The sequence below is a fragment of the Sceloporus occidentalis genome, unplaced genomic scaffold (assembly GCF_023333645.1).
Source record: "Sceloporus occidentalis isolate IW3139 unplaced genomic scaffold, rSceOcc1.0.p SCAF_3, whole genome shotgun sequence".
Taxonomy (NCBI): Eukaryota; Metazoa; Chordata; class Lepidosauria; order Squamata; family Phrynosomatidae; genus Sceloporus; species Sceloporus occidentalis.
Window position 1 is genome coordinate 126,277,599 of NW_028316983.1, and position 119,381 is coordinate 126,396,979.

Sequence of the window (119,381 nt, forward strand, 5' to 3'; positions counted from 1 at the left end):
TCTTTATCACCTCCTACTTTGACCAACACGCACAGGACTGTTTGCTTACCTTTCAAACATCTTAATAACAGGTGGGGCTTAAGAGCTTAATTGAATTGCACCTTCCAACTTTCTTCACATTGGCTATACTGGGCAGGGCTGCTGAGAGTTGTAGTCCAAAAACATGTGGAGGGCCAAATTATGATTTCTGTTTCAGACCACAATCTGACAGGCTTTCCTGATTTTCTTAAGTCTTCTTGGATTTGGCATTTCAGTGTTTCCCATTTTAATGATGAAAAGCTTGAAAGGCAAAGAGCCTCTGAATTCCAGGATTAATGAAGCTATACCACATCATGACTATTGAATGGGATGGATGTAAAGCTTATATGAGAAGTAGATTTTAGCCGACGTTTCACATAGAACTCAAAAGCTGAAAGAATGGGAAAATACAGTAAACACTTTGTAGCCTATCCTTCTGAAGATCTTTACCATAAATTGTACTATACTAAAAATGCCTTGAGCAATCTATTGTCATGTAAAGCAGAATTTATATGAACATGTTTGTGTCAATAGTACTGAGAGAGTGGGTTAAAACCAAGCTGCATGTTGGCACACAGATTAAAGCAGCAACAAAAGTGCAATTTTATTCAAGTTATCGAAGATTCACAGAACAACCTTTGTACGACATTGAAATATATCAGTTTGGAATTGCATAATTTTTACTCAACTTTATATATAAAAGGTAAAGTTCTTAAAGATCTGGATCTCTCCCCCCCCCCCCCCCCCCAGTTTAACCCTGGCACATTTAGATGTGCACCATAGAAATATCTCTGATGGCTGCCTTGTGAGTGGAAGAAAGTAAAACAGTTACTGAATTTATAAGAAATGGATCCCCCCCATACCCAGCTCATGACACACATTCTCCCTCAAAGGCTTTCAAACAGCTTCATTTATATACCACTTCATAATGAACTAACCATGTCTAAGTGGTTTACAACTGTAAGCTAAATGCCCCCAACAATTTGGGTACTAATTTTAGCGACCTCAGAAGGATGCAAGCTTGAGCTCTTTCTCTGGTATTGAACAGTCACAACCTTATGGTTTTGAGTGAGTGGCTGCAGGTCAGGCATTTAACCACTGCGCCACCATGGCTTCCCTCACATGCATTAGCCAGCTGCCCACTCTCCCTCACATGCATGCACCAAGCATCACCAACACCCCACACTGCATCTATTCTTTACCCTTGCTTCTGTTCCAAGGCCACTCTGCGGCTCTTATTCACCATCCCCGGTGCTTCCTCACTTATACCACTCACATCATATCATGGGTCTTCACTTGCACAGGTCTTCCTGCATTTTTAAATTTTTTTAAAATTTTACTTTTCTTATCAAAAAAAGGCAGAAAACAATAACAAATACAAACAAAAACAAGCTAAAATACAAATCCTTAAAAACCAACATCAAAGATCCAAGGTCACATGGGATGTAAAAGGGCAACATTACATAAAATACCTTCTTTGCACCAGTTCGATCATCCAAAGGGAGTCATATTACAAAGGAAGACCCACCTCTGCTCCAATTTTATTAAGATAAGATATAAGTGGGGACCATCGTTCTTTGAAAAGCAGAGGAAGATTCCACTTCTAGATTGATCAGTGAGTGAGCTTTTCTATAAGCCAAAAATTCCAAAATCGAGACCACCAATCAGTCATATTGACCTTTCCAGTTTTCCAAGGCCTGGCAATCTCAATCCTGGTCTTCCAGCATTCTTGACCATTCAACTTCACCCACATTCATTCTCATCAGGTATAGCTTCCTCCTTTGAGGCCTCTCTATTCTTGGGCATCTACAGGGATGTACAGCAAGCAGAGTAGTCTGCCTGGCAACAGATTCATGTGCTGCATTTCTTCCAGTTCTAATCCTTCTTCTCCTCAGGCCTTCAGCATCACTAGGGTAGGTGTCACCTGGTATGAGGGCGCAGATAGCAGCCCTGTCCCCATCCCTCCCTTTGCCGCAATTGCCCACCGGCTGGCCAGACCCAGAAAGACCCAGGCAACTGAATGGGTGGATGGACGAACCAGCAGACGAACCTTCCTGGGAGGGTCTCACTGGGTGTTCACTCCCCCAGGTTTTTGCCCAGTGTGGCCCATACCCCCACAACCCCTAGTAACACCTCTGCCAGCAAGTGTAACAAATTCTATCATTTAAAAATAAATTAACCCATTACAGCACAATTGCACTGACTGGGCAATCTAATGAGTTAACTGGAAGACTAGACACTAGAACAAGCAACTTATTAGCAAGTTAATTAGTTTATTTCCAAGCTCTGACACAAGACTGCTGGACCTTCCAGTCCCCATGCAAGTCAGCTCCCTGGGGGTATGGAGTGCCCTCCCAGAATAATTTATAGGAGCCCTGGTGGCGCAATAGGAGCCCTGGTGGCTCAGTGGTTAAATGCCTGTACTGCAGCCATTCACTCAAAACCACAAGGTTGCGAGTTCAAGACCAGCAAAAGGGCCCAAGCTCGACTCAGGCTTGCATCCTTCCGAGGTCGCTAAAATGAGTACCCAGACTGTTGGGGGCAAATTAGCTTACTTGCTAATTAGCTTACTTGCTGTTCACCGCTATGATCTTTGGAATAGCGGCATATAAATAAAACAATTATTATTATTATTATTATTATTATTATTATTATTATTATTATGTAGTAGCCATGTAGTGGATGGTAGGTTCCTTGGCAGAATGCAAGGGTTCCTTTCTGATTCTATGATTCTCTTTAGGCCTGATCAAAGCAACACTGTTGGGTGGCAAGTTGAGTTAAAGAAACATGATGGGGGCCTCTCCAGTCTTGTTCCTTGTTCCATGCCCTAGACCTAGAGCATCTCTAGGTGTCACCCAGCCCGTTTCATTACCTTCAGGTAGACCTGGTGCTATTCCTTTCCCCATACAGTATTTGTGCTTTTTTTATGTTGATGTATATAAGGTCCCCTTAAGTCAGCAGGTGATTTGAAGGCAAATACACACACATATGTGGGAAAGAGGAGCAGGTATTGGCTCACTCGCTTCTAAGTATCCTACTGCGTTCTCTTTAGTGATTTGGCCTGTATCTCTGCAGATCAGGCATGGGGAATCTGTGCCGGCTGAGGGCTAGTTTTTGCTCTGCTCCTGCTGGTAGGGTATATGAATGCATGCTAGAAGACCTGGAAGTGATCTGATGTGATTTCTGGTTTTGATTCTTCACAAAATAAGCCTTTGGTGGAGGAGTTTTAGAGGGTTGTTGGGGGAAGTCAGCTAAAACGGCCACATTTTTAAAAAGTTTTCAAATGATTTGAACTGAAGGCTCCAAGGAACTTGGTTGTGTGTGCATGCATTTGCCCCCAAGAACTCTGCGATGTGTTCACTTAATATATAGTCACACTGGTAGGTGGGCCAACATTGAGTAGGTTGATAACATTCCCTAGTTATTGCAAGCCATTCATCTTAAACTTTGGCCTTGACCAAAGCTAAAGAATTAAAAGCTAAAGGCTAAACAACAATAGCCTAGGATATTTATATACCTAGTATATATTTTGAACAATTGAATAAACAATGAAGTAAATAATTAAAAATGGAATATGGAATAATCTTTTGCTGTAAATGTTACAGTGTTAATTGTGGTGATGGAGAATGGAGAATGGACAAGGTGCCGTAACACTGGAGACACATACATCTTTTACAAAGGATACAAAGTAGGAACCAGAAAAGTAAGGGTCAACTGCGCTAATACCTGGGACGACACAAATTACAAAGGAGAATTTGTAAGCATTCTGGTTTATAAGCATTCTGATGCAGTGGTCAGTGGAGCCCCACATGGATTTGTTAGGACTAACAACTCTCTTCTAAAAATAAAACAACCCAGCAGATTTGTTGTTATGTGCCTTCAAGTCATTTCTGACTTATGGCGACCCTAAGGCAACCCTATCATGCGGTTTTCTTGGCAAGGTTTGTTCAGAGGAGGCTTAACATTGCCATCCTCTGAGGCTGAGAGAGTGTGATTTACCCAAGGTCAGCCAGTGGGTTTCATGGCCAAGCCAGGAATCAAACCCTAGTCTCCAGAGTCATAGCCCAATGCTCAAACCACTACACCATGCTGGTTCTCATGTAATCAGTAAGTAAGTTGTTTATTCAGTCATTGACCAGAATAAAATATAATAAATAAAATGATAATAAAATAATAATTGTACAGTACAATTATTAGAACAGGATTCAGAACATCAGAATCCAACTCCACCAGCTATATCAGTTGTCACCAGCCAGTTGGGGATGCATTTTGCACATAATGGCCTGTTACAGACTGCCAAAATAAAGCTGCTTCGGGTCTCTTTGGAGGTATGCTATTTAAATGACGCATGGGTCCTAAGAGTCCGGAGGTCGCGCCAAAGCCACACTCCATTCCTAAGCACTGGAGTGCAGCTTTGGTGCAGCTTCCAGATTCTTAGGACCCATGCATCATTTAAACAGCATACCTCCAAAGAGACCCGAAGCAGCTTTATTTTGGCAGTCTGTAACAGGCCTATATAACAGAATTTTGCTACGTTAAGTACATCATTTGGGTCCTGATTGTCCAACAGATATCGTAAATAAAAGGTATCAGTATGTCCAGGATATTTGATTAAAAGAGGGGTAATCAGCTGATGGTGAATGACCTTATAGAACTGACAATACATGAACATGAGCTGTAGTTTCTATAACACCGGCATCACAAGAGCAAAACCAAGATTCATTGGGTATTTTCCTATATTTCCCTTCTAATACTGCTTTTGGGAGAACATTAAATTGAGCTAGTGACATGTAATCAGTAAATTGTGGGGACGTTGAAGAGGTCCCCTCCAGATCTTTTTTTTTGGGGGGGGGGGGTTCGGGCTATGTGGCCATGTTCTCTGAATATGCCAGCCACAGATGCTGGCGAAACATCAGGAAGAAACTCGTCTAGAACATGGTCACATAGCCCGAAAAACCCACAAAAAACTATGGATGCTGGCCATGAAAGCCTTCAACTTCTCCTTCAGATCACTGGGGTTTGTCCCTCCTCCTCTCTCTCACTCTTCTCAGGGAAATGTCCTCAAAAGAATCACCTAAAAAACAAATTTCTTAGTTGTCTTGCTGTTGTAATGTGCCTTTTAAATTGATTCAGCCACATGGTGCCCCATCCTAGTGTTTTCTTGGCAAGATTTATTCAAACAAGGTTTGTAATTTCCTTTCTTTTGGGCTGAGAGGATGTGACTTGCCCAAAGTCACCCAATGGGTTTCTTGCTAGAGGTCTCCTGCTGTGATCAGGGCCAGGTGTTTGTTTCTTCTATTCTTATTCTTTTGAAGAATTTAATGGAAACTTTGTGCTCTTGTGCCCTATAAAGGCTTTTAGCAGCTAAGATTAAATCAGAGTACTTTGTGTTCTTGGAAGCCAGCTACACTACAGCCTCACTGCAATGCTGAATGCTCACTATCCCGTTTTGGCAAACCGCATCACATTTATTAAGTGTAACTCCCTTAATTCACCAACCGAAAAAGAAAAACAATTGTGAGAGAAGTGTGCATACAGGAAAGAGAAGAAGGCCTTAAGTAAGATTAGATGCAATACAAGCACTCATGTGATCATGCCCTTTGAAAAGCTATCCCTTCTTGTGGTTGGAGAGGGCCTCTTCATAGGAAGCTTTGTAAAGGACATACATATGATGGGACAGAACTTGATCTCTTCCCTAGGGCTAATTCCCCTCTCAAGAAAAGCATCTGAAAAGTTGTTGGAACAGGAGGGGAAATGATCATTCCAAGCAGGACAGACAGCTGCTTTCACAGCCAGCTCTTCAAATGGATAAGAGCCTGGCACAAGGCATACATTCCCTGAATGCCATTGCAGCAATACTTGGCTGCTACAGGCATCCTTTCCTAGATGTCATGTAGGCCATCTCCTAGTATGTGTTACCCTTCACAGGAACACATAAAAGAATCAATTTCTTGCTTAAAGAAAAAAGTGCTGAAAAGTCACCAGGGACTTCAAGTTGTCACAGTATATACACCTGCTAGAAATACAACCACTGCATTTCTGAGCATAGTACCACAACAAGTCTAAGGGAAGAGATGAGCAGTGGCAGAGTTCTTCCAATAGCTATCAGGTGAAGTGAGGGTCAACCTTTTGCATTGCTTTTGAACATTGCTTGTCAAAGAGCCACAACAATGACATGCCATTCAGTTATATCTCGGTAGGCGCTATACTTCTCCATGGTGATTGTCTTGCCATCAGCTTCATGTGTGATGGGGCAGTTTTGATGTTTCATGGGGCAGTTTTGTTCATGACTTTGCAAGCAGTAGCTGAAAAATGATCTAGAAATCTTGTAAGAGTAGCAGTAGAGATGCTAGAGATAAAATTCTCAATATTGTTATTTTCAATGGAATAAACAGCCTTAGTCTCAGTATTGTCAATTGCTTCCAAGTACCACAATAGGATCTTTCTGGATGTGTAGTACTGTATCTATAGAAAGATCAAGCCCAGAGAAATTCAATCAGCACCAGTATTGATTCCTGCTAGGTGCTATATCAAATTCTTTTAATTTCCTTGGTGTAAAGAAGTGGGGGTTGAGTAGAGTGTGTATCAGTGAAAGTCTTACCTGGAGGAATAGGTGGGACATTTGAGTCTGCCAGCTGAATGAGGGAGACTGTGGTTGGTGTCATCCAGTATGGTAATTCATGATAACTATGGTGTCACTCCATGGACCTTCTCCCTCTTCCTACTCCTCTGTCCCAAACACTGACTGCCAGCTGGCTCCAACATCCATGCTGCAATCTTTCATAGAATCATAGAGTTGGAAGAGACCACAAGGGCCACCCAGTCCAACCCCCTGCCATGCAGGAACTCTCAATCAAAGCATCTCCAATAGATGGCCATCCAGCCTCTGTTTAAAGACCTCCAATGAGGGAGACTCTGAGGAAGTATGTTTCACTGTCAAACAGCCCTTACTGTTGTCAGAATCTACCTTCAGTCAGTCATTCAGGGTGTATTCTGCCATGAGGTTTGTAGGGATAGATAGATAGATAGATAGATAGATAGATAGATAGATAGATAGAATAGATAGATAAACCGCAGAGTGGGGGTCAGGGAATAGGTTCTCATCCACAAATAGGGAAGATATAGATATGCATATAGAGAGAGGAAGTAGAGATATAGATAGACAGTCACTTTGAGAATAGGGGGGCTGCCACCATGAGGACTGGGCCGGATGGTCACGTATTGCATGGCAGTTAGGCAGTTTTATGAGGGGTTGTTGGGAAACTGATACCAAAGGTGCATACAGCCTTAGATCTCTACTTGGTGAAGGAACTAGGAACCAAATGGCCAAACACCCCCCCCCCCCTTCTTTCCCCCCTTCAGAACAAAGGGAGAAATTCTACATTAAAGGCTGAACCGAAGGGAACCAACTCAAAGGGAGGGGTCTGGGGAATTCTAAGGTTCTGTCTCTATTTGGAGTTCTTCAGATTCAACAATGACGTGGCCAGGAATACTTCTACTCAGTCCTTACAATAAACTTTCTGATCTACCTGTAGTTTGTCGTGGATTTTTGGTCAGAGTAATTCCAAGTCTCGCAACTGTCAGGAGGTTCCTCCTAATGTTGAGCTGGAATCTCTTTTCCTGTAGCTTGCATCCATTGCTCCAGGTCCTAGTCTCTGGAGCAGCAGAAAACAAGCTTGCTTTCTCCCTTCAAGTATTTAAACAGGGCTGTCATATCACCTCTTAACCTTCTTTTCTCCAAGCTAAACATCCCCAGCTCCCTAAGCTGTTCCTCATAGGGCATGATTTCAAGACCCTTCACTATTTTAGTTGCCCTCCTTTGGACACGCTACAGTTTCTCAACGTCCTTTTTGAATTGTGGAGCCCAGAACTGGACACAGTATTCCAGGTGAAGCCTGACCAAAGCAAAATAGAGTGGCACTATTACTTCCCTTGATCTAGACACTATACTTCTATTGATGCAGCCTAGAATTGCATTGGAGTTTTTTCAGCTGCCACATCACATTGTTGACTCATGTTCAACCTGTGGTCTACTAGGACTCCTAGATTCCTTTCACATATAGTCTTGTTGAGCCAGGTGTCCCACATTCTATATCTATGCACTTCATTTCATTTTTTTATTTTTATTTTTTGCCCTAAGTGCAGTACCTTACATTTCTCCATGTTGAAATTCATTTTGTTAGCTTTTGCCCACCTCTCTATTCTATTAAGGTAATTGTCAATTTTGATAAGCTCACCCTCTATTCTTTCATCTAAGTCATTGATAAAGCTGTTGAATAGCGCTGGGCCCAGGACAGGACACTGTGGCACCTCACTGGTCACTTCTCTCCAGGATAAAGAGGAGCCATTGTTGAATAACTTTTAGGTAAGAAGCATGTAATAAACAAACCTCAGTGCAAACCAGAAAGCAACACTGCCTTCCCAAAAGCTGCATCATTCCTTGCCCTCGTATCCAGCCTGCAGAGTGTGATGAAAGTCAATGGTTGGGATCAGACTGCAACTTTACAGACTTCCTCTAGGGGTACTCCACTGAGAAAAGCAGAGGATGCCGCTACTGCCCTGGTAGAGTGTGCTCGAATTCGAGTGAGAGGAGTCTTCCCAGAGAGTTCGTAGGCTAAATGATTGGTAGACGTTACCCATTTTGAGAAACGCTGAGAAGTGACTGGAAGTCCAAGCTTTGAAACTGAGTAGCAAACAAACAGTCTCTTGGATCATCTTGAATCCAAAGTTCAGTCGACATAGAATGCGAGCACTCTTTGGACATTGAGAAAATGCAAAAAAGTGCTTGATACTGATGGTTGGATTCGGAGCCAAGGTAGGTAAAACAATATCCTGGCTAAGATGGAACCAACATACCCCCTTGGACAGGAAGGTGATGTCCGGACGTTGAAGAACTTTGTCCTTATGGAAACAAAGATAAGGCTGGTCCACATGGAGTGCACAAAGTTAACCAGCACGGCGAGCTGAGGTGACGGCAACAAGGAAATCAGTCTTCCAGGTGAGAAGCCTGAGATCGGCTGTTGCCATTAGTTCTGCCAATTCAAGATTCCAAGCTAGTATTGGTACAGAAGGTGGAGGTTAATGAAATTCCTCTTTGAGGAATTTTTTGATTAGAGGGTCCTGAAAGATGGGTGACTGCTGAACTAGTAGTGGGTGAAGATGGCTGCCAAATAATATTTCAAAGGAGAAATAGAAAGTCCACCTTGTGCCAGTGACATTACAAAGCCTAAAACGTGTGGTACTGGAACACGAGAGGGGGACAGATCCCTGTTGGTTAAGAATGCCAGAAATTTAGTCCATTTCAGATGGTAGGACTTCTGCTTTGATGATCTGTGAGCCACAATGACAGTTTGCACGGATTTGGGCAAAGATGTCATGCTTTAATCCGCCAGCGACAAGATGAAGTATTTCCAGGTCTGGATGTCAAACCCGACCCCTGCGCAGAGTGAGAAAGATGGGACACAAGGGTAGTCGGAGATAATCCCCGCAAACCAGCTGTAGGAGAGGCGTGAACCACGGCTGCCTCGGCCACCAGAGGATGATCAGGATGGCATCCAATCTGTCCTGTCTCATCTTCGCCATGACCCTGATGATGAGTGGTAATGGAGGGAAGGCATACAGCAGATTTCCAGCCCATTTGAACAGGAGGCATTGCCTCGAGAACCTCAAATTCTGCTTCTTGAGCAAAACTGTGGGCACTGACAGTTCAGATGGCTTGCAAAGAGACTGACCAGAAGCGAACCCCAACAGCAGAACAGTTTCTGTGTCACCTCGGGATGGAGCATCCATTTGTGACACGTATCCGAGGACCAGCTGAACTGGTCTGCTAGTTCGTTCTCCTCACCCAGTAGGTGGACTGCCTGCAGAGCAATGTCCCTTGCGATGCACTATTCCCAGATCCAAAGGGTGAGGTCAAATAAAGTCTGAGACCTTGTGCTGCCTTGTTTGTTGATGGTACTGACTATGAGCAAATCAAAAAGGGGAAGCACTTTCTCCCAGAGGTATTGTTGATCAGCTCCCATGCATGCTGAGCAGTTGGCCACCCAGAGTCCCAGAGCTGCTGCAGAGTACAACTACATGGCCATGCCATCCACCTTTGAGTCCTCCTTGTCTGACAGTGCCAAGGACGTTCTGGGGGCTGGAGGCTTCCACAATTACTGAGTTCAGCTTTGGGTGTTCAAAAAGCCAAGACGAGTCAGAGGGTGTAATGTGGTAGAGATTGTTGATCTTCCGGGAGGTGAATAGCATGGTAGCTAGAATCATCCAAGAAAGCTTTGCAATATAGGACATAGATGAAAGAAGCTCAATGGATGCCAGGGTAGGAACCTTTGATTGAATCAGTTCGTAGATTGAGTTGAACAGTTTGGATTTGTGATACATCACAGCAATGTTTAGTGAAATGGCCATTTGGATGACTTGCTCAGAGAAGGAGTGGACATCATCAGTGGGTGAAGCTGACTCATGGTTCACCAGAACATTAAAAGGGGACCATGCATGGAGTTGATCCTCAGAGAAGAAGAAATAGATTCTGGAGATGCCACAGAGCGTGGTGAACAAGGAAGAGCTGGTAAAGACTTATCTGCCAGCGATTTTTGGCACGGTGGAACAGGTGGAGCTTCCTACTCCGCAAGGACACTCTGAAGCACAGATGGATGAGGTCTAGAGGATGGAGTCAACTGCAGGATCACCAAACCCATCAGGGAGCCCCAAGAGCCTCTAGGGACTTCACAAGTGTAGTGCCGTAGATGAAAATCAGGTTTTACAGAGATGTAGCAATGGCCCTTTTCCCTTTTGAAGACAAGGTCATCTGCCTGGGCAAGAGGGACTAGAGAGTAGCGTGCTCGGTTCACATCTTGTCGTTGCCAGTAATGATCATGGTCGGTGTCAATTAGGGACCGAGAGTCGAATTCATATCGATGTCTGGATTCAAAGCGGGACTCAGAATCATATTGATAGTCCAGTTGGTAGGCTGTAGAGGCAGACATCTGATCACTCACTTGGATATGGAGTGAGAGAACCCTGACAGACAAATGTGGAGAGTGAGGAGGTTGCGGAGAAGGAGACTGGTGGGACTGTGTCACATGAGTGTCTATCAATTTGCCTTCCAAAACTGAACTGGCCTGAGTCTCAACCACATGAAGAGATGGAGTAGGCAAGGTAGGCTTGTCAGATGGCTCCGTCTCCAATCTAGTGACTCTCTTAGTGGAGAAATGAGAAGAATGTTTGTGCTTCTTCTTTTTCTCTCCTTCGTCACTGGCTTTTTTAGTGGATTTAGAAGCCGTCTCGGTTTTGGCCACCAAGGACTTTCGCTTAGCAGGGACATACTTGGATTTGAGGGTCTTGAATGTGAGCCTGTGCTCCAGTTCAAGCTGATTCTTGGCTGAGGAAGAAAGCTTCTGGCTCGATTTTGAAGAACCAGGGCAAGCAGAATCTTCATGATGACTCGACTCAGTTGTCAAGGGCCTCTTTGGATGCAGAGATGGTGGAGGCACCAAAATAATTGCCATTGGTGACACATGGTTTCAAGGCTTTCTCATAAAGAATCAACTGGAGATGAGAAAGATGGGCACAGACCTGCATACTGTGCCCCTTGCCAAGGCACAGCAAGCAACAGGAGTGCTTGTCTTGGCCTGGAATTTTAGCCCCATATTCCTCGCATACTTGCCGATGGAGGTTAGCATTGTCACTAATCTGGATCAAGCCAAGAGCATCAAACCAAGTTCAAATCACAAAGCAGAGAGTAGTTGAGGTAAAATTGAGTCAAAAGCCAGAAAAACTCTATGCCAATGCAAAATTCAATAAGAAAAAGGGTAGTCAAAAGCCAAATCTGATGATCAGAAAATAATTAATAATAATAATAATATTTATTTATATCCTGCCTCTTCCGTTTGAGGATCGAGGCAGGTAACAATGGAATTTGTGCAGTACACAATACAAAAACAATAAAACCCACAAAACCCTGACCCAACTCTCCCTCCCAAACTATCAAATTGACATAAAACCGTTATATTCAAATGAAAGTGAATCTATGAATCAATTCCTTCAATGCTGCTAGCACAGTGGACAAAAAGAAACTGAGGGAAAAGAACAGGAACACTAGAAATGTACAATAGCAAGTACATTTCTATACTGCTTACCGATGTACTAAGCAATTTACAGAGTGTAAGCTAATTGCCCCCAACAAACTGGGTGGACATAGCTACTGCCAAAAAGTCTTCCCTAGCGATTCTAGAAGGTTCCAAATGTCACTACACAGCTGACAGTCGAAGAAGCCATTTATTCACTAGAAGCAATGCAACATTCTAGAGAAGAACTTGAAAGGTTCAGAAGTCACTATTTGGAACTGACTTCAAAAATGTGGGAGATAACATTACAGCTGATGGAATACTGGCAAAGGCAGTAGAATCCAAGTGGACAGTAGCTGGAATGGTTTTAGCAGGTAATGTAGCAGAAAAGAAACCGTAGGAGATGGCTACAGTCAACACCATGCTGCTTCCACTGCTGCTGTCTCTTTTTCTTTATTAGGGACATTTTGGGAATCAGCAGACATGACTGAAGAAACTAGCATATATTCTAGTCTTGGTGTTCTTAGATTGTCTTTGAGGCTTCTTTAGAAACTGAGCCATAGGAAGAAAGTTGTTCATTCAGGCTGGATCCTGAAGAGAATAGCAGTATTCTGGGCTGAAACTCCACCAGAAGCTTTCCATAGGAAGACTAAATTAAGATAGATAACTGTACCTAGCTTTTTAAATCAGAATATCACCACCACCCTTCCATGGATGAGAGATCTCCTTACAGGATGTTCCCATGGACCCATTAATAGCAAAAAAGAAAAAAAGAAAAAAAAAACAGTTGACGTGATCCGAAACTATAAAGAACCAGAAATAACAGATCAACTAAACTAAGTTTTCAGGTTCTATATTTCCAGATATTACAGATACACATTGGCACTTTAACTACAAAGAAATAATGTAAATGGAATTTAAAAATGGTACTCTTGACAAACACACACATACACACACACACACACACACTTACAACGTTCTCATAAAACAGCTGAACAATAAAAGCTCAGGCATAAAATGAAGCCATCTGGATTTCCCTTTATGAAAACAGAGTATGCTAACTACCCTCCATTTTTCTCAATAAGTTAAATTTACTTTGCTTTCCACTTGCTTACAAAAGGAGCAGAATAAGCTAGAAGCAAAGAAAAAAAAATCTGCTACCAAAATGTCTTTCTTTTTTAAAAAAGGGGAAAGCACACCCATGTGCAATCTGGCCATCAAGAACCAGAACAGGTCCAAATTCCTTTCAAGAGTCAAAGAAATGTAGTTCTGTTCTTCCTCATGTGCAGTGGATTCAACCCTAGCCACAGAACCTCCAGAAGGGTATATGGCAGGATGTGGCTGAGAAAGGTCCTCTGGGAAATCCACCAGTCTATCATAGATCAGTCAGTTTGTTTCAGTCCTCAATGATGATTGGTTCATCATTCACAGGCTGGGGTAGATGCAGGCCCTGTAGGGGCTGGAGAACAATAGTCTTGTATGGGCGTCTTGCAGCTCGCCTGGCTTCTGAGGAGGGAAGAAACTTACGAATTCTCCTAAGTGAAAACAAAAAAGAAAAAATGGTCAGAGAATGGGTATTTGTAATATATCTTCTTGTTACATAAGCTGCTCTAGAACTGTTCCTTTGAGAGCTAAGAGCATTTTCTTCTATATTATTTGTCTACAGAATTAAAGAATTTTACAAACAGGTTTATCCACAAAAACGGTCCTCTGCAGAAACAGTTATTACAGTTGCTGATGCACAGGGAAGCCATTGAAATCCACAAACACCTGGATAATTTCAACTGGAAAGAAGAAACCCTTAAAGTTAACAAAATTAGGCTACCAGTCTTGAGGAATAGCAAAATAAGGACTCAGCAAATGCAAATGGGAAACCATTCAGAGTTAGGGGCTTTCCCAGCAGATAATGATCACCAATTAACAGACATTAATCCTCTTTTGCATTAGCCTCCTAGCCTGAGGCCAGCCATCAGCACAGAACAATACACATGCAAATCACTCCTGCATTCCCAGGCTCACACTATAGTCCTTGCACTATTTGTCTTTTTTCCTCTATGTAAGTTTGACTATTTTTTCCATCTCCTTTGCCTTCCATAATATTGTCTCCCTCCCCCACGGAACTCAGTTTGAAGCCCTCCTGATCAAATTCTTGAGACTGTTGGCAAAAACATTTCTTCCAACTGGCGTGAGACCCATCTGTTGCCAGAAGCCCCCCATCATGGAACCACAGCCCATGATCAAAGAATCCAAATCGTTCTCGGCAGCATCATTTGCGGAGCCAGTTGTTTACATCTGCTATTTTCCTCTCCCTTCCTGGACTATGCCCTTCAACTGGCAGAAGAGACAAGACGATAACTTGTGCATCCATTTCTTTCAGCTTCCTACCAAGAGCCTCGTAATCCTTTCTGATGTTCTGAAGGCTGTGTCTTGCAGTATCATTGGTTCCCACATGGACCAAAAGGAAGGGGTTTTGGTCAGTAGGCTTGGCCAGTCTTGTCATCCTGTCTGTCACATCATGGATCTTTGCCCCAGGGAGACAACACATCTCTCAAGACATCTTGTCAGGCCTACAAATCACTGCTTGTGTACCCCTCAGCAAGGAGTCCCCCACTATGACCACATGCCTCCTCCGAGGCTTAGCAGCAGGGTCCCCTGCTCTGTCCCTGAAGTCTGTCCATGCTGCTCTTCCTCGTCTTCCTTGATAAGGGAAAGAGCTTCAAATTGATTCTCTAGCTGCAAGCTCCCAGAACAATCCCTTGTTGGCCTAGTTCTCTGTGTGACAGTCCTCCAGCTGTCTGCCTCCTTTGTATGTGAAGTGACCTCCTCTGCCCCAGCAACTTCCTCTGTGTGGTCCCCGTCCAAGACTGTTGGTTCTGTTCTGTCCAGGAAATCCTCTTGCTTCCTAATATGCTGAAGTGTATCTACTCTGGACTCCAGCTGCTGGACTTTCTCCTCCAAGAGTGCTACCAGCTTGCACTTGGTGCATGTGAAGTTCTCTACATTTGTAGGCAAGAAGGCAACATCCCACAAGTTTTGCAGGTGACAGCAGCAGTTCCCTCAGTGTCCATACTGAGAAGTCTATAGTAATGACTGAAACAGAGCTATGGTCTTCCTCCTCAAAAAAATCCTCTGGTAAACACCAACGTAAAGGCCCTGATGACCTGGCCTTTTCACCAATCTCTGGTGGTGAGCTCAGTCAACTCAGCCTCTGCTGTAGTTCTCCTTGGATGAAAAAGCTCCACTCCCTAGTGACTCACAGATGTGACTCACAGAAGCTCCTTTCCCTCAGCAACAAGCACACTCTCAACTAAAAATGGCCACCCAGCTCCTTCTCCTCTCTGTGGCAGGAACTGATGACTTCCTGGACATTGTTGGATTTCAGCCCTATACAAAAGGACCTGGAAAAGCCAGACATTCCCTATCATTCACTTATAACCTGTTCTAAATGCATGGATTCAGAGCAAATAACCGTTGTTTACTATTCAGCAAAATTTGCAAGTGATAAAATGTTCTGTCCCAGTCTCACATATGTATTTTAATTATATAATATGAAGATGAGCATTCCCTCTGCATCTGTGGGCCAGATTCTCCCTCTTGCCAGGAACCACATCTGGCTACTACATCTGAATTTTTTTGCTGTGGTGGCAACAAAATTGATGTTTTCTCATTAAAATAAGGTAGGTCCTTCTTTCCTTCCAGTTCTTGTTTTAAAAGTTCAAAAGAACCAGAAATCTCTAAACCAAGTAAATCTAAACAAAACACTCCCCTAAACATCTATGAACAATGATATAAGTAATGTTTTACAATATTTGATTTGAAATACAGTTGGCCCTTCTTATACATGGATTTTTTTATACACGGATTCAAGCATCCACGGTTTGAAAATGTTCCAAAAAAGCATAAATTTCAAATATCAAAACTTGATTTTCCATTTTTTTATTATGTCATTATATTTAATGGGACTTGAGCATCCACGGATTTTGTTATACACAGGGGGATCTTGGAATCAAACCCCAGCGTATAACAAGGGTCCATTATAGAAACAAAAATGTAACACCTCTGTTTGCTACTGCCTTTCCAAATGTTTGTTTGTAAAGTACCTGACTGTTGGCCAGTTCTAGGAAAACCCTGATGCTTCATCACTGAGCAGTTCTAAATACTCAATGAGCTCACAAGCCTGGCCTCCCATCCCACAGCTGCTGCTACAGCTCTACCTCTGGCAAAGCCCACCTGGTTTCCTCAGTGGCCATGTAGAAAACATCATCAGGAGCGTCAATCCAGTTCATCCTCCTCCTTTTCACTGGAAACATGATTCCACCACGGATTAACCGGACTTTTGTTGGGTATGATTTCCCATTGAGCAGCAAGTTTCGATTTGGTCCCTAATACAACATATGAAAACAGGGGAAAGATGTTATAGCCTCCTATAAAAAAGAAGAGTAGCAAACACTTCAGGAACAAGACAGTGGATTTTTCTTTCTTTCTGTAAATTCCTGTTTCTATGGAAGCAAAAAGACACCCATTATTCTTCAAGTTATCACCTTCTGTATTGGAGAGATCACTGGCTGGAGTGGAAAACAGCAGAATCCTATAAATGGATGGTCAGTCAGGCAAAACACAAAGCATAGGAACCACACAAAGAGTAGAGAAACTGTAGCCTAGAACAACCTGTCTCCCTTCTTTTTCAGATGCCTATGATACAGAAACATTAACTTATTCCAGTCCTAAGTAAGCAAAGTGACAGAAGGATCTCCTGCTTTCCTTAGAAATGTATGATAAGGGAGGGAAAAATACTTTTGGCTTTCTACAGTGTAGTTAGTGCAGTATTTAACATTTTAAAAAAACCATACCCTTTTAATAGATTTATTGTGTGTCTTACAAAAACAAATCAAAATTACAATAAAACAAAAGAGCAGTGGTCAAAATTGAAGTAAAAAACTAAGCAAAATAAAAAATGTGCAAGGAATTTAAAAGTTTATGAAAATAGAAAGGTCTTTCCACAGCCCAGTGACATAAAAATAGGAGACAGATAATCCTCCCTGGATGTACATGCTGCCACTGAGGAGATCCTTTCTCAGTAGCACCTCAGTTTAAAAAGGCATCCAAAGAAGGGCCTTGGCTGAAGGATCATAGCAGGCACATGGTATCTCAGGTGAGAAAGAGGCAGGCTATGAAGAAATTACATTTCTGCAGAGGGAAGCTGATGATCTGGGTCAGAAAGCTGTGCATGCCTTCTGCTAACTTTGACAGAGATATGGCAGCAGCAGTGTGAAGAGGCCAAATTAGCTTACTTGCTAATTAGCTTACTTGCTGTTCACCGCTATGATCTTTGGAATAGCGGTATATAAATAAAACAAATTATTATTATTATTATTAAATCTGACTAGAATATTTTAAGCATTTAGAAATGTGGCAGGAAAGGTAAAGGTACAAGTTTCCCTTGACATGAATGTCCAATCATAACTCACTGTACGGGGTGGTGCTCATCTCCATCACTAAGCTGAAGAACTAGTGTTGTTGATTCTGTGGTCATGTGGCCAGCATGACTGCCCATAACACTGTTACCTTCCCACAGAAGTGGTAACAATTTATCTAATCGCGCTTTTACATACTTTCAAATTGCTAGGTTGGCAGAAGCTGAGACTAGTGACAGGAGTGTGGCACTTGCGTCTCATACTGCCAACCTTCCAACCTTGTGATCGTCAGAATTGGCATCTTAACCATTAAACCACTGCATCCCTAGGAAAGGTAGCCTATGGAAAAACATTTTGAATGGGGTTCATGACACAGGTAGAGGTGAAGAACACATACATACCCAGCCCTCCTGAACATACAGTATGGAAAAATTGGTGGGTGACTGGTATTTTAAAAAAATGCTATCTTGTATAGAAACTTGTATAGTGAGTCCGTGTCATACGTGGGCTCCTTATTGGCAGCTTTCAGCATACATTGAAGCTGCCTGGGAAATGCGCGAGCGCTCCGAGCGTGTGCATTGCCACGCAGCAAGCACAAGCCCCATTATATTCAATGGGGCTCACGAATGGCGCACGTGGCTGCGCAGCGAGCATGAGCCCCACTGCATATAATGGGGCTCAAGCTTATGCGTTTTTAGCTTTATCCGGGGGGGGGGGGAATCTGGAACGGATCCCTGTGTAAAGTAAGGGCCCACTGTATACAACTTATAGTTACTGCAATCAACACTGCATGCATCCACATTTTAATAAAATGGGTGGAAAACATAAAACCCATAAAGGTCCAGTGGGCCCTCTATTGATTTTCTTAACCCTCACCCTCCATTTTCAGCCCCAAACCCACTTCAAAGCACTTTAAAAAGTATGTTCAAAATAGCAGTTGCAATTTCATGGTGTAGCCATCCAGAGTGTACCACTTCTACCCTTCAATACAGTTCTTCAGGCTCCAGAGCATACCAACCTTGCCCCTAAAATAATATATTTCAAATCCACTATGTGTTGTTTCAGAGATGTCAGAATAATGCTTTAAAATTCTGCAACGGAAGTTATTACTAGTATTTATTCACCACATTAGATCGCTGTCTGTCTGATACATCTCAGGTCAGAGAAGCAAGTATTAATTTAGTTCAATTGCCTCTTTTCAGACTCCTTCTCAGATCAAATCCAGTCTTCAATTGCATGCTAAAGTCCCATGCTCCACTGACCAACACGCAGGCACATATATATTTCACTTCTCGCTCAGCGAACCATTACATTGGCAAGTCACTCTTTCAACTAAGCACTCTTTCACTTGTCTTTTCTTGTCCCTAGTGATGATCTTCTTTCTTGTATCACGACGACTTAATGCTATAATAGAACTCTGGAGAAAAACTGTACATTAGCTTACTTGCTAATTAGCTTACTTGCTGTTCACCGCTATGATCTTTGGAATAGCGGTATATAAATAAAACAAATTAGTATTATTATTATTATTACATGGTGCTTATTAAAAATTTGGCATTTAATCCCTGCTAGATATCCTGAAAGAGATTATGCTACTGTCAATTTCACAGAAAAAGAGGAAATGCATCCTATTGCATGCAAGCCTTATCTTTTGGTAAGGGTCTTTATCTCTGTTTCTGTCTGGACTCAATGGTGCATGTTCTATAAAGAAGGCAAGGAGTGGTTACCTATATGAAAAAGTGTGCAAAGGGATCTTGTAGCACCGTTGAGGCTAACTGAAAGATATGTTGGTAGCATGAGCTTTTGTAGACTTGAGCCTACATCCTCAGATACTGTACATATGGAGAAAAAAGATGCTTAGAATCATCAATGTAAGACCATCTTCATTAATGAACAAGTGGGCACTGCATAACTTGTCAACAATCTGACAAGTGCTTCTAAGAGGCTTGTAGAACACTAACCATCCTTTAAACAAAGCATATGCTCCTCATGAGTCTTGGTTTATAGAAAACTGAAGCTTTTCTCAGTTTTGTGCAAAAAAACAAACAGCTATCATGCTGGGGAAAAAAACATGCAACTATCCAACATACACTGAGCATAGAATGGCACTGGAGTAGCTACAAATGGTCTTTCAGTGCAACTTTTAGTTAAAGTTGACCACAGAGTTGCACTGGAGGACCTAGACAGTCCTAGAGAGAACATATTAATGAAATCTGTGAATAATCAAATCCGCAAATATAAAATCCGCAAATATGGAGGGATGACTGTATAAGATTTATGTTTTATAAGGAGGTAAATGTTAGAGATTTCAAACACTGAGTGCAGAGATCTTGCAGGTAAAATGTTTTAATGTCTGTTTCCTTGCAGACAAAATGAAAAAATCAACACTGTACAAGTAACAGCACATCATTGAGTGTGGAGGTTGCAGTGTTCTGCACACATTCAGAACAGGCCAACACTATGCCACTAGGACTCATTTAGCTCCAAGACAGGATAAAACTAGGACTAACCATGGCAAATGATATCATACTACATTCATGTTATTTATATAATGTATACATCAAGGGTATGGGCATTGTGCAGCCCTCCAAATTTTTTTGAATTGCTACTCCAAAGCACCATCCATTCTGGAACACTATTCTATTAGTATAGCAGAAATATTACTCTTCACTAAAAATTGAAAAGTGTAATTTATTGTCTTAAATAGTTACCAATGTGATCTCCTGAGGTCAGTGGAACAAATAATTCACTTTAGGAACAAAAGAAAGATCTAACCAAAGGATAATTGAATCCTTATGAAAAATGTGCAACTCTTCATGCACTAACAGAGACCTCAACTCAAAGACCCTGGGGGCCAAAGTAACAGCAGCCAAAAACAAAATGTTTTAAGTGAGAAATGTTAATTCCATCAATCTCAAGGATTCAAAGAGAGACTTTAACAATGCCCACATAAGCCACGTGTTGATTCCATAAGGGAAACTGACGGACCATGCCTGGCCAAAGCAAAGACAACCCATTCAAAACAAAATGATCATATAACACTGCTCTTGAAGTCCTTTCACTGGCTGCCAATTAGTTTCCGGGCAAGGTACAAGGTGTTGGTGATTACCTTTAAAGCCCTACATGGCTTGGGTCCAGAATACTTGAGGGAATGCTTTCTTCTGTATTGTCCGTCTCGCACATTAAGGACCTCTGGGAAGAATTTATTACAGCCTAAAAAATCTAGGCTAACATCCGTTTCCCAGAGGGCCTTCTCTTACTACTGCTCCAAAATTATGGAATGATCCGCCACATTTCCACTCTGACAGCTTTTAAGAAAGCACTCAAGATGGATCTCTTTCAGCATGCCTTTCCAACTTAGTTACCCCTCCCCAGATACAGAGATATAGACAGAGAAACATAGATATAGATCTGGATACGAATCTGACATGAACATGATCACAATTATGAAAAATGCCTCCTCGTCTGCTTATTTTTCTCCAAATTCTAGTTGAATGTTTTCAATGTTTTTACTGTTTTTAATGCTTTTATACTATGATTGCTTAATCCTATTTTAGCATTGGGAATGGTGGGTGGGTATATGGATTGTTTTCTTCTTGGATTTTATTGTAACTTTAATGTATTTTACTGTTGTAACCAGCCTGGATTCTCTGTGATAGGGTGGGCTAGAAATAAATCTTTATTATTATTATTATATTATAAAAACAAAACAAAACAAAAAACCCTCAGCTCATGCAGACAGAAAGTGAGTGGCTTTCATGACAAAACGCAATGCAGAGACGTGTCTAAGAGTATTGGTACTGAGGCCCTAATTCCAATTCCTGTAAAAAGGCCAAAATCAACCTCACTGAAGCTGATTGAGCATGAACCCTATATGCCAACACCATCTACAAACCGCTCTTCAAGTAGATGCATAAGTGTTTAGTGGAGGGTCTTCTAGCTGCAAGAATAGTCTGAATACCACCCTCCTCCTCTTCCTCCTCCTCCTCCTCAGCTACTAATAGAGGCAATGGCAAACCAAGTTGTCACTGAAACAGCTCTGATGGTAAGAGTGGAAGACTCGTGAGACCTGTGTGACATGTTATCAGTCCTTTTATCCTCTGGATTTTTAAGCCTGTCATCTTAATCTTTATGAAACAGAGAACCCAACATCAAACCAGACACAGGGGGCATCAATAAGAGGAATCTTCAATATCTCCATCACACCAGAAGACAAGGAATACAAGCTTTTAGCAAAAGATCGAGCTGCGCTGACAACACCAGGATGAGCCCATTCCCCTTCCATAGCCTCTGCAATAACTTCAGGAAAGGGTACTTATCAAATGCTCCTGTTTAGCCTTAGCTCTAATTTCTGGTACACCTTCCAAGGTAGTTCCAGAAACTTGAACAGTAAATGTCAACACCAGAGATTTTTCTACCATTTGATGAAATACAGAAAATGGCTTAAAATCAAACCAATGGAAAGAAACATGCTCAGGAAAAGAATCCCACTTCTCTGATGATAACACTCCTCCTTCCTTATCTGAAGTCACCAGAGAGACAGAAGACTCAACATCCACCAAAGAGACATGCTTAGTCTTTCTTTTCACTCTGTGATGGGGAGAAACCACTCAAGGTTCTCTCTTCACACATTTCCCTCCAAGAGGAGGATGAAGATTCTTAGAGTCCTGGTGCAGCTGCTGGTTTCAACTCACCATAAATGCACTGACAAAATATCATTTCCCAGCTGCCCAATCTGCAGTGTCTCAGCCTTTGGTTGTAGAGCTGCCTGGCTTAAGAGGTATGTTTTGGGGATTTGAGAATCTCCAAAGTAACAGATCAGAACTATGGCTTACAACCTCATAAGCATTGAATACTATACCAACCAATGGGTTTTTCTGTATGTGTGAAAACATTTTGCACACAAAAAATTATTCCAAAAATCCCACATATATTTTTGTGCAGCACAATTTACCAAAATACTTTGGAATGTATTATAGCAGGGTGAGAACTGCAAGGAAATATTCATTTTCTCTTGCAGCAGAGAGAAAACTGTAGAAATTATTTGTCATTCATGTAGTCAATTACTTACATCCCTAATCAGCAGTAATATCTGATGTGTATGCACATCCAAAAATAAGCAGATAGTAGTCTTGAAAACGTAGGGTGCATGAATATCCAAGTTCCTAGACATTAATTAAAAGCCTATTATAATGAAGGTGGTTTAAAATAATGCTTGAATACTGCATAATGGAAGGACAAACATTGTAACCCACCATCATGTGCACTTCTGATTCAAGGTGCCAGATAACCTTTGCAATTTGTTATCCCAACATTCAGAATTGTCAGTTATCCCCACTCATTTCAGATATTGTGGTGTGTGATTTTGGGTACACTATAAATGGGGACAATGTTGCTGGCAGTATGTTTTTGCAAAATGCAATTTGATTTGCAGATTGACTTACAGACCTTTGATTTGGCCATTTTGCTGCAAGCATCAGCTCCAAGAGCAGACTTGATATGGGAAGGAATGGCAGTGGGGCCAAGTGTTAAAGAACCTGCTGGAGCAGAGATGTGGATGCTACAAATAACATGATCACAACCCTATCATTTTTTCATTCATTTTGGGCTTGGGAGGTAGATCTGAGTGTTCTGCTATGTTCCACACACGCCTCCTTTCCAATCCCTCACTTTGCATAGTTTCCTCAGGAGGAGGAAGGACTTTGTTTTCTATAGTGTCTCTTCTCATCAAGACGTGGTGGGTAATGTGATGGTCTTGCTTTGCAGCCAATAGGCGCCCTGGTGGCGCAGTGGTTAAATGCCTGTACTGCAGCCATTCACTCAAAACCACAAGGTTGCGAGTTCAAGACCAGCAAAAGGGCCCAAGCTCGACTCAGGCTTGCATCCTTCCGAGGTCGCTAAAATGAGTACCCAGACTGTTGGGGGCAAATTAGCTTACTTGCTAATTAGCTTACTTGCTGTTCACCGCTATGATCTTTGGAATAGCGGTACATAAATAAAACAAATTAATTAATTAATTAATAGTCCACATCTTTCATGTTTCACAGCAGCAGGCAAAGTTTTCAATGTCTACACAAAAATAAATACTAATTTGTGTGCAGATTTTCATATTATTATAATGCATTTGTTTATCTTATTTTTCTGCACAGTTTCCAATAATTGAAGCATTTTGATTTGCATTTTAAACCAAAAACTGCATCATGAAATTTGGAAAGTGCAGATGTTGAACTATAACTGTATTTCAGATTCAATCTTGTTTTGAGAAGTGGAAATTAGGTAACTGCATTAAAATGTCAGCAGAATTAGTTTTTCTCCCACCCCAAGCCAGAGTAGAGGACCTCACTCCTTTTCTTCTGCACATTTGCTATGTTTGCTTCTTCTAGGCCCGAGTCAGGATGGATGGAAGGAAACAGAATGGGAGTGATCTGGTTTTCACTTTCAGACTGAACATCCATACTAGAGAATAATAAAAAGGCCTTAATGTCCCCAAGACTCATATTTCCAAGCATGAAAATATGATTTTCAGCATCATGCTGTTTTTCATCCTTTATCAATTGCTCTAAAGCAGCTACTACAGAATGACACAAAATAAATTGAAACAACCAAATTAAAATTGTACAGCCGGCTCTCCTTATCCACAGATATTTTTTATCCACAGTTTCAAGCATCCAAGGCTTGAAAATACTCAAAAAAAGTATAAATTCCAAATAGCAAACCTTGATTTTCCATTTTATATAAGGGACACCATTTTTCTCTGCCATTAAATTTAATGGGACTTGAGCACCCATGGATTTTGTTATCTATGGGGCTCCTGCAACTAAACCCCATCAGATAACAAGGTCCCACTATACACTACCATACCATATATAAGTCAGGACATATTTCTCTAAAAGGTCTTCCAAAAAAACCTGAAAATAAATAACTGTAGGCGCCTGCCTAACCTCAGCTGAAACATCAACCCAATGAATGGGAGTGGATAGACTAAAGCCTACTTTGGGTCACCTCTAAAGCAAAACTCATTTTACGTTCAGTCTGAAAAACTTGGCCAATTTTATTTAACATTTTAAATAATTTTGTACATGAAACAAAGTTTGTGTACACTGAACCATTAGAAAGCAAAGGTGTCACTATCTCAGTCACCTGTGAAAAAAGTGTTGGTTTTTGAAATATTTCAGATTTTGGAATTCTGGATAAGGGAAACTCAACCTGTGCTTTATATAATTTACGTATCTACTTTAAATAATCTCTAGATAACATTTCATATCTAATACAATATAAATGCTACATAGTTGTTATATGTACTGTATTGTTTAGGAAACAAATGAGACATGAGTCTGGAGAGCAACTGAGGATCTGTAAAATGGTGGGAAGTGTACTGTTGCATTGAGCAGTATGCTTGGATTCCTGCTATTTCATAGATCCTCAGCCTCAATCCAGCCTTGCATCTTATTTGTTCGTAGTTCATTGCATCCACAGATCCAAAACCCATGGATGTGGAGGGCTGACTGTATAACGTCCGTGTAAAGTATTCAGGCAAGATGTTGGTATGGATTACATGTGTGAGACTGCTGACAGACTGTAGCCACATAGCTGAAATGTTGAAGCTTCATGATTTTTCAAGCCAACAACCCAGAAACAAACTCAGTATGAATATCTTGGACTTCTGATTGTCTATTCAGTCAACTTAGTTGGTGGCAGATAGGTAACAGGGTGCATCGTGCCCCAGCCCCCTTCTTTCTCTATGGCCCAACACCCTTCAAGGCAACCAAAAGACCCCTTACTGAAGTCTTTTCAGTCCTAGGTAGATCTGTCTGGATTCCACAAGGAATCACTCCTAAGAGGTGAAGAAACGGTCTGCCCTACATGGAATCATAGAGTTGGAAGAGACCACAAGGCCCATCCAGTCCTACCCCCTGCCATGTAGAAAATCTCAATCAAAGCACTGCCGACAGATGGCCATCCAGCCTCTGTTTGAAGACCTCCAGGGAGGGAGACTCCACCACTCTCCGAGGGAGAGTGTTCCACTGTTGAACAGCCCTTACTGTCAGGAAGTTCCTCCTAATGTTCAGGTGGAATCTCTTTTCCTGTAGCTTGCATCCATTGTTCCAGGTCCTAGTCTCTGGAGCAGCAGAAAACAAGTTTGCTCCCTCCTCAATATGGCATCCCTTCAAGTATTCAAACAGGGCTATCATATTCAAACATATTCAAGTATTCAAACAGGGCTCCTTCCATGGCATCTGACACCATCGAGCCTGGAAGGAGAGAAAAGACGGGCCCAACGCCATCAGGCCTATCTTTAAGAAGCAGAGCCCTCCCTCCAGCCCATCTTCCTTGTTCCAGGCCTCAGAGGGAGAGAAGAACCACTGGACTTTCCCCCTTCCCCACCACCATTCCCTTCTCCTTTTGTGTCTTGTCTTTTTAGATTGTAAGCCGGAGGGCAGGGAACCGTCTAATTAAAAATAATAATTGAAAGCCGCTTTGATAGCCTTTAGGGCTGAAGAGCAGGGTATAAACATCATAATAAAAAATAATAAATAAAATCATATCACTTCTTAACCTTTTCTTCTCCAGGCTAAACATCCCCAGCTCCCTAAGCCGTTCCTCATAGGGCATGGTTTCCAGACTCTTCACCATTTTAGTCGCCCTCCTTTGGACACGCTCCAGTTTCTCCACATCCTTTTTTAACTGTGGTGCCCAGAACTGGACACAATATTCCAGGTGGGGACTGACCAAAGCAGAATACAGTGGCACTATTACTTCCCTTGATCATGACACTATACTTTTATTGGTGCAGCCTAAAATTGCATTGGCCTTTTTAGCTGCTGCATCGCACTGTTGACTCGTGTTCAATTTGTGGTCTACTTCGACTCCCAGTTCCCTTTCACACATAGTCTTGTTCAGCTAGGTGTTGCCCATTCTATATTTATACATTTCGTTTTTCTGCCCTAAGTGTAGTACCTTACATTTCTCCCTGCTGAAGTTCATTTTGTTAGCTTTGTCCCAGTAATTTTGATCCTGTCCTCTGGGGTATTAGCTACTCTTCCTAATTTGGTGTCACCTACAAATTTGATAAGTATGCTCCCAATTTTGTCCTCCAAGTCATTGATAAAGATGTTGAATAACACTGGGCCCAGGACAGAGCCCTGTGGGACCCCACTGGTCACTTCTCTCCAGGATGAAAGGGAGCCACTGTTGAGCACCCTTTGGGTTCGGCCAGTCAACCAATTACAAATCCATGTAACAGTTACTTTGTCTAGCCAACATTTTACAAGCTTGTTTGCAAGAATGTCATGGGGAACCTTGTCAAAGGCCTTATTGAAATCAAGATATACTATATCCACAGCTTTCCCTTCATCTACCAAGCTGGTAATTTGATTTTTAAAAAGAGATTAGATATGTCTGGCATGATTTGTTTCTCTGAAACCCATGTTGACTTTTTGTGATTCTGGCACTGTCTTCTAGATGTTCACAGATTCTCTGTTTAATGAACTGCTCTAGAATCTTTCCTGGTGTTGATGTCAGACTGACTGGACGATAAATGTTGGGATCCTCTTTTTTCCCTTTTCTGAAGATGGGGACAACATTTGTCCTCCTCCAGTCTGCTGGGACTTCTCCTGTTCTCCAGGAGTTCTCAAAGATTATTGCCAATGGCTCCGATATTACATTTGCCAGTTCTTTTAATATTCTTGGATGTAGTTCATCTGGTCCTGGAGATTTATATTCATTTAGGTTAACCAGGTATACCTGTACTATCTCTTTACTTATTCTGTACTGTAATTCCCCTATTCCTCTATTCACATGTGGTGGCTTCTCCTCTGGGTCGCTCCTGTTTGGGTGTCTGGCTTAACTGGGTGCCTGGCTGGATTTGGCCATCATCCTCACTTTTTTGGAAGTGGCTGGATGCTCTCTTTCATTCTGCCTATCCATCCCAGGAAAGCTCATTGTTCTTGATTATTGATTAGAGTTCCTCCCCTTTTAAAGCACACCAACATTTCCCTCATTCTCTTTGCTCCCCTGCAGCCCCAGTTTATCAGATTAATTTACCTAGTTAATACAATTACGGATAGAGGAATGGAGGTGGAAGCTGGATGCATGAAAAAAATACTATGATTGTTCTATGGGCAAAACAGGGATAATTTACAATTAAAAGAGTATCTCCCCCTTTTATTTTCTTGTTTAATGCCTTCTGCACTGTCCTATGTCCTGCCATGGACGGAGTGTCCAAAATATGTTGTTGAGCAGCACCCTCCTTAAGCAGGTATGTACACCCCTGGATCAAGCCCTTTCCCCCCTTCCCCAGCAGCTGAGGTGGAGGCAGCATCATCATCACCAACACCAACTTCTCAGTCCCCACCAAGGTAGTCCCACTGGGAGCCCTAAAAATCTTTGCACTCTACTAGAGCAACTCTTGTGCCCAACTTTTGCATCATGCCCTACCATTTGAGAACCACTGAGCTAGTTAATCCAGTCATGCCACAGTAATACATACCAAACTAAATTCTTCCATGAGTAAATCCTTGAGGTATAGTTTATAAAATTATTGTGCACTGTTTGCAAAGGCAATTTATATAAATTTTCCAAGTAGAGAAATCTTCTATCAAAAACTTCAGTTGAAAAGATAAGGGAATGTCTGACGCCTGTGCTTCTTCTTTTGAGTACAGCAATATTGGTGAATGGCACATTGTGAAACCTAGATCTATTGCTCCGTTGTTCAGGAGAACATTTCCCCAGCTGTAGAACAAGAATTGCTTCCTTGCCCTTTACAGTGGATGAAGATAGTGAGACCTTTGCACATAAGTTTCCTCGTGGAACTATAAGCTGATTATCAGCAAATAGCCATTCCTTTGAAGAGACTTGTCACATGATTTAGGAAGATACTTTATACCATTTTTCCAAATAATGGACCGATTGCTTCACTGCACTGGTTCATATGGCTACCACATTATCCAGACTGTAAATCTGTTATACTTTATCGTATGAACTTCTCTGCTAACCATTCTTCAGTAGCTGTTATTCATAATTCTAGGCAGAAATTTGTCATGATAGTGTTGCTTTGATTATATTACCCATCAGCAGAAAGAAATGCCAGAAAGAGTTGTTATTTGAAAGGTCAAGAGTGATATGCTCTTTAAGACAAAGGTTCTGCACATACTGTATGAAAACCTACACACTGTGTAGGTGGCACAGATGTTTTCAGCACTGGGAAATATTTCCCACTCCATTCATGTATTCCATATCAGATCAGTTAGGCTGGTAACTTTCTGCTTTCCACTGATAACATTTCTGAATAAAAAGATAGAACTATATAAGTAAAATTTCTCCCAAAGTATTCCTAGCAAGGGTAAAATCCAGGCTCCTTAAAAATGAAATACCAAGTTTACACTTTTAGGTTAGCTTCTTGACGGTTCTAATATGTAGAGCCAATTAAAAATTGCAGTAATATCTGAGAAAAGCACAGGCAGATGTAATTATGCCTTACAGCTGTCTACAGCTAAAAGCTTTCGATGGTGGTCTTTACTGAATTTTGTTTTTAAAAAACAAACATTCTCTTACCATTTGTCTGGTTTGTCCGTGGTTAGGCAGACCTAACAAACAGGAAAGAGAATAGACCTTGTAAGACACCGTTGCTTTTCCAAGACAAAAAAGAATATACAAGATCAAAACAACAAGACTATGTTTGCAAAAACGGCTCACTTTCCAAAACAGGAATCACTTTCATATTTGTTGTCTTTGGTGATTATCTAAGATTATCTGATTAATTAACTCACAAAGCATTACCAAAATACATACTTTTACTACCCAGTTATTTCTGTGGTAGTCAATAAAGCTGGAAAAAAGGAGTGTGTACACTTGCTGCTGTAAAATACTTGGTACTTGCCTGAAGAGTTGAGATTGCATGCTATTTTGGGGGAAATGATTGGGGAGCTTCTATTACTGCAAAGGGGCCTGAAAGGGAGACTGGTTTTCAGACTTTAGTCTTAGGTAGACTTAGGTTTTTGTTTTTATAAATGAAAGCTATTAAGTTTTTATTAGTAGTTTATCCATCGTCAGAGGAAGAGAGAAAAAATAGTTTTCTTATTCTATTCGAAATTGCTTACTGGACATGCTTGATTAAAAAAAATTAAAGGTCTACTTTCAAGGGAAGAACATATGAACAACTTTGGGGTGAAGCTGGACAATATGTTCAGCATGTTTTTTTTAAAAAGGGGTGCCTGTATGTAGAAGTGGTAAAGATTTCTGTCATGCCTTTCTTTACCTGTGTTGTGTATGTTGTGTGCCTTCAAGTAATTTCCAATTTATGGCGACCCTATCATGGGGTTTTCTTGGCAAGATTTGTTCAGAGGAGGTTTGCCCTAAGGCTGAGAGAGTGTCATTTGCCCAAGGCCACCCAGTGGGTTTCATGGCCAAGCTGGGGATTGAACCCTGGTCTCCAGAGTTGTAGTCCAAGACTCAAACCATTATGCCACACGGGCTCACTTTTCTTACCTACATATACTATATTTAGTTTGCATTCTCAGTTCTGTGCTTGGTCATTAGAAGCTACCTTGGACTTAATTTGCAAGTCTGATTGCTAAGGCATATCTGTGAGGAAATGCTGTTGTGGGAAGGAAATTCACAGGGAACATGAAGTCCACTTAACATCTAGTTTAATCCTTGGTGTATGAGTAGACTCTAGTAACTTCAATCCTGAACAAATGGTGGAGCAAGATGAGGTACTGTAAAGCTCCATTGAGCTGGACCAAGGTGTCAGTCTTCCCTCAACTTCCAACCCCCAACTACTAGCTGCAGTTGTGCCTCCCATCACGGCTATGACCTCCCAAAAAGAGAGGAGGAGAGGGGTACAGAGGTGCCAGAGACAAGAATAGAACTGTTCAGTATTGGCATCCCTATGTATCATAGAAAAAAGAAACGGGCAGAATTCAGGCTTGCATGATCAACTTTTGTTTTTGTTTTTTACTAGAACTATGAGGTCTGTTAACCAAAGTCAAACACATAATATTGGTTGGGGGAGGTGTGCATATACATTGGACTTAAGGGAACAGACTGCTTCAGTGTGTGTATGATTTCAGAAGAACTGAGTTCACAGTCTTTTCTCATAAAATTTCACTTCTTGTTTTTCCAAGCAATGGAACTCTGGGGATTAAAACCCTCCCAGTAATTTACCAATAAATTACTGTCTACCTTCTGCCTGCCTTGGTCCAACACCTAATTTCTAACACTGACCAGGCAGATGGTCAAGCCCACAGGCATATTTAAAACAGCCACCTTCCACAGATACATTTGTATCTGCTCCACTAAGCCATCCAACCTGCCTTTCTGCTCTCCTTTACATCTGGAAAAATGAAGCCTTTTAAACCATCCACACCTGGATGTGGAGCAACATTTGTTATGGGAAGACAAGCCTCACTGGTTATCCAGTGTTCCTCCTAGCAATCTTAACAACAGTACCTCAAAGAGACGTTTTTCATTTTTTTGCTAACCAGGACTGCTCAGGTCTGTACCTACCAGCAAGAGATCCAAGAAATCCCTTGTCCCTACTTTTAACTTTAGGAATATTACCAGGAGTATGTTAGACTCCCTTTTCCTACCACTTTTTAAACTTCTGGAATTATAGCAACAGTATTTTAGCACTTTCTTCTTTCCCTGTCTCAGGAATCTTAGCAGCAGTTCTTCAGGGAGACCTTTCTTTTTTTCTATTATTTTTAAAAATTGTTTCTTGATGTGTTATGTACCCTTTTGCTTCTAGGAAATTCCTGTTTAGAATTTCAACTTGAAATTGGCTACTGGAACTTGGAAAACAACTTAGAAAAACAGTGTGAAAATTTGAGATTTCTGCAACAGTTTTTTTAATTACTTGTAGCTGGCCTCCATTCTGCTTCTCACAAGTCCTCCATTTACCATTTTTGTGTAAAATTCAGCAGTGCAACCTGGACAACAAACAGTCTGATTTTTAGACATCTAGTGTAACATACTGATATAAAAATAGACCCAAACGCAAGAACATTTTCTTTTACTGTAACACATACACCCACAGTACATTCCCACTCCCTTCCCATGTAGAGGGCCTAAAAGGAAAAGAAAAATCAACCAACAGTGGCAACTGAGTTGTTTTTTCAGCTCTTGAGTAGAATCCAACAGGTGTTATGGATGGGACAGCTCACTTTATGCAATTATTATGTAGAAGCACTAAAATCTCCTAGTTGAGAAGGCCCAAGGCTGCATGGGACTAAAGGTTCCTACTGGGGGCAGTCCATGGAATACCCTTGTCAAATTATATGCAAGACCTATACATCTGGAATGTGTCCAGAGGAGGGCAACCAAAATGGTTAAGGGTCTGGAAGCCATGCCTTATGAGGGCAGACTTAGAGAGCTGGATATGTTTAGCTTGGAGAAGAGATGGTTAAGAGGTGACATGATAGCCCTGTATAAGTATTTGAAGGGGTGTCATATTGAGGCTGGAGCATTATCCAGAGAATAGGATGTGGAACAATGGATGCAAGCGACAGGAAAAGAGATTCCACTTAAACATTGGGAGGGACGTCCTGACGGTAAGAGCTGTTCTACAGTGGAACACATTTCCTCTGAGGCCAGTGCAGTCTTCTTCTCTGGAGGTCTTTCAATAGAGGCTGGATGGCCATCTGTCAGGGGTGCTATGATCGTAGGTCGCATGGCAGGGGGTTGGACTGGATGGCCCTTCTGGTTTCTTCCAACACTATGATTCTATGAGCTGTAGCAACAGTGTCCTACTTACTGAAGAAGTGTGCTTGCTGATTATGAAATGAAAAGTGTGTTTTGTAGCTGCCTGGTGAAAGTGGGGGCAGTCAAAAATTATATTTGGCATTGTGAGGCAGTTTCTTGTCAGAAGATTAATACTTTTACTGACGGTAAGACCACTGAGAAGAGAAAGAGCCTTGAGCGGGAGTTCTAGAGTGTTGACAAGGTGGAGAACATGAGACTCATTTAGGTGGAAACTGCCTGAACTAATATAGCTTAGCCTTGGCTTGTTGTGCAGCCTGCGAGTGGAGACTATACCTCTGAGTCATCAACCTCATTTTCTGGTTGTGCTCCAATCTCTTATCAATGGAAGAATGGAATAACCCCTTCTTGTCAAATGGAAGGTCCAATCATGGAGCTCATATTGTGGGTTAGACTGGCACTGCATAGGCAGGTATGCCTACAAAGACCAATGGCACTGGTCATGACCTCTGCGCTACAGTGCTTCACTGTGGTAATCTACTGAGCAGCTAATTTATGTGCTTCAGACTGGAAAAGCAAAGCCAACTTCTTATCATCACCCAATAGGCATTCCATTCCCAGAGGAAATGCTGGAAGGCCCCCATACAAGCATGATAATTTGCTTTTCTGAGGGAGAGAGCTGCCATGGAATATATCTTGGAGGCCCTGTCATTGCTCTTATTCCCCCGCTTTATAAGATGGAGAAGTATGAGTCTCCTTAGAAGATACAGATTGTGCTGCTTCAACAATAATTGGTTCTGACTAAGGGTGTTTAAAGAGCACAGTACAGTCATCTTGCACTTGGAACAGATTTTTAAAAAATCTTCCTTGAAGTGGAGGGGACAGAGGCTGCAGTCTGTCAAAAGTAGTGGACCATGCTCCAAAGTGCAGGAATTACAGGCTTAGCTGTTGGAGGAGTATTTTGAGGCTCAATTCTCTTAAAAACTGATTCCTCAAGAGCCAGCTCATATTCCTTGAACTGAAAATCTACAGCCTTAGCCCTTCTGAAGACATGCTCTGGAAAGGTGTCCAGATCATCCAAAGCGGAGACTGAATTTTGGTCTCCCACCAGTGTTTCCAGAGGGGTTTTCTACAGACAAACAACCAAATTCCTCCCCTGATGATGACTCAGTGGAGGAGTCCCTATTGACACTTCTAGCTGGCTGAAGTGAAGTTGTAACAGGACACTGAACAGAAGTGACATCACATCAGTGTTAAGATGAGGAAGGCTGTGGTAGAGTTCAAATTATTGGAATTTGCTGAATCAGAGGGTGGGTGGCAAGTTGTCTTGCTGATAGAGGTACTGGAACTCCGGGAGGAAGTAGTGGCAGTCTGAGAGGTAGAAGAGAGTGAGGTTTAGGCATCACAAATTTAGAACATCTCAAGTCAGAGATCAGATTGAGGCATGAATGATGCTCTACAGTGGTTCTTGTATTTAAAAAAATACTTTTAGTATGGGTCTGAGCCATAATAGTGTGGCCAGCAAATATGCTGAGTAACAGTCCCAATAATAGGGTGTTGAACATGAAAGGTCCCCACAATAATGGTGATGTCTTGAATCCCTACAAGAGAGTGAAGAGAGAGAACATCAGTATTGAGATTTAGAATCCTCCTGGGACCAGGACCTACCCTGCTATTCAGACAGTGCATGAGGTCAAGATTCCCAATGGGTTCAATGCATTCCAGCATCTCAGGAACCAATGTTATTAGTGTCGAACCTGGGGCCTTGTGGTGAATAAGAGCTTTGAGAGAGGGAAGGTTTGTCAAGAATCAATCCTTCTGAACAGGAACCAACAATTTGAACCTCATCAGAGTGTGCATCCAAATTTCTAATAATTTTCTCCAGAATCAGACTTGTGAGATAAAGAAATACTGGAACAAACTCCCTCGGAATGTAGTGGAGTCTCCTTCCTTGGAGGTCTTTAAACAGAGGGTGGATGGCCATCTGTTGGGGATGCTTTGATTGAGATTTCCTGCATGGCAGGGGGTAAGACTGGATGGCCCTTGAGGTCTCTTCCAACTCTATGATTCTATGAGAATATCTTTAGGTTTTTGAGACCTGGAAGAGACCTTAGGAACCTTCTTCAGTATTGGAATTGATGGTGCCAATTTGTTGTCTGAGGAGGCTTGAAGAGGGGGCCAAATGGGTCTGGGTCATTGAAGGCTCGAGCTGTTGCCCCACAGTTGGGACAGGTGTGAGGAGATAACCAAGGAAGCAATATGAAGCAGCTTATTTTGGCCTGAAGGGCCTCAGTCTGGAGGGCCTCTTCTCACTGAAGTGTCTTAAGACAGGAAGCTTTGTTTTGCATAAGGGTCTGGCCTACTGGAAGCAAATGGGGAGGAGGAACCCAAGTTCCAGGATTACATTTTTTTCTACTGGGAAATGAGTTTGAATCAACCGTGTGGTCCTCACCCAGGTAGAAGAGAAAATATGAGGGATCTTAGCTCCACTAGATACTTCTTGAAGGAAGTCTTGGAGCCATAAGCCCCTGGAGACAGAAAAGATGAACTGAAAAAATGCTGAAATGCTGAGACTTTCTAAAGATCCTTCCATGATGGCAGATGAAAAGGAACTAGGTTTTGGTGGGAAAGCATAGCTTATATACATGTGGGCAAGGAGAAAGACTTACTGTGAGAATGCAGCTCTAGAAGCTTCCAAAGATCACACAGGTATAGAATGACCTCATATGTGAGAATCACAGAGACCAAGAAGCTAAGAATTGTTGGGCTGGATTGTGTGTTTGTGCATGCTGACAGCACAATTGTAAACCTCCTTTAGGATAATCTTATTGAAAAGCACAGTATAAACCTTCAAAAGAAATTAATTCAAAATAATATAGTTTGGGGAAGGAAGTTATTTAATTTTATGATGCCATTCCCTCAACCCGTCTAGAATAAAACTTCCCCCCCACCGAGTACTATTTGGGGCAATGAGGATGTTAATGAGATACATGCACACAACACTCACATATGCATACTGCATATTCATGAAGGCCTACACATTCTCCACCATCATTTCAGTGCAGAGTGATGAAACAGTTTAACCTCTCCATTCATATGGGCTGAGGTTTTAAACACAATTTAAATCATATTCCCATCAGTTTGGGAGTATGACTGTACCACAGCTATCTGACAAGTTGTCAGGAAAATGATTATACTGGTAAAGAGGATAGATGATGACCTGGTTAATAGGGTGGATGTGGTGGATCCTTAGGTGGGAATGACTATGTTATCCTAGAGTATGTTACATAGCAGATTCCAGACTGGGTACGATATTCTTATAGTGTTGGTCAGGATTACTGGGTATGGTATACTTATAGTGTTGGTCAGGAATACTAATCACATGAGTTCATGATGGATGGGAGTTTCTTAAAAGTGAAATATTGAAGGCACAATTTCAAACAGTTCCAAGATAAGAGGTGTCTAAAGAAAACAGGATGGATGTCTAAAGAATTTTCAACTGAGCTAGGATTTAAAAGGGACATGTACAAGAAATATACAGGGGGGAAATACCAAAGAGGAATTCAAACAAATAACTAGCACATGTAGGAAGAAAGTCAGAAAAGTTGAAGGGGAGAATGAGCTCAGGCTAGAAGAGAGATTAAAAACAATAAAAAGGCTTTTTTTGGTGATGTCCATAGCAAAAGGAAGAACAATGAAATGGTTGGGCCACTGCGTGGAGAAGATGGCAAAATGCTAACAGGGGACAGAGAAAAGGCAAAACTATTGAACACCTTCTTTGCCTTGGTCTTATCCCAAAAGGAAAACAGTGCTCAACCTGGGGGAAATGGAGCAGATGATACAGTAAGGAAAATGCAGCCCAGAACAGATAATTATTAAGCAGTTCAACTGTCCATGTTGGTTTTATGTTTCAAATGGCTTGGGACTTGGCACCTCAAACATTGCCCCTTCCTATTTGCATGCTCTATTCAGTATTTGAGATATTATTCCAAATCCCACAACTAAATGAGATATAGTAAGCTACCATGAAAAATAGGGTTTTGCTTTTGTAGTGGCCTCCATTCAGCAGCCAGTCACCATAGTGTAGTGGTTTGAGCATTTGGACTATGACTCTGAAAACCATGGCCATGGGTTACCTTGGGCAAGTCATATGCTATAAGCCTCAGAGGATGGTGACAGTAAACCCCCTCTGAACAAATCTTGCCAAGAAACCTCATGATAGTTTTGCCTTAAACTTGCCATAAGTTGGAAATGATTTGAATGCACATAATAACTCTCTTCTTTGGGATATCTTCCCAAGTAAAGTTCATCAAGCCCCAGTCCTTTAGCTATCGAGCCAAACAGACCTATGCATGTACCTTCAAGTCACCTCTCACCCTATGGCTACCCCATGAATTAGCCTACAGAACCTAGTATTTCCTTACCAAAATTTTTATAGCTGACTGTTCTGTTGGAGTTTTTAGAGTTGATCATCCATGATTTATGTTCTCTGATATTTGTTCTGTTTTGAAATGTTAATGTTATAGTGGATATGTATTATATGATGTTTTTATGCTGCAAACCAATTTGAGTTCACTTGTAAACATGGGATGATGGGGGTTAAGTTTAATAAATAAATAAACAAACAATACATACAATTGCATGCATGATAATCTCATATAACATGCAGTTCTGTGGGGAAAAGAAGTACCATTTTATCTTCCAATATAAACATGATATAGAAAATAACTATATGCCATCTTTATTATTAATTATACACCACTTTTTTCTTATTAATGATTGGACTGGCAGAAAAGAAGGAATCCAGAACAATAGTATCCTGTGATCCTCTTCACGTGCATTTGAAATATTGCACTCACATGGCAATAAAGCCATCAACAAGAAAAACAGTATTTTCCTTATACAGAAAAAATATTTTCCATATACTGATGTCAGATTTAACTGTCTTTAGGCTAGCACCTCCTTGGGAGAGAAGCAAGCAATGCTTGCTTCAGAACATGCTAATTTTTTGGCCAGATTAATGTCACCCAGAAGTGATTTACTTATTTATTTATCTTATATTTCTGCTAACAAATGGGATTCAAGGTGGCTACCAATAGGCAGAAAATGCAGTACCACTTAAAACATAAAACAAAGAGTTATGAAAATCAACTTTAACAGTAGTTAAAATATTTCAGTTAGAGCAACTGATTAAAATATCCCTGGATTAAATTTCCTTTCCACAGCAACCCAACCTGTTCCTGCTCACAAAAGGACAACAAGGATGGGGCCAATCTACCCTCTCTTGGTATTAAAAACATCTGTATAGGATTTCTAGCATATGTTCAGTTCCTCTTAAACAGAAAAAAAAATGGATAAAGGCTGTAAACACTAGCAGTTCTGCTTAGCTTTTTCACCACCTACACTGAATGTATGCATTTTCCAGTTATGTTGTATTGCCTCACAATGGGGACATTTATAACTTTGATGACAACAGTGCTTGATCTGTGCTCAGCTGAACATAATCACAGCTTCAGGACCTTTTACCACTGACAGAAAAACAATTAGACTTGCTACACTTAAGCACAGAAGCCTATAACCAACAGAAATGAAATCTTGACTCGCTGAGAAGCCTACAGCAGGGCACATGCCTATTGGGGAACGTGCATTTTACTACAAGCTTTGTGTACGCTATTTCAATTCATATACCAAAGATGTTTTACAACTGTCCCTTCAGGACAAACCTAAGTCTTTCACCATTCTGCAAAAAAACTCCAAGAATTTCCCTGTGCCAATGCATACAGTATTACATAAGAGTTACTGGTCTTAGTCATAATAGTGAACTGGCTGCACCACCATGTTGTATACTGTATAGCAAGACATCACAGTAAAAAACATCTCCTGTTACTACTTTACAAGCATTACAGTGAGCATTACAGTTTATGAGAAATAATAAGGACTTAGCTACTATCATCCATGTATAAACCTTTGATTCAAACAGTCCACAGCAAACTATTTAGAAATTTGGTATAATACATTTTCAAAGTGCATAGGAAATCTTTTATTCAGCTATAATTTTCAATTTCATTTTTACTGTCTAGCAAAGTTTTAGCTGTGGAAATGATATACAGTAGCCCCTCCCAATTTGTAAGGGATCTATTCTGGAGACTCCCCCCCACGAAAATGGCGACTTGCAAATATTCGAGTCCCATTGAAAACAACGGCACGTGCGCACAAGGCACACACTGCTTGCTATTTTGTCCCTCTCCACTTGTCCCTCCCGCGAAGAGCGAGACCGCAGACTCCAAGCTGGTGAAAAGGGAGGGACAACTGTATTTCTATTTTAAATAATATTTTTTTACTTCATTTTCATCATAGCTTACAAAGGGGCTCTCTTCCCCATTAAATGCATTTAATTCATATAAGACATTACAATGTCAAACCAAATAAAAAAAAATAAGAAATAAAAGGTATAATAAGTTTTGAAATTTATAATAAGTTCCTAGCGCCAGACCTTTCCATTTCACTAGGGTAACTCCTTTCACAGAAGAGCTGTCTTTAGTAGGACCCTGAAAGATGAGAATTAACTAGCAAGATGTGTCTTTATAAAGATATAATGATGAAGAGCTGATGCTCTACAGCAGGTGTGGCCAAACGTTGTGGATTAGTAGGCTACACTGGCAACAAGAGACCTTGTAGACTGCTTTTACGAGCGTACCGTTCCATGCAAAAGAAAAAAAAGAAAGAAATCCAAAATTAATTTTGTCCTTTAATGCCCCCAAACAGTAGGCATCGAGACAATTTTACTATATTTTTTGGCATTCACTGGGCCATTTTAACTTCAGGAGACTTTTTTTTTTAAACTTCCAGATAACTTTCTGTTATAAAGAAGGCCTCCTCTAGACCAAAAACAGCTGGGTTGGGGGGCAAAAACATGGTAAAATTGCCTCTGCACCCTCTACAGACTGTTTCGGATACCCAGTGGCCAAAAAGACCAACAACAAATAATTTATTTGGGGGGAAATTGTGTACCCTAGGGCTACAAACACAGCTTGTGGGATGCATGTGAACCATGAGCCAGCCTTTCCCCACTGAAAGTTCACCCACTCATGGTGCCTTCAACTGTGAAGAAGCTTCAATAGAAGCTCATATTCTCCCAAATCACAAAGAACACATGGGAGAAGGAATTTCTTCAGACATTCAACCATAGAAATTTCAATCTTTTAAAGGTCAAAAACAAGTGAACGGAGGTTGTTAGGCAATATGTATGCAGACTCTTAAAGCAGTTTTGGCCAAGTGCCTGAACAGGTGTTTATCCATCACATCATATTTCTAAGAACCATAAGATGTAAGTTTACTATCTGTTTATAGATCTCATAACTATAACTTTTGTTGTCTTTAAGCCAGTTTTGAAGCATCTGTCAGAAAAGCTATCTAGAGACACTTCTATGATTCCTTTAGCTAAATAAAGTCAACCCTCCTTATCCACAAATTTGTTATACATGGATTCAAGCATACACGGCTTGAAAACATTCCAAAACAGTATACATTTCAAATAGCAAACCTTGATTTTCCATTTTATACATGGGACACCATTTTGCTCTGCCATTATATTTAATGGGACTTGAGCATCCACAGATTTTGTTATTCACGGGGGATCCTGAAACCAAACCACAGCGGATAACAAGGTCCCACTGTATATTGTTTCAAGTGATAATTTACTTTACCTAAAATATTTTCTGCTATATGAAGAACCCAAGAACCTTGCTACCTGCCTACAACTGGCTAGCTCAAAACAAACACGGGGCACGCATAACTGAGGCAATGCATATTGCTTATAACACTTTTGACCTGTTTTTTGTTGCAGTGTTCACTGGGATTGATTCAACAGTGGAAGACATGTTGTCCTATTGTTACACATTGATCAGGATGGGTTACTTCTGGAAACTTACAGAATCCAAAGGATTTTTTAAAGGTCTAGAGGATTTTTTGGCTGACATGGCAGGAGCTACTGTAAATACCCCTGTCTCACTGAAGAATGGTGAGGTGTATAAGGCTATAGAAAGAGTAGCTCCAAAGCAGTGTCTCCAGCTATGTGGAACCCAAAGGACTCTCTGTTTTTTCTGAGGTGCTCAAAGCAATGAAACACACTGGATGAGAACTACAACAAAAATGGCTTAAGTCTTGATCTGAAGAAATTTTCCAAGCTCTGGGATGGCTTCAATGGCAAATGAAAAGAAGGATGAGTTTAACAATATCTAAGCTCAAACCACCAGATAATTAATAATAATCTTATTTAATCATAGCAGGTTCACCTACCTTGATAGTCACTCAAGTCAGAAAGAGTAACAGATCCTCTAATAATTTTGACCTTACATTTTGACCTCAAAAAAGAAGCACAACTAATGAATCTGACTCACAGGAAATTATTGATTCTTATAAAATTATTGATTGGGCCCTGGAGCTTGGTACTGCTCACAAATTTTCAACAATTGTTTCATGCACAGATGACTTGCAAGTTTGGGCAGAGCAACCTTGGAATAAAAATAGAAAGTGCAATGTTGGAATTAGATGGATCAAAGAGCAGAATACTAAGATAGATCTAACTGATATTTTACTTGATCTATTTATGTTACGTGGTCCAGGTTTGTCACTTAAAGGAGGTGAAATAATGGTGGCATTCAGAGCCAATGCTTTAATAACCAGAAAAGTCAGGAAATCAAAATGTCTAATTTTACATTTCACAAAAGGCAGTCTTGCATGGCACCATCTTGCTTGTTGACAAATAAAAGGTCTATTAGCTATCAAGTGAATAGTCCAGATATCCTGCAAAAGTGGAAAGCAATGTACAAAGATTGAGAGAAATAGATAAACTACTACTGGGCCTTTCAAACAAAATTAATTGTTCTAAAGGAAAACTGTTATGCTTATCAATCCAGATGACTGAATCCATACTTCTTAATTGTGGACCACACCTTCTGCATGTGTTCCAATTTTGTATCTGTTTCTGTGTTGAACAGGCCATTGTCATTAGATGACAAGTCATGTAGTGTGCTTGCTAATAGAGCCCTGAAGACTGAAGCCAAGCATGTCTTTGAAGGGCCATGGTGCTGGTGAAAGATTTACCACCATGGTCTAGTATGTGGCAAGAGGTCATTATCTGCTGTCTAGACAATTTATGAGCTTTGGATTGGAACAATTTCCCCAATTTACTGAAAGAAAGAGGCAACTTCCCCCAGAGCAGCTGGTGGCCTGTGCAGGCCAGGTAATTCAAAATCTTGCAGATGAGAGAAGCAGATGGAAAAAACTTGCTTTGCACTGAATCTAGTTTCTTCCCCACTTTATCACTTGGCACTGAGTGGGGTCTTGAAAATACCTGGCATTACACTGCATCTATGATAATGGAATTGGCTTTGGATGTTGACCAAGCCAAACCACACCTGAGTACTGAAGACTATAAAGGGCTTTGATCTTGGTGGACGTGGAAGGTATTGAGGAGTCACTCAGGATTTACAGATGACCTGGAATGGTTTGGTAGCATAGGTAGTGCAGAAGGTATTGTTGTGATTTTTATCCCATCTTTCCCCCCAGATTGGGGCCCAAATCTGCTTACAACAATTAAAAAACATCATTAAAAATCCACAAAATACAAAAGATAAAAAAATTAAACAGTCAGAAAAAAAATTAAAACCAGGTTAAAACATATATTAAAACACACACACCAACACAACAATTAGCAAGATGGGCCTTATATCAAATGGCTGTTGGAACAGAAATGTCTTTGCTTGTCTGTGAAAAAGTAGGTAGGGTGCCATTCTAACTTTTCTGGGAAGTGAGTTCCAGAGCTTGAGGGCAGCCACTGAAAAGGCCCTAGCCTGTGTTTCCACCAAATGTACCCGCGAGGTTGGTAGGACAGAGAGAAAGGCATGCCCATTAGATCTCAGAGTGCAGGCTGGTTCATAAGGGAAAATGTGGTCTTTAAAATACAGTACATTGAATCTGAACATAGTGGAAAATCAGGTCATTTATCTGAGGCTGTGGTTGTGTGATGGAGAGATCTAGGGACTTTGCCATTCTCATCATCTGGTCAATGAAGGCTCTGACATTGTTCATAGAGATGAGGGATCTAGTGGCCCCCACAAAATCAGAGGGGATTTTCTTGTTGGAATGATTACTGAATCTGAATTAGACCTGGAGTGGGAGGCTGTAGTAGCTGAGGTTGGAGGTTGTAATGCCTGAGATATGGCATAGATTTCAATCTGAGTTGAAAGAGCAGACACCTAATTTTTCCCTACTACTTTCTTCCTATATGTATTTGACTGCAACCTCCCCTTTTCCATCTAAACAAAGATGAATGGGATTTATAGTTTACTGCCAAACCAACTAGATTTTTGTACAGTGAGGCATACTTCCTTTTCCATTCACCTCCCTTTTCCTGAATATATCCAATAGGATAAATATCAAGAATTCAAAATAACATCCATATTGGTGTGGCAGTTTGACTCAAAAAACAAACAGACAACCTACTGAAAGTCCTAATGTATTAAACCACCACTTGCCAGACATATACTTTAAAGACTGAATTGACACGGAGACCTTGTCCTTGTTTCTTGCTGTAACACGAGACAGCCACACATGTGACTCTTTCTTCTTCCCCGGCTCCCACTGCTCAGGCTGACTCCCCACACACACACCCAAAACACAGAACAAGCAGACAATTGATCTTGTTACACTCTAATAAATTATACCCATAGCTGTCACAGGCAAAAAGTAACTCTATGGGAAAATGTGTTACTTCCTAAATCTGACTGTTCCTTATTTCAGCTATAATTAGCCAGGTGGCCTCAGCAGTGAGGCTATGGTTTGTCTACCAGCTATAATCGTTCCTAGACCAGCATAACATGGAGATGATAGTCCATGCTCAGATAATGCCCTGACCGAATTACTGTGATGCTCTCTATATGAAGTTTTCTTTGAAGAACTGGCATCTGTTGCACAAAGTGGCCATCTGTAAATGTGTAAATTTACAGCGCTTTATAAATAAAGGTTAATAATCATAATAATAATAATCCATGTGTTATCAAGGGCAGAAAGAGGTGAGCATATCACTCTAGTTTTGAAATATCTGCACAGGCTGTCAGTGAACAGTTCAAGGTGTCAGTTCTAGTCTACAAAACACTAGATCAGAACCCAAGTACTTGATGGGTCACCTTCCTTCATCACAGACTGACTGGTTTATAACATCAGCTAAAGAGGCTCTGACTGCAATACACTTGATGAATGTGTTCTGTTGGGCAACTACCTGTGGCTCTTGGTGATGGCATCCAGGCAAGTGCTACATCTGTTAAGGTGCTGATCTTTATGATTATTTGATTGTATTTTATTACATACTAATGGTCTTAGAAAACATATACACAGTGTTTTCTGTATACTGTAAGTTGTCCTGAACTACTTATTTTCTCCAAAGATGACACCATGTTCAGAGGCAAAAACATTGATCTGGCTGCAGACTAGACATGCTGTAGCGTCTACAAGATCAAGTAGAGAGGAAACAGTGGTGATCACTCTCCAGGTAGGGAAACCTACCTTTGGAGTGGTGGCAAACCATAACATTTATGTTAGGTATTTCAAAATCCATACACATAAAGCAGACCTGGTATAGATATTCACAATAGCACAACATTTGTTATGGCCCACCAAAGTTGATAAGTTGCATGGCCCAACCTCCACAACTCACTATTATCACATGTTTCCCTGGCATCAATGCAGCAATCCTGAAGTTGTCAGCCTTCCACTCAGTTGCTCACCTGATAACGGCAGAGCACTAGAGCAAGTACGACTACTATGTGAGGCTGGCAGCTGTCCCATCCTCTCCCCACAACACTTGCTGGCCTGTAAATCATCTTACCTTGCAATGACAGCAAAGTATATACACAGTCTACATGCACTTTCAAGCATTTAGGGGAGAAGGTAGTACAACTTCCAGTTCTCCTTCAAGTGTGCTCATGAATAAATGGTTTTATTTGGCAGTGGCAGTGACATAAGGTGCCACTGCTATGGGATAAAACTCTTTGTCAGCACCAATGAAGTGAAAAGCAGGTACTGGAGGGGTGAAGTTAGCTTTAGAAAGCCAACAGAAAGCAGCTGGTCCAAGCTCCCCTTCCTGGCCACAATAAACTTGGAAATGGGTCTGCACACTACAGCTATTTTTTATTAAATCCAAAAGTATATAGTTCTTTTTTTTATTAAATCCAAAAGTATATAGTTCTTTTTTTTAAGCCAATAGAGTTATTTCTCTCTGAATGGAAGACTATAATTACCAACATACTATAAATTAGAAATATTACTAGAAATTGTGGTATAGAAGAGGAATGAATTAAATTCACAATACAGCATATGAAATACAGGAAAACTATGAAGGGGAACCACATATATGGACATTACACAAGCAATATTTACGTACAGCACAAAATGAGTGGGTGAAGCACAAGAAAGGAAACTTGGAAATCCAACAGGTGAAACAAGAAAAACCACATTCTTCTTTCACAAGATGAGAACAAATCCAAGATCTTACCCTTACTAGGCATCAAAAGGCGCTTCTTCATGTTGCCTGGTATAACAGTGTGAAAACAAAAAAAGATTATATCAATAACCCAATACAGTATTATTTTAACAATCTGAACAGTGTTAAATATTATCTGTACAGGGATTTATTTATTTTGACAGAGGTATTGATTTAATTTAAGCAGCAACTGTGGGCAGTGCCGAGCAATATTGTTTTGTTAACAGTAATCCATACTGATATGTATAGCAGGTACAAAGCTAGATTTAAAAATCCCTTCTATGGACCATAGCACCAAATGCATATCTGTAGGTACTTGGGCATTTTTATATTAATTGTAGGAGAAAATATTAGAGGCTCATGAAACAATTTTGCTTAACTATCATGTTAACAATATATCTCTCTCTTTAAACTAAATTCCTTACCATGCTGCCGCCCCTCTGTAACTACTTTAGGGCATAATTATTGCAAATATTTGAAAATACTCACAAGGTTTACCATTTCATAGCAAGCTAATGAAAGTAAGGAAAAATACACCACTGATCACATACTTAAGCATGCATAATCTTTTTTTTATGGCTTTAGTAATCAGTCGTGCAACTCTGCCATACAATCCTGCTTTGTTCATAAAATATTGAGTCTGCAAGCAGATCACAATAAATACAGTCACAACAGTGAGAATGGTTTAGGGAAGATTTAGAGATGTGAAGACCCGTGGAAAAATTAGGGAAAAAAAATGTTTGTCTAGGTTTTTTCTTGAATCATGCTAAAATAAAATATTCCATAATTTATTTTCTTCCTTTTTAATTTTTTTCTTGTTTTTTCTTGGTCCCCCCCCCCACCCATTTCCCCGGGTTTTATTCCAGGAAAAAATGAAGAAAGAAAAGAAAAAAATTGAGGAAAGCAAGAAAATTATGGAATATTTGTTTTAGCATGATTCGGGGGGGGGGGGGGGGATGTTTTTCCCCTAACTTTCCGCAGGCCTTCACATCTCTGTATATACTGTTGGTAGAGAGGAAGTGATTTACATGTTAATCTGTGTATTGTTTTGTTGTTGAATGGCAAAGTCTCAGGGTGTCTATTTAATTAATGACCGTTCCGGATCCCTCCGTGTAAGGGGAATTCTGCGTGTGCTGGAGCCCCATTGGAAATAATAGGGCTTGTGCTTGTGGCATTTGCATATGCTGGGTCTTGATTTTGGTGTTTTTCAGGACTACTAGCCAAACTTTGTTTACTTTAAGGGTTTCTTTAATTTCTTCTTTCCTGTTGAAGTTGTCCAGGTGTTTATGGATTTCAATGGCTTCCCTGTCTGAACAAGCGACCAAGAAAATCCAGCAAATGCTGCGCTCAGTAATGGACAGGAGAGAACCTCTCACGGCTGCAGGAGTTTACTGCATACCATGCAGCTAAAGACAAGTCTATATAGGGACCACCAAACGCAGTGTTCTACCACGAATCAAGGAACATAAGAAATACTGCAGACTGGGTCAGCCAGAAAAATCAGCAGTAGTAGAACATGTTATAAACCATCCTGGGCATAAAATGCTGTTTGAACACACTGAAATTCTGGACCATGCCAACAACTATCAGGTCAGAATGCACAGGGAAGCCATTGAAATCCATAAACACCTGGACAAACTTCAACACGAAAGAAGAAACCCTTGAAGTAAACCAAGTCTGGCTATCAGCCCTGAAAAACACCAAAATCAAGACCCAGCAAATGCAAAAGAAAACCATCCAGGGTGAGGGAGGTTTCCCAGTAGACAATGGATCATTAATTAACTAGTCACCCTGAGACCTTGCCATTCAACAATTAACATGTAAATCACTTCCTCTCTACCAACAGTATATATAACCTTCTCTCTTCCATGTCAGCATTCTCTGAAGATGCCAGTCACAGTTGCTGGTGAAACATCAGGAATAAACTCTTCCAGAACACACACTAATAGCTTGAAAAAACTCACAAAAACTATTTGCATTCCTTCATGTTTTCTGAGAATACTTTCAGATAAAAAATTATTGAGCCAAGCTAACACAACAAGGAGTTCCTATTTCTCACATCTGAAACAAAAAGTTACAGGAGCAACTTGATTAAAAACTTTATAACCACAGAATATTTACCATCTATCCCATTGTGCTGCTCATAGCTTCTCTTCCCCAAAATAGTTGGTGATCCATTGTTAATCACTGGAGCAAACTTAGTACAAGACACACTGTTGAGGGAGCCAGACAAACTCTTAGCAGGATCAGGTTTCAGAGGGCAAGGATGAGACTCTGTATAGAGAGAGCAGTATGTTAGGGCCATGTTGCAAAAGCTGGTGACAATATAGCATATGGACTGTTGTTCCAACCTGGGACAGGGAACCTGCATTCCAAGGAACATTTCATTTCATGAGACCTTCAGTATCTTCTGACTCTGAGGCCTGTGTCCAATTATATCTTGTACTAGTGACTAGGTGCTTTCACCTTTTGAGCTACTGCTTCAAAACATACATTTGCATAGGTATAATTCAATGGCACTAGTTAGGATTTTCACTCTACTAGTATCAAAGTGGACCTAGGCCTTGTTCTCTCAACTTTTCCTCTCCTATGCGTCTGCTTTATATGTGTTTACATGTGCACATGCACACATGTGAGCAATAAAGTAAAGGAAAAAAAGGTGACAGTGAAAGCAAGATCTATGCAATGTGCCAACTCCAGCCCTTTTCTCGTGTGATTCTGTCTACAATCAGATTTGGCTTGAGCCTCCATCACCTCCAGACAGATTCTTCCCATAGGAAAAGCATTCCCAGCCCCCATAGAAAAAAGTTCCAAATCCTTGATTAAAACTCAAGCCTGACCCAATTATGAATACAGGGAAAATAAAAGTTGTTAAAACAAAAGATCTGTGCAGATCAGGAGAGACAAAGCTTCATACCCTCCTCCATTTACCTTCCCTGGTGGCACAATGGTTAAATGCCTGTACTGCAACCACTCACTCAAAACCATAAGGTCACAAGTTCAATACAAGCCAGGGCTCAAGCTCGACTCAGGCTTGCATCTTTCTGAGGTTGCTAAAATGAGTACCCAGCTTGTTGGGGGCATTTAGCTTACGTTGTAAACCGCTTAGAGACTGCTTAGTTCAGTATGAAGTGGTATATAAATGAAGCCGCTATTGCTATTCTTCCAAACCTCTCTGCTCAAATAGTTCACCTTTCCTGCTAAACTAGGTGGGGAAATAGATAGTATGAAGGCAAGAAGCAAGCAGGTGGCAAAATATCCCATTTGCACTACAATATCAGGGGACACCCCACGTACACACTCTGCGTGACTGAGAAGAGACTAGATTTATGCTATCACATGTAGTTTGAACCTTAATTGGTCTCATCCTATAGAGGCAGAAACACTACTTATTAAAATATGATTTTGTTTCACTTTTAGCTGTGAGGCTTAGAGTATAATCAACAAATTATTCAAAAATAAATTCTACTAAGCTTGCTTCCAAATAAGCAGTTACAGGATTCAGCCTTAATTCATATTAGAATATTTGAATGAGATTAATAACCTAAGGAAATTATTCTAAAGCTGACAGAAATGTGCTTAGGCATGAAAATATAATTACCAGAAAGTGCATCAGTATTTTAGGCTATGATAGTATATAACTGCTTTCTGCAAGAATCGTAAATAAGAAATCAGTACTAGGTGTAAGATTTGCACATTTCCATACATGCTTACTCACTTATTCCAATAAGACATATTTAAGGTAAGTGTCCAGATGACTGCACCATTAAGTTTCTTTTAAAGGGCCTTCAAAACTGAAATGACATTTGGGTCTAAATGCAAGCGAGGTGTGTGTGTTGGGGGGGGGCACACTACAGTTTGAGTATGTTCTTGACTTATTGTTATCTGTCTTGAGACTTATACAGCTGAGCTTCCAGTGGCAATAGAAGATGTTATTTAAAAAAAAATCAAACACCCAGGGAGTGGACCACAATATGTAATAAGCATGCCTGGAACACTGGGAGGAAAGATGATGGGATGCTGGAATGGTATGAGGGAGCAAAGCAACCATAAGGTTTGTGGGAAATGATCCAAATGGAGGTGTTTAGGAATCTTTATGAGTAAAAAGCCACGTAGTAATCTTCCTCTTGTGGCAACCAATTCATAGGTATGACATGTAGCTTGTCATTTTGGACCTCTGCTACATAGTGTGATCCTAACTGTGTGAAGGACTTAATTCCACAGTCAGTTTGAAGAACAAATATTTTAGTGTTCGATTGATTCTCTGTAATAAAGTTACACCATTCTCCCTGAAGAAGTCAGTCTAACTGAAAAGTAAGAATCCTCTCCCTTATGCACAGTTAGAGGCCAGGACCAGTTTTCTGTTTGAATGCAAGGATTGAAGTCCAATTAAAGGCCTGCTGAAATAATGAACTCACAACATTTTGAGAGCTCTTGAGAATTTCAATATGGCATGATTAAAAAAGTTTAAAAAAATATTTTAATGAAAAAATATCCTGGTTTGCACAATAAAACCCTCTCCAGTACACACACACACACACACGATAACATTCACAGCTACTAGATTAATATATGCTGCATTCTATAAAACACCAAATTAAAAAGGACAGATAAGTAAAATGTAGAATTTCATTGCCATGGTCAAATTGTCAAACCATGCTAGTAGAAATGAAACTCAACAAAATGGGATTATTTTATTGCTATATGGACATAATCTATCAGATATTAAATACAGACGCTACTTAAGCAGTCCACATTTTTAAAAAAAATCTATTTAAACAACTCTGATGAATTAACTGAATTTAGACGGACTAAAACTTGCTACTTAATTCTGAAATGTGTATTTCAAGTCATTGTTTATGCATAATGTGTAATTTTAAGGCACCTCCTGTTAGTTTGTTATTCAAAGTAATGTAGTAAATGAAGCTTTTGTGTATAATTCTTTTGTGAATCTATTTTTGAGCTTTCCATAACTGTTCATAATATGTTTAAATAAAATGCAGCAAGAAATTACATACATATTTATAGGTAAAATCCCACAGTTTCATCACATTTACGACTACCGTATGTAACAATGAACAGACTCATAGTCTTAATTTTCAGTCATAAGAATACATTTTGACACAGAATGAAATTTCGAAATTAAAAAAGTAGTGAGGGAGGGGCAAAGGAAGTAAACACATAGACATTTCTATCTAGGCCATATTATTACAGGAAAATGCAGTGCTTCATACAATAAAGCTTATTTTCATAATAGTAGAACCTTTTTCAAGAACTCTGCTTAAATCTGTCTTGACACTGTGACTGCTTCATATTCGTATTTACCATGAAAAAAGGTTATACTACTGGAATGCTTTGAGTATCAGAGCATTTAGGAAAATATCATTAAATGAAGTGAGATATTTTCCTTCCACAATTTCAGCAAATACGTTAATACCAATGGCAGTTTACAGAGCAAGCAAAATATTTCACCATTTAACATTCAATCATCTCTAAAACCTATCACTTAACAGCAGCTCATCATAACACAAAATCTTGAAGACAACCAGCTTATCAGATAACATTCCCCAAAGCAAGCTATTTGCTTTTTAAAAATAGCAGAACAAAAAACCCATGGAAAAACCATTTTGTGATCTGGAAAATCAAATTTCTTGTGAATACAATTTTCCTTCTTAAAATATTTACATGCATTCTGCTAACAAACATGAAAAGATTCCAGTTCTTATGCACAAGCAGTCAGTGGGTCTGCCTTGCCTGCTTCTGGTGTAGTAAGGAGTTTATTTAATTAAGACATATATAAACTGAATTTTCAGAGCAAAGCCCTCTAAGGCAACTTACAAAAATTAAAACAATATAAAAGAAATATTAATTTAAAATAAAAGTCATACGCTTGTGAGACATCTTATCTATCAATTTTGCTTAGAAGTTAGTTTGGAAGGACAGTGGAGGATAGATTATATTTGTAACACTCTGGCTGCAACTGCATGGCAGAAATAATCTGGTTTGATAGTACTTTAACTGCTATGGCTCAATGCAGTAGAATTCTGGGAATTGTAGTTTTGTGAGATGTTTAGCTTTCTCTGTTAGAGAGCTTTGGCAGAGTCTATGATTCCATGAATCCTTATCAAGTTGGGATGATATAACAAAGTACAAATCCCAGAATTCCTTTGCATTGAGCGATGGCAGTTAAAGTGATGGCAAAGTGGATTATTTCTGCAGTGTGGATGCAGCTATAGCCAAGGGTAGCCAAGAGGGAGCTGCTTGTACATATGAAGAATAGAAAGAAGCCCTTTTTTAAAGTGGGCCATCTTTCCAACAACTGTGGGGCAGGGAGTTTGCAATGCACTCTTACACCCTCCCTCTGTATTATTGTTTTTCTATTCATGATGACTTTCTCCCATAAAAGAAAAATAACTGTGCTTATTCTTGGGGAGAAAAACAAAATACAAAATGTACTGTATAGCATTTGGGTCCACTCTTCTGGTTAGGGGAAAACTAGGTGTGAACAGGGAATTCCAACCATGGACAAAGGGAAAGAATGAGAATTTTCTGTTCTTTGACTCTCAGTTCCCTGTCAAATTTAACAGGCTTTTGGCAAGATGATGATAATGATAATGATGATATCATTACCATCATCATTATCATGCCAGAGTAGATTACAGTATAAGCACAGAGAAAAAATGTGAATGGATCAGAAAATTATTCCATAGTCTAGTTACCTAGATACCGAAGTACTGCTTCTAAAGGTTTTCTAACAACTTGCTTTAGTAACAACAAATTTTCTGAAGAATCTGGTAATCGCGCTGCACCTGAAGGCAACATTGGAACAAAGAATACTTAATTTACAAATTAGCAAACAAATAGCATCTCTCATGCCAAAGGGACACTTTCCTGAAAATGTTTCAAGAGGAAGTCTACATAATGGAAAGTACAAGCAATAACATTTAATACAAGTCAGGCCAGAAACACAGTCTTGTACTGTAACATATCCCCAATCCTAAAGAGTACTGATTTTGTTCCAAGCTCCAGGGCATTTGGATGCTGTTAAGGCCTCTTGGAAGGGTAGTTCAGAAGCAGAACTGCGATAACTAACAATTTTGTTTTTCTCAAGACCTCAAGGCTTCCCTTGCTGTCCACTAGAGGGTGGCCACCCCACACTGAGCCTTTCATTGCTATGTAGCAGCAGGGCATGGACCGAAAGAAAAGAGGGAACGGGGGAAAGTGTATCCTCCCCACCCATTCTACAAGCTCAGCTGCTGTCAACAGTTTGACTACACAATAGTTCTTCTTAAGTACATTTTAAGACTTGATTTTTATTTTAATTTACAATTAAAGCATACTCAGTGAATAGAAACTTTCTTTTTTTCTGTGGCAGCCTTGTCCACTACCAACTTAATGGGCACCCACCCACCCATTAGAAGATAATATTCTCAGGTTTTATGTATACTTAGCAGATGCTCAGGACAATGAGCCTTCAATTGTATGGTTCAGATATTTCACTGAACCGTTTTAAAAAAATACTTAGAGGTTAAAAGTGTGAAATTAGGATGTATAAAGACTCACATTCTGCTTTGATTGCAGCACTGTTGATAGGCATGTGAGGGTGTCGTGCTGCATGCCATGGACGCAAGATGTCCCTACATAATCGTCTGGCAAGTCGGGTCAGCTTTGTTGCGTGTAGATAGAAAGCTTGCCGTGTTTTCATGGCAAACTTTGGGCTCCCGTTGTTTCTTATGGGCGCACTGTGAGGACTCTGGAAAAACGCAAATTTGTGACATGGTAGGTCAGAAGGATTCCTTGAAAAAAATAGCTTGAGTGAGATGTGATCTGTGCAGCCACACATACAGGATCTGCACTCATGCAGAGGCTGAGCTGGAGCATACTTGAGTGTCTGTTAGGGAACTGGTGCTCTAGAGAGTCAAAGGTCCTATCTGTGTATGCGTGTACACATTTTTGTACCTTCTCTCCAGACTATTTTTCTGTCTTTCCAATAGAAAAACATACAATTTTGCTGGGGGTGGGGGGTATGGTGGAAATTCACCTTTATTTATATTTTGTTTAAAAATAATGAGTGTTATGAAGATTTTAAAACAACTGTTTTAGCTGCATTTCATAGTCTCAAATAACTCTATAATAACAATACAGATTACCAGGAGTAGGTAATTATGATCCCTGTAAAATAAAAATCCTTATAGTGTGTAGAATCAACCCACTGTTGCTCCTGGAGTTACTGGCTGGGGTGGTGGTGGATAAAGTTGAGTGTAAAGACCATTTTTAAAACCAAACAATAAAATATAGCCACATTATAAATACAACAGCTTTGATAGTTTGCTTTTTCTTTTTCTAAAAAAAACACGCCTCGATTAAATAAACAAGCTAAAAACATACCAGATACATTTAGTATCTTATAGTAAAAGCTTCCGCTGCCTCTTAAACTAAACATATATTAATTATTATTGTAATTATTGTATTTAATATATATGCTAAATGCCAATTTATCCAAAATATATTTTAAGTTACTTAAAATAGTAAGGGTAGAATTGATTTTAAAAATATATATTTCTTTCAAAGTTCCATTTTTATATCCAAGACGTTTGTGGGGGTTCTCTATGACTTCAAAATTGCCCCTCCCAAAAAGGAAGCACATCAATAAGCACTACAAGCAGAAAAAATGTCTTCTCATTATTATTTCCCCCCTAAACAGCCACAACACTCCTTTCAAGAGTTAGGAGATTTGGTATAGGTATGTTCTGTGTATATACATATGAGCACCCAAAGACAATTTGTTATACCACATGAGTGCCCTTCTTCCATGTGTTCTGTGTGTAGTCCCACATATGGATTGTATGGTTCTACACATATTCTAACCCATTTGAAGGAGATTACTGTCTTTCCAGAAGTTGTGAAAGGATTCCTACAGAATTAGAAATATAGGTTATTATGATTCACAGTGGTTAAAGTAGACAAGGAGGACGGCTCATAATTTTGACAAAAAATGGTTCAGGAGATGTTAACCTAACTCCCCAGGTGGAATATCTGGAGATTTTAACTGATGCAAGCAGACAAGAATGCTCAAGACAGTGTATGAGAGAGGCTAGGCAATATGACTATGATAGTATAGTGGTTACTGTGAAGACCACCACCACAGAAGCAATCACTTGTCTTGGCTGAAGAGATTTGTGAAGTGTAAAGCAAATCCAAATGTATGGCAGTCAACCAAATGATGGAGGGTCTACTCTTCATTCTGTGGGGTATGAAAGAAAACTGGGAGAGTTTTTTAATGTCAGATGGAAGTCTGATTTATCCTGAAGACATGTCATGTCTGGACACAAGACTAACTTGGCATGCTGGAAATAACAAAGTACAGGATATAACAGCTATGAGAAAAAGAGATACAGATTACTGTGACAAAGCAGGTACTGTGTATATAAGGTGTGACTAAACTTGTGAAAAAAATATCAGGAATGCACCAGTTAAAGCTCTAGCAAGTTGATGGTATACCAGCAGGGTTGTGAATCGGCTCTAGTTTTTAGCCTGAACTTCAAAAGAGTTATCAAAGGTGGGAATAGAGTTCAGCACCTTCAATAATTGGTTAAAGTGGGAGGGCCTCAGTAAGTTTCATCCCAAGAAGGGTATGGGATAGCCACTGAAAAGCCCAACTGGCTGAAATGTCATAGGAAGTGTCACAATCGCTGTCAAAAAGCCTGACAGAGGGTAGGTCTGATAGGGAGGGTTTGGTTGTAGCAATAGCAATAGCAAGTACATTTCTATACTGCTTATAAGTGCACTTAAGCACTCTCTAAGTGGTTTACAAAGTGTAAGCTAATTGCCCCAACAATCTGGGTACTTATTTTAGCCACCTCGGAAGGATGCAAGCGTGAGTCGAGCTTGATCCCTTTTGCTGGTACTGAACTCGCAACCTTATGGTTTGTGAGTGAGTGGCTGCAGTACAGGCATTTAACCACTGTGCCACCAGGGCTCCTTGTAGCATGGTATAAACCTTCATTCAGGTATCGGCCACCATGTCTGGATCCCATGTGAAATGGAGCCATTTTTTTGTTTAGTAGAGGGAGGCCCTGATATTCTGAGCTATCCTGTGATTGAAGTCTTATTCTATCAGTAGAATCTTCATGGGCAGGCTCCTTCAAGTTTGGCTGAGATCAAAGCTGCATGCTCTAAGGAGAACTGCTTTGACAAAGTAGGCAAACTGAATGAAAAATATTGGCAGGAATCATCTAAGCTAGGGAGCTTGATGCAAGGTGGCAACAAAAAGTAGGCTATGGCCCAAAACACATGGGCCAAATAAAGCAGCTTCTGGTCACTTTGGGGGTGTGGTGTTTAGATTACCCCCCAAGCAGCCAGAAGCCACCCCAAGACCGGTATGGCTTGAGACTGTGGTCGTGGCCTGCTTTGGGTTGCCACGGTCCTGGCCTGATCATGACCAGAGGCAACTCATATGGGGCCATCTGCTTTGCCCCAAAGCTAGCAGTATACCGTAATATAGGAAACTGGAAAATAATTGATGTAGGAGACACACGAGTCTGCAGAAGAGACAGAGAAAACAGTGGAACTGAACAATAAAGTGACCAAAGCAATAAAAGCAAGAACAGAAGACATATATTAGTTCAAGGAAGGGGGAAAGGAAGAAAAATAAGGCAGCAAAGAAGCTGGAAGCTAGAACCAAGTAAGTAGAAGTAGAAAATTAAGACACATTTTTTTTGTGCTGAATACAGTTAGGATGTTACTAGGGACATACTTCAGGTAGGGTTTAGGTTGTCATATTTCTTGAAAGGAATTTTTAAAATGCATTTATGCAAATTGTCCCCAGAGAAGCACCAGAATCTCTGAGACTACCAAGGGCAAAATAAGGTGAAGAGAATCCAGGTCCACCACACATTTTGCCCCATCTCTCTTCAACTAATTTTTGTGTCCTATAATCCAAAGGGGCCAAAGTGATGGCCTGAGTCCTCTGGTTGTTTATTTAATACAACAAACATACCAAGTTGTTCCGATTTGGCCCTGGCCGCTCTCCATCTAGCCGAGTTGGCATTTTCAAGCCACCATATTTCTTCCAGTATGTCCAGCAAGATGTACAAAGCCGACACTGCATGTTAGGAGGGCCCCAAGAATACCACTGGTGAGATTGGGTCACTAGAAATTACAAGATAGAAATTATATATCCATATCTGTTCTTATATCTCAATTTAAATCATGAATGCCACTTTTAAGACTTCTCCATTGTAAAAGAAAACATTGAACTTCCCAAAAAGAATACAACAGAAAAGTGTTTACACATAGATGGTATAACCTATATTGTAATAGAAACTTTATTTTGTCATTTGCAGTAACATACTGGTACTAATATTTTCAGTTCAAGAAAGCACTTAGAAAACTTTTGCTATGAAAACAGAAAATACATTAAATTAACACTTTGCTAAATCTGAGGAGTTTGCAACCCAGTATGATCAATAAACAACTCTAGGTAAGTGTACTGTACATATGGCACACTGCCATCACTGTACAAAAAGCTTATCAGGCTTTGTTACACTGGTTTGTGTTGATCTAGCACTTTGGAGATGCATTTGTGGCTCAGCATACTACTAAAACTTCAAGAATCAACCAGACCAGCCACTACAACATTTCATTTTGTGTTTTATGGAGGGTTCATATGTATACTTTCCTCTTTTATAGCTACTAAATTTTAAACCAATAGCCTCATGTTCATGATGGATTTGTGAAATCATTATTTATTGTTTTCCATCTCTTTCCTTGGATAAGTAAACTAGTATACTATAGTTACCACAGGTTTGTTTATTTTTTATTTTATTTTACTGTTCTGTGAGAGAGTAAGCTCTTGACAGCACTAAAACAGACTGTCCATCCTCACAGGTGGAACTTTCTCTTTTAATCTCTCCATCCGAAGAGATGACTGACTGGAAATATTTGTCTGGGAGACTACTTCCAGAATTGGCAATGGGATAAAGAACTCTGGTCTGAAAATCATGGGTAAAGTTTCAGAGATTAGGAATCCCTTACATCTTAGCAGGGAAAACAAATGGGAAACAAAAGCTGAAGGATGCTCCAAGAAATGAAACACCAATGACTGTACTTGTTTCTGGTTGTTTTTGAAAATTAACAACCACCCCATTTAATTTAGATCTACGAATTTTCCGAAATGTGATACCCCACATTTAGATTAAGGAAAAGGAAAACAGTTTTGGTCCCCCTGCCCCCCACTTGGGAAGCTACAAGCTCATTTGATCAGTGGTGCTGCAGTGGGGGTGAGTGTTGCTTCTGTAGTGGTGCTCAGGTTGTTAGCTCTCAGCCCCAGCTCTAGAGGCATATGGAAAACCTGTGCAATGAAAAGATTGGTGTGGGACGGAAAGACTGGACACTGCCGTACTTGTTGTCCAACTGCTACTGAGCTGTTACAGGAAAGCACTCCTGGTAAAACTACTATTCCATCCCTTTTTGATATAGAAAAAGGATGTCAGTAGCTGTCACTGCAAAAAGTCCTCCCTTCAGAAGTATGATAGTGATGAGGTGGATTAGACAATTTTTCCACTTTATATCTCCATATTGCTGGTTTAACAGATGATCCCTTGGGTCAGCTATTGTCAGATTCCAGGAGTAGGAAGGTCTCTCTCCCTGGCCTCTTAGGCTAATGATGAAGAAAAATCCTAAAACTAATTCTTTGCAGAGAAAATTGTTTGTGGATATATCTCCTTGCAAGGAAATAACAAGTCTGAGTTGAAAAGGACTAGAGCGATGATGTGAGAGGGAGAAGTTGATACTACAGCCAGAACTAGTGGAAGGAACATCAGGGGCATGCTAGAAGAAGCAAGTGAGAGCTATTTGCCTCCTTCTAGTACTACCCTAGTGCTAACACACATACATACACACAAGAATCATTTGTATGTTAAAAGGATAACAAACACTCTCCCAGTCTTGTGATGCCTTAAGGACTTTCACATCTATTGACTAGATGTTTGAAGTGTCATGCTCAGTTGACAAATTGTTTACAAAAATATGTATTGCTGTTTTTAGCCTACATTTCCTCCAAAGGACTCAAAGTAGCATATATATTCCTACAATCTCTCTTTCTTCCTCTCTCCACTTGTATCCACTTCTTCTCAGGCTATCCTATGAGAGAGGATAGATTGAGAAAGAGTGACTTGCTGCTATTTCAACATAAGACTCAATATATACAGCTGGTGATAAGCTCACCTTCCAGGTGTTTTACATATGATCTTTGTGTACCTGGAGGATTTAATTTATGACAGGATTCAACAGATATTTACCCATGGCATCTGTTTTCATTGCCAAGTATTAGATTAGGGTTAGAGAAACCCTGATTCAAAACTCCACACAGCCATTAAGTTACCTGGTCCAGTCCCCTTCTTTCAGTCACACTTAATTCACAGAGTTGATAAATTAAATAAATGAATGTATGGAACTGGAATACTTCCATGAGAGAGCATGGCAGCTCCAGACTGATGTGCAGAACTCTGGATGTATTTGTCCTAAAGAATTAAGCAAATGCATCTTATCCTGTATGAGCAAGTGAAGGTGGAGCAAGGATTTCAGTACTGGCAAATCAACAATGGCTGAGATTGCTGGCATTAGCCTCTCAATAAATCTATTATTTACTTCCATTCTTTTTATATAATAATTTTTATTGACAAATCATACTATTTCACATGTGCAAACATTCATCAAACATCAGCAGACCTTAACAATTCCTTTATTTATATAATTCCAGTGGCCCCTTCATTTTTGCAAGGGATCCATTCCAGACCCCCTCCACAAAAAAGAAAATCCACCTATATTCAAGCCTCATTGGGTTGAATGGCGGCACCAGTCCCATTTTGCCCCCCTCCTTTTGCCGCCCATGAATGGGCGAGGGATGTGGACTTCATGTCTGCAAAAACAGAGAGGCGACTGTTTTTCAAACAATAAAACATCCTCCTCAGATCTCTCAGTTGCATACTCCACATTCTAAAAACTCCATCTCTTCTCCTCCCTTCTTCAACACTTTTCTATATCTTCTTTCCTATGTTCCACATTTTTGCCTTATTTCTTCTCCTTTCCTCTTCTCATCTATTTGATCATTTACTCTTATCTTATTCTTATCTTTACTCTCACATTCACACCAAACTATTCACACCAAACTTCTTACCAAAACTGTCCATTCACCTCTTTTTGTCTTATTATCTTTATTTTTTGTATATTATTAAGACTCATTTGTTTTACTTTTCTCATTTAAACATTAATATATATTTATGTAATACTTATATATAACTTGTACATTAACATTATAATTTCAATTTGTCCCTTTAGAATAAATCTATTCAGTTCTACAACATTTGAAGCTATCCACTTAAATCTACTTATCCACCAAAGCCACCAGTGTTCCTCACCTTTCTTCTAGAAATGTTAGCAATAGTCTCCATTTTTTATTAAAGCTTTCTAACATTTTATCTTTAATTAATTGGGTTTGTTTGATCATTTCCACTGCAGCGCATAATTTCAATAGCCATTCTTTGTCACAGAGTACAGTCTTCCTTCCATTTCAGGACATACATAATTCTTGCTAAGGTAACTATGGGGGCTGTCCACATGAACTAAAAGGCCCATGTTTTCCCTGGCCTTGACAATGCAGGACATTATCCCTGGGCTGGGATCAGGCCAGGATCCAACAGACTGGATATGGATCCAATGGATCCAGCTCAATCCCATGGCAAAGGGAGCCTTAATGCTGGTCAAAATGACCCATTCACTGCCATTTTTCATGGAAACACCAGGGCAAACCCTGGCAGAACAGATAGTCCCACATAACCCTTATCTTACTCCTCTGTTGCTGCTAATGAGAAGCCCCTTGTTGCCATGCCTGATGTGGAAACGGGGAGCCTGGCTGCAACCATGTGGCCAGGAATCCCATTTCCACATCAAATGGTGACAGAGGGACAGGGAGAGGGGCTTCTCACTAGCAGAAACAGTAAAGTAAGGGGCACATGGTGGTAGTGGGTTTGTGGCATGGGGAATGGGCAGGCGTGTAAACACCGATCCATCCCCGAGCCAGCTTAGGGACTGATTTGGGTTGGGACCCAGGCCAGGATAACACTATCCTGGACTGTCTGCTCGGGGCCTATTCTTTTTCAAATTTGTCTTTATATAAAAAAGTAGCCAACAAGTGAAATTCTGGTCCCATTTTAATCTCTGTTCCTAAGATTTTTGTTAATATATTATGAACCTGACTCCAATATTTCCTTGCCTTAGTACAAGTCCACCAGCAGTAACCTCTGGCATTTCCAGCATTTATTCTCTTTATTTTTATACATTCCTGTTTTATTTATCTACTGTAAGGTACAAATTATAGTGCGTTTTATAGTAATTTTCCTTCAGATCCTGGGAGACCGTGTATTTTTCCCCTTATATGCAAGTTCTTTCCCAACGAGTCAACTGTATTGGGAGTTCCAAGTTCATTGCCCATGTAATCATGGGATTTTCCATTACTTCCTCTCAATTCCATGATCAGCAAAATTTTATACAAGTTTGCTATAATTCAGTTCTCTTCCACGCACAAAATCTTTTCTATATCCTTTTTCTTCACATCACATGCTATGGATTTTGAATCCATATATCTCTCATAGATTTCTATACAGTGGTACCACTGGACCTTGAATCCTTCTGCATTCAATTTATCCTGTGATTTGATCAAATATTTACCATCTTGTTTTTTTTTAACAGATCTTCATAAGTAAGCCATTTCCCATCTACTGTCATCTCCTTCTTGTGAAAAGTTTCTAATCATGATATCCAAAGGGTAGAATATTGACTATCAAGAGGTTATCCTACATATGTTTTTCCACAGTCTCAGAAGAGCCCTTCTTACACAATGATTGTTGGATTCTTTCTATCTTTTATTTATCGTAACCTAGATATGCAGGCCAGCTTTCTAATTCTATAAGTCTTCTATTTTTGAGGTTGAGCACTCTTTTATCCAAGAAAGACAGCATGCATAATATACTTTAAAGTTTGGATCCCTAAACCTCAACTTTCTTTAACATCCTGCAAAGTCTTTGGTCTTACCCAGCTTACCTGAACAGAGGGATGTTTTTATGCCAATTTTTAATTGGCAAATCTATTGTTAATATAGGAATCATTTGAAATAAAATAATATTTTTGGTAACACTGTCATCTTGATAGTCAATATTCTACCCAACAGAGACAGATTCATCTTGATCCAGTTTTCGATTTCTTTCTTTTTTTTGACCCCATAAAGGTAAAGGTGGATGTAGTCCCTTGACATGAATATCTAGTTGTAACCAACTGTAGGGGGTGCTGCTGATCTCCGTTACTAAGCCAAAGGCCCAGCGTTGTCTGAGGACTGCTCTGGTGGTCATGTGGCCAGCATAACTGCACTGAACGCTGTTACCTCACACCAAAGTGATACCTATTTATGTACTTATAGAATCATAGAACTGTAGAGTTGGAATTTGCATGCTTTCGAACTGCTAGGTTGGCAGAAGCTGAGGCTAGTGACAGGGGCTCACCCCATCATGCAGCACTCGGCCCTTGAACTGCCAAACTTCCAATCTTCCAATCGTCAGAATTGTCATCTTAACCAATAAGCCACCGCATGCCCATTTAACTCCACACTTTCTTATATTTGTTCTCATAATGTTCTGGGGTTTTGTTTTATTTCTTGTAATAATCACACCCAAATATTTTACTTTCTTCTCAGATTTTATTCCTGTTTTTTCTATACAGTTCTTGTCCATCAGTTGACACATTTTTAGAAATGACTGATTTTTCTTTGTTGATTTTATATCCTGATATTTCTCAAAATTCATTATATGATTCTAATACCATTTCAATGCTTTCTATTAGATTTGATAGTGTGATTACCAACTCATCACTTCTATTCTTAAGTGTGTCTGACTCTATATAGTCATATTTCAGACAGTGTAACTGAGACAAGGAAAGTTAAAAAAGGAACTATAACTGAGATTGTTCTCATTTTGATTTTTATGAATTTCAGAAACATACCTAGTAGGCAAATCTAAGAAGCAGTGGTAAGCAGCATGCATAAGAGAGAGAAACAGAAAGAGAATGAGAGTGTAAACTGCTGCTTTTGACACTTTTCATTATATGAATCCTGTCATATCAATAATTAGTAACATTATGATTATTTGATTAGGTTAGCATTACCCCATGACTAGAAAAGCCATTTGGGTTCATATGAAAAAATATAAAAACTCTATGTGCTCTTACAGGAGGATTTGAGATCTCTTAGGCTTTCTTGGGATGCTCACTTTTGACAGGATTGTAAGGTAGCACAGTAGTATCCGTTGAGTGAGGTGTTTTTGCTCAGACTGCAATGTCTCCCATACCAATTCTCCTTCTCCGGTGGGTGAAATGACGCCAATTTTTTTGGCACCGAAGTGGCACAGTGATAATGCATCCATCTCATGACACATCATCTGCCCTCACTTTCCTGCTCAATGGTACTCATGGATGATACCATTTCCAAGTAATAAGATACTACAGGAAACATGTGGAAGCATTAAGTATCTGGCCTGCAGTTACACAATTAAAACATGAAAAATGGAAAGTACATAAAACTGGCCTTGCATCCACCTAATGATAGATTAACAAAGCAGTTTCCCCTGTTCTTGCACAAATAACCACACTTGCATATCACTTACTATAGCAGCTTTCACATGCTCGTCCTAGTGTCACGTTCTGTGCCTGAACTCCTGCACCATTTACCACTCCTGGCTTGACGCTGTTTACACTTATCTGGTTGGGATTTGGCTTGTTACTTATAAAACAAAAACAAAATAAAGAAGGAAAATTAGTTTACAGTAACAGTCACCATTCTGATGATATATCAGACAAGGTAAGTAAAGCTTAGATATCTCCCATTTCTAATGCTTATAACAAAAAATAGCTTCATCAGCCAGGAAAGAATGTTTTCATACTCAGTTCCTCTTATTTTATTCTAATCAACTCTATCAGGGATGTAGCAATTGGGGAAACTAGGGAATCCACACCTGCTGCAGGAAAATGAACTTTGAATTTCTTAACCCAAAGGATTTGTGCTGGGACCCCTGAGAGAATCAGTAAGCTAAAGAAAGGGTGATGATAAGGAGATGAAAACATGAGAGCAGAGGAGAGGAAAAACAGAAGAAGGGCTTTTGTTGTGTGGAAACTGGGTTTTGAAAAATTCAGAAATTGTTTCCTTCTTTTCAAAAAAAGGGATGGAAAGAGAGTACAGTTGTCCCTCACTTTCTGTGGACTTGAGAGTCCGCGGTCTTGCTCTTCATGGAAGGGATAAGCAGGGAAGGAGAAAATAGAGGCACGTGCCCCTGCGCGACCCCACATGCACACGTGCCATTATTTTCAATGGGACTCGATAGTTGTGAGTCACCATTTTATCTGGGGTGTCCAGAATGGATCCCTTGAGAATTGGGAGGGACTACTGTATAATGGATGGGATTTTTTTAGCTTGATTTAGGTAAAGCTTTCAGTGTGGCAGGCTAAAAATAATATAAAGTAGTAAACACATTTAAACACAATATAAGACCTTCCTGACAGTAAGAGCAGTTCAACAGTGGAATATGCTGCCTTGGAGTGTAGTAGAGTTTCCTTCTTTGGAGGTTTTTAAACAGAGGCTGAATAGCCATCTGTCAGGGGTGCTTTGATTGTGTATTCCTATGTGACAGGGGGTCGGGCTGGATGGCCCTTATGGTCTTTTCCAGCTCTATGATTCTATGTTGCATCTGTGCAGCATCTGCATCACTGTTGAAAACTCCAATACATACGCTCCCATATGTTACACTTATTACATTCTGTGTGAAAATATATAGAAGTAATGAAAGGCACTTACTAATTAGGGATATATACTTGCTTTAGTTTGCTTTCTGCTTCTGCAGCTTTCAACCGTTTCTTAATATAAAAAGAAAAATAAAACAAATTAGAACTTCAATAAATTGAGAAATCCTTCCCTTCTTAACATGTACCACTAAAAACTATCTTAGTAAACAAGAAGTCAGTTCACCTCTTGGAAACAGGGGCTGCTGTTCATCCATTTTGTTAGCATCATGGATTTATTTAGTAGTTTATGAACACTACTAATCAGCAAAGCTGAAAGTATTAATCAATACATGAATGCAATTAATTCATAAATTAAGAAATACAGATTAAAATAATCAGTTTTAATCACTGATGGAGTTCTACAAAATAATTGTTACAAATGATTTATGTGTCACTTCATTTGGGTTAATTTATTTACAAGAGTCTTCCAGACGTTGGCATACACTTACATTTTCATAGCATAAGAAACTGCTGTTCAATATCTCCAAAAATATTACTACTGAAACAAATGTAGTGATCTATAGATTTACATGTCTGGATGCAAACAAACTCTTACAGTACGGCTAAGAAGTCTAGAGAAATTTCTTGTGTAGTTTCCAAAAGCCGTTCTTCAAATTAATGCATTTAACACTTTGTCCATGCTCCCAACCATGCCTGGTGCCCAACCTGGCTCCACTTCTCCTTCCATCTGTTGTGGTAGCCCTGATCACAGGGCAGCTCCCATGCATGCAAGCATTCTCTTAGTTTTTCCACCCTATCTATAAAGTGTGGCACCATCTTGCTCACTTTAACATTCTTGGCCCCAATCAATGCATATAATGGCAGATACAGCACAAGAAGGCAATGTTGTTGAGTCCAAACATTCAACAATCTTCTCAGTACTGCTACAGGGCAACCTCTGCCCCCAAGTCCACTGAATGCAGTTAAGTATCCTGCAGCACTAGTGGTTTTGTTCTTACCATCCCTGCACTGAATTATAACTTTCTGTGTTAAAAGAGATCAAGATGTCCAGCAGGTCAAGAATCAAATTGTTCTGGATATCAGGGAACATGTCAAATGAAGAGTATGTGAATAAAATGCTGCTTCAGCACTGGTTACCCCTAGCTAGACATCTTTATATCTGCCTCTGCTGTCCTGGCACTGCTCTAGGTTCCTGTATGATGAAGGAGACAGTTTAGTATCTTCAGGCTCTGGATTAATCCTCCTAGCCAGGAAGCACTATAAAAGAACTTATAGAGGATCTATGTTCTAGTTAAAAAGCAACCGTCTTCCTCAGCTGTGGTATTTTTTGAAATCCTTTTGTTCTCCTTTGGTCTTGACCCATGTTTTGGTTCTGGCTTGCTCCTCAATTATGCTGTCTAGTTTGCCCTTTGATTCTGATAACTAGCTTTGTTCTATTGTTCCTAGTTCACTGTCTCCTACTGGGTAGAAGGTGAGTAACTTTGTGTTGTCAGATGAGTGCTGTGCCATTCCTTCTAGGTTTTGCTTGGACCCACTGCTGCCTCTTCTCTTGTGGCCCTTGGCCACTTCAGAGCATACCTGCATACACAGGTTCCTCTGAACTGTGGCCCAGGTGGGTTTAGTTCTGTCTGTACTAGGGAGGTGATAGGAAGTAACAGATAGGCCGAAGTAAAAACTACAGACAGGCCAAAATAAAGCTACTTCAAGTCACTTTGGAAGTGTGCTGTTTTAATTATGCAAGCGTCCTAAGAGGCCGGAAGCTGTGCCTAAGCTATGTTCCAGTCCTAAGGTCTGGAGCGCAGCTTTGGCACAGCTTCTGGACTCTTAAGATGTGTGTGTCATTTAAAAAGCATACCTCCAATCTGATCTGAAGCAGCTTTATTTTGGCCTGTCTGTTTGGGCCCTATATTTGACCTAAGAACTGTGTATTTAAGCAAACACACCCCAGAAACTGATGAGCAACACTTGATTACCCTATACTAATAATTCCCTTAATATAAAGCTTAATTTTTATTCATCTTACAAAATTATCTATAGAGAAGGGTCTCAATCTCATGTCTGTGTCCTAAAAACCAAATGTTTGAATTTCTATTAGGAAGTGAGGTTTTATTGTTTATTGCTAGTGGCAGCAATTCTGGTTTTATATATAATGAAGCATTTCTAACCTTGGTCTCTAATGTTATTTAATATGGTGGTATGAAGTTCAATAGATCCAAGATTCTATGTTTCACACAGGGGAAATAACCTTGTTGCTTGTCACAAGTCCAAAGTCTCAAGTATATGCAAATAAACTAAGCCCCAATTTTTTAACATATAAATAGTCAGTACTGTCATTCAAGACAGTATAATTAATAACAATAATAATAATAATAATAAACTTATATTCCACCTTTTCCTTGCCGAATCAAGGCGGATTACAAGCAAAGGTAACAAAAAAATTCAGGTACAAAATACACCCCACCCGCCGGTCAATTAAATCACAGGAAATATAGTAACTATAAATTAATTATACAAAAAGTCAAAAATACATATTAAAGAATACAAAATACAAAAGATCTAAAATACATGGCATAGCATAATAATTCAGGATACATGACATAGCATAAAAATAACATAGCATAATAATCTAAATGACTATCCCCAACTCTCCCCTGGTAGCAAAACAACAATCAATTATCAATTACATAACTAAAATAGTTAAACTCTGGGCCAGTGCAACCAGGAGTTCCGGGGGCATTGGAGCCAGCATAAAATACTCTACCGCTCTCCTTCACATCCTTTTCTGGGCTGGTGCAACCAGGTGGTCCCGGGGTGGGGGTGGGGGGAGCCCAGGAGCCGGCATTTTTAAAGTGCCAACAGCTGCCTCAGATCTGCTGGGCTTCAGGTGGTCCGGGACAGGAGAATTGGGCAGGAGAAGACAGCCTCTGGTCTACAGTCCTTCTGAACACCACTGGGTTTAATCAAAACTCGCCCTCCTCACTGCCTCCGCTCTTCCCAGCCCAGATGGAATTAGGGGGCTGTCAGCTGGCGTCCTATCCTGTTCCTTTGGTGTCTCAGGCTGCTGCTACCAGGTGTTGTAGGCTGGAGAGAATAAGGGAGAAGCGCCTTTTGAGCCCTTCCTCCTTCAGTGTCTCAGGCTGCAACTGCCAGGTGTTGTAGGCCAATGAGACAGCATTTCCTGAGCCCTTCTGTAGAATCCACATGGACTGCGCTCTCTGTCCAGAGTCTAAGGACACCTTCTCTGCCTCCAGGATTTCAGTGGCCTTTTCTCCAAACAAGTCCTGCTGCTTTTTCTGCTTCTGCTCTTCTGCCTGGCTCAAGAGGAAGCCTTCGGCCAGGGCCACCGCCTGGGAACTGGTCTCTGCCCCACATTCCTTGACCCAGCTGGCCATCTCTGGAGGAAGGATGGCCAGGAACTGCTCCAGGATCACCAAGTCCAGCATCTGACTCTTGGTGTGCCTTTCTGGCTTCAGCCACTGATGGCAAAGACTGGAGAGTCAGCTGCAAATCCCTCGGGGCCCCTCAGCCTCCTCATAGCGAAACTGCCTGAAAGAATCATAGAATCATAGAGTTGGAAGAGACCGCAAGGGCCATCCAGTCCAACCCCCTGCCATGCAGGAAATCACAATCAAAGCATCCCCGACAGAGGGCCATCCAGCTTCTGCTTAAAGACCTCCAAAGAAGGAGACTCCACTACACTCCGAGGGAGTTTGTTCCACTGTCAAACAGCCCTTACTATCCGGAAGTTCCTCCTAATGTTGAGGTGGAATCTCTTTTCCTGCAGTTTGCATCCATTGTTCCGTGTTCTAGTCTCTGGAGCCGCAGAAAACAAGCTTGCTCCCTCCTCAACATGACATCCCTTCAAATATTTAAACAGGGCTATCATATCACATCTTAACCTTCTCTTCTCCAGGCTAAACATCCCCAGCTCCCTAAGTCGTTCCTCATAGGACATGGTTTCCAGACCTTTCACCATTTTAGTCGCCCTCCTTTGGACACGCTCCAGTTTCTCAATGTCTTTTTTTGAATTGTGGTGCCCAGAACTGGACACAGTATTTCAGGTGAGGCCTGATCAAAGGAGAATAGAGTGGCACTATTACTTCCCTTGATATTGATGCAGCCTAAAATTCGTGATGGCCTTGTTAGCTGCCGCATCGCACTGTTGACTCATGTTTAACTTGTGGTCTACTTGGACTCCTAGATCCCTTTCACATGAAGTCTCATTCGGCCAGGTGTCCCCCATCCTATACCTGTGGGTTTCATTTTTCCGCCGTAAGTACAGTACCTTACATTTCTCCCTGTTGAATTTCATTTTGTTAGCTTTAGCCCAGTTTTCTAGACTGTTCAGGTCATTTTGAATCTTGATCCTGTCCTCTGGGGTATTAGCTACTCCTCCTAATTTGGTGTCTTCTGCAAATTTGATAAGTATGCCCCCAATTTTGTCCTCCAAGTCATTGCTAAAGATGTTGAATAGCACTGGGCCCAGGACAGAGCCCTGTGGGACCCCACTGGTCACTTCTCTCCAGGATGAAAAGGAGCCATTTGTTGAGCACCCTTTGGCTTTGGTCAGTCAACCAATTACAAATCCATGTAACAGTTGCCTTGTCTAGCCCACATTCTACAAGCTTGTTTGCAAGAATATCATGGGGAACTTTGTCAAAGGCCTTACTGAAATCAAGATATACTATATCCACAGCATTCCCTTCATCTACCAAGCTGGTAATTTTATCAAAAAAAGAGATCAGGTTTGTCTGGCATGACGTCTTTCTCTGAAACCCATGTTGACTTTTGGTGATTATGGCATTGCTTTCTAGATGTTCACAGACTCCCTGTTTAATGATCTGCTCTAGAATCTTTCCTGGTATTGATGTCAGACTAACTGGATGATAATTGTTTGGATCCTTTTTTCCCCTTTTTGAAGATGGGGACAACGTTTGCCCTCCTCCAGGACTGATACTGACCCTCTGTTAAAGGGTCACTGCTGTTTTACATTCAAGACAGAAGGCCTTCTTACACTCAGCAATGTGGAACATACTTTTATCAAGCAAGAATACTTCAAAAATCCTCAGCAAATTTATTTAAATAGATTATACTCTGTTCTTTTCAGGCTATTAAGCAAAGAATTTAGATGAGTACAAGACTGTGAACAGTTATTTGACTCTAAGTCCCTGGCAGAGCTGTAGTGGAAAATTGTACAGAATACTTAAATCAAAAGAAAGGCACACTGAACATAATAGTTTTTTGTTTGTTAAGAATGAGAAGGATGACACACAGCTCTTCTGTATTTTTTCCACTTATGAACTAGACGGCTGATCCTGTTATCCAAAATCAGTCCAGTTCTCCATACGTTTCTGTATGTTATGAGGCATTTGCCATTCAAGTATTCCTCCCTCCCCCCAAAAAAGGAACACATTTATAATCATCCACTAAATCACCAGGCTGAATATATAGGATTAAAAAGACCCCTAAAAGACAAATCTCGGTTAGGAGTTTAAAACAACACAAGTTCTTTGAAGTCAATGCACTGCCTGGTTCTTACCTGTTGAACATAACGATCTGTTGTTTTCCACATATAGTAATACTCAATTATGCTGGTTAGAGATTTCCATGGAAGCTAAGAACACACAAAAATTGAGGTGACAAATCTACAAAATCATACCAGCAAAAGACTTGAATAAGAACATTTATTAGCACAAAAAGCTGTGGCTAAGCATTCCCAAACCAAGTCCCATGTTGTCAAGATTACAGAAACTTGAATGTATTGCTACCTTAAATTTAAACCTATGAGCTATTTATCAAAGCATTTTAAAGAGAAGCTTGCTAACAGAACATTTAGTGCAAGTCTGAAGTATTTTTTTATTGTAGACAATACACAGAATATACCATATATATTCGACTATAAGTCAATCTCATGTATAAGTCGAGAGCAAGTTTGGGGGTCAAAATTATGGATTTTGATATGACCCATGGATAAGTCAAGGGTAAAACTAAAATTTCTAGACTTATACATGAATATATACAGTATTTTGCTGCCTGAGGCAAGGACAACACCCATCTTCTCCAGATAAGATGAGCAGATTAGTAATTTTACTTCAGCACTGGTAATGGGATGTTCACCACTGTATCTGAGTGCTACAGTCTAGCTTAGCGGGCAGAAAACATGTGACGTGGACACAGAATTCTAGCCCTCAAGAACAGGGAAAGAACAGCTGATAAAGAATGACTAAAGGGATGCCTCTGTAACATATTGCCCCCTAAGGACGCCTTCCCACTCTGCCTAATACTAAGACTAGTACGGCCCTATAGCAAAACTAGTCTGTAACTTATTTAGTATCTGGTAAAACAGAAATATGTTAATTTTTTACGCAGAACAAAAAACCAAAAGAGTCAAAATTGAACCATATTTTGTCCATATTTTTAACTGGCCCCAAAACATTCATTTTAATAAAGTAACCAATAACACTGATTCTGATTATATTAGAAACTAGTACAGTAATAATAATAATAATAATAATTTATTTATTTGTTTATTTTTAGCCCGCCTTTCCCTGCAGATCGAGGCAGGTTACAGAAAAGATAAAAACACATTGTACACTAAGTCATAAAATTTCAGTCCCCAACTCATCACCAACATAAAAATAAAACACTTAATATCAAATTCAAAAAGACATTCAATTTTACAATTACAAAGTAAAATTAATTAAAACAGTTAAAAACATGGGCAGATGGACAGGTTGCTTACCTGTAACAGTATTTCTTCGAGTGGTCATCTGCGAATACATACAAATGGGTTTTACTGCGCCTGCGCAGTGCTGTTCGGAACCTTCTGGAATCACCGGGCAAAGTTTACTTTGCAACATATAGAAACTTTTTGGCGGTAACTCCGCCCACCCGTTATAAGGCCCCTGCCTTCCCGCTCTTTTCCCCAGTTCCGCAATTTTTCCACCAAGTAAGGCGATGGAAGAGCCAATCAGAGCAGGACACTGAGGGGACGGACGGGTGGGATTTGTATGTATTCGCAGATGACCACTCGAAGAAATACTGTTACAGGTAAGCAACCTGTCCTTCTTCTTCGTGGTCTCTGCGAATCATACAAATGGGTTTAGACTGACAAGCTTAGGTATGCGGCGGAGGGAGTGTCCTGAAACCAAAGCTATGATAAACCAAAGGCATATTTATTAGAACAATAAACACCTTGAACCATAAAAGAGTCAGCCCTTTTTTTTTTTTTTTTTTTTTAGATAGACAAACCAAACATAGCAATAACATTGCTAAACCTGAGAAGGGAACAAGAGGTCGTGCAAGACCAGTCCCATAGACATTGTGCACATCAACAATGGACCAATTGAAAACAGTGACATCTGTACATAAGTGCTGAAACACAAAACGCTCAGTAGTGCAATCAATGTAGCCCTGAAACCAACACAGCCCTCCCGAAAGCTGCGTCTCGGATGGCTCTGGTGTCCAACCTATAATGTTTTATAAAAGTCAGAGGTTGGGACCAGACAGCAGCCTTGCAGACATCCTCCAGGGGAATCCCTGATAGGAATGCAGAGGAAGTTGCCACCGACCTCGTAGAATGGGACCGAACCCTGCCGGGGAGAGACTTGCCCAAGATTTCATAGCAGAGGTGGATGGTACCAGCCACCCATTTAGACAACCTCTGCGCCGACACAGGCAATCCCTTCTTCGGTACCGAGTAGCATTGGAAAAGTCTCTCGGACCGACTGGAGGCAGCAGTTCTATCCAGGTAGAATGCCAGTGCTCTCCTGACATCAAGAGAATGTAGACGCCGCTCCTCCTCCGACGTCGGGTTCGACGCGAGCGTAGGCAGTACAATGTCCTGGCACATGTGGAAAGCGGACACTACCTTAGGCAAGAAGGTAATGTCCGTACGGAGAACCACCTTGTCCCTGTGGAATCTCAGAAAAGGCTGGTCCCTACGTAAGGCACAGAGTTCGCCCGCACGGCGGGCAGAGGTGATGGCCACAAGAAAGGCGGTTTTCCAAGTCAATAGTCTCAAGTCCGCTGTGGCCATCGGTTCAAAAGGCTTGGATTGGAGGGCGGACAGTACCGACTCCAAGCTCCAAGCCGGTGTCGGTATCGAGGCAGGAGGATAAAGGTTGGCACAACCCCTCAGGAACCCTTTCACCAAGGGATCCTTGAAGAAAGACACCCTCCCCCCGAACTGATATTTTGCGCAGATGGCAGAGAGATAACATTTGATGGATGCGAGGGAAAGCCCCCCATCCAAAAGTGCCATCAAAAACTCCAGTACCACTGGAGTGGATACCTGTGCAGGAGATAAGCCCTTTTGTTCAAGGAAGAGGCAAAACCTCCTCCATTTAAAGGCATAGGAACGCTGAGTAGAAGGTTTCCTCGCAGCCAGGATCACCGTCTTCACGGCGTCAGGGAGGGCGGTCAGGGTAGGATTCTCCAAGCCACCAGCGGTAAGCTGTCGATGTCCGGATGGAGGATCCGTCCGTCCCGTATCGACAGCAGGTCCGGGCGAGGTTCGAGACGAAGAAAGCACCTCTTGGAAAGGTGTAGAAGGGATGCGAACCAAGGCTGTCTCGGCCACCATGGCGTGATCAAGATCGCGTCCGTGTGGTCTAGCATCATCTTGGAGACCACCCTGATGATAAGAGGAAAGGGGGGAAAGGCATAAAGGAACTCCTCCGTCCACAGGAAGGCGAATGCGTCTCCGAGGGATCCGGTCATTGGCCTCCTGGAGCAGAACTGGGGACAATGGCTGTTCCAAGCGGTCGCGAAGATGTCGATCTGGGGGGTTCCCCACCTGTCGAACAAGACGCTGACCGTGTCCGGATGGAGTCTCCACTCGTGGCACACCGAGGACGATCTGCTCAGACGGTCTGCCAAGTCGTTGTCCTCTCCCGGCAGGTGGATTGCTTGAAGAAGAACCTGTCTCTGAATGCACCACTCCCAGATGCGGAGAGTAATCTCGAGGAGTGTGCTTGACTTGGTGCCACCCTGTTTGTTGATGTAATACATCACGGTGGTGTTGTCCGTCTTCAAGAGCACCACCTTGTCTGTCACAGCGGGTTCGAAGGCCCTCAGAGCCTTTTCGACTGCAAGCATCTCGAGGGCATTGATGTGAAGAAGACTGTCCGAGTCCGACCACTTGTCCTTTACGACTAGGTCGAGGAGGTGGGCGCCCCAGCCCTCTAGGGATGCGTCGGTTGTCAAGGTGACCTCTGGCTGCGGCTGGTGGAAGGGCATCCCGGCGCACACGTTGTGTTCGTCCAGCCACCAACCCAGGGAGGCGGCCACCGGTCTCGGTACCGTTAACCATCTGGACGGGGAATCCTCCATCGGAGAGAAGACCGAGAGAAACCAAGCCTGGAGTGGACGTAGGCGAAGTCTCGACCACGGTGTCACAAAGGTCGTGGACGCCATGTGCCCCAGGGCGATCTGGACGTCCCTGGCTCTCACTCTTCTGTGGGAGACGCAGGGGCTGAGTGATGTTACCAGTGCTTGGAACCGGTCTGCTGGAAGAAAGGCGGAGCATCTTTCGGAGTCGAGGATGGCTCCGATGAATTTGACCTGTCTGGACGGGGTGAGATGTGACTTTTCTCTGTTGATTACCAGTCCGAGAGAGTCCAGCAGCCGGATGGCGAATGAAATTGCACCTTGAAGGTCCTGCTGGGAGTCCGCGACAAACAGCCAGTCGTCTAAATAAGGGAAGACTCTGTAACCCTTTTGGTGGAGGTAAGCTACCACCGGGGCCATGCACTTTGTGAAGACTCGTGGAGCTGTGGCCAGACCGAATGGAAGAACATTGTAATGGAAGGCGTCGGAGCCGACGGCGAAGGCGAGGAATCTCCTGTGGGACTCCCGAATTCCGATGTGGAAGTAGGCGTCCTTCAAATCGATTGTCGCGAACCACAGGCCCTGGTGTAGGAGAGGCAAAATGGAGGCCAAAGTTACCATACGAAAACGGCGGTATTGGAGGAAGAGGTTTAGATCTCTCAAGTCCAGAATTGGTCTAATGCCCCCATCGGACTTCGGTACCGTGAAGTACCTGGAGAAAAAGGCCGTATGGAAGGAATCAGGGGATAGAGGGGAAATAGCCCCTTTGTCCAGTAAGGCGCGCACTTCGTCGAGAAGGGTGTCCGAGGGTGGGGTGGAAATGAAAGCTCCGGTGGTCGGGAGCTCTTCGAACTCGAGGGTATAGCCCCTACGGACGATGTTTAGCACCCAAGAGTCGGAGGAGATGGAGGCCCACACGTTGACAAAGGGCCGAAGAATGTCTAAAAAGTATCTGGGAGAGGCGAAGTGCGCGGAAAGATCTCATGCCCTCTTTTTGGATTGGGCAGGGTCTTGGCGTCGGTTCTTGCGGTACCGAGAAGACTGGTTGCGGCGACCAGAGGATGACGGGGACTGGGAAGGGTATCTCTGGCGTTGAGAGCCCTGTTGTTGAAACTGCCGGTCCTGGTAGGAGGACCTGCTGAATTGGCCTTGCTGCTGTTGCCAAGGGCGGAACCTCCTACGGAATGGAGCAGGGGCGGGGGCAGACATACCGTGCTTCCTCGCCGCTGCCTTCAGCCTAAACTTCCGGTTTAACTTGTCATCCGTCTCAGCATGGAAGAGGCCCGAATCATCTATCGGCATGTCCTCGATAGTAGACCTCACGTTGGCGTTGAGGTCCGAACCCCGCAACCAAGCGTGCCTCCTTAGGGCAAGGGAAGCCGCCATGGCCCTGCCCGAGCACTCTACGACGTTCCTGGAAGCAGTGATGAGCCATGCGCCGATGGAATGGGTCTCATCCCTAATCTCAGTGAGGGTTCGCTGGGCTTCATCCGGAACGTCGGGCACGATGGGGGAGATGCCTTCCATAAGGGTCTGAATATATGCACCCATACAAGCGGTGTAGTTGGTTGCCTTCACCGCCAGTGCTGCAGCCGCGTATGCCTTCCTGGCCAAGGCATCGACCTTCTTGGCCTCCTTATCAAACGGCACAGCCGCTTGCCGTTGAGTCACAGTTTGCTGGGCACCCTCGACAATAGCAGAATTCTGCCGAGGGTGGGAGGTCAGCCACGGAGCAGTTGGGGCCGAAACCTTATAAAGGGATTCGATCTTGCGCGGCGGCCCCACCAGGGAAGAGGGGCAGTCCCACGAGCGTCTGACCAGGGCTTCCAGGGACGGCATAAAGGGGACCAGAGGCGTAGAGTGGGCCCTGCTGCGAACCCTGCGTTCAAGGGGGTCCCTGGCCTCTTCCTCGGGATATTGGAGGTCAATGTCCAGAGCCCTGGACATCTTGATGACATGCTCGAGGAACGACCTGACATCATCTGTAGGAGAGGCCGCCTCTGGGTGGTGCAAGAGCTGTGGAGAGTTCTGGGCCGGGTCGTCATCTCCCGAAGAGTATTCCGAATCCACAGGCTCGGGTTCGGAATCAGAAACTCCCAAGTCCACCGCAGCATACGGTCTGGGGTGCTCGACAGGCCTGTCCACACGCCGAGATGGAGCCGCTGCCGATGGGCCTGGTCGGTCAGGAAGTTCGCGACGATGGAATCCTTGGCCGCGAGGCTGGTCCAAATCCCGGGGACGGTCCCGACCTCGGGAAGATTTGGAGAGGACCACCTCCTTAGGGACCGGGAGAAAAAATTGGTCCGTCTCCGAGTCGTAATAATACTGAGGATCAGTCGGAGAGCGTGGAGCCAGCAAAACTGGAGAAGGAGACCTCGGTGGCTGATCAGCTACCTCCTCGTCGTCCGACAGGAGGAAAGGGAGCGTTGTCGCCGACTGAGTCTGAGTTGGCACAGTCTGGGCAGCGGTGTCCCGAACGCGGCTCGCAGTCGGGGAATGGTGAAGGTCTCCCGTGGGTGAACGATTGCCCACCATAGGCGTGGCCAGAGGGTCGACCCGTCCCGGAGAGTCGGGACGCGGGCGGTCACGGCGGGACTCCCGGTGAGGTTTGCGAGGGAGGGAAGCGTCGTCCGAGCGCCTCTTGGAAGGTGAGCCCATATGGGAGCTAGTCTTGGAGGTTGACTTGGACCTCTTAGCCGAAGAGGATGAGGTCGCCTCCGGGGCTGAAAACTGCCTCTTCTTGGCTGACTTGTGACGAGGCGGTGCATCCGGAGGGAAGAACTGGATCGGGGACTCCGAGATAGTAGCCGTCCGACTAGCGCGCTCTTCGGTACGGGCAGCGGAATCCCTCGAGCCCGAGGGTTCCTCGGAGGCAGTGTTCCTCGGTGCGGGGTCCGATCCAGGCTTGGACTTGGACCTCTTCTTCTCCGGAGCCGCCCGGGACGTTCCCGATGTCTCAGAGGAGACTCCCTCCGTATGGCCGGTAGCCGTTTCCTGCCCGACTGATCCCGATGTGCGGGGATGTTTCGGGGGTTTGGGAGCGGCACCGCGAGCCGGCGGGCGAGAAGAGTCTGAACTCCCCTTGTCCTGCCCCAGAGAAGTAGAAGGAGGGGCGCTGGAAGGGCCGCTACGAGCCTGGGCAGGTGGAGCCGAGACAGAAGGAGCTGACGCCGGGCGAGGGTCCCCTTCCCTGATCTTGCCCTGGGCAATAGCGGACGTAAGCCGCGACTCCCGATTCTTACGGGCTTGGGAGGACATGGACTTACAGAGGCTGCAGACCCTGGGGTCGTGGTCCCGGCCCTGGCAGAAGAGGCAAGAGGAATGGGGGTCCTGAACAGGAACCTTTCCGCTGCAGATGTCACATTTCTTGAAAGGAGGAGACATCCTGCGAGTCAAAGCGAGATCCAAAGGCGAAGTCAAACAGTCTGAAGGTCCGAAGTTACCAGGGGCGGGAGAGCGAGAATGGTCAAAAACAGTCCGAAGGTCAAAAACGAGAGTGATTCCAATCAGAGCAAGCGAAAGTTCCCAGAAGCAGCTAGCGCGGCGGAAAAAAGGAACTGGGGAAAAGAGCGGGAAGGCAGGGGCCTTATAACGGGTGGGCGGAGTTACCGCCAAAAAGTTTCTATATGTTGCAAAGTAAACTTTGCCCGGTGATTCCAGAAGGTTCCGAACAGCACTGCGCAGGCGCAGTAAAACCCATTTGTATGATTCGCAGAGACCACGAAGAAGAAAGTAAAAAAAAAAACCTATGGGCAGGTGGGGTAGTCTTTTTTGGGGGGGAGGGGTAGGCCAGTCAGGGAAGGCCTGCTGGAGGAGATCCATCTTGACAGCCTTCTTGAAGATATCAAGTGTGGTAATCTGACAGATCTCCTCTGGCAGATCATTCCACATTTTTGGAGCGGCTGATGAAAAGGTCCTCTGGGAAACTGTAGTCAACCTGGTCTTCTTTGGTTGTAATAAGTTTTTCCCAGAGGACCTGAGAGAGAGGGGCGGATTGTATGGAAGGAGCACTCCCGCAAGTAAGCTGGACCCAAGCCATATAGGGCTTTAAAGGTAATGACCAACACCTTGTATCACGCCTGGAAGATAATTGGTAGCCAGTGGAGAGATTTTAAGATGGGTGTTATACGGTCTGATCTGGATTTACCAGCAACTAACCTAGCTGCCATGTTTTGCACCAGTTGAAGCTTCCAAACTTGGCACAAGGGTAGCCCCATGTAGAGTGAGTTGCAGAAATCAAGATGAGGTTACCAGTGCATGTACCACCATTTCTAGGTCCCCCAGCTCCAAGTAGGGTCGCAGCTGGCGTATCAACCTCACCTGGCTGTCGCATCTATCTGTGATTACAACTGGGCAACGAATCCAGGAGCTCTAACTCTTCCCAGCCAGGTAACACTATATTCTTTAATCATAATTAGCTTGCTAAAAAAAATGTCAGCTTTACACTGTACATTCTGAGCTGAAATAATTTTGGCAGAGCTGTAAAGCTGTGCTATGGCGAGCCTCCTTTTGAGTAACAGGCAAGACGTAGAACAAGTTTACAAGTATGTCAACATTTTAATTTGATACAGCTGGGTATAATTTCCCCAGATTTTGAATGAAACTAGGCCACATGTACCAAATTAGATTTAGTTTTAAAATGATCTTGTACGCTTCAAGAAATCCCTGACATATTGCTGATCCCAGATCAAAGTATCACTGAGGTAGGAAAATGTTTTTGACTGCTCACAGTTGGTAAATATAAAAGCCAATAATAGCTCTCATTACTCATGTTAACAAACCTACACTAACATATTCTATATTGACAATATATTCTAACATATTCTATCTTGACAATTCTCTTCCATGCTACTAAGGGGTGAAACAGACTGGCAGTTTAGAACAGCCGGAAGCTGTTTCAGCTGCAATCGACTCCCAATCAGAGCGGGACCACAGCAACTGGATGCCACAGTCCCAAGGCCGGCCACTGCCGTGGTCAGGAATAGACGGATGACAAGGAGCGTTTTCCCCCATGCCTTTAGTGGCCAGTTTTGGCCTGCGTTAGCTGGCCTTGGTGTGGCTTCTGGCTGATCCAGGGACATGCATCATCTGCATGCCATGCCCCTGGATTGGCCAGAAGGTGGCAATTTTTGTCCATCTGTTTTGGACCATAATCATTGCAACTTCATCTATATTATTTCTATGGAATAAGGCTGAGGAGAATTAAATGGTAGGGCAGCTGTAATTCACAAAATAGAGAATTCTGCTCATGATTTAATAGATGTGCAAAACCCTTGGCTACTTACAAAATCTTGCTGAATATCAGTGAAATCTTTTCCATATTTTTCAAGGGCTTCTTCAAAGAGATTTGCCTCTGAAGCAGACCATTCTTCCATCTCATCCCTGCACAAAACAGGCCCACCTTGTGGTACAAGGGCAGAGATTGCCTTGGAAATGTCATAGACATTTTTGTGCAAAGTATCCATGGCGTGGAACTACACAGTAAAGCAAAGCAAACAGGAAGTGTTAAGAGAACCACTATGTATCTATACAGTGTACTTCAAAATCAAAGATTTATGACAGCAATTGAATGACTGATGCATGTCCTATATATGTTAATAGAAGCAATATCACAACCAGATGTGCAACAAACTGTATTTCCACTCCCAAAGGGGATCACAGTTCAAAGTTATCCGTGTATTTTACTAGCACAGGAAACCCTTTCTCCCAAGCAAAATTAGTAATCTCTATTTCAGATTCAGACATCTTGAAATACAATTCTACAATTCATTTAAAAAAGGAGAAAGTTGAAAAATATCTTCAGAACTCAAAATGGTCCCTAATATCCAAGATGCTGTGAAACTGCAACTGTTACTAGCCCTACCTTTAGTAAACAGGTTTTTAGACAACTAGGATATATGGTACGTACACTGTGGATAATTTTATCTACCTTTGCCATGATCTTGGAGCCAGTTGGCTGTCAGTGGGAGAGTAGTGGCCAAATGGGTTTGTTTACTGGGAAAGACACTTGCAGACTATGAAGATATAATACAACTGAAACCATGCTTCTACATTACAACCACTCAACTCACATCCAATGCAAACAACACACAACAATAAATTTTGCTATATGATTCAAGTGTCCCAAGAGCTTATAGATAAAGAGACTACAGGAGGTGGCAATCTTGATATTCATCAGTCTTTTCAAAAAGAAGTACTGTACATTTACTGCTCTCTTACAAAAATATGTTTGTCAAATGAAGATGAAAAATTAATAATAAAACTAACCTCCAAATCTACATCTGTTTTATCATGCCTGATTATGAAACACAGCAAGCTTTGGTCACCTAGTTTGATGATTTACACTAGGGATTCATAGGATCACTGAGTTGGAAGTGACCACAAGAAGCATCCTGTACAACCTCCTGCCAATGTAGAATTCCACATCTAAAGCATCCTTGAGAAATGGCCATACAAATTCAATTAAAAAGCACAAGTGAAACAGTGTCTATTCCAAGGTTTTGTCTATTCAAAAGGTGGTGTGTTGAATAGTTTGGATTCAGCCCTGAATCTGGATTCCCAGGTTTTCTTGGTTGCCCACGGTGTATTTAACCTGTTAAAGCTGTTAAAGCAGTAATGCCAATTGCTGATAATGTCTGATCTGACCACAGTGCTGCCTGTTTTAATTCCATTTGGATTGCTGTAACATACTTGAAAACAGTGACAAGACTGTTAACTAGTTAGAAGAAGCATGCAATTATTTTATTACTACAGTTTCACATAAGATTAGCTTTCTTCAGATTTATATGCTATAATCTATATAGCCTTATACAACTTGAACGTCTTCAGAATATTAAAGGAACAATATTCTCTGACACAAGTCTACACAGACTTCAGTCGTGCCACTCTCAGAGGCATGTTTGGCAAGGGTGCAAGAGAGAGCTTTCTGCAAGAGGAGGCTGTTCCTAGGCTCTAGAATCCCCTTCCAAGTGGTCTAGTTCCCTCATGATAGTCCTGCTGCCAGCACATAAAATTTTACTCCCAATGGGTTTCAGCAACTGGTTGATTGATGAGGAAGTAGCTTTTAAAGAGGAGAAACTATTATTTTTTAAAAATTCAGAGAAACATAAAATCATAGAATGGAAAATTAGAAGAGACCACAAGAGTTAATCCAGACAATCAAAGTGGGAATCCATATCTATAGTAACACTGAGATGAGAGGCCATCCAATCTTTGTTTTAAAATCTCCACTGATTCCACAAACACAGCAGGAATACTGGAGATCAGTAACTGACTTACAATTACATCCCTCAGGTTTCAGATATCTAGGCATACTCCTCACAAAGATAATTTACAATTAATATTTAGAAATTCTAAACCAATTACTAATTGGATAAGTTTTAAAACTATTTCTTGGAAAACCTAAATTTGTCATTATTAGACCGAATAACATTGACTAAAGCGTTTCTTACTCCAGAATTATTCTTTCTTTTCCAATCTATTCAAGTTGTATTATTTTAAAGTGTATGGTTTTAAGTGCTTTTATCTTTTTAAATATTCTATTTTTAAACAAATGATTTCTATTATTCCCCTTGCACCTCTTCAACAGTATTCCAAAAAATGGCAAATGATTATAAATACATATATGTTTGATAATAAAAAGCCTAGATTTGCTAAAGCACACTGTTACAATTTTCCAGCTGTGGAGAGACTTGCCATTGACAAAGCTTACGTTAAGGCATTTTAAGCCTGCCAATTAATCAAACTCATTTGCAATAAATCAAATGTAAAATGGGTTCCTTTAGAACTTATCAGTGAATCTACATTTAGGACAGGACTTCTGAGTATCATTTCTTATCCAATAAGATAATACAAAATAATACTAACCCTTATCTTCAAAACTGTTTATACGTTTGGTGTTGATGGACAAAAGAATTACTCCTCACCCTTCCCCAATTTGTACATTTTTAGCACATGAAAAAAAATAAATCAGATAAAGTCAATTTAAAGACTGGGCAGATAAAGGCATCTATTATATTAAAGACTTATTTAATTGTTGCAAACCCAAAACTGCCCAAAAATCTTATAGATCCAATTGCACCTAATGGGTTTCAAATTAAACAGGTTACTTCCTTAGCTAAAAAGCTCAAGTCAAAGGGAGTTACCCACTCTCTTACCATGTTTGAAATCTTTTGCACTGATTTAAATTCCTCTCATAGAGAAGAGCAGCAGAAATATATATGTCTTGCTGAATGTAAATATAGTGATGGGAAATCCTCTAAAAGGACTTAGGAATTTGAACTCCAAATTAAAATCCTGGACTCTAAATGGTTTTGCATTTGACATACTCCTCTTTGCTCTACTCCTCTTCGCAAATCTAGATTAGTTTATACCGTACTAAATAAAATATTCTAAAAGTGATTCATCAATGGTACCTCATCCCCAATAAAGTTGCCTTAATCTTGAAGGGCTCTTCACCCTTCTATTGGAGGGATTGTTCAATGAAAGGCATGTATAGACACATATGGATTCACTGTCCCATGATTTATAACGTTTGGGCTCAAGTATTAAGACAAATCTCAAATATTACATGTCAAACAATACATTTCTGCCCTAAATTGGGACTTCTATTTACTCCTAAGAAAATGCTAATTTAAAACACAAAGACATGATTTCACTCCAGTTATCTACTGCTCATAATGAATTCACCAAGGGTTGGAAAACTCAAGGTAATACTTGGTGTCATAAAATATGGAAGATGATCTTGATGGAAAAACCATTACAGTGTGCCCTTACTTTATGTGGGGGATCCATTCCGAGCCCATTTAAATGAATGGGGCTTGTGCACGCGGCGGCTCCAGTGCACCATGGGCACACGCCCCATTCTTCCCTATGGGACGCACTGCCCCTTCTCCCCATGCTGAAAGCCACATAAAGCATTCTTGCATATGACACAGGAGCACTGTATATGCTATTACGTTATCCAATGGAATGGAAAGTTGGGGTTCTTTCTTTCTTCCTTTTTTCAGTTTTGTGAATGTCTTGTCAAACAGGCTTCTGGTGACATCTCCCTGATGCACATGCAGCCTAAACTACTGACAACCTCCTTTTTTGGTAACTTTCTGACTTAATCATTTGAACAAAAGAATGTCTCAGATATGCAGCTTTCATTTTGATTTATTATTTTCTTTATTGTTAAATCTTTGTTATTGATTTGTTTGCTCTTATTCATAGACTCACTGAATCAAAGAGTTGGAAGAGACCACAAGGGCCATCCAGTCCAACCCCCTGCCATGCAAGAAATCACAATCAAAGCACCCCCAAGAGATGGCCATCCAGCCTAAACAAAGATCTCCGAAGGAGACTCCACTACACTCCAAGGGAGTGTGTTCCTCCTAATGTTTAAGTGGAATTTCTTTTCCTGTAGCTTGCAGTCATTGTTCTGTGTTCTAGTCTCTGGAGCAGCAGAAAACAAGCTTGCTCCATCCTCAGTGTGACACCCCTTCAAATACTTAAACAGGGCTATTATATCACCGCTTAACCATCTCTTCTCTAGGCTACTGTATTGTTATATATGGTAAGTGTTATATTTTCAACTTCAAGCATTCAAAATAAAATGTTTTTTAAAAAATCCTTTCACTGAAGAAGAGTCCATCACCTTCTGAGATATTCTTGTCCACTATTGAACAGCTCTTACTACCAAGTTCTTAATGTTTAGCTAGAATATTCTGTCTTGTAATTTTAACCCATTGGTTAGCCTCCGTAATTCAACTATCTTTTAAAATTACAATTTTTAGCAGCATTTTAATAATATAACTTTTTTGTTGTCTTCATCTGTACCTTTCTAATTAATTTTGTTGTGAGCTGCCTTTTTCAGTTTTGTGTGAAAGGCAAGACATAATACAAATAGGCAAAAGAAACATTAGACAGGCTTCATAAGCTGATCTGGACTTTAGATTAAATTACTCTCACTTTTGTACTGAAATCGTATTTAGGGGAAGTTATTACATAGTTGGAAGTGGTTATATGTCAATATTGTAAGAAATATACTCTCAACAAATTTTAACGTTTGTGTAATGATGGTACATATAAGATTTAGGTTTTATAAGGGGGTAAATGTTAGAGATTTCACTGAGTACAGAGGTCTTGCAGGTAAAATGGTTTAATATCTGTTTCCTTGTAGCCAAAATGAAAAAATGGACACTGTACAAGTAACAGCACATTACTGAGTGTGGAGGCTACAGTGTTCTGCACACATTCAGAAAAGGCCAACACTATGCCACTAGGACTCATTTAGTTCCAAGACAGGGTAAAACTAGGATTAACCATGGCAAATGATATCATATTACATTCATGTTATTTATATAACGTATATATCAAGGGTATGGGAATTGTACAGCCCTCCAAAAAATTTTTTAACTGCAACTCCAAAGCACCATCCATTCTGGAGCACTATTCTATTAGTACAGCAGAAATATTACTCTTCACTAAAAATTGAAAATTATAATTTATTGTCTTAGATTCTTACCAATGTGATGTCCCTAGAGGCTGCTGCAGCACTCATATGTAAGCTTGGCTGTCGAACAGAACTACTGCAATCTAGAGCGCGAGCAAATGTACCAACAGAGCTAAAGAGGAGAAGAGGAAGTTAACTTGCCATATTGCAAGCATATAAAAATTTACAAGCATGTTTTATCAGATTTTCAGCAACTGTTATTTTCACTTTGTGCCTTTGTAAAGTGTATTTATCAACACAGCCCAAAAAGCTTATCCCAAATATTTGCTGTATACATTTCTCCTGTTGAAGTAGGGTAGAAACTAGCTTTAAAAGCCTCCATAATTTGACATTGCAGTGAATTTATTATGACATGTAGAAATATGTTTTACAACTATATGCAATATAACTTATCTTAGAAAAGTCTTGTCAAATAACGTCATATTAGATGTTGTAAATTTATGTTTCAGTTCTGCCCCACAAGGGCTAAAGCATTTAAATTATTGTTGTGTTGTGTGCCTCCAAGCAGTTTCTGACATATGGTGACCCTAAGATGATTACATCACAGGTTTTCTTGGCAATGTTTGTTCAGAAGGTGTTTATCCTCTGAGGCTGAGCAAGTGTGACTTGCCAAAATCACTCAGTGGGTATCCATGGCTTAGTGGGGATTCAAACCAAGTCCTTCCCCCAGTGAGTCCTAGAAAAGAACATCTGGCACTGGTTGTTCTTGGCCAAGGTATAAAGATCCACCTGCAACATGCCCCACCCCTGAAGACCTCTCAAAGGATCTCCACATATGACAAGAGACTGGTGAACAGCTGAGGCATTTTCTAAGATGTTCTCCTCTGGCAAATTGATTTCCGAGATAGAGATACCTCTATCTTTAAAAATACAGGTCCCAGAGACAACACGTGATTACAAGCAGAGAGATTGATTTTATTCCACCTTGTTTGTTAGGCAATATATTACAGTTCTGTTGTCCGAGACTACCTGAACAATCCTACCACACAATAGAATTTCAAAGACCCAACATGTCTTCTCCACAGCTAGCATCTCAAGACTGTTAATGTGGAAAAAACTCTCTTCAGGTGTCCAACATACTCTCATAGAAAAGCCTTCCATGTGAGATCTCCATCCTTCCCTGGAGCCATCCATGGTGACTGCTACCTCTGACTGTGGAGAAAGGAAGGCCATACCAGCCTGGACAGTCACAGAATTGATCCACCATGCTAGTGATCAATGAACATACCTTGGTGTGGTGAGACATAAATGGGAAATGTCAGCAAATGGAACAAAGCAGAACAGGAACCAGGCCAGCAATAGCTGTATTCAAAGCCTTACTAGCAGCATTCTTGTGGAACCTGAGGTAGATACCCTGCAATTGCGCAGACACAGGAAAGTCAATAGTCTTTGAAAATTCTTGGAGAACAGAAGAAGTCCTAGCAGACTAGAGGAGGGCAAATGTCCCCATCTTTAAAAGGGGGGAGGGAAGAGGACCCAAACAATTACCATCTGTCCAGTCTGACATCAATACCAGGAAAGATTCTAGAGCAGATCATTAAACAGACTGTAAGCATTTAGAAAAGAAAGTCATAATTGCAAAACGTCTATATGAGTTTCTCAAAAACAAGTCATGCCATACTAATCTGATCTCTCTCTTTCTCTTTTGATAAAATTATTAGCTTGGTAGATGAAGTGAATGCTGTGGATACAGCATATCTTGATTTTAGTAAGGCCTTTGACTAGGTCCCCGAAGATAGTCTGGCAAACAAGTTACTAAAATGTGGACTAGAAAATGATACTGTTAGGTGGATTTGTAACTGGCTGACAGGTCGAACCCAAAGGGCGCTAACCAATGGTTCCTCTTCATCCTGGAGAGTAGTGACTAGCAGGGTGCCACAGGCATCAGCATCTTTATCAATGACTTTAATGAAGGAATAGAGGGCCTGTTTATGAAATTTGCAGATGAAACTAAATTATGGGGAATAGTTAATAATAATAACAATAATAATAATATTTATTTGTATCCTGCCTCTCCCTTTTTGAAGATCGAGGCGGGTAACAGCAAGTTAATACCCCATAGGACAGGATGAAAATTCAAAATGACCTTAATAGATTAGAAAGCTGGGCCAAAACTAACACAATGAACAGGGAGAAATGTAAGGTACACTTAGAAAAAAATGAAATGCACAGATATAGGATTAGGGACACCTGGCTTGACAACAGTTCATGTGAAAGGGATCTAGGAGTCCAAGTAGACCACAAGTTGAACATGAGTCAGCAGTGTGATGCAGCAGCTAAAAAAGTCAATGTGATTCTAGGCTGTATCAATAGAAGTATAGTGCTTTGTTCAGGGGAAGTAATAGTACCAATCTATTCTGCTTTGGTCAGGCTCCATCTGGAATACAGCATCTCGTTCTGAGCACCAGAAAAAACACCAGGGATCGATAAGGCAGGGGCAGGTTCTTTTGTGGAAAAGAGTGCTGACCTCCTTGATGAGTGTGTCTGAATAATACCCCTGAAGGGGGGCAGTCCCAAAACTCTACAGCACATCCGCCCTGGACAATGTCTAGGACTCAACAACCCAATGTTATCTCAACCCAGGTATAATGGTAAACTGTCAGTCTGCTGCTGAAGAGAGGAGAATTGGGGGGAAGAACAGGGGCCAGTGGTGGGAAGGGGTCAAATACGAACCTTGCCCTGCTCCTGAGGCTCTGTTTGTATGACTGGAGGTGGCATTTAGCAGAAGAGGTCTTGCAGGAGGATGCAGGTGGAAAGGCTTGAGAGCAAGACCACCTAGACACCACTGGGTTGAAGGACCAGAGGTCCAGACATAATGGGGTCAGGATGCATTCATTCAGTTCAACTGAATTGATGGGGATGTGGATTATATCAGTGGTAGAGTGGGTCATGTTTGTTATAAAGCAGATGTGTACAATGAGAGAGTTCTGCTCTAGCTCTTCATAGTAAAACTTCAAAGATGGGGAGTGGTCATAACAATAAAATGTCAATGAGATCTGTACCACTTGTAACCTCCATGGCTGTAGCACCCAGTCATGTTCATCCTGATGCTAGTTTGATCTGTAGAGGTACCAACGGATCAGTGGCAATCTGGACCTGGGAGGCTTGAATCAAGATGATAATGTCATTCTTCAAGAAGTGCCAGAGCTTGGAGGAAATGACTGGTGGCACCAAACTGACTGCTGAGACAGAGACGGAGCGGGAGGAAGGGTTTTGGAAGTTGCACAGGAGGTTGAAACATTCAAATGGAGGGTCCTGGTGTAGGCAATCTTTGCTACTACACACAAGGGGATTAGACTATTTCACCTTCAGAAGCAGTAGCCCCTTGAACAATCTGTGGGGACTTCTGTGAAGGTCTAGCTTGCTCCTCAAAGTGTGGTGAAAAGTGTCTCAATTTCACTGAGATCAGTACTGTTGCTTCACTCTTTGGTATTGAAATTAAACAAGGTGGTTTGGACATTGTGAGGCATCCAGAGGTGGAGATGGTGATGCAGCTTGAGAGTTCTCAAGCACTTAGAAAGGTATGCCATGATGACTAAAAGTCAACAGGGATTTATCAAAAACAAGTCATGTCAGACTAATCTTATCTCTGTTTTGATAGTTATAAACTTGCAAAGCTTATATCTCAGTGTTGATAGATATAAGCTTGTAAAGCTTTAAAAGGGAATGATGTGGCTGTAACATATCTTTATTTCCCTCATCATCCTGGAGAGAAGTGACTAGTGGAGTCCAACAGGGTTACATCCTGGGCCCAGAGCTATTGAACATTTTTATAAATGACATGGATGATGGAATGAAGGGCACACTTATCAAATTTCCAGTTGACACCAAATTACGTGTAGTAGCCAATATCCTAGAAGACAGGATCAGAATTCAAAATGATCATAACAGATAAGAGAGGTGGCCCAGAACTAACAAAATGAATTTCAACAGGGAGAAATGAAAGGAACAAGACTTAGGCAGAAAAAAATGAAATGCACAGATATAGGATGGGGGACACTTGGCTTGACAACAGTACATGTCAAAGGAATCTAGGTAATGTCTTAGTAAACTACAATCTGAACATGAGTCAGTAGCATGATGCAGCAGCTATAAAACCAATATGATTTGTGGCTGTATCATGAAGAATATAGTGTTTAGGTTGAGTGAGTAGTACCACTCTTTTCTGCTTTAGTCAGACCTCACCTGGAATACTGTGTCCAGTTCTGGGTATCATAGTTCAAGAAGGATATTGACAAGCTGAAACCATGCCCTATGAGGAGAGGCTTAGGGAGCTGGGTACATTAAGTCTGGGCGAGAGGAGGTTAAGGGGTGATATGATAGCCATGTTTAAATATTTGAAGGGATTTCATACTGAGGATGGAGCACGTTTGTTTTCTGCTGCTTCAGAGACTTGAACATGGAGCAATGAATTCAAATTACAGGAAAAGAGATGTCACCTAAACATTAGGAAAAACATCTTAACAGTAAGAACTGTTCAACAGTGGAATATGCTGCCTCAGGGTATAGTGGAGTCTTTGGAGGTTTTTAAAGAGAGGCTGGATTGCCATTTTTGATTGTGTCTTCCTACATGGCAGGGGGATGGACTGGGTGACCTTTGTAGTCTATTTCTTAATCTTGTGCTTGGAAGTTGAAGTGCAGGCCTTCAAAATGGAAAGATCTGCACAGCGTGAAAGGCACCCAAGGTTGAGAATCGGTATCAATGGGACACACCTTATCAATGATGTTTTTGAATGGGTAGAGACATAAGCAGGGTATTTAGAACCGTCTCGTACCTTCTCCTGTCAGATTTCAGCACCCTGGAAAGACCTTTTCAGCATTACCCAAATAAAGGAGTCAGATTCAGCCAAAGCCAGTGAAAATCAAGATGGTAAAGATAGGCAGCTGGTGCCCTGGTGGCACAGTGGTTAAATGCTGGTACTGCAGCCCCAAAGTTGTGAGTTCCAAGGCTCCAAGGATGACTCAGCCTTCCATCCTTTTGTAGGTTGGTAAAATGAGTATCCAGCTTGTTGGGGGCAATTGGCTTACTGACTGTAAACCACTGAGAGAGTGCTGAGTTCACTGTTAAGTGGTATAGAAATGTAAATGCTGAATGCTATTGCTCGTGCAGCTGGAACTGGCAAGCTTGTTATAGGCTGTCAAGGGCTTGTTCATTCAAGAGAGCCTTGAGCCTGGATAAGCGGTTTTTGCATGCTTGTGCAGTGAATGCCTTCCAGCAAACACAAGTCCCCACATTATGGCTTTTGTCAAGGCACTAGAGGTAGTATCAGTGGCCATCCCTTTTGAGAATCTTAGTCCCACAGGAGGCACCTTATTTTGAAGGAGCAGGATAATGCCATAGGAGACCACTGTAACTGAATCATTAAACTGAAAACATTACTGAGTCAACAATATAAATCAAGCTGAAAAACGCAGTCCAGAACAAAACCAAATCATTATTCAAAAGAATCAAGCAAAACACAGTCTGAAAGTGTAGAAAAACAGTGAAAGTTTAAAGAGTAGCAAAAGCTCACAAATAGTTACTTTGATTCTGATGTTCTAATGGACAAAAGGAACTGAGGGTTTAGGTGGGATGGTGGGAAGTATGCTGGATAGCCATGTGGAGGATGGGTTGGGCAACCAACAAAATACTTATATAATAGTTCTAGAAGGGCCCAAATGATGCACTGTGAAGGCGCAGATAACTCATTTGTGCGAGTCACACAGACCATGAAGAACTGGAAAAACTACAACATGAATGATTCAGACTTTCGTATACACACTTGATAATCTCATCTACTTCCCTCATATCTACCCCTCCAATTCTTAGTCTTCTGATTTCTTGACAATAGTCTCCATTTGGATCAATAACTGAGTCAAAGAAATTCTTTAACTATTTTGAAGTTTCCCTTATATAAATATATGTGGTCATTATTTTTGTTTCCTTAACATTCAACTGTATATTGCACTTTCCCCCTTAACTTTCATCCTAGTCATTCCAAACCTTTGCTATTTTCTCTTAGTAATATGGTGTTTTAAAATATTTATATTCATTCCTTCAATTTTCATATATAATAATAATAACTTTATTAGAGCCATTTGGCCAGCACAATTACAAAATTCCAATTTAAAACATAACTTAGTTTTATACCACTCAATTTTCATATTTGCTTCCTCCAAGTCCAATCCTGCTACCCATAAGATGTGTTCATCATAGAACTAATGCCAATTGGAAATCTTTCTTTTTTCATAACAGTGACGTCTTGTTCAGAGTATAGTTTATGCACCAGAGTATAGTTTTAAAATAGGTAACACATTAGGAGACTCTATAGGAACTCAGTGAACAGAATTTATTTGATGGTTATACCATCATCCAGAGTAGCCAAAAGTAGACAAGATAATTTGGTATGTATGATGTAAAGTCAAGGAAAAGATATTTGAATATTGGTACAAGTATCTCAGTGTTATTTGGTCTTGGTGAAAATAATGTGATACATAAAGATACTCTGCACTTATTTTTTTAACAACATGAAAACATTAATCATGGTACACCCAAGCTCTTCACAAAAAGGTTGACAACTTGATGTCATAGAATCATGTCAGCCAAAGAAAAAGTTTCACAAAGATAAAGATTTAAACTAACTGAGAAATATTATTTCTTCTCTAAGCCCTAGCAGCTGCATCATCTTCCAATGTAACCATTCTTCATGTTATATATCTAGAAACAGGAGAGTACTGCTTCTGAAATTTCGAACTTGCATAAGGATGAAGAAAATCGACAACTATAATTCAAATCTATTAGGATTCAGTCAAAGTAATGATACTCAAGAAAGACAAAGAGAAACAGATGACTTCAGAACCATGGTGGCGATGAGGGTTGCATAAAACTCTTTTCACAGTCTCTTAAAACTACCATGCAGTTAGTATGGTGGCATCTTCCATTCTTCACCTGCCTGCAGGAGCTCACTCCCGAAGTGCTATTTTGGGACAGACTGACTGACTAGAGCAAGGAGTTAGAGCAGGTGGCGGCAAAAGAGAGTTTTCACATTTTGAACCCTGTGTAAGCTTTGCTGGGATATGGCTGGCAGGTTGGAGCTGCACTGCTGCTCCTGCTTTCTTTCGTTGGACAGGTTGAGGGGGGGTTGTTGCAAAAGAAACTATGTTGGAGAGGTGATGACTTGAAACTGCATTGAAAAGTCTCTGGGGAGGGAGGGGGAGGAGTACCCAGAGTCAATTCTTCAAAAGATTCCTTTGCCTCTCTTGCTTCTCTTGGATTAAGTCCTTCCTCACCAGGGAGAAGATTCTCCCTTTGCAGCAACTGAGACTGGTTCTTTTGAATCTGCAGTAGAACAGCAGAGCTAATACCAAGAAATAGGTGTTGGCAGGTGCTAGGGATGTCATCCAAGAGGAAAGGGAGTGGTGGCCCAAAGAAGTTTGAGGACCACTGTTCTAGACCGTGGCTCTAGGCTGAAGATTTTCGAATACACTAGTGTACATTTGGATAGGGGATGGAAGAAATAGCAAAATGAAATGTTTGAAAAGTCTGCTTTATTAGCAAATCAACCCTTTACTAGTTTTTAAGTATATTTACAACAATAAGCAATAACAACAAATCAATACAACAGAAGAAAGAAAGAAACAAAGAAAAAGAGACAGGAAAAGAATTCTCAGAAAACAGCAACACTATCAATCAAGCAGCAGAAGCATTGCTTTTAAGTTATGTGCATTCAAAAATAGCACCCTTTTAAATGCTTACATTGTATTAAAAAGCTGAATCCCAACAGTTATTCATAATAAAGACCCTCTAAGATGCAGCTCCTGGTAATGTAGATTTCAAAAAATCACCACTTTCAGACAATGTATCCACTATTCTCTGCTCTTCCAGTTGGAACACAACCCTAACAAAAACACATTATTTATTCTGTGAATTTTAACAGGTGTTAAATGCTATTGATGAATAGTCTTCAATGTACATCCCCTGAATGAGAAAGATATAAATTTATAACATGGTATGTTGCATGTTTTGTCCCACTGTAATTCTGAAATTGATATATTGAAATCTAGCTTCCATAACATTCATAAACCATTCTCTTCTCTACAATTTCCTTCAAAAATATCTTCATATAGATTACAGATGTTCAGTTGTTGAACAGGGAGATATATATGTAGACTTATGCCTTTGGGACCTCTGTTTAATTTAAAAATCTGATTTTTGAAAATATCACTTTTGGATAACTTTGTCAAATTCTGATCCAATGATAACAGTATCCATAAAAAGTGTGTGTGTGTGTGTACACACACATACTTTTTCTTTCCATTTCCCATATTGTTCTATTTATATTTATTTAGTGTAATAAATAAAGGGCACAGAGGTGACACTGCAGGTGCTAACAACAAGTGCCATATCCTTATCATTTCATAGTGCTGTTTACTATAGAAAATATGTATGCTATGTGTGCGCAAAATTGCCACCCTCCATTTGAGTTCATCTTTATCCCTCCCAGAAAATCCCATGATACGTTTGCCTTAGGGTCGCCATAAGTTGGAAATGACTTGAAGGCACACATCATCAACAACAGCAAATAAACTGGGCCATGTATTTTAAATGGAATTTCCTATAATATATGATCCATTTAGGAAAAGCAAATCCTCCATAGATAACAGCTTTAGATTTAATTTTGTTAACAAATGTAATATTTTTACTTGTCACTATAAATGTTTCCAAACTTTTTTACTATTATTAGTCTCCGCCCATTATTAATTAACGCTGTTAAACTCATAACGATGATATATTCATATTAAAATAAAACCACCATAAATGCCCACCATTGTACAGCAAATAAATAAATCAACAGAGAAAACATTTCGCTTGACAAGGAGAGTTTTTTCTTAATAGAACAAAACATGAGATGAAAAGGCCAATTAAACTGTCCTTTTCCTTACCGTGCTACTACAAGAAACTGGTCTATTTGTTTGTCTATTAGTGGATTAAACGCTTCCCAAACTTTTGTTTCAAGCTTTGACTGATCTCTGCCGTCATCTTCACCTAAATAAAATTTTTAAAAAAGTTTTAGTAATTCACCTATAAAGAAAATAAATCCCACCACACTGATTTGAGTTTTCTTTCCACATTGCTAAGAAAACACACAAAGCATTTCACATAAACTGTTGAATGTGTCACTCTTCTGTCTGTCCAGTAATAAGAGTTCAGCTCTCACACTGCACAGAACAGCCATGGAGGGAGAAGCCCATGTCTGACCCTCCAGCAACACTGGCTCATCCCAGGTATCCATTGCATTTCCTCACAGCATTGCTATGGAAAGCACAGGGGAAGGGGGGGGGGGGGGGGGAGTAATGGCCTGCATTGGCTTTCTGACATCTAATAGATGCCAGGCTTGTGGCTCTGGTGTCTGTGCCTGGGACCATGAAACCCCTTCAAGTTCAGTCTACATTTTAGAGGCATTGCCAAGGTGCTGGACTTATTCTGTGGATAGAATTCAACATCCCGAAAAGCTCCTTTAAAGCTCAGACTAAAACCCATAGTATGTTCACCACTGCACTAACATGGGAGCAGCAGAGCGGGGAACTACTATTACCAGGGAGACACTTGGAATGCCCTAAAGTTACCAGATTCTGCCTGATCTGGGAAGCAAGCCTTTCCAGACTAGACTAGATTAGACTCACCTCCCCCTACTGACATTAGAATCGATATTGATACCACTGTCCCTGTCCACCTTCCCTCCCCCAGAGGAAAACTCATTTTTTCGCTAATCTGTCTGTAATTTTATTTTATTTTTATTGGAATGTTTTAAATGCTCCTACTGTTTAATCTCTTTTTATGGATTGATCATTGTTTTTATGATTGGGGGCGGGTTGGGGTTTTGGGAATGTTTTAAATGTAATTTTTAATTTGTATGCTGTTTTATTCTCAAACTGTTGTAATCTGCTTTGATTCCTCTGCGAAAAAGCGGAATATAAATAAATTATATTATTATTATAATATAATATTCCAGAGAAGGCTCTGTACCTGTGCAACACTCATTTGTGTAATTCAAAGAAACCACATAAAAGTAAGAGCTGCTTGACAGTGGAATAAATGGCCTTGGAAGGGGGTAGGTTCTCCTTCATTAATACAGGTAGGTTCTCCTTCATTAATACAGGTGATACTGAAAGTACTTTATAATACCGAAACGTCTATACAGTATATGAAATACCAGTGCAATGCATGATGGACCGCTGCAGGAGTGTGAAAGTGAAAAACCCAACAACATTCAATTGTTCTACAAAATAATAAATATTATATATAAAGTTGCTTGACTATCCTAATTACAATTAAATTTCCTGATTTTTTTTGGTAGGCTGCTTATGTAGACTAAACTATTGAGGAAGCTTAGGAGACCACAAAGGTGAAAAGAGCATCAACTTCCAAGACAATAATCTTCAATCTTCTGTTTGGAAACAGGAGTGAAGAAATCATGTCTATTTCAAATCGTACTCAGATCTCTTATAACACAATACAAAATCTTTATTCAGAGAGAAATGCAGCTACCTTCTTTCAGGAAGTCTGTTATATCAGCCTGGAATCTGTTTCCAACTCTAATCTCTCCTTTATCAGCCAAAAGTGTTTTCTGCTGTGGGTCATATACCAGTGAATAAAAAAAGAAGTCCTAGAAATAAAAAAGTAGTATTTTATTATTCGCATTAGGGAATCTCGACATAAAAATTATTGTATCTATAGCTCAAAAAATGCCCCTCTCAACATGATCTTTCACATATGCCTTAACAATGTCTGAAGGAACACTACGGTTCCAGGGAACCCTGGCTGAGAAACCTTGTTCTAGTGTTATTATGGTCACACCATTGAAGTAAGTTAAATGTAACTGTTGTTGTTGTTGTTGTTGTTGTTATTATTATTATTATTATTATTATTCCGCCTCTCCTCAAGGCTCGAGGCATGGTACAACATGATATAAAACAAAACACAATTTTAAAAAAAGGAAAAGAAAGAAAACACATAAAACTGACAGTTAAAATGCAATACTACAAAACCATTAAAATACACTCATATGTGTGTGTATACACACACACATTAAAAAGTCATGATTTAAAATTGGCTGGGTAGGCCTGCCAAAAGATAGGTGTTTTTAATGTTGTTTTAAATTCCATCTGCATTTTCAGCTGTCATATTTCTTCCAGCAGGTCATTCCACAGTCTGGGGGCAACTCGAGCAACCCTAGCAAGTCATGGGCGTGCCATAAAGGGCCTGTCTGTACCGGGCCTATGTTAAGGTAAAGGTAAAGGTTTCCCCTTGACATGAATGTCTAGTTGTAACTGACTGTAGGGGGCAGTGCTCATCTCCATTACTAAGCCAAAGAGCCAGCATTGTCCAGTGGTCATGTGGCCAGCATGACAGCACTGAATGATGTTACCTTCTCACCAAAGTGGTACCCTATTTATCTACTTGCATTTGTATGCTTTGTCATTCAAGACATTAGTATTATTAACAACTGCTCAATAAACACAACTCAGTCACCATATTCTACAAGTCAAACCATTTCTTTTATACATATTTATAAACAAGTACATAAATAAATTTATAAACAAACAAATACTTAGTCATGATTTTGTACTATACAATGAATATATTGTATAACTGATAAAGTGTCCACTTTTCATGAGTCAGAAACTTTATGTATATTAAGATCAGTACTGTACTTAAGTTTCTGTGTCATTATTTAATGGGACTAAAGTCTCTCAAAATGTTTTTTCTGTTATCTTTCTTCTTGCAGATGTCCATCTCCAATATTCTTTGCCATCTGTTTGAAAATATTTGCCTTGGTTTCTTCTCTCCTTAGAAACTATTCAGTTTGCAAATCATTTTTTAAAGTTATGTAACATGATTTGTAGAAGACTCATGTACTCATCCTATATATCTGACCATAGTGTTTATATTCTTGCAGAACCAGCCAAAGCCTCTTAACTCCTCCCCCGTTTACCAGACACAGCAGCCATTTTAACATGGTTCACACATATAGCAGCTTCTGCTGCTAGTTGTGATGTCTACTCCCTTTGCCATGGCAGCCAATCATCACCTAACTAACATCCTAGCAAGTAGGCATCAGGCTGGATGGATGCAACAATTCCCAATTCCACTGCAAAATCTGTCATGGTGGACTGTAAAGATCAACCGTTTGCCTCTCAGATGAACTGTCAGATTCTTCTTAGGGTACTCTGTGCTTTCCTGTACATTTTTTCACAGATGGCCATATGAAGAGCAGAGCTGCTATGAGGAGAATTAATGAAACATCTCACACGTTCTTCTAAGTCTTTCCTTCACCCAGCCTATCTCTGGTTGTCTGGACAAAGCGCAGAAAATGCTAAAAGGCTTTAGATATTTCTGAATAAGCAGGAGGCATCTTGTTAGCATTTAGAAGGCATTCTATCAAAAGGCTGTTCTTATACCCTATATGGCAGGGGTGGGCAACTGCTGCAGGCCTGGAGGCCACTTTTAGGTTAGCCAAGTATGAGGCTGGTACTTTTTGGTTTATATTTAAAACATGATTATCCCATGTGCATTAGGCTTCTTTTCTCACTATGAGGCACTTAGCACTTTGTCCACCTGAAATGTGGCAGCCAACTTACAATGAATTTTTTTAAAATAAATAATTCTGGGAAGCAATGGGGGGCATAGAAAGGATTTAGGGATCACACTTTGCTCACTCCTCTTTTACAGGCATAAAGCAATACTTCACTTCTGTCAATTGTACAATTTACAGCCTAACATCCTTAAATGCAAATTGACAGTGTTTTGCATAGTTCTGGGACAATGAAGATTCATTATCTTTCCAATATCATATTCAGCAATCTCTCATTTCGTTCCCCAAGAAATACATGCTACTTCTGCTCAGGCTTCCAGTTGCCTGATATAGGCCCGAAACAGACGGGTCAAAAGGAGTGGCTTCCAGATGCTTCAGGGGTGTGGCGTGCAGATGACACACACCCTCGAAACAGCCAGAAGCCACTCCGATGCTGCACAGAGGCTGCAAGAGCCTGCCCAAAAAAAGCAGTGAAAAAATGCTCCTACCAGCAGCATGCTTGGGACCGCGGCTGCAGCCAGCTTTGAGAGCAGGCCATGCGGCGACTATGCTCCTGGGCCAATCGGGGCCCAACCGCAGCTCCTAGTCACCCATCTGCTTCACCCCATAGAACATTGAAATGGTGTTCCAATTATTATCAAGAGTCATTCAAGTCTCTCATGTCCTTGTCTCTGAAAACCTTATCCTCCAGGGTCATAACTTTTCCACAGAAAGAATCCAGACTAAGATTTGAAGAAGCAGAATATTTTTTAAATTTAAAGTCTCAGAGTAGCCCTGGTATATCTACCAATACTCAGACATGGGAAAAGTAGCACTTCAGAGTTGAGTATGTTATAACAATCCAAATACACTATCTGTATGATTAATACAGCTTACTGGTTAAGAGAATAAAGCTGACAGACCACAGCTGCATTTTTAAGTCAGACACCTGCTCCATCTGGCTGAGTCCAGTCTGCTCAACTGAACGAGAGCCTTTCAGTATCCATTCTCCACTCTCATTTCCAGCAGGAACTTACTGGGTGACCTCAAACTTACCAACATCCTGTTTATATTATGTATTTATTTATTTTTTTGATAGTATGATCCTAAAGTGGGAGAATTACCATAAACCATGATTTGCAACTATGAATGGGCTTTAGGCTAGCATATGTTCTGAGTCTCCCACATGCTCTAGTTCCAGACTTCCTTTGTGACAAGCTACATTTTGACATTATAGCTGAATGGGACAAACTTCAAACATTGGCTTCTCATTCTGATTTACAGCAATCTGTAACTCACACAAATCTCTTTTCTACAGTTTTGGTGTAACAATACATGATTTGCCATGAAACAGGACACTAGTTAAGGAATTAGAGCATACACATAACCAGGCTGATTTATGTAAATGCTTAAAATACTGAAGAAAATTATTTTATGATAAACAGTGTGGAAAAACAAGTTGAAAGATTTCTAGTTGTCAAAATGTTTTCATACCTCACGTTCCAGATAGGATTTAAGGGATTCTGTCTCATTTAACAGAGTAACACTGCATTTGCCTCTAAAAAAAGAAGAAAAATTGCATGTTGAATAAAAAAGGAATTCAGGTCTCCTGATATGTAGTCTCTGTGAATATATGTGTCCTTATTATATCTATTCAAAAAATTCACAGAATTTTCTCAAAGAAATCCTGTTTACTTATTTCATCTATACCGAATATGCGTGGCTGGTAGGGATTCCAATTGCCGTGAGAGAAACAGTTCGCGATGACGCAGCTGGTGTTTCTGTTTCTCTGGTAAATCCATCATTTCTGGGTTTTCCATCTCTTCTTCCATTTCTCCTAATTGAAAAGGAAAACAAAATAATAATCTGTGAAGACTGGAAAAGCAGTATTTCTGATTAAAGTATGAAACAACCAATAGTATAAAGCAACTATAACCAACAGATGCAATCAAATAGCACACAATCACTATATTTTAATTCCTTGATCAATAAATTTGAAATAACATTATTAAATTATGGTTCAAAAGTTTATAGACTATTGCTGCTTTGTTTCAAGTTAGGGTCTACATGTATCACACAAATGCAAGGAAAGTAGACATATTAATAGCTCATAGCAAAATTTGTGAATTAACTTGAGCCTCATGGATTTCAACATGGGTGCAAGTCACTGGGACAGTGCATGCCTATGAATCCAGTCCACCTTGCACAACCACAGTAACTATCTACAACATAGTTATAGACAGTGTGGCACCAAATAACTGCCAACAACATGCAAGGCATCTCTATGACCAGGTGGACCCAGCACTGACCAAGTGAGATAGAATGCAGTGCAGTGCATGTTTTTAACAGAGAACTGACTATACTAATTTTGAAGGAGTAAATGTAGAAGTTTAAGCAGCACCCCTTCACATAATAGTTTCACTTGTTTGTCTTGCATTAATGGAAACATCTGCATTTTCCAGCAATTTTGGACCTTGAGACAGGAGTTTTGGAGCCAAAACAGTACCATCAATTAATTTTGGCAGAGGGCAGGATGTTGACTGGATCATGACACAAAAGAAGTACAGTTGGCCCTCCGTTTTCATGGGGGATCCATTCCACCACCACCACCCACAAAAATGGAGGCTCGCACTTATTCAAGCCCCATAAGCTTGAATGGAGCGCCCCCCCCCCCCGTATCTGCGGCAAGGGTGCGTGCACCCTTGCAAATAGCGGAGGTCACCCCCCCCGTGTATAATCAAGTGCTCAGATCCAAGATCTGTGCATTAGGAGGGGCAACTGTGGTGGTATACTTAACCTTCTTCTCCCTCCCACTATCGACTGGCCATTAAAATCAACATGTTGGCTATGAAAACGATTGGGGAAATGTAAAGCTGAAATAAGTGCACAGTAATGGAAATTAAGGTCCCCATATGTCAGAAGTTTGTAGGAGGCTTTCCTTATGATAATATATAGTTCAGATAGATATAAGGAACCTTTTTGTCCATCAAGTCAGAACAGGCTAGTACAGCTCCAGCCTAATATTCTTCTCTGTTGTTAATTTGCCTATTTTTCTTCGGTCCAGAATCATCATCAGCTTCCCATTCATTTTGGAACAATTAAGAAAATAGCAAATATTTCCTTGAAACATTCATTGTCTGAAACCAGTTTTATAGCCTAAATTTCAAAGGGATGGATAACATCCAGAGTCCTGAAAAATTATTTGAGTGATCTTAGCAAATGACAAGCAATATTTTTCTCCTTCCTTACTTCTAAAAAAGTACTTATCAACCAACTTCCTGGAATCTATCATCACCACTGTTATCAGTCACAAAGCATTTGGATTAAAATATTATTGTATGCTACCCTGATATAAATATTTTAATTAATAAATAAATGCCCATCTTTGAAGATGTCTGACAAAAACAAAACAAAGCACTGACTGGGAAGCAAGTAGCTAAGCAAGCCTCGGTAACGCCACCCAATCACAGCTCATGGAATATGTGAGCGGTGACTATGGGGGGAAAAATAAAACCCAGAGCAGCCTTTTTCAGCTTTATTTCCATGGAGGGACCCTTGAAATAAATTTTAAGTCTCAGAGAACCTCTATATAATAAATATTAAATCTACACTTCTTTAAATAGTTTAGTTTTTTTCAATCATGATATGTAGTAAACTCTAACATTGCCTTATGATTCCGGGGAACCATGGTTGAAAAACCCTGACCAAGAAGATTGTCTGTAAAATGGTTAGCTGGACCAGTCAGAGATGAAGATAGGGCCAGTTAGGAAGAGAGAAATGGAAGAGATCTGAACAGGGTTTGATGGAAGCTGATACTGTGTGTGGAAGCACGTTAAAGCTGGGTTTCTCTTTTGTTATACAATTATACAATCGCTGTGGAATTCCAGGACTTGCATTCTGGGTAACTTCAACATTCAAATTTCTAACAGGACCAGCACAAGACTTCATGGGCTCCATACTGAACATGGGTCTTCAGATAATTTTCATTTGATTTTGTTCATCTGTTTTCCTAGTAACTAAATTGCTGTCTGGATGCAGAAAGCATTTATCTAATCTGAAAAACTGGAGGACATATTGGTGCACACTAGCTTTTTTTTTTTTGTTCCCTTTCTTTTACCACCTCAGATTTATGCATGTCTGATTACTATTCATAGCTTCCACTAGACAAGACAGTATGGTGTGGCATTTTCTCCCACTATCTTATGGTGCTTTGTTTTTCCCTTCCCCACCAGATATTCCCCCTCCTTATATACATGAAACTCTGGAATTTGGGATTCTTATTGTGATAGACTGCATCAAATAGAGGAGAACAAATCTCTCTAATTTTGTCTCACACAATCCTAGTGTAACTGCACAAGCATACTGGAGCCACACCAGACGGTGCTGCAGTTCAAAATTTGGCTTCAGATTGCTCTAACTCTGCTTCCGATTAGTTCCAGCAAATCTCCCAAGCTATAAGGAATTATATAAGGAATTATGTTTCTGTAAGTGGTGTAGTGGTTTGAGCATTGGACTATGACTCTGGAGATCAGGGTTCAAATCCCAGTTCAGCCATGTAATTCCACTAGGTGACCTGGGGCAAGTCATACACACTCATCTTCAGAGGATGGCAATCACAACCCTCCTCAGAAGAAACATGCCAAGAAAACCCCATGACAAGTCCACCTTTGAAGTCCAAAATCACTTGAAAACACACAACAACAGCAACAACAAAGTCTCCTTATGCATGATTTGCAGTTTATCCACATTTTTCCTCATAGGAATGGGGATTACACCCTAGGCCTGACTTCTGTGGGTAAGGTTCTCTAGTCACCCAGAATGTGAATCCAGGAGAAGGAATGGTTACTTAAGGTTACGTCTCAGGCTTTAAAATGCTTTGAGTGACATTAAAGAAATTTGATTAACGAACTACTTTAATATCACTTAGTAGCACAACCCAACAGCAAGTTTTTTAGATCTAAATACATAACCATTTAATAAAATTTTATAGTCAAATAGTTATTAATAATTAAATGGCTTACTTGCATGTTTGTCAGCCAGTACAATTAGTGTGCTTGAGATGTCCCTTCGTCTATAGAAACACACCACCTTTGCTTCTACATTTCCATTGGCTGTCTGTAATAATGAGCAAAAAATAACAATCATGTTAATTTGAAAAGTAATATGACTTCTTCATTGAGGTTATTTAGTTCAATGCTCCACAGAATACCAGTGTCGAAAAGGCAGCTGATTGAAATAGTCAACAGTCCTTGAAAAGATGTGTCTTACCTCTCTTCCTAACATAGAATGCATGACTGAATTGTATTTCAGGGGTCAACATAACACTTCTCTGCATTATTCATACAGTCACAGAATCACAGAGCTGGAAGAGACCACAAGGGCCATCCAGTCCAACTCCCTGCCATGCAGGAAATCACAATCAAAGCACCCCCAAGAGATGGCCAGCCAGCCTTTGTTTAAAGACCTCCAAAGAAGGAGACTCCATCACTCTCCGAGGGAGTGTGTCCCACTGTCAAACAGCTCTTAATGTCAGGAAATTCTTCCTGATGTTGAGGTGGAATCTCTTTTCCTGTAGCTTTCATTTATTGTTTCGTGTTCTAGTCACTGGAGCAGCAGAAACAAGCTTGCTCTATCCTCAATGTGACACCCCTTCAAATACTTAAACAGGGTTATCATATCACTTTTTAATCATCTCTTCTCCAGGCTAGTGTATTCTTATTTACATTCATATTAACATTACATTAATAAGTACTATATTTTTTTTTTAAAAAAACTCCACTGAAGGAGAGTCCATCACCTTCTGAGATATTCTTATCCATGGTTGAACAGCTCTTACTGCCAGGAAATTCTTAATGTTTAATTAGAATATTTTTCTTGTAATTTGAATCAATTGGTTAAGCCTCCATAATTCAATTATTTTTTTTTAAAAAACTACAATTTCTTTAGCAGCATTTTAATAATATAACTTTTTTGTTGTCTTCATCTGTACCTTTCTAATTAATTTTGTTGTGAGCTGCCTTTTTCAGTTTTGTGTGAAAGGCAAGACTTAATACAAATAGGCAAAAGAAACATTAGACAGGCTTCATAAGCTGATCTGGACTTTAGATTAAATTACTCTCACTTTTGTACTGAAATCGTATTTAGGGGAAGTGATTACATAGTTGAAAGTGGTTATATGTCATTATTATAAGAAATATAATCTCAACAAATTTTAACGTTTGTGTAATGATGGTACATATAAGATTTATGTTTTATAAGGGGGTAAATTGTTAGAGATTTCACTGAGTACAGAGGTCTTGCAGGTAAAATGGTTTAATGTCTGTTTCCTTGTAGCCAAAATGAAAAAATGGACACTGTACAAGTAACAGCACATTACTGAGTGTGGAGGCTACAGTGTTCTGCACACATTCAGAACAGGCCAACACTATGCCACTAGGACTCATTTAGTTCCAAGACAGGGTAAAACTAGGATTAACCATGGCAAATGATATCATATTACATTCATGTTATTTATATAATGTATATATCAAGGGTATGGGAATTGTACAGCCCTCCAAAAAATTTTTTAACTGCAACTCCAAAGCACCATCCATTCTGGAGCACTATTCTATTAGTATAGCAGAAATATTACTCTTCACTAAAAATTGAAAAGTATAATTTATTGTCTTAGGTTCTTACCAATGTGATGTCCCTAGAGGCTGCTGCAGCACTCATATGTAAGCTTGGCTGTCGAACAGAACTACAGCGCGCCCGCGACATACACGGGCGCGCCATACACGGCCTTGAGCATACACACTCAAGCCGCAGGGCGCATGCGGGGTGGAAGGGGCGGCGCGTCCCATTCAATTGAATGGGCGCGTGCGCCCGTTGTGCCCCGCGCGCTCCCGCGCCGCCGCACACGAGCCCCATTGTTTCAAATGGGGCTCGAGCATAGGCGGAATTCGCCTTACGCGGCGAGATCCGGAACGGATCCCCCGCGTAAGGCGAGGACGGACTGTACTGCAATCTAGAGCGCGAGCAAATGTACCAACAGAGTGTGTTAGCACTGCTTCACTTCTACATAGCAAAACCATCTTAACCCATTATTTGTAACAAATAATGTTCATTCCACTGTATGTATCTGCAGTAGAAATTCATCACAACTTGTAGTTTTCCATGGTTATAGTACATATTATTAATTTTTTATATTGTATAAAAGTAGTTTTCCTACAAGAAAGTGGGATTTATCCACTAAATAAATGTTGTGCATTTGTCTTAAGTCTGATAGGTTAAGTTCACATTGCCAGGTTATACATTAATCTGTGAACAATCTGAGATAAAAGTCTGGGAATTTTTGTTGTTCCAGAATTGATACTAATATAACAAGTGGTCATGTATTGAATGATAAGATAATTAAAAAGGAAGTGCTACAAATCCAAATGTCATTCTAAAATGTATTGCCTTCATGGAATGGTAAATATTTTCAAAGTTCATTGCCATTAAAATTAACAATACAGATTTTAATTAAGAATTTCTTTGAGCCACTGTAATCATGTAAGTTTATAAACAACACAGCCCATCTTGTTTTGTTTTCCGCTCTTCGGGTATGTGATAGAAGTATTTTTATTTTATTGTTTTTAATGCATTTTAGTATTTTTGTTTTAATATATGACTGTTTAATTGTATATATTATACTTTCATTTAACTTATGTAGTGTTTTTAAACCTGTATATAGTTAGCTTCCTTGCATCCCATTATTGGGTGAAAGGCAAGATATAAATGAATAAAATAATAATAGCTGTCTTTTATCTAACTTCTGTACACCATATTGCTACAAGCACTAATAAAACACAAACTTGACCACGATCACAGAGTTACTGCGTCTTACAATGCGATGAGAGGTCTTTAATGAGTTACTACTTGAGAAACCTTTTGTACTAAACAACAGTCTTCACTCTTGTTAACAAACGCATGGATTTCTTCATTAAACCACAGCTTGGAGGTAACTATTCAAATTATCTCCAATTCCTAGAAATAGAGATAAAATCTAGATTCATGCCTCTCTTCAAAAACCACACAGGAACAAAAGCTTTGTAATGCAGTAGGACTTATTCTTGCCTTCCTACACCATACAGGTACATTTTGCTGCTGGAGGTATAGCTCTGTTTGTCCAGACACTTAGGAACTGATTTTCAAATAAGGAAGTTGATAGTATAACTAGGCATTCACTCATTCAAAATTAAATTTATCTTCCTTTAAAAGAAAATCTCAGACTGAAACATGTTATTAATCAACAATAAAATTCAAGGCATGTTTATTCAGAAGCAAGTCTAATCAAATGCAATGGAGCTGATTACTTATTAAGTATTCTTTGTAAATGAGAAATCTGTAACCAGAAAGTAAAAAATTATAATACAAGACACTTTGTAACATTACATTTCCTGCATCTAAAATTATCTGGAAAATGTTATTTAATCTTGATAGAGTCAAATGCTATCAAAATAAAATATAATATATATTGGCCTCTTCAAGAAGAAGAAATGGAAAAACTAGAAATTTTCTTACTGCACAAATAATGGCACTGTTTAGGTAATGGAACCTATAATATAATCTTCATTTTACATGGCAAAAAATGGATGACCCCATAATGTTTACAATAACCTTCCCCCTGCCTGTTTCAGACAGTAATATTAATATTTAATTAGGAGTATTAAGACTTAAAGTAATTTACTTTACTTCATTTGCTTATTTACTTCATTTGCTTATTTCAGATATTAATACTGTTAAGTGTACCCCTTACAAAAAGGTAACTGGCAATCATTCCAAAATTTCATCCAAAGAGAAGGGACTAAAAGCAACATTTATTCAACAATTCAAAGCAAGCATAGTCAAGGTCTTTAATATCATTAAGACCATTAATATTTTACCTTATTTAGTTCTTCTATTCTGCGTATCAAATATGGGTTACTTGAAGAGTTTTCAAAGTAGACATAATCTGAAAAACAAGGCATCCTTGAAGTATAAACCTTTGTAAGTTTTGAGCTTTTAAAACATATGTGCATCCCTTACACACAACCCCCTCAACATTTGTACTTCTGAAGTGTTGTATGCTCAGTTGCCAACTCCATTATTTATTATAGCCGCTCCACCCGTATTCACAGTACTTTCGCATCATCCAACTCCTTTAGCTTCTCACTGGCTCAAGCGGTAATGAGACTTCAAATACCTTTCTATCCATCTTCTCTCCATGAAAGGGCTAATGCTCCAATTATTCAAATTGTCATACAACTGTTTAATCATTCACAATCTTTTTCTAATTTTATTGCCTGCAATGACCAGCAAAGTATCCATGGGAGCAGTGAACCTTCCTTGAGTGAAGCCAAAGTAAGATACCAGCTACTGGACCAGAGAATAGCTTGTTTTCCACTGGTTCTCCTGGCTGTTGGTGAGGACTGACTTGAATTGGGCACCAGGCCTTCCTGCTTGCCTATCAGTCTGTTATCTTTGTTTTTCTCTCTTTGCTTCCATGTTTTCCTTCTCAATCCCCAAGTCGTTGTGTCACTTTTATATATATTTTTATTTATTAAAATATTTTGACTTCTATATCAGAAGATCTCAGGGAGGTTTACGAATAAAATTAAGACAAACAGGCTAAATAGTTTAAAGCAAAAATAATGTAAATAAATTAAAAATATCTTAAACATAATTAAAAAGTTAAAACAGATTTCATAGACTGAAACAATTTAAAACCACGTGTGTTAGCTTTGGAGAGAAATCAATAAGGTCCAGAGTCTTTGATGAACATCTAAGCTTTGATGAACAGCTAAGCTTTCTGGAGATTCCCAGTTCACAACATGAACTACTTGGTTAGGCTATCTCTGTGCACTAAAAATTATAGCTGGCACACTAGTGGAAGCTGACATCAAGCACTCCAAGTCAGAGTCCACATGGACCTTCAGTTTCCAAGGATGGATCTAGGAGGGGTCACCTGGACGCCACCCCATGCCGCCCACCTGATAAGATAGCAGGTGGCATCACGCTGCATCTTTGATGCAGTGCTTACATGTGCAGCGCCAAAGAAGCAGCAAAAAGGTTTTGCAGCTCCCTTTTGCGCTGCGGAAAGGCCAGATCGGGGCAGTGGCTTTTGGTTGCTGTGGCCACAATCCATGGCAAAGACAGACCCTACGTCTTTGAAAACAAAACACTGTATGTGGCAGCTGGCTGAAACTCTGGGGCGTTGTTCACAATATGTCTGATTACCATTTCACGAACTGCCTGACTTGTAGTCTTGAATTCTGCATGAATTCTACCATGAAATGTGACTCAAGGGGACTAGGGTGTCCCACCTGTTTGGATGAGGTTTATAAAAAAGAAACATGTGTTCCTGTTTTTAGTTATATGACAGCCGATTGGACTGGGTAGCCCTTCTGGTTTCTTCCAGCTCTATGATTCTATACATTACCGCACTACCTTCTTATAGTGCTGTTATTCCACTTTTACTGCTCTGGTTGCCTCCTGTTGCATTCTGAGGCTTGTAGTTCAGTGAGACTCTCAATTTCAAAACCAAGATATTTTCCCTTATTGTTTAGCCCCTAAATGTACCATAAGCAGTATCTAATAAAATAAAATAACTTAGAAACTAACTCAACTGTACTGGTTTCACTTTGCATGAAAAGAGATTCAAGTTATGAGACAGCACAGTTCATTGCCAACTTTACTTCATGATAAGAAGCCAAGTTTATCTGGCACAAAGAAACTTCACCCAGTTGAAGTTTCAGTTGGGTTCCAGATTTAACATTAGGAAGTTTTCCCTTCCTAATTTTTAAACATCAGAAATCTGTCATCACCTAAGAACAAAGGAAGAAATAAGGAGAGCAATAAAGAAGGCAGAGAAGGAATGATAAGTTATTTTCTCTTCCATATTAGAAACATATTATACATAAATAGATTTTTAAATTTTGAGACATCCAGTTTGGTGAAAGCACTTTGTTTCCAATAAAAACAAATGATCTACACTGAATGTAACACAAATCTTAACATTTATCTCAATTGAAAAGCTTCATAATAAATCATTAGACAAAGAATTCCTAGGCTTCATAGTTTTATTTTTCAAAACATTAATTTCTAAGAGTCAAGGGCATTTGCTTTCATGTATGTAATCCATAATAGTTTTTTGGCAAGCTGAAACCATTGTCATAGGTATATTCAATGGAATTGTTTGTAAAAGATAAATAAATTTAGATAAAATGTTCATACTGTATACATCAATTTTAATCCATCCAAGTTAAATTCAATTTTTTGAAATATTTTATGTTGCTCAACATAATTAAATAAAGGCTTATAACCATGATTTACGGTAAGTGTGATAGCTTTAGTAGGTAAGCTAGGAGTGTGACTCCCCAAATATTTTAATAATGTACTAATTGGGATATTGGTTATCTTGGATTTTTGTTGCCTCAAATATTAATTCATGTTTAGGTTTAAGATTTTAAATTTGCTCTTATTTATTCCTAATTCTAATGCTTTGTCAAAAAAAAATCATTAACGGATTTCAAAATTGTAATCTGCTTTTTTGGAAGTTTTTTAACAGGTTTTCACGGCCGGTATCCATAGTTTTTTGTGGGGTTTTCAGGCTATGTGGCCATGTTCTGGAAGAGTTTATTCCTGATGTTTCTCCAGCAGCTGTGGCTGGCATCTTCAGAGAATGCTGGCATGGAAGAGAGAAAGGTATATATACTGTTAGTAGAGAGGAAGTGATTTTTATGTTAATCTGTGTATTGTTCTGTTGAATGGGAAAGCCTCGGGTCTCTATTTAATTAATCATCCATTGTCTGCTGAGACATCTCCCTGACCCTGGGAGGGAGCAAGCTTGTTTTCTGCTGCTCCAGAGAACAGGATCTGGAGCAATGGATGCAAACTGCAGGAAAGGAGATTCCGCCTCAACATTAGGAGGAGCCTCCTGACAGTAATGGCTGTTCGACAGTGGAACACACTCCCTCGGAGTGTAGTGGAGTCTCCTTCCTTGGAGGTCTTTAAATGGAGGCTTGATGGCATCTGTCGGGGGTGCTTTGATTGAGAGTTCCTGCATGGCAGGGGTTGGACTGGATGGTCCTTGTGGTCTCTTCCAACTCTACGATTCTATGATTCTAGTTCCCTATGGCACTCTTCATAAGACATGGTGTCCAGACCTTCCACCATTTTGGTCACCCTCTTTTAGACACACTCCAGCTTGTTAATATCCCTCTTGAATTGTGCTACCCAGAACAAGACACAGTTTTCTAGGTGATGTCTGAACAAAGCAAAATAGAGTGGTACTATTACTTCCCTCAGTTTAGACACTACATTCCTATTGATGCAGCCCAGGATCATACTAGATTTTTTTAGCTGCTGCACCATGGTTGATTCATATTCAGTTTGTGATCTAAGAATCCTAGATCTCTTTCATTTGTACTGTTGTCAAGCTAGGTGTCCCCCATCCTATATCTGACTTTTCCATTTTTTCTGCCTAAATGCAGTACCATATATTTCTCCCTGTTGAATTTTTTTTATTTAGTTGTTTTGGCCCAACCCTCTAATCTGTTAAAGTCATGCAGAATTCTGATGCTGTCCCCTGGGGATTAGCTATCCCTCCTACATTGGAGTCATCTACAAATTTGATAAGCATACCCTCTAAAACATCATCCAAGTCACTGATAATAATATTGAATAGCAACAACATTATAACAGCAGCCTCCTCAGTGGCTGCTCCCATGAGAGGCTAGGTTGCCCCTCTCTTTGGCCCTATACAGACTGCCAAAACAAAGCTGCTTTGAGTCACTTTGGAGGTATGCTGTTTAAATGATGCCTGCATCCTAAGAGTCCGGAAGCTGCACCAAAGCTGCGCACCAGTCCTTAGGAGTGGATCGTGGCTTTGGCGCGGCTTCTGGACTCTTAGGATGCAGGCATCATTTAAACAGCATACCTCCAAAGTGACTTGAAGCAGTTTTATTTTGGCCTGTCTGTATGGGGCCTTTGTTTCCTTATGCCAGCAGACAGAAACTTCTCTTCAAGCAGACTTTTAATATGTAATTGCACCCAGCGATGCTTTTTACCAGGGTGTTGGCTTTTGTATGTTTTAATGGTTTTATTCTTTTAACTTAGCAAGTTTTTAATTATTTTGCATTTTTGATAAGTTATAGTCATGTGGTGTTTTAACTGTGTTTTAAAATTGTACTGCTTTATTGTTGTTTTTAAGCATCTTTTGTGAGCTGCCTTAGCTCCAATTTGGGGAAAAGGCAGAATATTAAATACTTAAATAAATAAATAATTGGATGCTTGCTTCCAGTTTCTTTGAAACCCTTTTATTTCTTTTTATTCAAAAATGCCAGCAGGGATTTCATGAACACAGGGCTGCTGGGCGTGTGATTTCCACCCCTGGTCTATGCTGTCACATGTGGCCAACAGAAAATTCCTAGGCACTTAAGTTAGAAATGGAAGTGAGCAGTTAGTTGTCCAATGGATATTGAGTCTACTGGCATCTGAAGCTGTGCTTGATCTTCTAGTGTGCAAGTGGACAAGTGTACGCTAATAAAAAACATATAGATAAAATATGGGTTGAGATGCACTGATACTTGTTTTCCCCCTCTAACCTTGGGATTCAGTTTCAGAGAATACTGACATATATTTAAGGAAGATTATCGATTACTATGGTGACCAATCTGACAATGAGTAAAACATGACATGGACAAACTTAACAAACTTTACATAGCCCTAAAGGCTATCAGAGTGGCTTACATATAAAGAGAACATTCCATCAGTATCTCATGTGGTGTATGATCCTTTGGACAATATATAAGAACGATATGTATTTGATTTAATAGGACATCAAGAGCAAGAGTTTTAATGGGAATTTTCTATATGTTTCTTAGAATCATAGAGTTGGAAGAGACTGCAAGGGCCATCCAGTCCAACCCCCTGCCATGAAGGAAATCACAATCAAAGCATCCCGGAAAGATGGCCATCCGGCCTCTCTTTAAAAACCTCTAAGGAAAGAGATTCCACTACACTCCGAGAGAGTTTGTTCCACTGTCGAACAGCCCTTACTGTCAGGAAGTTCCTCCTAATGTTGAGGTGGAATCTCTTTTCCTGTAGCTTGCATCCATTGTTCCGGGTCCTGTTCTCTGGATCAGCAGAAAACAAGCTTGCTCCCTCCTCAATATGACATCCCTTCAAGTATTTAAACAGGGCTATCATATCACCTCTTAACCTTCTCTTCTCCAGGCTAAACATCCCCAGCTCCCTAAGTCGTTCCTCACAGGGCATGGCTTCCAGATCCTTCACCATTTTGGTCATCCTCCTTTGGCCACGCTCCAGTTTCTCAATGTCCTTTTAAATTGTGGTGCCCAGAACTGGACACAGTATTCCAGGTGGGACCTGACCAGAGCAGAATAGAGTGGCACTATTACTACCCTTGATCTAGACACTATACTTCTATTGATGCAGCCTAAAATCGCATTGGCCTTGTTAGCTGCCACATCGCACTGTTGACTCATGTTCAATTTGTGGTCTACTTGGACTCCCAGATCCCTTTCACATGAAGTCTTGTTCAGCCAGGTGTCCCCCATCCTATATCTGTTTATTTCATTTTTCTGCCCTAAGTGCAGTACCTTACATTTCTCCGTATTGAATTTCATTTTGTTAGCTTTGGCCCAGTTTTCTAATCTATTAAAGTCATTTTGAATTTTGATCCTGTCCTCTGGGGTATTAGCTACTCCTCCTAATTTGGTGTCATCTGCAAATTTGAGAAGTATGCCCCCAATTCTGTCATCCAAGTCATTGATCAAGATGTTGAATAGCACTGGGCCTAGGACAGAACCCTGTGGGAACCCACTGGTCACTTCTCTCTAGGAGGAAAAAGAGCCATTGTTGAGCACCCTTTGGGTTCAGCCGGTCAACCAATTACAGATCCATTTAACAGTTACTTTGTCTAGCCCACATTTTACAAGCTTGTTTGCAAGAATGTCATGGGGAACTTTGTCAAAGGCCTTACTGAAATCAAGATATATTATATCCACAGCATTCCCTTCATCTACCAAGCTGGTAATTTTATCAAAGAAAGAGATTAGATTTGTCTGGCATGACTTGTTTCTCTGAAACCCATGTTGACTCTTTGTGATTATGGCATTGCCTTCTAGATGTTCACAGACTCTCTGTTTAATGATCTGCTCTAGAATATTTCCTGGTATTGATGTCAGACTGACTGGACGATAATTGTTGGGATCCTCTTTCCCCCCCTTTTTGAAGATGGGGACAACGTTTGCCCTCCTCCAGTCTGCTGGGACTTCTCCTGTTCTCCAGGAGTTTTCAAAGATTATTGCCAATGGCTCCAATATTACATTTGCCAGTTCTTTTAATACCCTTGGATGTAGCTCATCTGGTCCTGGAGACTTAAATTCATTTAGGTTAAACAGGTATTCCTGTACTATCTCTTTACTTATTTTGTGCTGAAATTCCCCTATTCTGTCCTCTGCTCCATTATCCTCAGGTTGAGCACCCTTTGCCTTTTCTGAGAAGACTGAGGCAAAGAAGGTGTTGAGTAATTCTGCCTTTTCTCTGTCTTCTGTTAGCATTTTGCCATCTTCTCCATGCAGTGGCCCTACCGTTTCCTTCTTCTTCCTTTTGCTGCGGACATATCCATAAAAGCCCTTTTTGTTGCTCTTAACCTCTCTAGCAAGCCTGAGTTCATTCTGTGCTTTAGCTTTTCTGACCTTATCTCTACACATGCTCGCTATTTGTTTGAATTCCTCTTTGGTGATTTCCCCATTTTTCCATTTCTTATACATGTCCCTTTTTAATCTTAGCTTAGTTGAAAGTTCTTTAGTCATCCATCCTGGGTTCTTGAGGCATCTCCCATTTTTCTTTCTCACTGGAATTGTTTTAATTTGTGCCTTCAGTATCTCCCTTTTGAGAAACTCCCATCCGTCTTGAACTCCCTTCTCCTTTGGTATTCCTGACCATGGGATCACCCCCAGTATTTCTCTAAGTTTATTAATATCAGCTCTCCTAAAGTCTAGAATGTGTGTTTGACTATGCCTGGCTTCTCCTTTCCATTGTATAACAAACTCCAGGAGTACATGATCACTCCCACCTAAGGATCCCACTATTTGCACTCCATTAACTAGGCCATCGCTGTTGGTTAGGATTTTGATCCCCCCCCCCCCCCCCGCTTTAGCATTCTTCGCTGCCCAGCTTTCACAATCACACACAGAAATGGGAAATACGATGAGAATCCTAAATTTAATATTCAATTATACATCTTGACATTTCAGGATCTTGTCTAGTTCCTTCATAATTGCCCTTCCAAGTTCTAGTCTTCTTCTGATTTCTTGACTGCAGTCTCCATTCCAATGACTGAGCCAAAATATGAAAAATCGTGAACTATTTCATAGAATCATAGAATTGGAAGAGACTACAGGGGCAACTGAGTCCAATCCCCTGCCATTCAGGAACACAGCCTCTGTTTAAAGACCTCCAAAGAAGGAGACTCCACTACACTCTTAGGGAGTGTGTTCCACTATCAAACAGCTCTTACTGTCAGGACATTCCTCGTAATGTTTAGGTGGAATCTCTTTCCCTCTAGTTTGAATACATTGTTCTGGGTCCTATTCTCTGGAGCAGCAGAAAACAAGCCTTTTCCCTCTTCAATATGACAATCCCTTCAAATATTACCATGTCTTCATAATTTATACTGAAGATGATGGAACTCATCTTTGGTCATTATTTTTGTGTTCTTCATGTTCAACTGTAAATCTGCCTTTGCACTTTCTTCCATGTCTTCAGTAATCGTCCCACGTCTGCCATTTTCTACTAGCATTCTGGCTTCATCTGCATATCTTAAATTGTTGATGCTTCTTCCTCCAATGTCCATGCCTTCTTCTTCCTAGTCTAATCCTGTTTTATGTATGACATGTCCAGTATACATGTTAAAGAGATAGGGTGATAGAATACAGGCTTCCCTGATCACCTTGCAAATTAGAAACTATTCCGTTTCTCTGTATTCTGTCCTAACAGTAGTCTCTTGTCCTGAGTACAGGTGACACACCCATTTCTTTAAGAGCGATCCATTGTTTTTCATGATCTATACAATCAAAGGCTTTACTATAATCTAAAAAGCACAGGTTGATCTTCTTTTGAAATTCTTTGGTGAGCTCCATTATCCAACATATGTTTACACTATGATCCCTAGTGCTTCTTCCTTTCATGAACACAGTTTGGACATCTGAGTCTTCATTGCAGTATTTTCAGCATCACTTTGCTTGCATGGGAAATTAATGCAATGGTGCTGTGGTTATTACTACAGTCACTGTATCTCCTTTTTTGGGGACTGGAATATCAATTAAACATTTCCAATTTGTATACTATAGTTTTTCCCCATATTTGTCGACAGATTTTAGTTGCAACTGGTGTAGATTTTGTCTCTATAGACGGAAGCAGCTCAATTTGTATGCCATCTGAGTACAACTTCTACTTCACTTTCTAAAATTTATAATGAGGAGTGACATAACAAAAATAGCCAAAGGATATAATTCAAAGTCTGACCAACTCACGTCAATAAGACTTCAGGGAAAACCTATCAATATAACCTTAATTCAACTTTACAATTGAACTAAAGAGTCAGATGAAGAAGAAAAATGAAAGATTTCATGCTGGAGTCCAAGAGAAAACTGATAACGCACAAAAACAGCACTTCTTACGATAGGTGACCGAAATGCAAAAATAGGAAACAGAACAGAACCCAAGGTTGAAGGAAAATCTCTCCTATGATTCAGAAATGAAGGAGACTGACTGACAATTTTCTGAGGCTAATGGTTTGTTCAGTGCAAACACATTATTGGAGCAACCAAAGAAGTGACTATATACATGGGTATCACCTAATGACAATATAGAAATCAATTAGACTACGGGATTGAAAACAGAAGATGGAAAAGCTCCATTTTCTGCAAAAACAAGACCAGAAGCAAATTGTGGTACAGACCATGAGCAACGAATATAAAAAATAGAGGAAACCTAGAGAACACTAAACCATCACTCTGAAATACAACCTGAAGAGCGTCTCAGTAGAATATAAAGATAATTTGAAAAAACAGATTTGCACTATTAAGATTAATTGACCAGGAGCCAAGGGAACTCTGGACCGAAACCTGGGACATTGTCAGGGAGGAATGCAACAAGACACTTTCTGTAGTGTTTGGCCTATGTACTCTCTATCTGTGCAAGAAAGGACTACACGCAAGTGACAAAGCAGCAATTGCTTCTGGTCACTATCCCAAAGACTACCTCTGTGAGGCTTAGGCTGCATCCACGTTGCAGAAATAATCCGGTTTGGGGCCACTTTAACTTCTGTGTCTCAATGCTATGGAATTCTGGGAAGTGTCACTTGTCACAGCGCCAGAGGTCTGCTTCTCAGAACTACAGCAGGGAGCCCTGGCAGTTAAAGTGATGTCAACCCAGATTATTTCTGCAATGTGGATGCAGCTACCTGTCTAAACTAGTGATTCCCAAACCTTGGTCTCTCTGTGTTTTGGCCTTCAAAGAGGTGATATGATAGCCCTGTTTAAATATTTGAAGGGATGTTATGTTGAGGAGGGAACAAGCTTGTTTTCTGCTGCTCCAGAGAACAGGACCCAGAGCAATGGATGCAAACTACAGGAAAAGAGATTCCACCTCAACATTAGGAGGATCTTCCTGAGAGTAAGGGCTGTTCGACAGTGGAATGCACTCCCTCGGAGAGTGATAGAGTCTCCTTCCTTGGAGGTCTTTCAAGCAGAGGCTGGATGGCCATCTGTCAATGGGGATGCTTTGATTGGATTTCCTGCATGGCAGAATGGGGCTGGACTGGATGGCCCTTGCGGTCTCTTCCAACTCTATGATTCAGCTCCCAGAATGCCTGGCTATTGGTGAAATGGGCTTAAGCTCCTGGGAGCTGGGAGCCCAAAACACCCAGAGGACCAAAGTTTGGGAACCATTGATCTAAATGCTGACTTACTTCACTCCTGGAGCATTTTAGTCAGGGGAATTATGCCCAAGAGGCAGTGGCTGTGGTCCCCAAACCGTGCCCTTTAACTGACGTTGGCCTTTGTCTCCCAAGAAGCCTCAGCCACGTTGGCCAACAGCCTGGGATTCTGGGAGCTGAGTCCCTGAATGGGCAGAGTTTGGGACCACTGTCCTGGAGGATGCTGACTGCTTGATATGCTGCTTTAAAACAGTGGTCCCCAAAGTGTGGCCTTGAGGAGGAGGAGGAGGAGGAGGAGGAGGCTGTGGGAGTCGGTCTCCCAGAGGCCTCAGCCACGTTGGCCAATGGGATTCTGGGAAATGAAGTCCAACAGCCTTTAAAAAGGAGGAGAGTTTGCCCAAGGAAGAGTGGGAGCCCTGGTGCTCCAGAGACAGAGCGGGCAGGGGAGCAGGGGATGCCCCTGGCTCCTCAGAAGCCCCTTCCAGGGGGAGAGGCTGTCTGCTGAGGAGGAGGCCCAGGACCCCCGCCCAGAGCCCATGCCCTGCAGCCTCCTCCTCCTCCTCCTCACAGCAGGCCCTGCAAAGCCTGAGGGGAGACAGGGAGGGACGCGCTTACCTCCGACGCGGTACATGTTGGCAGCCATGGCTGAGGAGGAGGAGGAAGGCCGTGGCCCTTGGAGAATGAGGGCCCGAGTCTGGCCCTGCCCTGCCCTCACCGTCCGCCCAGAGCCATGCCACACACAGCCGCCCTTGCGCCAGAAGAGGAGGAGGAGGCAGGCCAAGAGGGAGGAGGATGCGCGCGCACACAGACGCCGCCTTCCATCCCCTCCTTCCAGGGAGCGAGCGAGAGACACGGCGGGCAGCGCCGCCTCACAGACCGGCATCATGGCCAAGGAGGCAGCATCTCCCTCTCTCAGGGGGACGCAGCCGCCCCACAGGCCCCAGGTCCCGCCTCGTCCTCCGGGGAGCTAAGCCTGGACTAGGCCTCTTGCCTCAGGAAGGGACTGACTGCCACATCCCCCGCTTCAGGGGAAAGAGCCGCCTCAAATTCAAGCATAGACAGCCCTGGCCCACAAGGAAACCATACTTGCCCATAGAGTATCACTGGGGGATATGTGCCCAAAAGGAGTCATGATTCCCTATGGGCAAGCGTTCCCCAATGATTCCCTATGGGCACTTGTTCCCCAATGATTCCCTATGGGCAAGGGTTCCCCAATGATTCCCTATGGGCAAGGGTTCCCCAATGATTCCCTATGGGCAAGGGTTCCCCAATGATTGCCTATGGGCAAGTGTTCCCCAATGATTCCCTATAGGCAAGTGTTCCCCAATGATTGCCTATGGACAAGTGTTCCCCAATGATTCCCTATGGGCACGTGTTCCCCAATGATTCCCTATGGGCAAGTGTTCCCCAATGATTCCCTATGGACAAGTGTTCCCCAATGATTCCCTATGGGCAAGTGTTCCCCAATGATTCCCTATGGGCAAGTGTTCCCCAATGATTCCCTATGGGCAAGCGTTCCCCAATGATTTCCTATGGGCAAGTATTCCCCAATGATTCCCTATGGGCAAGCGTTCCCCAATGATTCCCTATGGGCAAGCGTTCCCCAATGATTTCCTATGGGCAAGTATTCCCCAATGATTCCCTATGGACAAGTGTTCCCCAATGATTCCCTATGGGCAAGTGTTCCCCAATGATTGCCTATGGGCAAGTGTTCCCCAATGATTCCCTATGGGCAAGTGTTCCCCAATGATTGCCTATGGGCAAGCGTTCCCCAATGATTCCCTATGGGCAAGCGTTCCCCAATGATTGCCTATGGGCAAGCGTTCCCCAATGATTGCCTATGGGCAAGCGTTCCCCAATGATTCCCTATGGGCAAGGGTTCCCCAATGATTGCCTATGGGCAAGTGTTCCCCAATGATTGCCTATGGGCAAGGGTTCCCCAATGATTCCCTATGGGCAAGGGTTCCCCAATGATTCCCTATGGGCAAGCGTTCCCCAATGATTGCCTATGGGCAAGCGTTCCCCAATGATTGCCTATGGGCAAGCGTTCCCCAATGATTCCCTATGGGCAAGCGTTCCCCAATGATTCCCTATGGGCAAGCGTTCCCCAATGATTCCCTATGGGCAAGCGTTCCCCAATGATTCCCTATGGGCAAGCGTTCCCCAATGATTCCCTATGGGCAAGCGTTCCCCAATGATTCCCTATGGGCAAGCGTTCCCCAATGATTCCCTATGGGCAAGCGTTCCCCAATGATTCCCTATGGGCAAGCGTTCCCCAATGATTCCCTATGGGCAAGCGTTCCCCAATGATTCCCTATGGGCAAGTGTTCCCCAATGATTCCCTATGGGCAAGTGTTCCCCAATGATTCCCTATGGGCAAGTGTTCCCCAATGATTCCCTATGGGCAAGGGTTCCCCAATGATTCCCTATGGGCAAGTGTTCCCCAATGATTCCCTATGGGCAAGGGTTCCCCAATGATTCCCTATGGGCAAGGGTTCCCCAATGATTCCCTATGGGCAAGGGTTCCCCAATGATTCCCTATGGGCAAGGGTTCCCCAATGATTCCCTATGGGCAAGCTTTCCCCAATGATTCCCTATGGGCAAGTGTTCCCCAATGATTCCCTTTGGGCAAGTGTTCCCCAATGATTCCCTATGGGCAAGGGTTCCCCAATGTTTCCCTATGGGCAAGTGTTCCCCAATGATTCCCTATGGGCAAGGGTTCCCCAATGTTTCCCTATGGGCAAGTGTTCCCCAATGATTCCCTTTGGGCAAGCGTTCCCCAATGTTTCCCTATGGGCAAGTGTTCCCCAATGATTCCCTTTGGGCAAGCGTTCCCCAATGATTCCCTATGGGCAAGCGTTCCCCAATGATTCCCTATGGGCAAGCGTTCCCCAATGATTCCCTATGGGCAAGTGTTCCCCAATGATTCCCTATGGGCAAGTGTTCCCCAATGATTCCCTATGGGCAAGTGTTCCCCAATGATTCCCTATGGGCAAGTGTTCCCCAATGATTCCCTATGGGCAAGTGTTCCCCAATGATTCCCTATGGGCAAGTGTTCCCCAATGATTCCCTATGGGCAAGTGTTCCCCAATGATTCCCTATGGGCAAGTGTTCCCCAATGATTCCCTATGGGCAAGGGTTCCCCAATGATTCCCTATGGGCAAGTGTTCCCCAATGATTCCCTATGGGCAAGGGTTCCCCAATGATTCCCTATGGGCAAGCTTTCCCCAATGATTCCCTATGGGCAAGTGTTCCCCAATGATTCCCTTTGGGCAAGTGTTCCCCAATGATTCCCTATGGGCAAGTATTCCCCAATGTTTCCCTATGGGCAAGTGTTCCCCAATGATTCCCTATGGGCAAGTATTCCCCAATGTTTCCCTATGGGCAAGTGTTCCCCAATGATTCCCTATGGGCAAGGGTTCCCCAATGATTCCCTATGGGCAAGCGTTCCCCAATGATTCCCTATGGGCAAGGGTTCCCCAATGATTCCCTATGGGCAAGCGTTCCCCAATGATTCCCTATGGGCAAGCGTTCCCCAATGATTCCCTATGGGCAAGCGTTCCCCAATGATTCCCTATGGGCAAGCGTTCCCCAATGATTCCCTATGGGCAAGCGTTCCCCAATGATTCCCTATGGGCAAGCGTTCCCCAATGATTCCCTATGGGCAACTGTTCCCCAATGATTCCCTATGGGCAAGTATTCCCCAATGATTCCCTATGGGCAAGTGTTCCCCAATGATTCCCTATGGGCAAGTGTTCCCCAATGATTGCCTATGGGCAAGTGTTCCCCAATGATTGCCTATGGGCAAGTGTTCCCCAATGATTGCCTATGGGCAAGTGTTCCCCAATGATTCCCTATGGGCAAGTGTTCCCCAATGATTGCCTATGGGCAAGTGTTCCCCAATGATTCCCTATGGGCAAGTGTTCCCCAATGATTGCCTATGGGCAAGTGTTCCCCAATGATTCCCTATGAGAAAGTGTTCCCCAATGATTCCCTATGGGCAAGTATTCCCCAATGATTCTCTTTTCCTGGAGCTTGCATCCATTGTTCCGGGTCCTAATCTCTGGAGCAGCAGAAAACAAGCTTGCTCCCTCCTCAATATGACACCCCTTCAAATATTTAAACAGGGCTATCATATCCCCTCTTAACCTTCTCTTCTCTAGGCTACTATATTGTGGTGCCCAGAACTGGACACAGTATTCCAGTCATATTTCAAGTAGCTAATTAATATATTATTAATTATATATTATTTGAGAAGAGAAGATATATTATTTGGATTATAGACACTTCATTGTGTATTATTGAACAGAAAAAAAATGGAAAATGCAGTGTATAGTTAATGAGAGATAGTACAAAAAACAGTAAAAAGTTGACGAAAAGTCCAAAATGCTGGAGATGAGGAAGTGCTGAATGTTGTATAGATGATGTATAATGTTAGGGTATGATTTAACTGT

At 41.0% G+C, this 119,381-nt stretch overlaps 1 protein-coding gene across 2 annotated transcripts; it reads right to left on the reverse strand.

Moving 5' to 3' along the window:
• Positions 1–11,975: 11,975 nt before the first annotated feature.
• LOC149316731 (metastasis-associated protein MTA1) lies at positions 11,976–115,691 on the reverse strand. Of its 2 annotated transcripts, XM_089516129.1 has the most exons (20): positions 115,543–115,691; positions 104,864–104,931; positions 100,979–101,072; positions 97,668–97,794; positions 97,452–97,515; positions 93,932–94,049; positions 92,326–92,428; positions 83,416–83,515; positions 78,194–78,382; positions 69,118–69,192; positions 63,631–63,689; positions 62,447–62,562; positions 55,735–55,886; positions 52,299–52,488; positions 51,455–51,544; positions 46,857–47,009; positions 44,748–44,783; positions 29,051–29,082; positions 16,314–16,465; positions 11,976–13,618 (listed from the first exon to the last, which is right to left on the reverse strand). In XM_089516129.1, the coding sequence occupies exons 1-20, from the start codon at positions 115,568–115,570 to the stop codon at positions 13,480–13,482; spliced, it is 2,085 nt and encodes a 694-aa protein (XP_089372255.1). In that variant the 5' UTR covers positions 115,571–115,691; the 3' UTR covers positions 11,976–13,479. The 2 variants fall into 2 exon arrangements, with proteins under 2 accessions (XP_089372255.1, XP_089372257.1); XM_089516131.1 differs by lacking the exon at positions 29,051–29,082 and having other exon boundaries at positions 13,533–13,618.
• Positions 115,692–119,381: the final 3,690 nt, after the last annotated feature.

Bases quoted from the DNA above. Each gene is read 5' to 3' on its own strand.
- LOC149316731 (XM_089516129.1), bottom strand. From the start codon at position 115,570: ATGGCTGCCAACATGTACCGCGTCGGAG. The intron at 83,516-92,325 runs GTAAGGAAAAGG...TCTCCTCTTTAG, and splicing joins CAGTTTCTTGTAGTAGCACG to CTCTGTTGGTACATTTGCTC. The intron at 78,383-83,415 runs GTAAGAATCTAA...TTTACTGTGTAG, and splicing joins CCTCTAGGGACATCACATTG to TTCCACGCCATGGATACTTT.